The sequence below is a fragment of the Apodemus sylvaticus genome, chromosome 2 (assembly GCF_947179515.1).
Source record: "Apodemus sylvaticus chromosome 2, mApoSyl1.1, whole genome shotgun sequence".
NCBI lineage: Eukaryota > Metazoa > Chordata > Mammalia > Rodentia > Muridae > Apodemus > Apodemus sylvaticus.
Window position 1 is genome coordinate 96,497,852 of NC_067473.1, and position 138,609 is coordinate 96,636,460.

The following is a 138,609-nucleotide window of genomic DNA, read 5'->3' on the forward strand; positions in this document are numbered from 1 at the left end:
GTATTATGCCTTCTTTGAAGGTCTGATAGAACTCTGCACTAAACCCATCTGGTCCTTGTTTTTTGTTTTTTTTTTTTTTGTTTTTTTTTTTTGTTTTTTTGTTTTTTTGTTTTTTTTGTTTGTTTTGTTTGGGGTTTTTTTTTGTTTGTTTGTTTTTTGTTTTGGTTGGGAGAGTATTAATGACTGTTTATATTTCTTTAGGGCTATGGGACTGTTTCAATCATTTAACTGAACCTAATTCACATTTGGTACCTGGTATCTGTCTAGAAAATTTAACATTTCATGAAGATTTCCAGTTGTGTTGAGCATAGACTTTTCTAGTAGGATCTTATTATTTTTTGGATTTTGTCGGTTTCTGTTGTTATGTCTCCTTTTCATTTCTGATTTTGATAATTTACATACTATCTTTGTGCCCTCTAGTTAGTTTGACTAAGGATTTATCTTTCTTGTTGATTTTATCAAAGAATCAGCTCCTAGTTTTGTTGATTCTTTATATAGTTGTTCTTGTTTCTACTTGGTTGATTTCAGCCCTGAGTTTGATAATTTCCAGCTGTCTACTCCTCTTGAGTGTATTTCCCTCTTTTTGTTCTAGAGTCTTCAGATGTGCTATCAAGCTGCTAGTGTATGCTCTCTTAAGTGTCTTTTTGGAGGCACTCAGATCTATGAGTTTTCCTCTTAGCACTGTTTTCATTGTGTCCCATAAGTTTGGGAATGTTATGGTTTCATTTTCATTAAATTCTAAATAGTCTTTTTTTTTCTTGACCATGTTATCTTTGAGTAGAGTGTTGTACAGATTCCATGTGTATGTGTGCTTTGAATTATTTTTGTTGCTATTGAAGACTAAACTTAATCAGTGATGATCTGAGAAGATGCATGGGATTATTTCAATCTTCTTATATTTGTAGGCTTATTTTGTGACTGATTATATGGTTAATTTGGAAAAAGTACCATGAAGTGCTGAGAAGATGGTATATTCTTTTGTTTTAGAACAAAATATTCTATCTGTTGAATCCATTTGGTTCATAACTTCTGTTAGTTTCACTGTGTCTCTGTTTACTTTCCATTTCCATGATCATTGATGAGTGTTGGGTGTTGAAGTCTTCCATTATTATTTTATGAGGTGCAATATGTGCTTTGAGCTTTAATACATTTTATTTTATGAATGTGGGTGCCCTGACCTTTGGAGCATACATGTTCAGAATTGAGAGTTATTCTTGGTAGATCTTTTCCTTTGATGGATATGAAGTGTCCTTCCTTACTTTTTGTGATAACATTAGGTTGAAAATTGATTTTACTCTATATTAGAATAGCTACTCCAGCTTGTTTCTTGGGACCATTTGATTGGAATTTTTTTGCCAGCAGTTTACTCTGAGGTAGTATCTGTCTTTGACATTGTGGTAGGTTTCCCCTATGCAGTAAAATGTTGGGCACTCTTTATGCATCCAGTCTGCTAGTCTGTGTCTTTTTCATTAGGGAATTGAATCCATTGATATTGAGCTATTAAGGAAACGTGATTCTTGCTTTCTGTTATTTTTTATATTAGGGGTGGAAATATGCTTATGTGGCTATCTTCTTTTTGGTTTCTTAAAAGATTATTTTCTTGCATTTTCTAGAGTATAGTTTCTCTCCTTTTGTTGGAGTTTTCCATTTATTATCTTTTGAAGGACTTGATTTTTTGGAAAGATATTGTGCAAATTTGTTTTTGTCATGCAGTACCTTGGTTTCTCCATCTGTGGTAACTGAGAATTTTGCTGGGTATAGACCTAGGCTGGCATTTGTGTACTCATAGCGTCTTTATGGCATATGACCAGGATCTTCTGGCTTTTATATTCACTGTCAAAACATCTTGTATAATTCAAATAGGTCAGGCTTTATATGTTACTTGCTCTTTTTCCCTTCCTACTTTTAATATTCTTTCTTTGATTTGTGAATTTGCTGTTTTGATTATCATGTGACAGGAAGAATTTCTTTGCTTGTTCAACCTATTTGGAGTTCTCTAGGCTTCTTGTATATTCATGGACATCTCTTTTTATAGAAGTTTTTCTTCTATAAATTTGTTGAACATATTTATTGGCCTTACAACTTGTGAATCTTCACTCTCTTTTATACCTATTATCCATAGGTTTGGTCTTATCATTGTGTCCTGGATTTTCTGGATGTTTTGTGTTAGGATATTTTTGCATTTTGCATTTTCTTTGACTGTTGTGTTAATGTATCCTATGATATCTTCTGTACCTGAGATTCTCTCTTCTATACCTTGTATTCTCTTGCTGATGCTTGATATCTATGACTCCTGATCTCATTCCTAAGTTTTCTAACTCCAGGTTTGTCTCACTTTGTGATTTCTTGATTGTTTCTACTTCCAATTTTAGATCCTGGATGGATTTGTTCAATTCCTTTACCTGTTTTGTTATATTTTCCTGTATTTCTTTAGGGAACTGTTGTGTTTAGTCTTTAATGGCTTCTACCTGTTTATCTGTGTTCTCCTGTATTTCTTAAAGGGAGTTATTTGTTTTTCTGAAAGTCCTCTATCTGCATCATGAGATGTGATTTTAAATCCAAATATTGCTTTTCCTATGTGTTGGGGGAATTTGGACTTGCTGTGGTGGGAGAACTGGGTTCTGATGATGACATGTAGCCTTGGTTTCTATTGTTATGGTTCTGGCCCTTGCTTTTCACCATCTGGTTATCTCTGGGGTTACTTGGTCTTGCTGACTCTGGCTGGTGCTAATTTTTCCTGTGGGCCTATTAGACTGTGTCAGCACTCCAGGTTCACGAGGTTTCTCTTAGCAGGACCTGTGTACAGAAGATTGTGGAATATCCCTAGTTCCCAGGTGCAGATGGGAACTTGAAGGGTCTTCTCCCAGCTGCTCCATTATTCCTGTTCCCTGTGTGCTCCTTGCTGGTCCTGCCTTGGACAGTCACTGAAGAGAGAATGGTGATCTTACCTTGTCTGTCAGTCTGGGTTTCAGGTAGAAATTAGATAGTAATAATGCTGTACACACTGGTTCAAATGAAGTCACCCATAAGAAACTAATTCTCCTCCTTTTGCTTAAGATTACCACACTTTTGTCACAAATAATTGTATTACATTGTTTATGTTCTTCCTTGTCACTCAGACTCAACTCATCTCAAGTATTTGAACAACTCAAGTACAGAATATCTCTTCCTTTTTTTATTTTTATACCAGGACATTGTAATCAATGCAATCTGCAATGATGAAATTTGAATTTTCTCTTATAAAATAAGAAACCTTGGGAATAACCTTTATCACATACATTTTCCTGGCTTCTAGGTATAGTACTTTGAATGATATTGCACCACAAACTTATGTTTGATTGATTGAACCTTTTTCATGAAACTGTTTGGAAATGATTATGATGTATAGCTTTTTGGCAGAGATACATCATGCAATGAGATTTGAAATTCTACAAAAAAAAAAATAGCATGTTGTGATCTCCTGTGCTCTTTCTTCCTCCTGCTTATGGATTAAGAAATGAGGTCTCAGATATTCCTGTTGTCTTATTTTTCAGATGTTGAACTAACTTGACAAATGAAATCATGAGTCTAATTAAAAAGTTTGTTTTATAACTTTTCCTGCTCATCACAGCATTAGAAAAAAATAAATTAGATCTTATCTTTGTTAGCTCTGAATTGTTAACTTGGAGTTTGTAAGGTTGAAAATTAGAAATATCTGATGAGAGCAGGATTACAAAGAGGCCTTAAAGAGGGGAGAAGACATTAGAATTTATGTGATGTGAAGATAGACAAGATACTAGGGACCAATGACTTTCAATAGGGAAAAGGTAGGAATAGGGAAAAGAAGAGCTGTTGAAGACTAATCCAAGGTAAATCTGTATGACAAAACAATTCTGGAAACACATTATTTTCTTACTCTATTTTATTTCTTTTAAAGGAGGAAGTGTTTGTTTTGGTTCAGGATTTGAAGCGACACAATCCATCATATCTGAGCAAGTATGACAACAAGAGTGTAATGGAAAACAGAGATTGGTACTTCATTCAAGATTTCCCTTTCTTTGGATTGATTCAGACCTTTATAACAGCAAGTAGAATGATGGCATACTCATTCTTCATGGGTCTCTAGAAATGCAAACAAAGTTTGCCAAGAAGTGTGTCTTTGTGATCCCAAATAGAGTTAAATTATCAGGATTAATCACCATACAGGATACTTACATAAAGGCAGAATTTATGAAGCATACTTCTTGGTATAAAATGTTTGCCAACAAACCACAGGTTACTAAGCAGGGAACTTAACATGATGCGTAAATATTTCTTGTAAAGAAGGACCTGAAGCTACAAATCAATACAGACTATAGTCAGTTTTCTTGTGTGGAAAGCAGAACTAGCTCATAAATCATTACCTCTAAAGAAAACACACATTTTGGTTGCATAATATGGATAAAAGATTGTGCAATGCAACTGAGAATCTTCTTGCCAGCTACTTCTTTCAGTTCTGGATAATGCTCATAGAATTCTGGTGGAGAAAATGAATTATCATGTTTTTCTTAATCATGGACTGGACTTTATGATGAACCTACAATGATGGCCATTTGCTTTAGCATGTTGCTTGCTGGTACAATATACCCTATAATAGGGCTTACTTTGAGCCTTTTGGTTACATCTGAGACCCACTCTCTGGGATAGAACTAGTTACTGTTATTACAAAGATAGTCAAGAGAAAATGCCTTAGGAAGTCATATGTCCTATGATGTAACACATAATTGATGTTTTCCTTAATAATCACACTGTCAAACTGGCTTCTACATAGCTATGATTATGTCAAATTGGCTTCAACATATCTATAGATTAGTGATGAGAAACCACAGACAAGGGGTGCTGGGCCAGAATGGGTTTTAACTCAGCTTAATCTTCATCATTGCTGGTTGCTGATATGACAGTTGTTTACCATTCTCCTGGGGAAGATACAGTACCATTGTTATTGCATCTGATGAGGTCCAAAATGCATAACTCTTGAGGTGTGCTTAATGCTGTCACGCTCAAGGCTCACAGCTGTAACCAATAATCTGGAGTTCTTTTGCATCTGTTTCACAAAGATGAGTAACATATTTAGCAGCTGGGCCACTCTAAGCAAGGACGTTTTTGTTGGGGTATAAATCACTGTGGGAGGATGATATGTACCTTGTAAGCAGTAATAAACTCCTAAGTCCTCAGGCTCTATTCTGCTGATCTTGAGTGTGAAATCTGTACCTGAACCACTGCCACTGAACCTGTCTGGGACCCCAGAAATTCGGTTCGAAACCTTGTAGATTAGAAGCTGTGGAGCCTGGCCTGGTTTCTCCAGGTACCAAGACAAATAGGTATCTCCATTACTATATACAAGGCTATGACTAGACGTGCAAGAGATAGAGGCTTGTTCACCAAAGCTGACAGGCAGGGAGAGTGGAGTTTGGGTCATCACAGCAGCACTTCTGGAAGCTGAAATAATGAAAGAAAAGTATAGTGTTATGAACAAATTTGTTAACATGCTGTTATTTCTTTCTCTTTTATTGATATTTAGTTCAACAGATATTTATCTTCCCAATATTTTATACATCATAATTTTATCTTAAGCAAAATAAGTGAATTGTAAGTCCTCGTGGCTTTTAAACATAATTTATATCTTCCCAATCTATCAGTTTCACAATTTGTTTTTATAACACATATTCTTTCACATCTGGAACCTCCTTCTCATAGTTCTCAACCACATAGGCCTTATCTTTGAGGATAAGACCTTTTTGTCTTCTCATATATGGGCAGAACACATGTGATTAGCAGTGCCACCCAAAGCTCAAATTCCCTACTCATTCTCCTTTCTTAATTCCTTCTGTCCTTACCAGGAATCCAGAACAACAGAAGCACCAAGAGATGAACTGGCAACTTCATTTTAAGGAGGCAGCCTGAGGAAACTGATCAGTTGCAAGATAACTACTGAGTTTTTATCTGAGGCAAGCAAGGGTGGACCTTCCCTAGGGAGCAATATGCAAAGATCCAAATAAGTGTTGCAGTATAAATAAAGGGAATAGTTACACAGGATTCTCATGACTGCAAAAACCAAATGAAATACCATGCCTATCTGGGGTGATGATAGGAAAAAAACTGTATTGTTTGATGGGAAAAATAAATGCCAAAACTGTCAATCTGACCAACACAAACACTTAGTAATTGTTCTATTACAGAAACATGAACAGCCAAAGGTAGGGTGAGGAAAAATGAAGTCTTTTCTATGTGACCATTTTCTAAGTATTGAATAACTATACTTTGAATCATCTGTCACCAATTTCATGGAAAATATGTGTTGTTTTCAGAATTATGAATATAGATATTAGGGGCTGCTATTGGTTTGTTTATTCTTTATGTGAGCACAAATATAAATATAAACACTATACAGATCTATATATTTTCCCTTTATTTATTTATTTATTTATTTATTTAATTTACATTCCAATGGCAGCCATGCTTCCAGAAGCCTACAAATATTTCCTCTCCCCATTCCCCCTGCTTCTTTGTCTCTGATAAGGAGAAGGACTCCTGGGTTCCAACCTACTCTGGCACATCAGTTACTATAGGACCCAGCATATTCTCTCCCACCGAGACTAGACAAGACAGCCCAGTTACAGGAATAGGATCCACAGACTGGCCACAAAGTCATAGAGAGCTCTTACTTCATTTCTTGAGGGACTTGCATGAAAACCAACCTGTGTATCTCCGTTGTCTCTCTCATCAATTTTTTCTTTCTTTCTTTCTTTCTTTCTTTCTTTCTTTCTTTCTTTCTTTCTTTCTTTCTTTCTTTCTTTCTTTCTTTCTTTCTGACAGTGTCAAAATACCTTTATTAAATACCCTTTATTGCATCAGTGGCCAGTTTCACCATGTGCCCTGGTGTAGACATTTTCTCCTGTCACCTATACTTCCTCCCTAGAGTCACTTCCTAAATTAACTTTGTCTGTGGTCCCATTCTGGGGAATTCTGATTAAGATAGCTTGCTGTAAAAGTGGTCTTGAGTTGTGTCAGTTGGATGATGTCTCTGAGTGTTATTTTCTAGACCAGTGATCCTCAACATTCCTAATGTTGTGACCCTTTAATAAAGTTCCTTATGCTGTGGTGATCCCCCCAAACATATAATGATTTTCATTGCTATTTTATAACTGTAATTTTGCTACTGTTATGATTGATACATAATAATTTTGTACATAGAAGTTTGCTAAAGAGGTCATGGCTGCCAGGTTGAGAAAAATTATTCTAGACTCTTCTTTTCAAGATCCCAATTTCCAATTTGAAGCACAGTTCTATAAAGAGACACTAGAAGATTTCCAAAAGCTTCAAACTGTGTTTCAATTTTGTCACAAGTTCCCTTTATCATTCAACAGACAAAAACCTCAGTTTATACTGAGGGGGATAACTGACTGGATATGTAGAGGCATCATGCATGTTGCTATGGAGTGGAAGCAGGGCAGAATATCCAGAAACCTAGAGGATTCACCAAAGTCATCCTTGATGCTTCCACGCATAGTCAAAATAGTCACAAGGCAAGAATCACCAAGATCTATGCATAAAAAGGCAACAAGTTTCCTATCCTTCAGGGATGAGATTCAACAAAAATGCAGCCTGGTTTAATCCATGTATTGGCAGGTATGAGGAAACCGATAGAGATGTTGGAGATGGAGGTGTAGATTTTGGGCATATTTTGGGGCATCTGTGTCCCACCAATATAGCTCATTACACTTGCAGCATGGTAGTTATCCACCTCTGTGAAGAAGCCAAATTTACTAGAAGTCGGGAGCACACCTGAGTGTTATGAAGTACGGGCTCTATTGGATATGTCTTGTAAGCCCTCTCTGTCACTCTCAGTGTCATTGCTGATGTCATCTGTTGTGATGGACAGATCACGCTATGAGAATCAGTACCATTTAAGCCAATAAAGCCCAGAAAGTGGTCCATATTTAAATAAAAGCATTTCTATGAAGCTGTGCTTGGTCAATGCTTCAAGAACCCTTTCTACAGTTGCCTTATGGAACAGTAATTCTATGGTGCATTCTAGAATTGTCTGTAGGAGTCCTGGCAAGATGAAGAGCTACTCATCTTCAATGGGATGAACTCCGTGCATCCTTTTCATGAGTTTCTCTGTGCATTTCCTTGGCTGTGTGTTACTCATTCTTCTAAAAAATCACTTGGAAGTGAAGTTCCTATATATAAGCCTCGACTTTAGGCTTGTGTCAAGGAATCTCTGTTCATAAAAAATAAAAAATAAAAAATAAAACAACTCTTATTTTCCTTGGTTCTTGATATTGTACTCTTTGTTTCTAATTTTTCAGTGTTAGCATTGAGTTTGATTATTTTGTGCTGTGTACTCTACTTGTTTTTGCTTCATTTTTGTCTAGATATGTCCAGCTGTACTGTTAAGTTGCCAGAATGAAATCTCTCTATGTTCTTTATGAAGGCACTCATGAATATTTCTCTTATCCCTGCTTTAATTGTGTCCAATATGTTTGTGCATGCTGTGCCACCATTTTCATTGAAGTAAAAAAAAATGTCATTCTTTCTTTATTCTACGTTAACCCAGAGATCATTGTGTAGAGTTGTTGAGTTTCCATGAGATTGTAGGCTTTCTATTTCTGTTGTTGAAGTCCAGCTTTATTTCATGGTGATCTGATAAGATAAAAGGGTTTATTTAAGTCTTCTCTCTGTTAAGGACTACTTTCTGACCAAGTGTATGGTCAACTTTGGAGACGTCCCATGTGATGCTGAGAAGATGGTATATTCATTTGGGTTTTGGTAAAGTTTTATGTAGATATATTTTAGGTCCATTTGATTCATAATACTTGCTGTTTTCAAACCTCTCTATTTATTTTCTGTTTGAATGAATTGTCCATTGATGAATGGGATGTTGAAGTCTCTCACCATTACCCAAGACATAATCCACATATTAAATGATGTCCAAAAAGAATGGAGGAGTGGCCCCTGGTTCTGGAAAGACTCAGTGCAAGAATATAGGGGAATTTCAGAACAGGGAAGCAGGAAGGGGTAGATGGAGGAACAGGGGGAGGGAAGAGGGATTATGGGACTTGTGGGGAGTGGGGACCCAGAAAAGGGGAAATCATTTGAAATGTTAATTAAAAATATATCAATAAAAAAAGAAAAAAAAGTCTGAAATTACACATGATTTAAGTTTTAATAATGTTTCTTTTACTAATAAGGGTGCCCTTGCATTTACAGCATAGATGTTTAGAGTTGAGATGTCATCTTGGTTGGTATTTTTTGATGAGTGTGAAAGTGTCCTTCCCCATCTCTCTGATTACTTTTGACTGAGAGTATATTTTATTAAATATTAGAATCGGTATTTCAGCTTGCTTCTAGGTTCCATTTATTTAGAAAATAATTTTCCAGCAAGTTACTCTAGGTAATGCCTATCTTTGTAGCTGAAATATACTTTTTTCTACGCAGCAAAGTTGTGGATCCTCTTTATGGACCCATTCTGTTAGCCTGTGTCTTTTTATTGGTGAATTGAGTCCATTGGTATTTTGAGATATTAATGATCAATCAATGTTAACTCTTCTTACTTTGATGGTGGTAGTTGTTGTATACATGTGTACGTGTTTTTAAGTTTTTGTTTCTATTATTTTGGATTTGCTGGTGTGAAATTACTCATTTCTTCTTTTTTTTTTTTGAATGTGTGTGTGTAGTTAACTCTCTATTAACTTCTCTGTATGGGTATTTTCTTTCTAGAATTGGAGTTTTCCTTCTAGTGTCCTCTGTAGGGCTGGGATAGTCTGAATAGGTGCTTTAAATTTGGTTTTGTCATGGAATATTTAGTTTTTTCCACTATGGTAATTGAATTTTTGCGTATAATAGTCTTGGCTGACACTGATAATTTATTTATTTATTTATTTATTTATTTATTTATTTATTTATTTATTTATTTATTTTGGGTCTGTAAGACCTCTATCCCAACCCTTCTGCATTTTAGAGTCTGTTGCAAAGTCAGGTATAATTCTGACAGGTCTGACTTTTTTTTCCCTTGTAGCTTTTAATATGCATTGCTTGTTCAGAATATTTAGTGTTCTGATTATTATGTTGCAGAAGGAGTTTTCTCGTCCAATCTATTTAATGTTCTGTAAGGTTCTTATATATTTGTAGGCATCACTTTTTTAACAAAAAGTTAAAGAAGTTTTCTTCTATCATTTTGTTGAAGATATTTTTTGATACCTGGAGCTGGAACTCATCAACACCTCTATACCTATTATTTTTTCAGCTCGATCCTTTCATAGTATCCCACATTTCATGAATGTTTTTGTTAGAAACCTTTTAGATTTAACATTTTCTATGATCAATGTATTTCTATTATATTTTCTATGTCTGTGATTCTGTCTTCTTTCTCTTATATTCTGTAAATGATGCTTGAATCTGTAGTTCCTGTTGTCTTTACTAGTTTTTCTGTCTTGATAATTGCCTGAGTTTGTGTTTTCTTTATTGGTTCTCTTTCAATGTTCAGGTTCTGAATAGTTTTATTCCATTCCTTCACACATTTGGTTGTATTTTCCTTTATTTCTTTATGGTTATTCATTTCCTCTTTAAAGTCTTCTACTTCTTTAATTGTATTTCCTGCATTTCTTTAAGGAATTTATTTGTTTTTCTTTAATGGCCTCTATTATCTTCATAAGAGTATATTTAAGGTCATTTTCTGGAGCTTCATAGGTGCTAGGATATTTTGGGCTTGCTGAAGTAGGACATCTCTGTTCCAGTAGTCCCATTTTGCTCTGGCTTCTGTTGATTGTGTTCTTAAACTGGCCTTTAGCCATTTCCTTGTTACTTGTGTTGGCCAGTCTTGTAGTCTGATGGCAGCAGGTCTCTGGGGCTACAGACAGCTGCAGGGGGCCACTGGGACTGCAGGTAGAGCTTGTTAGATCCAGTGGTAGCAGTCCCACAGGGCTACAGGGAGATCTGTGCCTAGAGAATGGAGTTTAGAAGGGACAGGGAAAAACTTACCCTCACTGCTGCTCAGTTTGCCTAGTTGGGCTACAGTCAAGCAGAGATTTGGGGTGAGCATCTCTTCTGGTGATTACTTGTGGTTGCTGATGCCTGGGATTGAAGTTAGAGGTGTAGACCAGGAGAATGAGCTAAGAGGGAACAAGGCACAATTTCTAGTTACTGGGATTGCCATGGAACCCACTGGGGAAGGAATTATGCTGTTGGAATCTAACCTGATTTTCCTGAGTAGCAGCTGTCTTACAGGGATGCAGGGAGAGGTGTGGCACATGGAGTGATGCCAAAGTCCAGCCTAGGCTCAAAGAAGGCATCCTGAGGAAGTGGTATAGGAGAACTGCAGAAGAAATGGCCCAAAGTCAATGGTGGGTTATACGCTGATAGCTTCTAGACAGCTCTGTAGTTTGCTTAAGATAGCTCTTAGCTTTAGACATCTATCTGCTCAAGACAGCTCTCTGCTTAAGATACCTCACACTCCTTCCTTGAGATAGCATTTTGACTTTTTTCTGCATTATCCAACCAAAGTCAGAAAATCTGCTTAAAAGCAAAATCAAAAACAAAAAAAACTTAAAGAACTCTTTTAGCTCTCCAAGCAGCTCTCTCTGTGTAGAGAAAGTCCCAGTCTTTTATTTAAATATCATATCAGCCATTTATACCATGTTCCCATTTGATTAACCCATGAGTAAACAATTTATGCAAAAAGAAATAGTCCACATGGGCTAAATTAATTCCTAATTGAAAAGAAGCTGCCATTTAGTTTGGCTTTTGTTAAATTGTGATGTAGTTGTATGTATATAAACAAGGAACTAAAGTTCTTTCCTTGTGAGAAATGGAAGACAAACTGAGCTTGTTTGAACAGCACTTTTGGAACCTGCATTAAGAGGTGCATGAAATCGCTGACTTTCATTATTTACATTTCAAATGATTACCTCTTTCCTGGTTCCTCCCTCTCCAAAAGTCCAATTAGCCCTCTTTTCTTTCCCTATTCCCCAATCAATCCCTACCAACTTCCCTCTCCTGGTAATCCCCTACACTGCTACATAGTGCCTTTCCAGGACCAGGGTCCTCTCCTTCCTTCTTCTTGGGCATCACTTGATATGTGAATTATGCCTTGGGTATTCTGAGCTTCCAGTCTAATATCCACTTATCAGTGAGTGCAATATCATGTATGTTCTTTTTTGATTGGGTTACATCACTTAGGATAATATCTTCCAGTCCCTCCCTTTGCCTGGCTGTTGCCAGGTAACCCAGCTTATTATAAATGAAGGCTTCATGGCCTTCCTCACTCTCTATCCTTCCACTCCCTCATCTCTTTCTCATCTCTCCCCATCTCTCTTCTTTCTCCCTCTTTCACGTGGTCATGGCCATCCCTCACCTCTCTATCTTCTCTTGTTCTCGTTTTTTCTCTTTCTCCTTTTTCTCCCTCTACTCTTTTAATAATAAAGCATGAAAACCATGAACTGTCTCTGTTTTTAAACTTGACACATAAAAGCAAGCCTCAGTATTTTCAGCTACCAGGGCAAGGATCCAAGTCACCTTGCAGCAGATTAGCCACAACAGACACCTGGGGCTTTATAAAAGGCTCCACCCACCAGGCAATGCCCTCCCCCTCTAGCCAGGCAGTCTTGTCCCCTAGGTTAAGCCAGCACTTCCTGCCCTGTGGGCCTTTGGGCAGTCCTGCCTGTTTCCCTATTCCCTAGGGCTTTGCCTGCCACAGTCCTCTCATATGCTGCAGCATCTTCCTTTTACTTTTACCCACATTTGTTCTTTCAGACAGAAATAATTATGGGACAGAGTTTTGATTAATTTTGTAGTCTAGTCCTTTTCAACCTGCTAAGGTATCCATTTCATGACTGTAATAAGTATTTCCATCCTCTAGGGTTTTTTTATTGCATACTTTCTTTATGTACATTTCAAATTTTATCCCCTTTCCTGCCCTGCTCAGGAGACCCCAATCCCATAACATCTCTCCCTGATTCATATAACTCTTGAATGGAAATCCTGGTTTTCAGTTCTCATTTCCACTAGCCTGTGTATATTTATGTATATGTTTATTGGTATGGACACGTATTAAGTACAGAACTTCTGTTGTAGTGTGATACCTTGAACTTGATTCCACTATCAATTGTTGTTTTGAGTTTTACACACACACACACACACACACACACACACACACACACACATATACATACATACATATATGAGATCCATTTTGAGATAATTTTCTTTTCTTTTAAAAAAAGATTTTATTTAATATTTTCTTTACACTACAGATTTTATCCACTTCCTGGTCCACCCTCGAACTGTTCTATGTTCCACACATGTTTCTTCCTTCCCCATATGTCTCCAAGAGAATGTCACCTCAACCCAGCCCCCCTCACCCTACCTGAACTCCCCACTCTCTGGGGTTTCAAGTCTCTTGAGGGCTAGCTGCATCTGCTCTAACTGAGTCCAGACCCAGCAGTCCTCTGCTGTATATGTAATGGGAGGCTCATATGAGCTAGCATTTGCTGCCTGGTTAGTGTCTCAGTATCTCAGAGATCTCATGGATCCAGTTTAGTTGAGACTGCTGGTCTTCCTATATGGACTAGCTCCTCTGCTTCTTCCAGCTTTTCCCTAATTCATCCACAGGGATCAACAGTTTCTGTACACTGGATGGGTATGAATATCTGCATCTCACTCTTTCACCTGCTTGTTGGGTCTTTCAGAGGGCAGTCATGATCGGCCCCATTTTGTCTTCAGCCTCAGTAATAGTGTCAGGCATTAGGGCCTCCCCATAAGCTAAAACCCACTTTGGGCCTATAACTGTACCTCCTTTTCCTCGGGCTTTTCATCATTTTTGTCCCTGGAGTTCTTTCAGTTAGGAACAATTCTGGGTCAGAGATTTTGGCTGTGGAGTGGCAACAGCATCCCTCATTTGATGCCCTTTCTGTTTACTGGAGGTGGGCTCTACAAGTTCCCTTTATCCACTGTAGGGCATTTCTTCTAAAGTACCTCCCTTTGGGTCCTAAGAGTCTCTCACCTCCTAGGACTCAGGTACATTCTGGAGATTGCTTCTACCTCCTACATCCTGAGGTTGACTGTTTACATTGAGTCCATTTTCATAATGATAGTAAGATCCATTTTTTTTTTGCTCATTGTTTGGATATCCATCCAGTTTTTACAGTATCATTTGTAGAATAGTATACATATTCTCTGTAAAATTTTGACAACTTTTTAAAAGGGCATGTAGCTGTAGCTTCATAAGTTCATGTCTGTGTTTTTAATTAAATTCCCTTAATCTAAATGCATTTTCTGATAATCTTAGCTTGGTCTGTTACTATAGATCTGTATTTCAATACAAAATCAGATGTGGTGGTACTTTAGGCATTGTTCATTTTGCTCAGGACTGTGTTTGGTGTTTGATAACTTTTATACTCCTAAATAACTTATAATACCTTTTTATTTTTATTTTTGTAAAGAATGATATTGGAATTTTGGAAACAGTTAATTTGATCAATAGATTGATCTTGGTAGTCTACTCATTTTCTTTTTTTAAATTATTTATTTATTTTTTTACACTCCAGATTTTATTGCACACCCAAATCCACCCACAAACTGTTCCATATCCCATACATCCTCCTCACACTCATGTCTACACAAGGTTGTCCCTACCCTCCAGAAACCCATCCCATCTGACCTCTATACTCTTTCTGGGCCCTCCAGTCTCTTGACTGGAGGAAAGGAGAACAAAATAATCATAGGATCAAATACAGAGACAATGTGTACATCAGAGAGTAAAAGAAAATTCTTTTTTTAATGATTTATTTATTTTATGTGTGTAAGTACAAAATCACTGTCTTCAGACACACCAGAAGAGTGTATTGGATCCCATTTTAGATGGTTTTGAGCCACTATGTGGTTCTTGGAATTGAACTCAGGATCTTTGGAAGCTCAATTAGTGCTCTCAACTGCTGAGCCATCTCTCCAGCCCCTTTTAAGTTCTAAAATACAAAACTAATTATTTTAAAATTTTCTTACAGAGTTCATGGTGATTTGAGTGAATATACCCTCCATAAATTCAGATATTTGAAGACTTAATGCTGAATTGATTTCACTATTTAGGGAGGCTTAAATGTATGCCCATGCTGGATGACTTATGCCCTTTGGGCTGGGCTTATTTCCAGTTTATGCTCTCATTTTCCTGTTACTGCCACCATGACTTTGCTACATTGTCATGGATTCTAACCATCTATAAACATAAGCACCTATTAATTATTTTTTAACTTGTCTTGGTAACAGTGTTTTATCTTAGTTATAGAAATTTAACATATATAAGTTTTTCACTATTTGGCTATGTATCATTGATAGGTAAATGCTGCCTTAGAGGAAAACAATAGTACATTCTCTCCTACTAGTATACTCCCCTGTGACCACTTATCTCTTCATTTCAGTTAATGCCTGTTGTGCACTCTAATTTCCTGAAATTAACCCCGCACCTTTTACTATCTGTAGGGGCTTCCATTCTGATACATGATTATCAACTACTACATCTCAGGTGTTTTGGGTACAGTTATCTCTGTATTGAAGGAATCTAATAGGAAGCATAAGTATATTTATGCTATTGATATTAAGTATGTTTAAGCAGCAAAGAAATTTCTTGTATATTCTTTTTCAAATCTTAGAGAAAATCTTGGAGCTTGAATAAATCTAATGAACCCTCTCAGGAAACAGAGACACACAAACAAGCAAGCTCAGGGAAGTCTCATAATTTGGCTTCTCGAGGGGTTTTTATTATGACTTATATCACTGTGGGAGGGTGCTCAGAAAACTGTAGACAGTAATACACTGCAGCATCTTCAGACTCCATGCTTTTGATTGTGAGAAAAAAATCCTTCCCAGACCCACTGCCACTGAACTTTTCTGGAACCCCAGGTAGCAAAATGGATGCAAAATGAATCAACATCCTAGGAGCCTTCCCTGGCTTCTGTTGAACCCAAGCAAAATACTTTTTAATATCCTTACTGGCCCTGCAGTTGATGACAATTTGGTCTCCTAGAGATGGAGAGAGAAATGATGGGGACTGGGTCATCTGGATGTCACATGATATTCCTGAGAACATGAAAATATAAGAAATTATTATATTGTGGTTTACAGGAAAAGCATACAAAACCCAGAAACACTGACAATGGCAATTAAAATAAATTCCCAATGCTGTCCTTTCTTACCTGTGATCCAGAGTGCCAGTAGCCCCAAGAGCTGAGCAGGAATTGTCATAGCCATGATTTGTCCTGATTGCAACTGACTTCTACATAGACTACTAGAGGCATATAAGATTTTTTTTCATGGGGCTGGGTTATACACTTAGCAAATGCAAATCTCCAGGGACTGAGCAGGGTTGGGCACATCTGCAGCACTGATAAAACTCACTAATTCAGCAGGGACCTAAAGGTTGCAGATGTCTCCAGAAAAAGGAGGGATGTTCAAATTTTTTATATATAACATGTATTTATCTGGCTACCATAGAGACTACGTCCCTTTTGAGTTATGTAAATAGCATTTTAATTTCATTAATCTGAGTTTTAGCAACAATGTGATTTGTCTTAATCCATCTGTTTGTTCTGTTGAACAGCTTGCATAGTAGCCAACCACAGGCAGATTTGTCTCACTTCTCAATATTGATTCTGCTTAAATAATCTAGTCCTGATGTTTTTAGACACCTTGTGTTATTTTTTATGCTCACTATCCATTCCTAACACAAAAATTGTCTTTTGGGATAAAGTTCTTCAACTGAACAATGTGCATTCACAACTTTAAACACACTGTATTTCCTAAAACTATCTACTCTGCCAGTTCCTAATGTCTTACACTGCTAAGAGAAATCAATTAATAATGTATATCATTAGAATTTATGGTATGGACAAGTTAACAGAGAGGACAGTGAGAAGAAATGGGGTACTTTTCTTCAGGAAATACAACAATCGTGTCCTCACAAAGAAATATAAGAACATATTGTGTCTTGTGATTAAGAAGGATGGACAAAAAAGATCATTGACTGTGTATGGGGTCACCTAAACATTAGTCATGATCAGAGAGTATAAAGAAGAGATATATAAAAGAAGAGAATTATGTTAGTGGAATATTTGATGATATATCTTTGGTTCTATTTATAGCTGAATATCTTTGCAAGTGATGTGAACAAGATAGTAAAAACTGGATATTATTTTATATGAACATATTGGGAAAATTGAGGAATAGAAGTAAGAATGAGTCTCACATTAGAAAAGGGGGATATTTCTCTGAAAAGAGAGTTGAATAAACAATGATGCTCTGGAATAGAATCCAAGATATAATGTTAAACTCATGCACATTTTAATAGAGATATGAATATGTGCTTCATTTTGTAAATAGAGATATAGCTGATAACTTCTCTGGATGTAAAAGAATTCTTCAGACATCAAAAGGACCCATAATTTATAAATGAATCATTATTGAAAGGAATGATTTATTTACTTATCTTTAATTACAGCATTATGAAAATGCAGCATATCTCTAAACTTGCCTTCAAAAATGAGGTTAAATCATATCATTCGTTATAAACCAAACAAACCCACTGCATTTCTGCTTCTATGCTGCTTCTATTCTGCTTCTATTCACTAGGGGACTCTCTAATCCCTGGCGATTGCTGCACTCACAGGCCTTAATAAAGTGGCTCTTTAAAAATAGTAGCCACACAATAAATATATTTATCACTATTAGTGAGTAGTTTGAAAGCTAGATTCATTGAATAACTTGATATGATTTGTCATGTTTTCATCTGAAGTAGTAGGCTGATGTTGTTAGAGACTAAAATCACTAATAATAAAGCAGAGGTTGTTCCTTCAAGTAAAAAGACAAATGTAGTGAAGTAAAGTTATTGCAATGATGCCTAAACCTCCATGCTCCATGCATTATCCATGATGTACTGGAATTAGAAAGTTATGGAAGCTTTGTTTAATAATATAATCCTGTGCTATCTATTTTACAAGGAGAAGAAATAATTTCCTTCTTGATCAATTTTCTAATAATTTGCATTAAAACTGCTGTGGAATAGTTATTTCAACATTTTTGAAATTATTAAATGAATTTCCTTAGTAGATCATTACAAATATTTATTCCAAACTGGGATGAGACAAATAACTCAAGAATAAAAACAACAAACTTACATTTTTAAGATTGTCTTTGCATTTACTTATATGTATGTGTGTATTACATATGTATTAAATTGAGATTAAAAGAAGCTGGTAGGAGACATTGGAACTGATGCTATTATAGGTGGTTCTTACCTACCAAATGTGGATGCTAGGGACCAACTGAGGTCTTCTTCCATTTCCTTCTTCAGAGACCTGAAGTTCTTGTCGTATACATCTTTCACTTGTTTGGTTAGAGTCACACCGACATACTTTATATTGTTTGTGGCTATTGTGAAGGGTTTCATTTCCCTAACTTCTTTCTCAGCCTGCTTATCCTTTGAGTATAGGAAGGCAACTGATTTGCTTGACTTGATTTTATAACCAACCACTTTGCTGAAGCTGTTTATCAGCTGTAGGAGTTCTCTGTTGGAGGTTTTCGGGTCACTTAAGTAAACTATCATGTCATCTGCCTATAGTGATAATTTGAATTCTTCCTTTCTAATTTGTATCCCTTTGACCTCCTTATGTTGTGTAATTGCTCTAGCTAGAATTTCAAGTACTATATTGAAAAGATATGGAGAGAGAGGACTGATTTTTGTGGGGTTGCTTCAAGTTTCTCTCTGTTTAGTCTGTTGTTGCCTACCAGTTTGTTGTATATTGCTTTAACGATGTTTAGGTATGGGCCTTGAATTCCTGTTATTTACAAGACTTTTAGCATGAAAGGATGCTGAATTTTGTCAAATGCTTTTTCTGCATCTAATGACATGATCATATGGCTTTTTTTCTTTGAGTTTTTTTATGTAGTGGATTGCAGTGTTGGATTTCCTTATATTGAACCATCCCTGCATTCCTGGTCTGAAGCCTACTTGATCATGGTGGATGATCATTTTGATGTGTTCTTGGATTCAGTAGGCAAGAATTTTATTAAGTATTTTTGCATCAATATTCATAATGGAAATTGGCCTGAAGTTCTCTTTCTTTGTTCTTTGTTGGATCTTTGTGTGTGTGTGTGTGTGTGTTTTTTTTTTTATCAGCGTAATTGTGGCTTCATAGAACGAGTTGGGTAGAGTTCCTTCTGTTTCTATTATTTTGTGGAATAGTTTGAAGAGTATTGGTGTTAGGTCTTCTAGGAAGTTCTGATAGAATTCTGCACTGAAGCCATCTGTACTGAAGCCATCTGGTCCCATGCTTTTTTTGGTTGGGAGACTTTCTATGACCCTTTTTATTTCTTCAGGTGTTATGGGACTGTTTAGATGATCTATTTGATCCTGATTTTGTTTTGGTGTCGGATATGTGTCTAGGAAACTTTCCATTTCCTCCAGATTCTCCAGTTGTGTTGAGTATAGGCTTTTGTAGTAGGATCTAATGATTTTTTGAATTTCCTCAGTTCCTGCTGTTATATCTCCCTTTTCATTTCTAAGTTTCTTAATGTGTATACTGTCTCTGTGCCCTTTGGTTAGTCTGGCTAAGCAAATGGTTTCAGGAAACAAGCTGGAGTAGCCATTCTAATACCAGATAAAATTGACTTTCAACCCAAAGTCATCAAAAGAGACTCTGAGGGACACTTCTTGCTGGTCAAAGGAAAAATACAACAAGAAGAACTCTCAATCCTGAACATCTATGCTCCAAGTGCAAGGGCACCCTCTTTCGTAAAAGAAACTTTGCTAAAGCTCAAAGGACACATTGCACCTAACACAATAATTGTGGGTGACTTCAACACTGCACTTTCCTCAATGGACCAATCAGGAAAACATAAACTGAACAGGGACACTGTGAAACTAATTGAAGCTTTGGACCAATTAGATTTAACAGATATATATATAGAACATTCTATCCTAAAGCAAAAGAATATACCTTTTTTTCAGCACCTCATGGTACCTTCTCCAAAATTGACCATATAATTGATCACAAGACAGATCTCAACAAATATAAGAAGATCGAACTAATCCCATGCCTCCTATAGGATCACTATCGAGGAAAAGTGGTCTTCAATAGCAACAAAAACAACAGAAAACCCACATATACATGGAAACTGAACAACATTATACTCAATGATACCTTGGTCAAGGAAGAAATAAAGAAATTAAAGACTTTTTAGAACTTAATGAAAATGAAGACACAACATACCCAAATCTATGGGACACAATGAAAGCAGTGCTAAGAGGAAAACTCATAGCCCTGAGTGCCTTCAAAAAGAAAATGGAGAGAGCATACACTAACCGCTTAATGACACACCTGAATGCCCTGGAACAAAAAGAAGCTATTTCACCCAGGAGGAGTAGAAGGCAGGAAATCATCAAACTCAGGGCTGAAATCAATCAAGTAGAAAAGAGAACCATACAAAGGATCAACAAAACCAGGAGCTGGTTCTTTAAGAAAATCTACTAGATATACTATTTATTTTCATTTCAAATGTTGTCCCCTTTCCTGGTTTCCCCCACAAAAATCCCCTAACCCCTCCCCCTCCCCCAGTTTACCAATTCTCTCACTCCTACTTCCATGTCCTGGCATTCCCCTATACTGGGGCATCTAGCCTTCTCAAGACTAAGGGTTGTCTTCCCTTTGATGTCCAAAAAGGCTATCCTCTGCTGCATATGTATCTAGACTCATGGGTCCCTCCATATGCACTCTTTCGTTGGTGGGTAAGCCCCTGGTAGCTGTGGGTGTACTGGATGGTTAATAATGTTCCTGCAATTGTGCTGAAAACTCATTAAGTTCCTTGCATCCTTTTTCTAAAGCCTCCATTGGAGACATTTCTCTCAATTCAATGATTGGGTGAGATTGTCCCCCTCTGTATTTGTCATGCACTGGCAGAGCCTCCCATGTGAACAATAGATCTCTTATTATTTTTGTGAAGAGAGTTTTCATAATTTAATGGCAAGAGCACTAAATCATCTGTGGTATTAAATAAAACAAGTAAATACACCCATTAGACAATAATCTTCCTTGTGGATAAAGAACATGATATCTCTATTAGGTCAGTCCCAAAAATAGAGGTTGTTTTTCAAGAGGGTTTCAAAAGCATAATAAAAATTTTCCTGAACCTACTGAAAATGAGAGATATAAGGTTTTTCATCAATTGCTTTAGGTTCATTTGTTTTATAAATGTATTGTCTGCATGTATATAAATTCACTATGTTGAGATTGGTACCCAAAGAAATCAGAAGAGGGCTTTAGGTTCCATGGAACTGAAGCTGTGAGTGGTTGTAATCCTTTGTGTGGATACTGGCAGTTGAACCCAGGTTTTCTGCAAAAACTACAAATGCTTTCTTTTGATAAGCCTGCTTTCCATCCCCTGGACCAACCAATTTTAACCTACACATTAATTTAGTTACCTCCAATCAGCTTTAGTACTACGACTACAAGAGTCCTCAGTGGCTAATGTCTCTATTGTGAAGGTGCCATTTCCCTAATTTCTTTCTCATCCTGTTTATCCTTTGAGTATAGAAAAGCTACTGATTTGCCCCAGTAATTTTTATATAGAGTCACTTTGCTGAAGTTGTTTACCAGCTGTAGGAGTTCTCTGGTGGGTTTTTTTTTTTTTTTGAGTCAGTAAAATATACTATCATATCATCTACAAATAGTGATAATTTGATTTCTTCTTCTTCAATTTGTATCCCATTGACATACTTTTGTTGTCGAATTGCTCTAGCTAGGATTTCAAGTACTATATTGAATAAATATGGAGAGAGAGGGCAGCCTTGTCTAGTCCCTGGTTTTAGTGGGATTACTTCAAGTTTCTCTCCATTTAGTTTGATGTTGGCTATTGGTTTGCTGTATATTACTTTTACTATGTTTAGTTATGCACCTCCAATTACTGTCCTTTACAAGACTTTTCACAAACCCCTTCAGGTCCTTTCATCATTTCTCTAGAATATCCATTGGAGACCCTGTTATCAGTCCAATTGTTGACTGAGAGTATTCCCCTTTGTATTTGTCAAGCACTGGTAGAGCCTCTCAGAAGACAGCTATATCAGTCACCTGTAAGCAAGCACTCTTGGACATCCACAATAATGTCTGAGTTTGGCGACTGTATATAGGATTGATCCCCAAGTGGAGTAGTCTCTGGATGATCTTTCCTTCAGTCGATGATCCACATTTTGTCTCTGTTTCTCCTCCCATAGGTATTTTGTTTCCCTTTCTAAGAAGGTCCAAATTATCCACACTTTGGTTTTCCTTCTTCTCGTGATTCATAGACACAATCATTTTTTTTAAAGATTTACTGTTCTGTTGAACAGCCTTCTATACACTTTACTGTTATAAGAAGAATAATGGAGACAGCAGGTCTCTGTTGACAAGTCTCTGATGGCATTTTATCTGAAAGTGAACTCACTTTGTAGAGACTTTTCTGAGATTCTCCACCTCCCAGAGTTGCTGATTTTGAATTCCCAGTAGCGAGACAGAGTGTCAAGTATAGATTGCAGTAATAAAATAATTGTGACTATCTTTTGTATATTTAAATATGAATAGTTTTTATTATATTATTAGCAATTTTTGTTACTCTTTTGATCTTGGAGAACATGTAAAAATTGGGTTGATTTCTATACCAATAAATTTTGAAATTATAATATAAACACATAATTTTCCAACTTTCTTTTCATGTTTCCAAATAATTTGAGCTATGTTCCATGTGTGTACAAACTTTACTTTGTAGGAAGAAAGCATTCTGTCTACTAAACCATCAGTACTGCCCTAAAACTCATATTAAAATATATTCATTCTGTCATTTCTAGTCTTTGGTTTTGTTGCAAGTGTGATGTGTTTGTATGTGTTTCAACAGTAAAACACAGCCATTTACATGAGAGAAATGGAAGACAGTTGGAGCTCTTTCACATAACCATGCTGTATCTACAGATGCTTGAAACCATAAACTTCTATCTGTCTTTCATGGAACTCATCATAAATTCATGACTTTTCTATTCTGGTACCACTGTTGTACCTCTTAAAACATCCCATGGAATGTCTCAGCTTTTCCCTCTAGCCTAAGCATGTAGTGGAACTCAGAGTCTGGTGGCTGTTCCTTAAGATTGCAAGCATAGCTGCCTCTCCTCAAGTGTAAAAATGAACCCAATATTCATCCTGCTCTTCTATATCCTGCATAATGTTCCTCCAATGGTGCTGAAAAGCCATTCAGCTCCTTCAATTCTTTCTCTAACTCCTCCATTGGAGACACTGTTCTCAGTTTTATGGTTGGGTAAGATTGTCCCCCTCTGTATTTGTCATGCACTGGCAGGGCCTCCCAGATAAACAATAGAACTTTTATTATTTTTGTGAAGATAGTTTTCATAATTTAATGGCAAGAGCACTAAATCGTCTGTGGTATTAAATATAACAAGCATATACACCCATTAGTCAATAATCCTCCTTGTGGATAAAGGACATGATATCTTTATTGTGGTGTTCACAATGAGATCCTGCCATTGAGAATTGTATTTCATTAGGTACCTGAACAGATTCTGTGATGGTAAAATATGCCAAAGAACATATGATATCTAATGACTAAATAGGCACTTCTTAAAGAGATTCTTCATTTCTGAACAGAGTGGCTATGCCAAGAGGGGACTGATAACAGGATCAGTAACCTGAAATATATATAAAATACCAGGATTAGTTGCGTACAATTACAAGGTCATTATATTTTGATGGAAAGTCGGAAAATCCTAATCTTGGATGGGGTTTGATTGATCTATTTTGCAGAGCCTTGATTAACATAGTCAGGCTTTTCTGGATAACAGATTTGCCCCTTCAGTCATGTTGATAATTCCTCATGTTTTATTTTGAACTCCTTTTAATATTCATCACAAAGTAACACTGAGCAATATATAACAGCGAGGTACTTTCTACTTAATAAGATCATACCCATCAATGAAAAAAGAGAATATAATTCCATCACATTTTGGTGATTTTATGAGAACATTCACTGTCATTATTGGACAAATTATTGCCAAGATACAGGTAGAGTGTAGAGGAAACAGAAATTTTCTTTGGACCACAGAGAAGAACAATAATTTTTTGTAAGTTAACCTGTGCTGCTCTTGATTTGGGGGACCATCTTGAATGTCTCAGTCTGTACTGAGCCACTGAAATCAGCGTAGGCAATACGAAAGCTAAAATGAGACCTGTTCTCCTTCTACTGATTTGCATTTGAACATGACACAATCCAGTGCCATAAAGATGTCAATAGCACGGCCCTACTGTGTGTAGAAGTCAGTGCTAGCCAGAACACAACATAGGAGAGTTTGACCTTGCTCAATCATAGGACTCCTACTGCTCAGATTTTCAGGAAGGAGAGGAATGCTTGGTATTTTTGCATCCTGGTACCACATGTGCTGTTTGTGTATTCAGGGATTTACCATGTGTACTTAATATATATTTCCTATGTCAGGTATGAAATGAGACAACCAGATAATCTACTCTCCATTATCCCTCTCTATGACAATAGAGACAGCCTGCCTCACTTCATGGGCTTAGCCCAGTATTAACAATATTAACAATATACTAAGAAGAGATTCTAAGCTTTTCCTTTCCAAGGCAACCAAGTTTGTAACTTGCAACCTGAGTCAGATTTACTGGGAGTGCATTTGGGTCAGATTTTATTCCTATGATAATCATCATGGAATCTGGGGACTTTCCAATAAACTATCCCTTTCACAGATAGTAAGGAGATAGAAAACTGCATATTTAACCTAGAAGCTGTCTCCAATTGACAACCACTCACAAAGGAAAATTTATTTATTTATTTGTTTTAAACTTACTAGATATCCAAACCACAATTAATGGTACTTTTGAAGATGTTCTGTCTCCTGATGCTTTGTTTGGGCATCTTTATCTTAATGGTCTTTTAATTACATACCGTGGTTTCTGATTATGTACTTTGGTTATATATTTTTGTGGGTATGCGTGAATTTCTTTCTATGTGTATGTGCTTCTTCAGTTTTCCCTTTTTATTTTTTTTCTGTTTTGTTTTTCTTTTCTGCTCTCTCTCAGTATTTTGGTAGTTTCTGGATGGTAGAATGTGAGAAAGAAATTTACAAGGACTAGGTACTTGACTTCATATTATCTTTAGTGAATTTTTCCTTATTCTGCACCCACTAAGAAGCATTAAATGCCTCTCTCTTGACGGATTGAAACCTCTGAAAATGTGAGCCAATGAGTACTGCACAAGAGACATAATTTCATCTAATATAAGCATCAGTAGGAACAATTGGGTCAGTAATGTGTTACACTACAGGCTAACTTGGTGGTTTATGTTATAACTTGTCTCACTGCCATGGTATTCCAACAATGTTGACAATATTAATTAATAGATTCTTCAGACTCTAGACTGTTCATAGTAGGAGAATACTCCAAGCCAGTTCCACTGAACCTCATGTTTTTAGGATGCATCATACATCAAGAGCTTGGTAACTTTCTTTGGTTTCTGCTGATACCAAGCTAATGAGCTATCAGTTTACACTAGTCTGGAAAGTTATGGTGAAATTTTTTTCTCCCAGAAATGCAGACATGGAAGATGAAGTCTGAGTCAGCTGTATATATGTATGTATATATGTATGTATATATATATATGCAGATAACATATATATATGATACCTAGCATTAACATTAAAATACAAAAAAACCCCACATGATTATGCATAGATTAAAAAAATTCTTACTTGAAGAGCTGGGAAGCAGTGGTAAGAGCTATGCAAACACCCCTTGTTGTTCTTCCTTCACTGGGAGCCAGAACAATAGCAGTGCTATGAACCAAGTAGGGACACACTTATCAATGCTGTGTCCTGACTCCAAATGATCACTGTAAGAAATATGAATAAGACCTATGAAGAACACCTTGAGAAAGGTGGGCCTTTCAGAGGGCAGTCAGGATAGGTCCCTTTTTGTGAGCAGTCCTTCACCTCAGTAATAATGCCAGTCCTTTGAGGTTCGAACTAAATGCCACTTTGTGTCTGTCCCTGGGTGGTGGGCTCTTTAAGTTCCCTCTTCCTACTGTTGAGTATTTCATCTAAGGCTCCTCCCATTGGGTCCTGAGATTCTCTCATCTCTGAGGTCTCTGGTACATTCTAAAGGGTTCACCTAACCTCCTACCTCAAGAAGTTGACTATTTCCATTATTTGGCTGGCTCTCAGGGCTTCATTTCTTTGACCTCACTCAATACAAGATCAGGTATCCCTTCGCCCCACTCCAATCACTGTCCACTATTCTTTCCAGGTCATGCTCCATCTTTTGATTGGTTTCTTCTCCCTACCAAGTGGAATTGAGGCATTCTCACTTGGGACCTTCAGCTTGGTGACCTTTTTGAGTTCTATGGACTGTATCTTGTGTATTTTGTACTTATGTTTTAATACACTAATATCCACTTAGTTAATGGAATCATGTCCTCATGGTTACTTCACTCCAGTTACTTCAGTCAGGATACTATTTTTTTTTATTTTCATCCATTTTCCTACAAAACATAGGATGCCCATGTTTGTAATAGCTGAGTAGTATTCCATTTTGTAAATGAACTATATTTTCTATATCCATTCTTCTGTCATGGGACATCTGTGTTGTTTCCAGCTTCTGGCTATCACAAATAAGGCTGCTATGAACAATGTGGAAGATATGGCTTTTTTGCATGGTGGGGCATTTTTTGATATATTCCCAAGAGTGTTATAGCTGTGTTTTCAGGTAGATCTTTTTCCAGTTTTTTGAGGAAGCTCTAGATTGATTTCCATAGTGGTTGTGCCAGTTTGCAATCCCACCAGCAGTAGAGGAGTGTTTCTCTTTCTACCCATGCTACCCAACATGTGTTGTAACCTGAGGTTTTGTTCGTAACCATTCAGATTGGTGTGAGGTGGGATCTCCAGGTGACTTAGATTTGCATTTCTCTGATCACAAAGTATTTTGAACATTTATTTAGCTGCTTCTCATCCATTTGAGACTGCTCTGTTGTAAATTCATGGTTTATTTATATACCCCACTTTTTGATTGGTTGTTTGTCTTTGTTTTGGTTTTGTTGGTTACCTTTGTAAGTTCTTTATATATTTTGGATATCATTCTTCTATCACTTGTGGGGTCAGAGAAGTGTTTTCCCCAATATGTAGGTTGCTGATTAGTCTTATTGACTATGTCCTTTGCCTTAAAGAAGCTTTGAAGTTTCATGAGGTCCCGATTATCAATTGTTGATCTTAGAGCATGAACCATTGGAGTTCTGTTTAGGAAATTTCACCCTGTGTTAATGAGTTCATGGCACATCCTCGCTTTGTCTTCTATTAGATTCTGCATATCTGGTTTTATGCTGAGTTCCTCAGGTCTTAATTATTTCCATGTAGTCACTGCTACCATAGAGAACAACCTACAGGAGACACATAGGGATTCAAAGTACAAAAGTCACATCCACTTCTGAATTTTGCCTCATACCTTGATGGTCTTTATTTGTACTTTAGTTTGTTATTAGTTTTCACATTCTTCTGTCCTCCTGAAATTATAACTGAATCTCTATATTCCTCCTGCTCTTCATATTTCTCTTTGTCCTGCATGCTCTTTTTATCTCCCCTCTGTATTTCTACCATATCTGCTCCCTCTCTTCTTTACTCTCTTCATCCACTTTATTTCTGATTCCAGATTTCAGGTAGTAGTCTATTTGATTTAGTTTTTCCCTCATCCTTAATTGTACTTTTCATTACCACCACTCATGGCTTGTGGTCTATGTCTATAACTGAAGTTCTCTGGCCATTTTTGTTTTATTTAAAGAACTGAAGAAGCACATACATAGGAGCAAGCAGTTTTATTCAGAGGCAAAATGAAATTTCATAATAGACACGCTGCAAGGGAGTGTATATCCAGAATGACATTTCTGGAAATTTTGTAGTTACTTCCTAAGGTTCCCGTCGATATCTGAGAAGATGGAGATTTGATTTTAAGGGGTGAACTGTGCCTGATTTTGGTTGATAGGCTGCTGCATCTGACTGTAACTAAACATGTCACAGATGTGGGCATGATCGGATGTGGAATGATAAATATGAGATTTTTTCCTAAACTTTCATTTTAAGACCAGACTTTGCATAATATATCCAAACCAGTCAAATTGGTTTGAGAAATTGACATTATTTTATTATATTATTCAGGATCTGTTTGTTAGCAAGAAAGTCAGTAAATGTCATCATGGTTTCATAGTTGGTGCCAGAGACTTCCATATTTAAGAGTAACAAGCATATGCTAGATACTGGTGTAGTTCCATCTTGCTAAATGTTTTAGTGTGCACCATTATGTTCTTGTTGATAATATAATATAATATAATATAATTAATATAATATAATATAATATAATATAATATAATATAATATAATATAATATAATAAATATAATATAATTAATATAATTAATATATGTAATGCAATGTAATACACAGTCAGCTTAGGACACTGGGTTCCAAGAAACTAATCTATCTATTGCTGAACTTCCCTGTTTCACTGACTTTGTCATTACCTATAGTATTTTACCTTATATTTCTGACTTGCCTTATTATTAAACAAAGAAATGAAACAACATTTAACTGAAGAAAACCTCCTCTCTCTTTACTCTTAGCTATGAGAGTTGACACTAAGATAGATAGAAATGAGAAAGGTGTGTCACAAAATGACTATTTACCTAAGATGTCTTCATTAATACCTTCTGCCAGAGTGAGAGAGAATACTCTGTCTTCTGTCAAAACACATACATATATAAGAAGGTAGAATGATTTCAGAGAACAAAGGATATCAGCTATTTTCTGTGATGTAAAATACACTCTTAATCCTTGGATAAGCTCCATTTTGCTGTTCTAGCTAAGTAATATATTAATAATGTGCTAAATACACATTAATATCTTGACGTCCTATGCTAGTGACAGTTTCTTCTATAGATGCAGACAGGGAGGCTGATAACTGTGTTATCTGGATTTTATACAAGAAACTTAAATTGGAAAATGGCAAATACACTATTACAAAATTATTCCTGTTTTTATTAAATGAAAGTTAAATTTAATGCAAATGTAATTTAAGTTTAAATTTAATGTAGATTTAAATATCATAAATAATTTCTATTTATCTATTTAGAATGATAAATTTTCCTTATGAATTTTATTATTCACAGTAAGGTACACACATCTTATAGATAGATATAAAACAATTCTGATGCTTTATTTATTTCTTTATTAGTAGAGTGTTCCAATTAAATATTATGAGAATAGAAAGACAATATACATGGCTGTCAGTATTTTTTTTAGTTTTGGAGAAAAAATCATTTCAATCACGTATTTATAGGGCAATTTAGTGGAAAGGAAGGTCTGATAATAAAAATCAGAAGACAGATTAGAACAGATACTACTATAGGATAGCAATGGCAGTGTATTATGAGTAAATGACTATCTTGAAGAAAAAAAAAACCTACCAAGTAGATCCTAAAAATCCATGAAAGAAGCATAAACTAGATGTGAAGGATCATGGGGATCACCAGTAAAATAGATGAAGAGAAGTGCCTGCCACACTTGCCTTCAACAAACAGAACAAAAACTGAGAATAAATAAACACAGGCAAAGTAGATTATCTGAGAACAACACTGGAGGAATATCATCGAGACAATTATCCAAAGATGCCTATGAGATTGTAAAGTACAATACCCTGCTTGCACTTCTGTAATCAAACCTCTGGCCATACTTCATCGCTAGAAGGAAGTAACTGGGTCCTAAGGAGTTAGAGGGTTTTTGTTCCAGTCTGTATCACTGTGTAGGTGAGCCACTTGTCCACTGCTGACAGTAATAAGTGGCAGCATCTTCAGTCTCCATGGTGCTGATTGTGAGAGAATAAGAAGTCCCAGACCCACTGCCACTGAAGCGAGTTGGGACTCCAGAAGCTAGCTTGGATGTATCATAAATCCAGGGTTTGGGGGAAGTGCCTGACTTCTGCTGGTACCAGTACATGTAACTTACACTTGAGCTGGCACTGCAGGTGATGGTGACCTTCTCCCCTGGAAAGGCAGCCATAATTGCTGGAGACTGGGTGAGCACAATTTCTCCACTGGACACTGTGACTACAAAAATCAACACACAGAGAGGGGGCATTAATAGAAATAGAGATACAAAATTAGTTTTTTTCCACCCAATTTTCAGAAGAAAAAAAGAAAAAAAGTATATTTTAGACTCAAATTTCCCAGGGAGGAGAATTTTGATTAAATTCTGAGCTCAAACTCCCTGCCCTCTATTACCTGTGACACTGATTAGCAGGAAGCTGAAAATCTGTATCCCAAAATCCATTGTGTATTTGAATTTTGGTCTTGGACTAATTACTACTATTCTCATAAGTACATGGCTTTAAAAGCATCTGTGAGATATTTGTGGTTTCTGAAGTTGAAATATGCAAATAGTAAGATATGGTCTAGGTAGTTCTTGGCTTATAAACATGTGGTCTGTTAACTAAGCCAAACTAGGCTAATTCAGTACAATATCTACTTACTTGTAGTCACTACACAGATAAAGAATAAAATTACTATTTTTGGGCTTGCTGAAGTAGGACATCTCTGTTCCAGTAGTCACATATTGCTCTGGCTTCTTTTGATTGTGTTCTTAAACTGGCCTTTAGCCATCTCCTTGTTACTTGTGTTGACCAGTCTTGTAGTCTGATGGCAGCAGGTCTCTGGGGCTACAGACAGCTGCAGGGGGCCACTGGGACTGTAGGTAGAGCTTGTTAGAAACAGTGGCAGCAGTCCCACAGGGCTACAGGGAGATCTGTGCCTAGAGAATGGAGTTTAGAAGGGACAGGGAAAAACTTACCATCACTGCTGCTCAGTTTGCCTAGTGGGGCTACAGTCAAGCAGAGATTTGTGGTGAGCATCTCTTCTCATGATTACTTGTGGTTGCTGATGCCTGGGATTGAAGTTAGAGGTATAGACCAGGAGAATGAGCTAAGAGGGACAAGGCAAAATTTCTAGTTATGGGATTGCCATGGAACCCACTGGGGAAGGAATTATGCTGTTGGAATCTAACCTGATTTTCCTGAGTAGCAGCTGTCTTACAGGGATTCAGGGAGAGGTGTGGCACATAGAGTTATGCCAAAGTCCAGCCTAGGCTCAAAGAAGGCGTCCTGAGGAAGGGGTGTAAGAGAACTGCAGAAGAAATGGCCCAAAGTCAATGGTGGGTTATATGCTGATAGCTTCTTGACAGCTCTGTCCTTTGCTTAAGATAGCTCATAGCTTTAGACATCTATCTGCTCAAGTCAGCTCTCTGCTTAAGATAGCTCCCACTTCTTCCTTGAGATAGCATTTTGACTTCTTTCTGCATTATCCAAACAAAGTCAGGAAATCTGCTTAAAAACAAAAACAAAAAACTCAGAGCTCTTTTAGCTCTCCAAGCAGTTCTCTCTGTGTAGACAAAGCCCTAGTCTTTTATTTAAATAACATATCAGCCATTTATACCATGTTCCCATTTGATTAACCCATGAATCAGCAATTTATGCAAAAAGAAATAGTCCACATGGGCTAAATTAATTACTAATTGAAAAGAAGCCGACATTTAGATTGCCTTTTGTTAAATGGTGATGTAGTTGTATGTACATAAACACTGAACTAAAGTTCTTTCCTTGTGAGAAATGAAAGACAAACTGAGCTTTTATGAACAGCACTTTTGGAACCTGCATTAAGAGGTGCATGAAATCACTGGCTTTCATTATTTACATTTCAAATGATCACCCCTTTCCTGGTTCCTCAGTCTCCAAAAGTCCAATTAGCCCTCTTTTCTTTCCCTGCTCCCCAATCAATCCCTACCCACTTCCCTGTCCTGATAATCCCATACACTGCTGCATAGTGCCTTTCCAGGACCAGGGGCCTCTCTTTACTTCTTGGGCATCATTTGATATGTGAATTGTGTCTTGGGTTTTCTGAGCTTCCAGGCTAATATCCACTTATCAGTGAGTGCAATATCATGTGTGTTCTTTTGCGATTGGGTTACCTCACTTAGGATAATATCTTCGAGTCCCACCCTTTGCCTGGATGTTGCCAGGTAACCCAGCTTATTATAAATGGAGGGTTCCTGGCCCTCCTCACTCTCTATCCTTCCACTCCCTCATCTCTTTCTCATCTCTCCCCGTCTCTCTTCTTTCTCCCTCTTTCACGTGGTCATGTCCATCCCTCATCTCTCTATCTTCTCTTTGTCTCTTTCTCCTTTTCTCCCTCTACTCTTTTAACAATAAAGCATGAAATCCATGAACTGTCTCTGTTTTTAAACCTGTCACATAAAAACATGGAGCAAGCCTCAGCATTTTCAGCTGCTAGGGCAAGGATCCAAGTCACCTTGCAGCCAAGCAGCTTAGCCACAACAGGTACCTGGGGCTTTATAAAAGGCTCCACCCACCAGGCAGTCTCCTCCCTCTCTAGCCAGGCAGTCTTGTCCTCTAGGTTATGCCAGCACTTCCTGCCCTGTGGGCCTTTGGGCAGTCCTGCCTGTTTCCCTATTCCCTAGGGCTTTGCCTGCCACAGTCCTTTCATATGCTGCAGCACCTTCCTTTTCCTTTTTACCCACATATGTTCTTTCAGACAGAAATAATTATGGGACAGAGTTTTGATTAATTTTGTATTCTAGTCCTTTTCAAACTGCTAAGATATCCAATTCATTATTGTAATAAGTATTTCCATCCTCTAGGGATTTTTATTGGATATTTTCTTTATTTTCCTTTCAAATTTTATCCCCTTTCCTGCCCTGCTCAGGAAATCCCAATCCCATAACATCTCTCCCTGATTCATATACCTCTTGAATGGAAATCCTGATTTTCAGTTGTCATTTCCACTAGCCTGTGTATATTTATGTCTATGTTTATTGGTATGAATAGATATTGAGTACAGAACTTCTGTTGTAGTGTGATATCTTGAACTATTTCCACTATCAATTATTGTTTTGAGTTTTACACACACAGACACACACAGACACACATACACACATACATACACACACACACATACACACACACATATACATACATATATGAGATCCATTTTGAGTTAATTTTCTTTTCTTTTAAAAAAAGATTTTATTTAATATTTTCTTTACACTACAGATTTTATCCCCTTCTTGGTCCACCCTCTAACTGTTCTATGTTCCACACATGCTTCTTCCTCCCCCATGTGTCTCCAAGAGGATGTCACCTCCACCAAGCCCCCCTCACCCTACCTGACCTCCCCACTCTCTGCGGTTTCAAGTCTCCTGAGGGCTAGCTCCATCTGCTCTGAGTCCAGACCCAGCAGTCCTCTGCTGTATATGTAATGGGAGGCTCATATTAGCTGGTATTTGCTGCCTGTTTAGTGTCTCCGTATCTCAGAGATCTCATGGATCCAGTTTAGTTGAGACTGCTGGTCTTTCTATACGGACGACCTCCTCTGATTCTTCCAGCTTTTCCCTAATTCAACCACAGGGATCAACAGCTTCTGTACACTAGATGGGTATCAATATCTGCATCTCACTCTTTCACCTGCTTGTTGGGTCTTTCAGTGGGCAGTCATGATAGGCCCCATTTTGTCTTCAGCCTCAGTAATAGTGTCAGGCATTAGGGCCTCCCCATAACCTAAAACCTACTTGGGCCTATCACTGTACCTCCTTTTCCTCAGGCTCTTCATCATTTTTGTCCTTGGAGTTCTTTCAGTTAGGAACAATTCTAGGTCAGATATTTTGGCTGTGGAGTGGCAACAGTATCCCTCATTTGATGCCCTTTCTGTTTACTGGAGGTGGGCTCTACAAGTTCCCTTTATCCACTGCAGGGCATTTCATCTAAGGTACCTCCCTTAGGGTCCTTAGAGTCTCTTACCTCCTAGGACTCAGGTACATTCTGGAGATTGCTTCTACCTCCCACATCCTGAGGTTGCCTGTTTACATTGAGTTACTTTTCATAATGATAGTAAGATCCAATTTTTTGCTCATTACGTGGATATCCATCCAGTTTTTACAGTATCATTTGTAGAATAGTCTACATATTCTCTGTAATATTTTGACAACTTTTTAAAAGGGCATATAGCTGTAGCTTCATGAGTTCACGTCTGCGTTCTTAATTAAATTCCCTTAATCTAAATGCATTTTCTGATAATCTTAGCCTGGTTTGTTACTATAGATCGGTATTTCAATACAAAATCAGATGTGGTGGTACTTTAGGCATTGTTCATTTTGCTCAGGACTGTGTTTAGTGTTTGATATCTTTTATACTCCTAAATAACTTATAATGCCTTTTTATTTTTATTTTTGTAAAGAATGATATTGGAATTTTAGAAACAGTTACTTTTGATCAATAGATTGATCTTGGTAGTCTACTCATTTTATTTTTTAAAATTATTTATTTATTTAATTTTTATACTCCAGATTTTATTGCACACCGAAATCCACCCACAAACTGTTCCATATCCCATACATTCTCCTCACACTCATGTCTACACAAGGTTGTCCCTACCCTCCTGAAACCCATCCCATCTGACCTCTATATTCTTCCTGTGCCCTCCAGTCTCTTGACTGGAGGAAAGGAGAACAAAGACTTAGTCTTGAATTGATTGCACTGTTTAGGGAGGCTTAAATGTATGCCCGTGCTGGATGACTTATGCCCTTGGGGCTGGGCTTATTTCCAGTTTGTGCTCTCATTTTCCTGTTACTGACACCATGACTTTGCTACATTGTCATGGATTCTAACCATCTATAAACATAAGCACCAATTAATTCTTTTTTTAAGTTGTCTTGGTAGCAGTGTTTTTTCTTAGTTATAGAAATTTCACATATATAAGTCTTTCACTATTTGGCTATATATCTTTGATAGGTAAATGCTGACTTAGAGGAAAACAATAGAACATTCTCTGCTACTAGTATACTCCTCTGTGACCACTTATCTCTTCATTTCAGTTAATGCCTGTAGTGCACTCTAATTTCCTAAAATTAAACCCCCAGCTTTTACTATCTGTAGGGACTTCCATTCTGATACATGATTATCAACTACTACATATCAGGTGTTTCAGGTACAGTTACCTCTGAATTGAAGGAATCTAATATGAAGCATAATTATATTTATGCTATTGATATTGAGTATGTTTAAGCAGCAAAGAAATTTCTTGTATATCCTTTTTCAAATCTTAGAGAAAATCTTGGAGCTTGAATACATCTAATGAACCCTCTCAGGAAACAGAGACTACAAACAAGCAAGCTCAGGGAAGTCTCATAATTTGGCTTCTCTAGGGGTTTTTATTATGACATATCACTGTGGGAGGGTGCTCAGAATACTGTAGACAGTAATACATTGCAGCATCTTCAGACTCCATGTTTCTGATTGTGAGAGAAAAATCCTTACCAGACCCACTGCCACTGAAATTTTCTGGAACCCCAGGTAGCAAAATGGATGCAAAATGAATCAACATTCTAGGAGCCTTCCCTGGCTTCTGTTGAACCCAAGCAAAATACTTTTTAATATCCTTACTGGCCCTGCAGTTGATGATAATTTGGTCTCCTAGAGATGCAGAGAGAAATGATGGGGACTGGGTCATCTGGATGTCACATGATATACCTGAGAACATGAAAATATAAGAAATTATTATATTGTGGTTTACAGGAAAAGCATACAAAACCCAACAACAATGACAATGGCAATTGAAATAAATTCCCAATGCCATCCTTTCTTAAGTGTGATCCAGTGTGCCAATAGCCCTAAGAGCTGAGCAGAAATTGTCATAGCCATGATTTGCCCTGATTGCAACTGACATCTACATAGGCTACTAGAGGCATATAGGATTTTTTCATGGGGCTGGTTTATACTCTTAGCAAATGCAAATCTCCAGGGACTTAGCAAGGTTGGGCACATCTGCAGGACTGATAAAACTCACTAAGGGTTGCAGATGTATCCAGATAAAGGAGTGATGTTCAATTTTTTTATATATAACATGTATTTATCTGTCTACCATAGAGACTACTTCCTTTTGAGTTATGTAAATAGCATTTTACTTTCATTAATTTGAGTTTTAGCAACAATGTGATTTGTCTTAATCCATCTGTGTTTGTTCTGTTGAACAGCTTGCATAGTAGTCAACCACAGGCAGATTTGACTCACTCCTCAATATAGATTCTGCTTAAGTCATCTAGTACTGATGTTTTTAGACACCTCGTGTTATTTCTTATGCTCACTATCCATTCCTAACACACAAAAATTTTCTTTTGGGATAAAGTTCTTCAACTGAACAATGTGCATTCACAACTTTAAACACACTGTATTTCCTAAAACTATCTACTCTGCCATTTTCCAATGTCTTACACTGCTAAGAGAAATCAATTATTAATGTATATCATTAGAATTTATGGTTTGGACAAGTTAACAGAGAGGACAGTGACAAGAAATGGTGTGCTTTTCTTCAGGAAATACAACAATCATGTCCTTACAAAGAAATATAAGAACATATTGGGTCTTGTGATTAAGAAGGATGGACAGAAAAGATTATTGACTGTGTACGGGGTCACCTAAACATTAGTCATGATCAGGGAGTATAAAGAAGACACCTATAAAAGAAGAGAAATATGTTGGTGGAATATTTGATTATATATCCTTGGTTCTTTTTATACCTGAATATCTTTGAAAGTGATATGGACAAGATAGTAAAAACTGGATATTATTTTACATGAACATATTGGGAAAATTGAGGAATAGAAGTAAGAATGAGTCTCACATTAGAAAAGGGGGATATTTCTATGAAAAGAGAGTTGAATAAACAATGATGATCTGGGATAGAATCCAAGATATAATGTTAAACTCATGCACATTTTAATAGAGATTTGAATATGTGTTTCATTGTGTGAATAGAGATATAGCTGATAACTTCTCTGGGTATAAAAGAATTTTTCAGACATCAACAGGACCCATAATTTATAAATGAATCATTATTGAAAGGAATGATTTATTTATCTTTAATTTTCGCATTATAAAAATTCAGCATATCTCTAAACTTGCCTTCAATTATGAGGTTAAATCATATCATTCATTATAAACCAAACAAACCCACTGCATTTCTGCTTCTATGCTGCTTCTATTCTGCTTCTATTCATTAGGGCACTCTCTAATCCCCGGTGATTGCTACCTTCACAGGCCTTAATAAAGTGGCTCTTTAAAAATAGTAGCCACACAATAAATATATTTTTCACTATTAGTGAGTAGTTTAAAAGCTAGATTCATTGAGTAACTTGATATGATTTGTCATGTTTTCATCTGAAGTAGTAGGCTGACATTGTTAGAGACTAAAATCACTAATAATAAAGTAGAAGTTGTTCCTTCAAGTAAAAAGACAAATGTAATGAATTAAAGTTATTTCAATGATGCCTAAACCTCCATGCTCCATGCATTATCCATGATGTACTGGAATTAGGAAGTTATGGAAGCTTTGTTTAGTAATATATTCCTGTGCTATCTATTTTACAAGGAGAAGAAATATTTTCCATCTTGATCAATTTTCTAATAATTTGTATTAGAACTGCTGTGGAATAGTTATTTCAACATTTTTGAAATTATTAAATGCATTTCCTTGGTAGATCATTACAAATATTTATTCCAAACTGGGATGAGACAAATAACTCAAGAATAAAAACAACAAACTTACATTTTTAAGGCTGTCTTTGCATTTATTTATATGTATGTGTGTATTACATATGTATTAAATTGAGATTAAAAGAAGCAGGTGGGAGACATTGGAACTGATTATAGGTGGTTCTTAGCTACCAAATGTGGATGCTAGGGACCAAACACAGGACATCTGAATGGATATCTATTCTCTTAACCATTGAATATTCTATCTATTCAGTCCCAGTAAATCCATCTAGATGAGGATATGTGTTTGTTCTGGTTACTTACAAAGCAGTTGAATTGCTACATTCCTAAAATTTGCAGTAATGCCTCCCATTATTCCTACCAAGGTTTACATTTGTACAATTGTTAGTCCACCACAGAGCCAAGTAAACATTGGCTTAGACTAGCATCTAGTACTGAAACAGAAGTGATAAAAGGCTCAGACAACCCAAACTACAGAACAAACCAGACCCAAGCAAATTTACATATTTGTGTTGGCCCAATCTTTTCTCTTTTCAGGCATTTTCAGGTTTTGTAACATGCTTCAACACTATTTAAAGATGGCTTTGGATTTCTTACTCTGCCATGTGCATTAGATAAATGCTGCCTTGATATGAGGTAAGGTCTCTCTGACTAGGAATTGGAAGATGAATTTCAATACAAGACAACCAAAGCCAGGAGAGATATTACAAACCAGATTTTAATAGCAAGTTGTAGTACATGTCTTTTAACAAGAATACATGTAATCCAAGTGGGATTACATTTTCAGATGACAGTTTTTCAGTGCCCAGTATAAACAACCAAGTAACTGGAAAATAGATTATAATCTTATAAATTTTCACATCTGCAACATTGTAATTGTGCTATGTAATGTATATGAATATATAATATTATATATGTATATATGTAATACATTCTCTCTCTCTCTCTCTCTCTCTCTCTCTCTCTCTCTCTCTCTCTCTCTCTCTGTGTGTGTGTGTGTGTGTGTGTTATCCCTGAATAAAAAGATTTCCTCTGCACTTGGATAATAGGATCAAATTCTTTGGTATATTTAAAGATATCCTCTGTGAGAGGAAGCATCTAGAAGTCCTTTTTCTTATTTTGCATTCTTATGCAAGGTTTAGAGGAGCAAATATCACAGAGCCAAGATGAAGAAGTTCAGCTGCTCATTATCTTCTACCATACACATGGAAAACTGTCTGCCCTCTAGGGACCCAGCAATAGTTGCTATGTGTGGAATCCCTAGGGGACACTATTTAACGCAGATACAGTTAGAAGTGAAAGTATAGTGATTATTTAGAAGATTCATTCTGTTCTGTTCCCACTCATTTTGATTAAACAGTGACACTGTTAGATATTGTAAAATGCATATTTTCTAGAAAACATGGCACCACAATTCTTAATGGGCCATGAACTAAAACAGAAAGGCTGGTAAGATAACTGAATACAAGCCCAACTTAACTACTAAGAATTGAGTGGGTTAATGAAAGCCTAGATTATCTTAGTGGAAATATCTTTGAGTCACCAGAACAAAATAATAAGATACATGTTTCAGGCAGTCTGAGTAATAGAAGGCACTAACAGAAATTTACTGACTTTCTCCTTTGCTTGAATAAATTAATCAGAAAACAAGGTGTGATTTTTACTTTCAGTTTCATTTGAACACACATGCAGCCACTATCTGAGATCTTTGAGTTGCATAATATGGGCATGGAATAAGTCTAATATAATATAAAGCTCAGAAAGATTTTTCTAGAAAATGCTGTTGTCCCAGCCAGAAGTTTTACCTGTCTTACAAGTTACACTGAAGCCAGAAGCTACAGGCCTCTGGGAAAATTCCTAGGGGTTTTCTGGAGGGGAAACTGAAAAGAGAGTTATCATTTGAAATGTAAGTGAATTAAAGATTAATAAAAACCAAAGCAAGCAAGCAATCAAACAAACATAAAAGAACCAGATGTGTGATTAAGTAAAGGCAGTTTATTTAACTCTGTGTCTGCTAGGAAAAGTTACTGACAGGAAAAAAATTGGGGAGCATATTTTAAAAGGAATCTTTATTTCTAAGAGAAAATGAAAAGGGGACAAAACCTATCAGAATATATGCTCCCTAGATATCTATGATGCTCTGTCTTAATTTCTAAGAAAATCTGCTACTCTTCTTATTGTTCTCCGTTGTTTATACATTTTCTCCAAATACATGATCACATGATGTCTATCTCAAAAGCTCACCTAAGTTTAAGTGTGAATTCAAACATAAAATGAATAAGAAATTTACAACAGAGATGATTATATAGTTTCTTATTAAGAGCAGTTATCTATCTAGACATTGATTTTCTGTAACTCACACCATAAGTTCACTGAAAGGTTATGACTTTAATTCTCAAGTCTAAGTTAACAATAAAGTTTTAGCTAGATAAACTCAGTCAATATTTTATCTTTTGTCCTTGAACCTGCAATAAATCATCTGTTCCCTTTCATGACCTTAGTTTAATTGTTTTACAGCCCCCAAAAATATTTTTCTTCATTCTGACTCTGTTTTCTATCTTTTTTATTCTATATATTTTTTATTTACATTTCAAATGATTTCCCCTTTTCTAGCCCCCCACTCCCCGAAATGTCAGACCTTGAAGGGGTTTATTTTGGTTTCCTAAAGATAGTGAATTTTCCGCACTGCTAGATTCCATCATCTGTATAATATTGAATGTGCCAAGGACACTCTGCAATAAATTATAAGGCAGAAGGTGTTATTTAGAGTCAGAATGTGAATCAGGAGCCTATGAACTTGAATCTAATGTTTCTAAATTTAAATAATTATGGTTTGTGTATGATGACATTGACTAAATAAATGTGTGTTGCTTGCTCCCCTTCCTGGACAAATGGAAAAAATTAACAAAATGGTTATATAAATTTCTAAGCTACAAACTAGAAGAAATGCTGTGCTAGGTAGACAGTGAGTGCTACAAGAAAAAAAAAATAATTGCAAAAATATTCAAGCAGGAATTTCCTTACTGATACTGAATTATGGAAGAACTGTACATATGCAATCACAAATATAAATTCTATCTCTTGCTCTCAGGAAGAATAAAATCACTGGGTAAAAATTGTTTAAACACATCTGCAAATGTGTGTTAATTCCTGCAAACACATTCTGTCCATAAACAGATATCCTCCATATATAATGAGGTTACAACATCCTTATTTACTATAGATTAGAAATATGCGAACCAGGAAAACTTTTGAAAATTAATTTCTAATTTTCACTGTCACCACAACAAATATTACAAACATAATTATGGTGTAAGCATAGTATTGATTAACTGTAAAGTTTATGTATTTGTCTAAACTTAGTAATTAATAGTTATATGTAGCTTATGTGATTTGATTATGGCATAAAATACAGGCTTTGGAATCACATTGGATTTAATACTGGAAATGATAAGGAGAGATCAAAACTTGTGTATGGAATTGTTTGAGGAAACAGTGTGATGTAAACTGAATAAATAAAGAAATTAATAAAAAGTAAAGAGTGTGTAGAGAGTCCAGTAACTAGAGGACGGTAGGGAATATCTTACATGGTTATTTTTAATTAAGAATAGCGCCTTATGAGGTCCCAATTGTCAATTCTTGCTCTTAGAGCATACGCTATTGGTGTTCTGTTCAGAAACTTTCTCCCTGTACCGATGTCCTCAAGGGTCTTCCCCAGTTTCTTTTCTATTAGCTTCAGAGTGTCTGGCTTTATGTGGAGGTCCTTGATCCATTTGGATTGAGCTTAGTACAAGGAGACCAAGGATGGATCAATTCGCATTCTTCTGCATGCTGCCCTCCAGTTGAACCAGCACCATTTGTTGAAAAGGCTATCTTTTTTCCATTGGATGTTTTTCAGCCTCTTTGTCGAGGATCAAGTGGCCATAGGTGTGTGGGTTCATTTCTGGATCTTCAATCCTGTTCCATTGATCCTCCTGCCTGTCACTGTACCAATACCATGCAGTTTTTAACACTATTGCTCTGTAGTATTGCTTGAGGCCAGGGATACTGATTCCCCAGATTTTCTTTTGCTGCTGAGAATAGTTTTAGCTATCCTGGGTTTTTTGTTGTTCCAGATGAATTTGATAATTGCTCTTTCTAACTCTGTGAAGAATTGAGTTGGGATTTTGATGGGTATTGCATTGAATCTGTATATTGCTTTTGGCAAAATGGCCATTTTAACTATATTGATTCTGTCGATCCATGAGCATGGGAGGTTTTCCCATTTTTTGAGGTCTTCTTCCATTTACTTCTTAGGTTACAGAAGTTTCTGTAAGGCAAAGGGACACCATCAAGAGGACAGATCGGCAACCAACAAATTGGGAAAAGATCTTCACCAATCCTACATCAGATAGAGGGCTAATATCCAATATATATAAAGAACTCAAGAATTTAGACACCAGAAACCGAACAACACTATTAAAAAATGGGGTACAGAGTTAAACAAAGAATTCTCACCTGAAGAACTTCGGACGGCGGAGAAGCATCTTAAAAAATGCTCAACTTCATTAGTCATTAGGGAAATGCAAATCAAAACAACCCTAAGATTTCATTTACACCAGTCAGAATGGCTAAGATTAAAAATTCAGGAGACAGCAGGTGTTGGAGAGGGTGTGGAGAAAGAGGAACACTCCTCCACTGCTGGTGGGGTTGCAAATTGGTACAACCACTCTGGAAATCAGTCTGACGGTTCCTCCGCAAACTGGGCACCTCACTTCCAGAAGATCCTGCTATACCACTCCTGGGAATATACCCAGAGGATTCCCCACCATGTAATAAGGATACATGCTCTACTCTGTTCATAGCAGCCCTATTTATAATTGCCAGATGCTGGAAAGAACCCAGGTATCCCTCAACAGAAGAGTGGATGCAAAAAATGTGGGTATATATACACAATGGAGTACTATTCAGCCATTAGAAACAATGAATCATGAATTCTTAGGCAAATGGATGGAGCTAGAGAACATCATACTAAGTGAGGTAACCCAGACTCAAAAGGTGAATCATGGTATGCCCTCACTAATAAGTGGTTATTAACCTAGAAAACTGAAATACCCAAAACATAATCCACACATCAAATGAGATACAAGAAGAAAGGAGGAGTGGTCCCTGGTTCTGGAAAGACTCAGTGAAACAGTATTCGGTAAAACCAGAACGGGGAAGTGGGAAGGGGTGGGAGGGAGGACAGGGGAAGGGAAGGGGGCTTACGGGACTTTCGGAGAGTTGGGGGGGGGGGCTAGAATAGGGGAAATCACTTGAAATGTAAATAAATTATATCGAATAAAAAATTAAAAACAAAACAAAACAAAACAAAAAAAAAAAAAAGAAAGAAAGAATAGAGCCATCTCAGAGGCTTCAGACAATTATAACTTTGCTAGCAAAAGACAAACACACACACACAAAAAAAAAAACACAAAACGAAAAAGCCAGGCATTTGGTCCAAAGCTTCAATTAGTTTCAAAGTGTCCCTGTTTGGTTTCTGTTTTCCTCATTGGTCCATTGAGGAGAGTGGAGTGTTGAAGTCAACCACAATTATTGTCTTAGGTACAATGTGTGGTTTGAGCTTTAGTATAGTTTCTTTTACAAATGAGGGTGCTCTTGCATTTGGAGAATAGATGTTCAGAATTGTGAGTTCTTTTGGGGAGGTTTTTTCTTTGATCAGTAATAAGTGTCCTTCCCTGTCTCTTTTGATGACTTTAGATTGAAAGCAAACTTTATCTGATATTAGAAAGGCTACTGCAGCTCGCTTCCTGAGACCATTTACTTGTAAAATTGTTTCCAGCCTTTTACTCTGAGGTAATCTTCGTCTTTGATACTGAGGTGTGTTTTCTGTATGCAGCAAAATGTAGGGTCCTGTTTACACATCCAGTCTGTAGTCTATGTCTTTTTATTTGGGAATTTTGTCCATTGATGTTAAGAGATATTAGAGAATAGTGATTTATTTCTTCCTGTTATTTCTGGTGTTATTTTTATGCTAGAGTGGTTATCTTCTTTTCGGTTTGATGAAAGAAGGTTACCCCTGTGGAAATCAGTCTGGCAGTTCCTCAGAAAACTGGGCATGACACTTCCAGAGGACCCTGATATACCACTCCTGGGCATATACCCAGAGGATTCTCCAGCATGCAATAAGGGCTCATGTTCCATGTTCATAGCAGCCTTATTTAAAATAGCCAGAAGTAGGAAAGTACCCAGATGTCCCTCAATGGAGGAATGGATACAGAAAATATGGTATATTTGCACAGTGGATTACTATTCAGCAATTAAAACAATGATTCATAAATTCTTAGGCAAATGGTTGGAACTGGAAAATATCATCCTAAATGAGGCAACCCAACCACAAAAGAACACAGATGGAATGCAGTCATTGATAAGTGGATATTAGCCCAGAAACTCTGAATACCCAAGACACAGTTAACATATAAAATGATTCCCAAGAAGAAGGAGAGGGCCTTGGAACTAGAAAGGCCTGATGTAGCAATGTAGGGGAAGTACCAGTACAGAGAAGTGGAAGGGGGTTGATTGGGGAATGGGAAGAGGGAAGAGGGATTATGGGACTTATGGGGAGGGCACAAACCAAGAAAGGGGAAATCATTTGGAATATAGAAAAAACAACCCTGGGCAGTGGTGACACATGACTGTAATCCCAGCATTTGAGAGGCAGAAGCAGGTGGATATCTGAGTTTGAGGCCAGCCTGGTCTACATAGTATGTTCCAGGAGATTCAGGGCTGTACAGAGAAACCCTGTCTCAAAAAGCCAAAATAAAATAAAAGAAAAGAAAAAAAAGAAAAGAAAAGAAAAGAGAATAGAATAGATTAGAATAGAATAGAATAGAATAGAATAGAATAGCATTAAATAAAATAAAATAATATAAAATAAACTTGCCTAGCCATGATAGATTTAGTGGAGCAAAGGAAGTTGTAAATAGAGGAATCAGATTATTTAATTAGACATAAAATTAGAAATGACACTTCCTTCCCTTCCTTAGAGACTATGCTGCACATAACTTTGTTTCACAATTCAACTTCATTCTAAGATGTGTTGCAACTACTGAAAATATAAATCATTCATAATCTCATAATATAAAATTGGGACAAATAAAAGGAGTTTGTAGACTTTGTTACAATTTCAGGGATTGTAGAATGGAAGCAAGGAAATACATATTGGAACCTAGAATATATTGAAATAATGTACTTCTCATAGACTCTAGATTCTTGTCTTTGAATCTGACATGTAAGCAATTTTCTCTGGAAAGGAATGAAGACCCTTAGACACAAGGAACTTTTCAAGGTACTTAGATGTGGTTCTGCAGCTGTGTTTGCCTCTGAGGAGTCCCTCCTGGTTTGTATGTGTCCAAAGTATGAAAACCTCTTTGACTATTTCCTGAAGGTCTAGATGTGTTCTGAGATCAGCCCCACTTAGGACTCAGTATGTATATGAGAGTTCTTGCATGATTCCTGGGGCTTCTCTGGCTTCTAGGTATGAAGTGTTGACTCTCTCTTTTTTTTTTTTTCTTAAATCACAGTAGTCAAACTATCTGATTGCTATTTGAGAAAAACCCTGTCCTGATATCATGAATTATGTGGATATTTGTTTCTAATATCCCAGTCTTGGAACCATAATCTGATATCCAGATAACCCAGTTCCAATCCCTTCTGTTTTCACCTCAAGGAGGAAAAGTCACCATTACTTGCTCAGTAACTGAAAACATTAACAATTACATACATTGGAACTAGCAGAAACAAGGGGCAGCTGCAAAGCTCCTGAAGTATAATGTCCCCAGTTTTCAGCCAGGAGTTTTATCTAAGTTCAATGGCAATTGGTCAGGGACTTTTTTATTACCTCACTATGAGGAGCCTGGATTCTGAGGATGTTGAAATTTATTACTGTCAATAAGGTTCTCTCCCTCCCACAGTAACACAGAAATTACAAAAAAATTTCATAGAAACTGAGATCTGAGATTGTGCTGCCTCAGCTGGGCTTCCAGTCACCTCCTAAGCTGACAGCATTTCTAAGACACAGTCAGAGTTTGAAACTCACTGGAGAGGTTTGGTGAAGTGCCTGTGGATGCTCTTTTGAACCTCAATATCCACCTTCTCAGCAAAATTGTGCAACGATGACAACAGAGGCCATTGTATTTTAAGTATCTGAGGATAGGCAGCATTTGTGATGCTAAAGGGGAATGTTTTTTACATAAGAAATTATATTAAGAATAAAAGCTGGCAAAGGTACTCTTCTTTTTTTTTAACTTTTTTATTCGATATATTTTTTATTTACATTTCCAATGGTTTCCCCTTTTCTAGCCCCCCACTCCCTGAAAGTCCCATAAGCCCCCTTCTATCCCCCTGTCCTCCCACCCACCCATTCCCACTTCCCTGTTCTGGTTTTGCCCTATACTGTTTCACTGAGTCTTTCCAGAACAAGGGGCCACTCCTCCGTTCTTCTTGTATCTCATTTGATGTATGGATTATGTTTTGGGTATCCCAGTTTTCTAGGTTAATGTCCACTTATTAGTGAGTGCATACCATGATTCATCTTTTGAGTCTGGGTTACCTCACTTAGTATGATGTTATCCAGCTCCAACCATTTGCCTAAGAATTTCATGAATTCATTGTTTCTAATGGCTGAATAGTACTCCATTGTGTATATATATCACAATTTTTGCATCCACTCTTCTGTTGAGGGATACCTGGGTTCATTCCAGCTTCTGGCAATTATAAATAGGGTTGCTATGAACATAGTGGAACATGTATCCTTATTACATGCTGGGGAAAATTTTGGGTATATGCCCAGGAGTGGTATAGCAGGATTTTCTGGAAGTGAGGTGCCCAGTTTTCTGAGGAACCGCCTGTCTGATTTCCAGAGTGGTTGTACCAATTTGCAACCCCACCAGCAGTGGAGAAGTGTTCCTCCTTCTCCACATCCTCGCCAACACATGCTGTCTCCTGATTTTTTAATCTTAGCCATTCTGACTGGTGTAAGGTGAAATCTCAGGGTTGTTTTGATTTGCATTTCCCTAATGACTAATGAAGTTGAGCATTTTTTAAGATGTTTCTCAGCCATCCGAAGTTCTTCAGGTGAGAATTCTTTGTTTAACTCTGTACCCCATTTTTAATAGGGTTGTTTGGTTTTCTGGAGTCTAACTTCTTCAGTTCTTTATATATATTGGATATTAGCCCTCTATCTGATGTAGGATTGGTGAAGATCTTTTCCCAATTTGTTGGTTGCCGATTTGTCCTTTTGATGGTGTTCTTTGCCTTACAGAAACTTTGTAATTTTATGAGGTCCCATTTGTCAATTCTTGATCTTAGAGCATACGCTATTGGTGTTCTGTTCAGAAACTTTCTTCGTGTACCGATATCTTCTATGAGGACTTATTCTAGAAAAACTGGAATCTCTGATGCTACTCTAGAATACTGGACTTCTCCCTTAAAGGTCTAGGCTTCCTGAGTCATACTGAGAGAAGTCTAGACAGGGACTCCCTCACAACAAAGGAAGCATAGAAACAACTGTAGAGAATATTACCTGCTGGCTTGATCAAAGATCTCTGTTCAACTACCTTTCTTATATAGTGCAGGGCTACTTGTCCCAGGATGACACTGTTCACTATAAGCAGGGTACACACACACATCAGCAGCATTCCAAAATCTATTCACACGAATATCTACAGACCAACATTATTTAGGCCATTCCAGAACTGAGGTTCCTGAATATGCATAAGTCAAGATATATCTGCATGCAAATGGTTTCACATAAAAACACTCATAATTTTTAAATAATAAATATTAAACAAAGAGATTTTGAATAAGAAACATCAATAAAAGACCATCCAAAAACAACAAACATTCATGAATAAGCCAAGTTGAAAGGCATCACAGAGTAGCAGTGCTGATGACTTGAATCTGTGCAGATCACCAATATCACAATCTGCCCTAATATTCAAGCTACTCAGTCTGTGGTGCTTTGCAGTCCTTTATGGAAATTTTCCCTGGGAAAATGCACACACATGACTCTCAGTAGCAAATAGCATACTGATACAACCAAGAAAGACTTTCATCCAAATTTATGTAAGTAGATCACGTGGTCTATTAACTTGCTGTACTGTGGTCTATTCAAGGGATCTGGATCACTAATATTTCCCACTCCTGCTTGGATAATGAGTTCCAGAAGCTGGTTTACTATAGTATCCATCCCAGTGAACCTTCATCACATATATATTTCAGTAATAATTTAGAGTTGGGGCAGAATTATTCATAGATATTGGGGTTAGGATTTAGAGAGAGACTGGATCCTCAGTGAAATTTGATGACCTGTGTTTTTTTTTTATCTCTCTCTCTCTTTCTGTCTTTCTCTGTGTCTCTGTCTCTGTCTGTCTTTCTATGTCTGTCTGACTATCTAACTGCCTGTCTGTGTTTTCTGTGTTTAGACAGATGAATGAATATTGGTTTGTGATGGCACAAGTATTAGTTTGGAAGACAACCATGATTGTCAGACCTTTTTTTCACCTTGAAGTATGATCTCTTGCTACTTAAATAAAATATGCCTGAGTAGTTTGCTGGAAAGTTTCTTGGAATTTTTTAGTCTTTTCCTCTCATTTCATCCTAAGAGAGAGAGAGAGAGAGAGAGAGAGAGAGAGAGAGAGAGAGAGAGAGAGAGAGAGAGAGAGAGAGAGAGAGAGAGAAAGGAACTACATATGTATTCTATTGTTTCTAACTTTACATCAGTTTTATTGCTCTGAATTTATATTTTCACACTTATCATGTAACCATTTTACCTACTGAGCCATCATTCCAGTCTCATGCTCCTCTCTACTAAGGAGTATTAACAGTAACTTTTATGAAGGAACCATGTAGGTAATCAAAGCTGCTATGATTCTTGTTGTCAACAGTCATACCATGTTGACAAAGTTCTGCAACCAAGTCCTATAGATAAACACAGTGTCTGTAGCACATTTGCACATAAAGGAGGCCAAATCATGAGAACAGAAGCAAATCCAAAATAACGTGTAAAATTTCATACATGAAGATAACTTTCACACATATTTCATGGTTTATATTGTTTTGGTTTCCATTTCAGCACTCAATCATGTACTGGGTTGGCATCTTCTTCTGGACCAGAGCAGAAGCTGAACACACTGATAATTTTCAGAATACAACAGCACTTAAATAGAATAGCATTTAAGTAAAAATGGAATTTTTTGACTATGGTTCATGTGCCCATGGTAGAGTGAAAAACCCTGGACATGGGCCACAACAAAATCAAAACAACACAGTTGTTAGTAGATTCTTGCTAATTTTCACAAGAACTCTAGAATTTTTAACTCAGATCTCATCAAATGTTTAACATAGGAACCTGGCCACGTGAAGCCCTAAAATTCAGCTTTACTATTTTATCTTAATTTTCTATCTCGTCCAAATCAGAGGCCTCCATATGCACACGACATTTCCAGAGAAACATTATTTTAATATTGATTGAATTACCTGTATAAATTTCTTAAAGTGGTAGGTGTTGGAATCCATTCAAAAGGATGATGCATGGTCAACTGTGCTTTGAAGAAGTGTGAGAGATGCTCCAGCAAGAAAATACAGAGACCTTTTTACAACAGTGGTATTTTGTTCTCTGGACTGTTTTGGAAAAGGGCCGTTGTGTTAATATTTCCTTTGTGCTTACTTGTGTTTGTTTACTTGTTTGCTGAACAAGGTTTTTTGTACTAAAACAATCTTCCTTGGATCAATAATTTTGTTTGTTGTTGTTATAGTTTATATTCCTGTATAAATGTATAGTGAAACTGAAATAAGGTTGTATATATTGCACTGTAGAGTATTCCATTCTTTAAGTTTCTCAATTACAGATCTTTCAGACACAGATCTGAATAGGTTGGTAAAATTTTCTAGTAGATATTCTGATAATAGTTTTAATTACACACCCTTGTTGGTATTTTTTTTTCATTTCATTAGAATCAGAAGACATACTTGGATGATTTAATTTTTCTGTATTGTTTTTTATGTTTTGGGAGGTGGGATTGAATTCTTAGTAAAAGAAGTCACAACTTCTCAAGCACCTGTGACTACAAGCATACTCTGTTATACTTGGTGAATTTGTATATTTATAAATGTAATATAAACTGTTTGTGAAATAATAAGTGTTTAATATATCTTTAATTGAATATTGTTTTTCATATATTTTGAATTTCACTTTTCTTTGATGAATGTTCAGAATATTTTGAGTGAGTTTGATCCATTATACTGCTTTAGTCCTCTATTTCCTTATAACCTTTTCATTTTAATTTTTAAGATTTAGTTTTAGTGTTTTTAAAATTATCTGATTCTCTGTGTCTCTGTGTGCTGTGCACATGAGTGAAGGTACATGAGGAGGCCAGGGGCTGGAGTAACAAACACTTGTCAGCCACTACATATGGGCGCTATGATGGAACTCAGTTCCTCCACAGAGCTGTTCATGAGTTTAACCTCTGATATAACTTTCTAGGCCCATGATTATAATTTTAATTTTAAAATTATGTGTATTGCAAGTGTCTTTCTGTGTTTGTTCATATTAGTGGAGTACCAAAAGAGAACAGAAAAAGTAATAAATTCTCTGGAGCTCAAAGTATAAAGCCAGTTGTAAGCAAACTGACAGGTGCTAGAAACAAAACTCTAGTCCTCTGCAAGAGCAGCCATTGTTCTTAAGAGCTGAGATATCTGACTTATTCATTTTAGACATCTAATACATCTATAATATCTGTTGTATACATTATTGAAAGTAGGTACTGAATATCAAACCACTCTTATGGAACTAATTTTTTAAATGGTTTTATTTCAGGTTTTATTTCACAATACATCACAGCTTTATGTTAATGTTTTAATTTAATTTATATTAATTTAATTTTAATTTATAACTGCTATTTATAACATCATTTGATTCCTGCACTGAAAAAGATGGCTTAGTACATGAAGGTAATTGCCAACAAGCTTGATGAATTGAATTCCATCCTTATGCCCTATACAATGAAGGAAAAGATTGATATCCACTAATTGTTTTGATCTCTGACCACAGTATTTGCCACATCAGTGTATAAATAAATGTAATAAATATTCTAAATCTAAATAATTGATTAATTGTCTCTTTAAACATGCATAAAGGAACACAATAGCACTCTTTCTACTTAAAAGCTTTTGAGTTATATCCCTTAGAGCTGAGATTAACATCCACTCAGATTTTTGTGTGAAATGTCCTTTTCCATCTTTATATTTTAATTTATTCTTCTTCATTTGCAAAGTAAATCTGTAATAGCTGGCAAATATGATTATTTGAAATATATTATGCCACCAAATCTGTACTTAAATAAAATGTCTCATCAATTTCTACTATTTTGTCATTGATAACACAGTATGAAATACTTCTGCCTGTTCACTGTTTGTTGTTAGCATAGTATCTCCATTCTTTCTGTGTTACATCAAGTTTGCTTCTCAGTTCTTCCATTTATTCTGTGCTAAAAATCTTTCAGATTTGATTCACTTACTTTTATGTTCTTTTCCTCTCTTAATAGTTTCCTTATATATCCAAAGTATTATTTAAACTATAATGATTCAATTTTATTTAATACCAACTTAGATTCAGTAGTACAAAACACATTGCTCCAGCACAGGGGCATCTCTCCCTATTTAGAAATTCTCTATAGCAAATTCCATTTTTCCTTCCATCAATGCAGTTTCACCATCTTTTCTCCTTTTATGTCACAAAGAAAGAAAAATCCAGACTCATAAAGCTTTTATTGACTTTCATATTAACACCAGTATTTACCTTTACAGTGTTATTAATGTGTTATGTATTACTTTTAGGTATCTTAGCATTAAATTTGTTACTATTAGATTTTAGGCACAAGTGTTCCTTTTATCCCTTTGTAGGAAGAATTACACACAAAGGAATTATCATCAAATAAACAACGTTCTTTCTGGTGGATGATACTATTCTTTCTTTTATTAATGGATAAGTCTATTTATATATTCTTGTATTTATTTGATAATTGATTTTGATAATTGTTTTTTATTTATCAAAATACTAGTGAACTGTCAAAACACTACAATTATTCCTGATAAGAGATATTTAATTTGATAATTTATATCTAGTATAATATGTTAACATAGTATTTCATATATTACATACATAAGTTTTCCAATTGCTCCATAATTTCGTACTTCCTAATTTTCTATTCAAATAAATTGATAAGTAATCTGCATATTGACATTTATTTTTGTCAGCAGCTGAAAGGAATATATAAGCTTAGTAAAATATAGAAGAAGAGCTTATACAGAAGAGCTTCAAAAGAGTGGATGATTTGATAAAGAAAAGCCTTCTGTTCTGAACAGTAGTTTGAGTTGAGAAAGTTGAAGGAAGCCAATAACATCAAACATCCATGTCACAGTTTTAGACAGACATAACTTGTTTTCATGTGTTGCAATATGTAAATATTTGATTAGCACATAAACCACCAGGTTTTCTTGAGAAACATTTTCATAAATACTTGGTTTAGCTTATATCCATCTTTCCTGTTCAAAACCAATATTTCTTTGCCATATTCACAACTGTATCGATCCACACTCTGTACCCCTCCTTTTACTTGCTGTTACATATATTACATTACTTTCCCACACCCTTAGCAGAAAAGGATCTTAACTTTTACAGCATGTTTTTTACACCAGAGAATACTGGGTTGTCTACTGAGAGCTGTGCTTTCTCCATGAGCAATGCATGGCACTGGGCGATTTTTTGATAGTAGTATGAACCTGTATCTATGATATGAAAATCATTGCATCATAAAGTTAAAATAAATACAAGTGAAAATTCCTTACATCTATTTTATTAAATATAATATAATATAATATAATATAATATAATATAATATAATATAATATTGAACTATATTTCTTGTTTTGAAGCAACATTCAATGCTGACTTCTACAATCATATTGAAAATCTACAATTTAGGTAAAAATACAATAGATAATAAATGTGAAATCTATGCATTTTCCTAACCAGTCATTGAAAACTGTATTCTCTCAGCAACTGGATCAGATTTGCTGTCGTTTTTTGTTTGTTTGTTTTGATTTACAGTTTTAATTAACAGAAGAGCTTCAAAAGAGTGGATTATTTGATAAAGGAAAGCCTTCTGGTTTATACAGTTGTTTGAGTTGAGAAAGTTGAAGGAAGCCAATAACATCAAGCATCCATGAACACTGTGTATGGATATGTTTATCTACAATCAGAGCTAGGGAGGGAGATTCAATGCTTCAGAAAGGAAAGCAAGATATACATGACTTTAGATAACAACAGCAAAAGTAAAGGTCTGATACTGAATAGAAACTTTACTTAAAGACAACTGCTTAGGCATCATAGATTCTGCCCTTCTTTACAAACCATGTTGCTTATGACTGCTTTGCACTTGGACTTCACACTAAAAATATGAAGGAATGTACCAAAGCAGAATTCTCTGTGATCTGAGTAATACTGAAGAGTACCAAAAGGGAGGAGTTTGAAAACTTCCTTGCAGCTTCTAAGATGAGGGCAATGAAACACATTCTATGCTCACAGATAACAGAAAGGCACTGTTCATGAACCATAACCCAGAAGGAAAAATGTTATCTGTGCTGCTGTGGTAGGAATAAGCATTCTGTGGGATTTTACAGAAATGAGATATTTCTGCACAAGTGCTCATCATTAGTTCCTCTGGATGATTTTCATGTACCCAAAACACAACTCAGTGCCTTAAGCATATTTTAAAGAGGTGCTCACAATTTCCACAGCTTTCTATCCAGATTACATATGACACAATATGGACATGAAGATTTCTGCTATATTCCTGGTGATTCTCTGATTCACAAGTAAGAAGGATAAGATTTGCAAAATTTTCAAGAAACTGTGATTATTTTTGTCTGTTTGGGCGGGTTTTTTCTTTTAATTTTCCAAATTCAGGTGCCAGATGTGACATTCAGGTTATCCAGTCTCCATCCTCCCTGTCTGTATCTCTGGGAGACAGAGTCACCATCACTTGTAAAGCAAGTGATGATATTAAAAATTATATGGTTTGGTACCAACAGAAACCAGGGGACGTTCCAAAGCTCCTAATACATTTGCATCCACTTTGCATTCAGGGGTTTCCTACAGGTTCAGTGGCAGTGAATCAGGGACAGATTTTTTTCCTTTACCATCAGCAGCCTGGAGCCTGAAGATATTGCAACTTACTACTGTCATCAAGACTATATATATCGTACCTCAGTGATACAAGCAATGAAAAAAAAAACACTCATAGAAGGAGAAGTGAGAATGAAAACTGTCCAGACACTTGCTTTTACTTTTACCTGATGACAGCATTTCTTAAATGTAACTGGGATTTGAGGGTCATGTAAAGGCTTTTGTGAATGGCACAAGAAGGTTGATATGCACCCAGCTCTCCACCATACCATAACAATTTTAGAAGTATGTGATCCCTCTCATGATTTATTAATAACAGAATATTGTAATCCTGACACAACTAGGTATCAATCGGGATGCCTGAAGGAAAACAGAAGCTACACTAAGGATTTAAAGTGATTAGTTAAATACATGATAATATACTATCAGTAAGATTTTTTAAGTGCCTCGGGTGGTCTTGCAGTTTGAAGTAGAAATTAAGGGGTATTCTTTCTCAATTCGGAGATCTTTACCCAGTAGGTTTAGGTTGTTTATTCATACTGTTTTCAGAGAGATTTAGAAGTCGAAACTACTATTCAGTGTTAACAACAGAAAACATAGTATGGTTGGTATTACTGAATTTTCTGGGCTGGAGAGATGGCTCAGTGGTTAAGAGCACTGACTGCTCTTCCAAAGGTCCTGAGTTCAAATCCCAGCAACCACATGGTGGCTTACAACCATCCATAATGGGAAAAAATACTGAATTTTCAATTAACTAGAGACAGGGATAGATTCATACAATGTGAATGTCTTCTTGGAAGTATTATCAGTAAGAAGAGAATCATAGTAAAAAAAAATAACCTAGCAATAATGGACTCTTAATTAATTTACACATTAACCAGTAAAAGGAAAGTTGCATGAAATACATTTGCAATGTGAATTAACAGACTAAATAAAATTAACAAATACAGAACTAACACTAATCTTCATTAAGAGATTAAAGCCTTATTGCTCAAATAGATAAAAAGTCCCCTCATTTGCTTATGATGCAAATGATTAGAAATGTGAAATAGTAGTCTATAGTTAATGAGCACTAGTGATTGTCTATATTTTAACAAGAGATCTATGTTAAATTGAAATGTTCTGTTTCATAGGCTGTATACTTTAGTCTGAGTGATTTTTATATTCATCATTTAGTAATTTCTTCCATTGTTGAGCTATGACATTCCTGTCAATGCAGTTGTCATATGAAAAACTCAAAATGTTTCTTTTCTTTTTTTCTTTCCTTTCTTTTTTCTTTCTTTTCTTTTCTTTAACTCTTTCTTACTCTCTCTTTTTTTAATTTTATTAGATATATTCTTTATTTACATTTCAAATGTTGTCTTCTTTCCTGGTTTCCCCCCTCCAAAAATCTCATAAGACTTCTTCATTCCCCCTGTTCCCCAATAACTTTCCTGCTTCCCTGTTATGGTATTCCACTACACAGCAGCATCTAGCCTTTCTACAACCAAGGGCCTATCCTCCCTTTGCTGTCTAAAATGACCAACGTCTTCTGCCTATGGGTGTGGAGCCATGGACAACTCCATGTTTACTCTTTGGTTGATGGTTTTGTCCCTGGGAGCTCTGGGAGTACTGGGTGACTCATATTGTTGTTCCTCCTATGGCGTTGCATACCCCTTCAGCTCTTTGTGTCCTTTCTCTAGCTCCTCCATTGGTGACTCTGTGCTCAGTCCAATGGCTGCTGAGAGTATCTCCCTCTGTATTTCTTATACACTAGCAGAGCCTCCCAGGTGGCACAGGGCAAAATTACCTGAACAGAACACCAATAGCTTATACTCTAAGATCAAGAATTGACAAATGGAACCTCATAAAATTACAGAGTTTCTTTAAAACAAAGGACACTGTCAATAGGACAATATGATAACCAACAAATTGTGAAAAGATCTTGACAAACTCTCCATCTGACAGAGAGCTAATATCCAATAATTGCAAAGAACTCAAGACGTTAGTCTCCAGAGAATCAAATAATCATATTAAAAATGGGGGTACAGAGCTGAACAAATAATTTTCAATTGAGATCTTACCAATGACTGAGAAACACCTAAAGAAATGTTCAACATCCTTAGCATCAGGGAAATGCAAATCAAAACAACCCTGAAAATTCACCTCACACCTGCCAGAATGGGTAAGATCAAAATCTCAGAAGACAGTAAGTGCTGACAAAAATGTAGAGAAAGAGAAACAGTCCTCCATTGATTATGAGATTGTAAGCTTGTACAACCACTCTAGAAATAAGTTTGGTGATTCCTCAGAAAACTGGGCATAATACTACTGGAGGACCCTTTTATACCACTCCTGGACATAAACCCAGAGGATTCTCCAATATGTAATAAAGGCACATGCTCCACTATGTTCATAGTAGCCTTATTTATAATAACCAAAAGCTGAAAAGAACACAGATGTTTCTCAATGGAAGAATGGATACGTACAAAGTGGTATATTTACATAATGGAATACTATGCAGCTATTAAAAATGAATTCATGAAATTCTTAGACAAATGAATGGAATTGGAAAATATCATCTTGAGTGAGATAAACCAATTACAAAAGAACATATATGGCATGCACTCACTGATAAGTGGATATTAGCTCAGAAGCTTAGAATACCCAAGATACATTTCACATATCAAGTGATGCCCACGAAGGAGGAAGAACATCGTATGAATACTCTGGTCCTTCATAGAAGGGGGAACAAAATACCCACAGAAGGAGATAAAGAGATAAAGTGTGGAGCAGAATCTGAGGGAAAGATCATCCAGAGACTACGCCATCTAGGGATCCATCAAAGACACAGTTTCAAAATCTTTTTAAATTTTTATTTGATAGTTTCTTTATTTACATTTCAAATGTTATTCCCTTTACAAGGTTCCCCTCCCAAAATGCCCTATCCCATCCTCCATCCTCCTGATCACCAATCCACCCATTCCTGCTTCCTTGTGCTGGCATTCCTCTATACTGGGGTATTTAGCCTTATCAAGACCAAGGGCCTCTCCTCCCTTTCATGGCCAGCAAAGCAATCTTCTGTTATATCTGCAGTTGGAACCTAGGGTCCCTCCATGTGTACTCTTTGGCTGGTGGTTTAGTTCCTGGGGGTTCTAGAGGTGGAGGTACTGCTTGGTTCATATTGTTGGTCCTCCTATGGGGCTGCAAGCTACTTCCTCTCCTTTAGTCCTTTCTCTAGCTCTTCCTTTGGGAACCCTGTGCTCAGTCCAATGGTTGGCTGAGACCATATGAATTGTATTTGTCAGGTACTGGCAGAGCCTCTCAGGACATAGCTATATCAGGCTCCTGTCAGCAAGTGCTGGTTGGCATCCACAATAGTGTCTGGGTTTGGTGATTGTATATGGAATAAATCCCCTGGTGGGGCAGTATGTGGATGGACTACACAGGCTCAAAAAATCAATGGGAAAATTACCCTTTAAATCCTCTCTGAAGCCTCAACACCTTCACCCTGACTAATTTTTGCTGATTCTACTATTTAAAAATGTGAGCTATTTTTACATCTCCTTCATTTAAAGTATAAATTTGGTAATTGATTAAAAGTGTCCCTGAAAAAACTAATGCAAATTTGATTTAGAGAACAATTTTTTTTTAAAGTTTCTATGATTTAATATCTTGGTTCAATTCTCCAGTACCTCTTACAAGAGGTACAAGATGTTCCTTTGTAAGAAAACACATTAATACCCTTAAAATATCATGAAGCTCATGATGGTTGTCTAATACATATTGATGATTGTTATTCTCAGATCTTCTCACTGTCTGCTATTGTATAAGCCAAGACCACAGTGTGCTGCATATATATATATATATATATATATATATATATATATATATATATATATATATATCTTGAGTAAACATCCTGTGCAGATGTCAGTGACAATAAAGACATAGTATGGCCATCTGTGTTTCCCCTCAATTACTGAGTCTTTTGATACCCTCGATGCCCTAGATGAGAAGGGATAACTCTAGGAATTTATCTAGTCATAGTGGTCTCTCTAGTCTTTTGGTAAAATCTTGTGAGACTGTTATTTATTGTGTGTGCATTTGTGCTTATTTTTCCAATATAAGAAGCTAGAAAATGCAGCCACTTTTTTTAAGATTCCCAGTAAGGGATTGAGGAGAGAGAGAGAGCCTCCTTGCCTGGAGAGGAGTAGCTGCCATGCCTGAGATGTGCACAACAGAGATACACCAGGGCTGAGAAACACATAAGAGAGAGAGAGCGAGCAAGCATGGCCATCATGTAAGAGTCTTGGGGATCATGGTCCAGGAGGTCTGCAGGTCTGGGTCAAGGCCAGTCAAGATGGAATATATGTTTTAGTAAGTGATGAGTTGAAATTATCAGAAAGTAAATCAGCCATATGAAGGTAATGCAGTGGCCTTTCCATTGAGATGTTTAAAGCATGTTGAAATAAAGAGTCTGTGTGGGGTGGGGGTGCAAGAGCAAGGGCATGCACATGCACATGCAAGACTGTGTTTTTCATTTGGGAAGCCAGAATACTGAGGCAAGTAGGTAGGATTATTTCAGCTACAGATTAATTAGAGTAAAATGAGGATATTACTCTTTTCTCTTAGTAGATGAACATGCTATAGTGATCTATGTTGTAACTAGGCATCAAGCATTTTATTTAGAATTCATGTGAAGCACAGGACAGATACTCTGCAATAGAATATATGCCCCTGTATAAAATTTACTCAAAAAACAATTTCAGTTCTATTTGTCATACACAAGGATATGTGTTGGTTGTCAAGGGGTCTAATGTATGTGATTTTATGTTTTGATTGATAAGCTTTGTTCAATGAAAAGGTCATTTATTTCAATGATGTTTCTGTAATTTTATAGAAAACTATGTACTTACATGAGAATATTTACATGATTAATGGAGACAGTTTAATAAATAAATATGCCATTTTCCTGACAGATCATTTGCAATGATGAGGGTAGACAAGGGCTATTGGATCAGAATGGGTTTTCACTCTCCTTTTTCCTCATTGCTGATTGCTGAGAGGATAGCTGTTTACTATTATCCTGAGTAAGATGCAATATCATTGTTATTCTAGCTAATGAGGCAAAAAATGCATGAAGCTTATATTGTAGGCAAGACACACATGCTTCAGTGCCCTCAGCTGCAAAAAGCAAAAACAAAAACAAAAACAAAACAATATGGAGATCCTCAGCACCTCTTTCATGTAAATGAAACTGGAATGTAAATAAAGTGGCAGCTGGAACACTCCAAACTAGGACATTTTGTGAGGGTCTAAATCATTGTGAGAGGAACTTGTAAAATTTGGAAACAATAAGAAACTTCCAAATCATTAGGTTCCCTGCTACATATTTTGAATGTTGAATCCTTTACCCACTGCCACTGAACCTGTCTGGGACCCCAGTAATTTAGTGGGAAATCTCATAGATGAGGAGCTGTGGAGAATGGCCTGGCTTCTGCAGGTATGATTTCAAATAAGTGTATCCATCACTATGTGCAAGGCTCTGACTACAAATTCAAGAGATAGAAAGTGGATCTCCAAGTTTGACTGCCAGGGAGTGTGGAGTTTTGGTCATCCCAACATCAGACCTTGAAACTGAGGCACAGAAATAAAAGTACAAGTTATAGACAAACTTTATGGATGGTCATTGCAACTTTTTTTATTTTCTTTTTTAAAAATGTATATTAGTGGAGATGGACAATTTTATATTAACAAAACAAGGAAACAATAAGGCCTACAGGACCTTAACTTAAATCATCCCAGTCCATCTGAGTCGTAATTTCATTGCAGTACAGGTTTTCTCCTTTCTGAAACCTCTGTCACAGAAGTAAACCTCAGAGTCCCTACCCTGGAGGATAAGACCCATCTACTCATACATGGACAGAACAGGTATGATCAGCAATAGAATCCAGTGCTTATCTTCTGTGCCTATCATCCTCTCTCACTTCATGTTGTTCTCACCAGGAATCCTAAACAACAGCAGTACCACCAGCTGAGCAGGCAACTTCATTTTGATGAGGCAGCCCGAGGAATCTGAGGGATCACTGCAAGGTGACAACTGACCTTTTATCTTGGACTAGCAAGGATTACACTTCCCTAGGGAGCAATATGAAAAGCTCATGGCTAGTGCTACAACAGAGATACAGACAAGAATTATGCAGGATTTTCCTGTTGCCAAAATCACATAATATATATTCTATGCCTGGAGTAACGATCTAAAATAAAACATGATGCTCGATTGGAAAATAATATGATAAACCTGCCCTTTTTTAAATATACCAAGGACTTAATAAGTGCAGTACTTAAGAAAAACTTGAAAGACTGATAATGAAGGTATACTTACTAAGTCACCTTCAACAATGTGAATTCATCTCTTTTTGCTCCTTTTCATCAATTTTACAAAATAGAAAGCTTACATTTTAAGAATGCTAAATAAGGAACATATGGGCTTCCTTTCCTGTGATTCATCGAATTTGACTCCATGGTAGTTCAAAAGGACAATAAAAATACTAGGAAAGTATATCACAAGTGTTTATCATAAAAATGTAAAACTGATGGATAACAAATATAATTGTCATAGGAAATAAGGTTTGAGGAGATTTTAAAGTGAAAAATAGATCTCTGGTACTTGTGACATAAGAAATTTATAGGCGTATTTCATCTCACTTGGTCCACATGCATAAAACATATATAATTTTTCATGTAGCAATTAAACTTCATGGAAATAACATTTTGCATTCATTTGTTTATTCTGAATTTGTATTATCTGTGTATAGACATGTTCGTTCCTTGGTACACACTTGGAGGACAGAAGACAAATATTAGGAGTGATTCCTCTCCTACAATGTTGGTTGAGAGAAAAGATAAATTGTTTTATTATTGGGAGACCCTTTTATCTGCTGAGAAATCTCATTAGTTCTCCTGGTGTGATGAGCTTAGTACTATATACTGACAGTAAAAGAAATCTCTCAGGGGAGATTTAGATTCAATTAGAAAATCTTAGTACTTATAGAGCTTAGTACTATATAATGACAGTAAAAGAAATCTCTCAGGGGAGATTTAGATTCAATTAGAAAATATTTAATTCACTTTTTCACCAATAGAAGATTAATAACTATATGCTAAGACAGGAGAAAGGGGAAGGTGTTACACCTCTAAGAATTTGGAGTATTGTTTTGATTAATGATGAATGTGAGAACATCCATCTCAATGTGGACAGCACCACCCCTTGGAAGGGGTCTTGGGTGGTATAAGAAAGCAGGTTAAGTTAGCCATGGGGAATAAGGTAGTAAGCCACAATCCTCCACTTCCTCTGCTGCAATTCCTGTCTCCAAATGCCTGCCCTGCTTGAATCCTACCTGAATTCCATTCATGATGGTCTATGATGGAGAACTGTAAGCTGACCTAAAACATTTCCTCCCCAGTTACTTCCACTCAGGGTGTTTATCACAATAGAAATCAGGTTAAAACAGCCCTGTAGAGTTATCACATGTGTCCTATGTCAAATTAGTAAGAAATTCTTTGTAAGGTTAAGTATTTCTTCTATCCACAGGAAAGAAATAAGAGGAAGAGTTTCATATTTTTTTTTCTTATTGAGAATTAGGGAACTCTCCCCACTTAGAGTTTTTCTCTACTAGGAAAACACAGTTTTGCTAGATTCTTGTTAGCTTTGTTTGAGAATCTGTACCCCTGGTATACATTAGTGTGTTCTGTAGTAACAACAAAGGAATCCAAGTTCACAGAGGAGTCCATCTAGGTGAACAAAAGTTAGACCCACTCTTTTAATTCCTCAGAGTTATTTGAGCATAGGATACCCTTTTCCCTAGGCATTCATTTAAAAAACATTAGTAGTAATTACACGGAGCTACTCCAAATAGTCAATCTGCATCTGTAGCCTCACTTAATGGAGACAAATTTTAAATGGCTAATACTCAAAAATAATTCATTTTAAATCAAATAGTACTTGACAATTGTTACATGGGTTAGGAGAGAGTTACTGGATGTAACTCATGATAACAGATTAAACAGGATAGTATGTAACTCCAATGACTATTTAATAATCTTATCCTAAAGGACAAATTTATTTAAACAAAGAGGTGCAATCTAAGTACCTTTTCTGAATGGTTTTCCTGAGGACAAGTTGAAGAGTTTTGGATTAGTTACATTGCAGAGTTAATCTTAAACCAGCCTAATATAGACTTGAATGTGAGGTCATTATTCTTCATTCTATGATTATCTGTATGGAAAAAGCAGTAAGCTTAGCATGAAGAAATCCAAAATGTAAACCTTGAGGAGAAAAGAAGTAATAGATAGTAGAATGGAACTGAATCCTGTATTCAAGGAGAGGAATGCATCGAAGAAAAGCCAGAATAAAAATGGAATCAAGGAAGTGGTGACCTCAAAGCAAGGCCCCACACAGCTCGGCTTAAAGAAAAACTTATGTCCAGGCATAGGTGTACACATCTTTAATACTAGTATTCAAAAGAGAAGCAGATATCTGTGTTCAAAGACAGCTAGATGTACAAAACAGGACAACCAACCATAGATAGTAGAGTTAACCATTAAAAACAAATGTAACTGAAGGTAAAAATGAAAAACAAGACTATATTCCAACCCCATCAAGCAGAAGAATGTGAACCCTTCAACCATGTGACTCATGTGTTATATTCAAGGATAAAATAAAGCAATTGTGGAATCTCCTTCCATGACTTAGGAAATCTGATGAAAGCAGAGTGTGTCTGTAGTGTGGCTCAGAGAGGCCAGTCTTTGAATCTCTGAATATAAAGGCTGTATTGCCTTGGAGAGTCCAAGAATTTGGAAGTGACTGAGCTGTGGGATAGATGCCAAGAAAATCTGCTAATAGTGATTGGAACCAGCCCAAGAGAAAGAAGTGTGTTGCAGTCAACAAAGCTGAAAGAATTTGGAGATATGAAGATGATTCAAATCTGAAGAGAAAATCAGACATCAATATGGAGAGTTGGGATCTTCTTCGATTTCCTTCTTCAGAGATCTGAAGTTCTTGTCATATAGGTCTTTCACTTGTTTGGTTAGAGTCACCCCAAGATACTTTATGCTGTTTGTAGCTATTGTGAAGGGAGTCATTTCCCTAATTTCTTTCTCAGTCTGCTTATCCTTTGAGTATATAAAGGGTACTGATTTGCTTGTGTTGATTTTGTAGTCAACCACTTTGCTGAAGTTGTTTATCAGCTGTAGGAGTTCTCTAGAACTTCAGATCTCTGAAGAGGAAATAGAAGAAGATCTCAGAAAATGGCAAAATCTTCCATGCTCGTGGATTGGCAGGACTAATATAGTTAAAATGGCCATCTTGCCAAAGGCAATCTACAGATTCAATGCTATCCCCATAAAAATACCAACCCAGGGGCAGGAGAGATGGCTCAGCTGGTAAGAACACTGGCTGCTCTTCCAAAGGTCCTGAGTTCAAATCCCAGCAACCACATGGTGGCTCACAACCATCCGTAATGAAATCAGATGCCCTCTTCTGGTGTGTCTGAAGACAGCTATAGTGTACTTACATATAACAATAAATAAATAAATCTTTAAAAAAATACCAACCCAGTTCTTCATAGAACTAGAAAGAGCAATTCTCAAATTCATCTGGAATAACAAAAAACTCAGGATAGCTAAAACTATTATCAACAGTAAAAGAACTTCAGGGGGGATTCAGTATCCCAGACGTTAACTTCACTACAGAGCAATCATGACAAAAACTGCATGGTATTGATACAATGTCAGGCCAGCAGATCAATGTAATAGGGTTGAAGACCCAGAAATGAACCAACACACATATGGAAACTTGATCTTCTACAAAGGAGCTGAAAGCATCCAGTGGAAAAAAGATAGTCTTTTCAACAAATGGTGCTGGATCAATTGGAGGTCAGCATGCAGAAGAATGCGAATCGATCCATTCTTATCTCCTTGTACTAAGCTCAACTCCAAATGGATCAAGGACCACCACATAAAACCTGACACACTGAACTAATAGAAAAGAAACTGGGGAAAACCCTTGAGGACATGGGCACAGGGGAAATGTTCTTGAATAGAACACCAATAGCTTATGCTCTAAGATCAAGAATTGACAAATGGGACCTCATAAAGCTACAAAGTTTCTGTAAGGCAAAGGACACTGTCAAAAGGACAAAACATCAACCAACAGATTGGGAAAGGATCTTCACCATCCCTAAATCTGACAAAGGACTAATATCTAATATATACAAAGAACTCATGAAGGTAGAACCCAGAGAACCAAACAACCCCCTTAAAAAGTGGGGTACGGAGCTAAACAAGAAATTTTCACATGAAGAACTTCGGAGAGCTGAGAAACAGCTTAAGAAATGTTCAACATCGTTAATCATTAGGGAAATGCAAATCAAAACAACCCTGAGATTTCACCTCACACCAGTCAGAATGGCTAAGGTCAAAAACTCAGGAGACAGCAGGTGTTGGCGAGGATGTGGAGAAAGAGGAACACTCCTCCACTGCTTGTGGGATTGCAAGATGTTGCAACCACTTTGGAAATCAGTCTGGTGGTTCCTCAGAAAACTTGGCATGACACTTCCTGAGGATCCTGATATACCACTCCTGGGCATATACTCAGAGGATTCTTCAGCATTCAATAAGGACATATGCTCCACTATGTTCATAGCAGCCCTATTTGTAGTAGCCAGAAGCTGGAAAGAACCCAGGTGTTCTTCAATGGAGGAATGGATACAAAAAATGTGGCATATTTACACAATGGAGTACTATTTAGCCATTAGAAACAATGAACTCATGAAATTCTTAGACAAATGGATGGAGCTGGAAAACATCATACTAGGTGAGGTAACCCAGTCTCAAAAGATCAATCATGTTATGCACTGACTGATAAGTGGATATTAGCCTAGAAACTTTGAATACCCAAGACATAATCAGCATATTAAATGATGTCCAAAAAGAATGGAGGAGTAGTCCCTGGTTCTGGAAAGACTCAGTGCAACAGTATAGGGGAATTCCAGAACAGGGAAGTGGGAAGGGGTAGATGGAGGAACAGGGGGAGGGAAGAGGGCTTATGGGACTTGCAGGGAGTGGGGACCCAGAAAAGGGAAATCATTTGAAATGTAAATAAAAACTATATCAATAAAGAAAAAAGTATGGAAGGTTGCAAGATTGCCTGGACAGGTTTCAGTCTTGCTTTGCTTCAGTATTCCTTCAGTATTCTCCCCTTTGGAACTAGAATGTATATCCTGTGCCACTTTATGTTGCCAGTATGTGATCTACTTTTAGAATTTAATTTGACAGGAGAATACAGTAAGAAAGGTGCATAAATCTTAGAATACACTTTCATTCATTCATTCATTCATTCATTTTACATCTTGATTGCTGCTCCCTCTCTCCTGGTCCCCAGCATACAGAATACCTCCCTCCATTCCAAAGATCTTTTCTAAAACAAGAGTGTGGGGGTCCACTGACTATCCCTGCAGCCTAGGATACAGTCTCTGGAGGGTCAGGTGCATCTTCTCCCACAGAGAAGAGTCAAGGCAGCCCAGTTGGGGAACATATTCCAGAGACAGGCAACAGCTTTAGGATCAGATTTTGCTCCAGTTCTTGGGAGACCCACATTAAGACCAAGCTGCAAATATGCTTCATGTGTGCCAGCGTCCTCTGTGCAGTTAGTTTATGGTCTGGTTTATGGTTCAGTCACTCAGAGCTTCCAAAGTACCAGCCTAATCGAATTGGCTACTCTTCCTGTGGTGTTCATATCACTTGAAGGCCTTCTCCAATTCTTTCATAAATGTTCCCAGCTCCCTACAATAAGTAATTGTGTGTCTCTGCATCTGTTTCAGTCACCAGCTGGTGGAGACTCTCAGAGAACAGTTATGCTTGTCTCCCCTATACAAACATAACAGGGTAACAATAATACTGTCAGGGATTGGTGCTAGTCCATGGAATAGGTCTCAAGTTGGTCATGTTATTGGTTAATCATTCCCCTGGACATTGTTTAATCTTTGTCCCTCAATGTTTTTAGATGGCATAGTGTGGGTGGAAAATTTTGTGGGTGGGTTTTTCTTCATATTCCTCCACTGGGGGTTCCTCCTGTCTATGGGAAACTTTTTCAGTTCTTTTTTCTCTCTCTACAAAATGGACCATATAATTGGCCACAAGACAGACCTCAACAAATATAAGAAGATCAAAATAATCCCAACCTCCTATCAGATCACTATGGAGTTAGAGTGGTCTTCAATATCAACAAAAACAATAGAAAGACCACATACACATGGAGGCTGAACAATGCTCTACTCAATAATACCTTGACCAAAGAAGAAAGAAAGAAAGAAATCAAACACATTTTAGACTTTAATGAAAATTAAGGCATAGCATACCCAAATCTATGGGACACAAGGAAAGCAGTTCTAAGAGGAAAACTCATAGCACTGAGTGCCTCCAAAAAGAAACTGGAGAGAGCATATACTAGCAGCTTAACAGCACACCTGAAAGCCCTGGAACAAGAAGAAGCTAATTCACCCAGGAGGAATAGAAGACAGGAAATCATCAAACTCAAGGCTGAAATCAATAAAGTAGAAACTAAGAGAAGCATACAAAGAATCAACAAAACCAGTAGCTAGTTCTTTGAGAAAATCAGCAAGATAGATAAACCCTTAGCTAGACTAACCAAAGGACACAGAGACAGTATACAAATTAACAAAATTAGAAATGAAAAGAGAAATATAACAACAGAAATGGCAAAAAAAATCGGATTCTACTACAAAAGTCTATGTGCAACACAACTGGAAAATCTGGAGAAAATGGACAATTTCCTAGACAGATACCAAATATCAAAATTAAATTAGGATCTGTTGTTCATCTAAACAGTCCCATAACTCCTAAAGAAATAGAAGGTGTCATAGAACATCTCCCAACCAAAAACAACACAGGACCAGATGGTTTTAGTGCAAAATTCTATCAGATCTTCAAAGAAAACAAAACACCAATACTCTTCAAATTATTCCACAAAATAGAAACAGAAGGAACACTACCCAACTTTTTCTAGGAAGCCACTATTACGCTGATAACAAAATCAGACAAAGATCCAACAAAGAAAGAAAACTACAGTCCAATTTCCCTTAAGAATATCAATGCAAAAATACTCAATAAAATTCTTGCCAATGGAATCCAAGAACACATCAAAACAATCATTCAACATGATCAAGTAGGCTTTATCCCAGGGATGCAGGGATGATTCAATATATGGAAATCCATAAATGCAATCCACAACATAAACAAACTCAGAAAAAAGGAAATCTACCAGTTTTTCAAAAAAGAGCAAATGTAAATACTCCTCAAACTATTGCACACAATAGAAACAGAAGGAACAGGGCCAAATTCATACTTTGAGGCCATAGTCAGGCTGATACCTAATACATAAAGACTCAACAAAGAATGAGGATTTGAGATCAATATCTCCTTTTGAGCATGGACACAAAAATGCTCAATGAAATTCTTGCAAGCTAAATTCAAGAACCCATTAAAAACATCATTCACTATTGAAGACCACTCTTAATCCATAGTGATCTGATAGGAGGCATGGGGTTATTTCGATCTTCTTATATTTGTTGAGGTCTGTCTTGTGACCAATTAGATGGTTGATTTTTGGAGAAGGTACCAAGAGGTGATGAGAAAAAGGTATATTCTTTTGCTTTAGGGTGAAATGTTCTATTAATATCAGTCAAATCCAATTGGTCCAAAGCTTCAATTAATTTTACTGTGTCCCTGTTTAAGTTTCTGTTTTCCTGATAGGTCCATTGAGGAGAGTGGAGTGTGCAGTCACCCACAATTATTGTGTTAGGGGCAATGTGTGCTTTGAGCTTTAGTAAAGTTTCTTTCATGAATGAGGGTGCCCTTACAGAGCATAAGGAGGTCAAAGGATACAAATTGGAAAGGAATGTGTCAAATTATCACTATTTGTAGATGATATAGTATACATAAATGACCCAAAAAACACTGCCAGAGAACTCCTATAGCAGAGAAACAACTTCAGCAATGTTGCTTGTTATAAAATCAACTCAAGCAAATCAGTAACCTTCCTATACTCAAAGGATAAACAAGCTGAGAAAGAATTATGGAAATGACACCATTCACAATAGCCACAAACAATACAAAGTATATTAGGGTGATTCTAACCAAATGAGTGAAAGATCTGTATGACAAGAACTTCAAGTATCTGAAGAAGGAAATAGAAGAAGACCTCAGAAAATGGAAAAATCTTCCATGCTCTTTGATTGACAGGATTAATGTAGTAAAACTGGCCATCTTGCCAAAAGCAATATACAAATTCAATGCAATCCCCATCAAATCCCAACTCAGTTCTTCATACAGTTAGAAGGAGCAATTCTCAAATTAATGTGGAATAAAAAAAAAAAAAACATGATAGCTAAAACTATTCTCAACAGTAAAAGAACTTCCTGGGGGAATTCAAGGATCTAAAGCAGTACTATAGAGCAATATTGTTAAAAACTGCATGGTATTAGTAGAGTGACTGGTAGGTAGATCAATGGAATACAACTGAAGACTCAGAAATGAATCCATAAACCTATGGTCACTTGAACTTTGATGAAGGGTCAGAAACCAATCAGTGGACAAAAGATATTCTTTTTAACAAATGGTGCTGGCTCAACTGGAGGTCAGCATGCAGAAGAATATGAATTGATCCATTCTTATCTCCTTGTACTAATCTCAAGTCCAAATGTATCAAGGACTTCCGCATAAAACCAGACACATTGAAACTAATAGAAAAGAAACTGGGGAAGACCCTTGAGGACATAGGCACAGGAAAAAAGTTCCTGAACAGAATACCAATAGCTTATTCTCTAAGACCAAGAACTGACAAATGGGACCTCATAAAATTACAAAGTTTCTGTAAGGCAAAGTTTCTTTATAAGACACTGTCAATCTGACAAAAGGCAACCAACAAATTGCGAAAAGATCTTCACCAACCCTATACCCGACGGAGGGGTTATATTCAATATATACAAAAAACTCCAGAGAGCCAAATAACTCTATTAAAAATGGGGTACAGAGCTAAACAATGAATTCTCACTTGAGGAATATTGAATGGCTGAGAAGCACCTAAAAAAATGTTCAACATCCTTAGTTATCAGGGAAATGCAAATCAAAACAACCCTGAGATTTCACCTCACACTAGTCAGAATGGCTAAGAATAAAAACTCAGGAGACAGCAGGTGTTGGCAATGATGTGGAGAAATAGGAACACTTCTCCACTGCTGGTGGGGTTGCAAGTTGGTACAACACTCTAGAAATCAGTCTGGTGGTTCCTCAGAAAACTGGGCTTGGTACTTCCAGAGGACCCTGCTATACTACTGCTGGGAATATACCGAGAGGATTCCCTGGTATGCAATAAGGTAACATGTTCTACTATATTCATAGCAGCCTTATTTATATTAGCCAGAAGCTGGAAAGAACCCAGAAGTCCCTCAATGAAGGAATGGATACAGAAAATGTGGTATATTTACACAATGGAAGACTACTCAGCAATTAAAAACAACAAATACATGAAATTCTTAGGCAAATGTTTGGATCTGGAAAATATGTGAGGTAACCCAATCACAAAAAACACACATGGAATGCAGTCACTGATAAGTATATATTAGCCCAGAAGCTATGAATACCCAAGACACAATTCACATGTCAAATTATTCTCAAGAAGCAAGAAAGAAAGGACCCTTTTTCCTGGAAAAGCATGATGCAGCATTGTAGGGGATTACCAAGACAGAGAAATTGGAGGGGAATTCTTAGAGAACAGGTTAAGGGAAGAGGGCTTATGGGACTTATGGGGAGTTGGGAACCGGAGGAGTGGAAACCATTTGGAATGTAAACAAAGATTATAGAAAATAAAAATGAAACAAACAAGCTAAATGAATAACACATAAACAAACAAACAAACAAACAAATAAATAAATAAATAAATAAATAAACATTTTTAAAAAGTAAGACGTAGCATTCTGCACTAAACCAAACTGGCCTTGCACTTTTCTTGATTGGTTAATTTCTTAAATATTATAAGATTGTTGACATAGGTTATTTGGTCTTGATTTAGAAGTGGATGAGATGACCATATTGTGCTATGACTTTTTCCACTCTAACTCCATGTATCCAGCTGGCCTACCAGGCAAATTTCCACAGGAATGTCTTTTATCCTATAGTAACATAATTTTTAGAGGTAACAGAATCACATAAAATAGTTATCTATATGAAGTATTAAAAGTGGGAATAGTAAAAAAAAATCTGTAAACAACATTATTACTCCATTGAAGACAATTTGGGTGATTCTGCCACATGTCATTCAACCTAGTAGCCACATTTTATTTCTAGTAGGAAGTAGCTGGGAGAAAAACCATTTTGTCCCAGTCTGTAGCACTGTGTGGTAGGCTACTACTTCCCTGCTGACAATAGTAAATGGTAGCATCTTCATGCTGCATGCAGCTGATTGTCAGAGAGTAAGAGGTCCCAGACCCACTGCCACTGAAGCTGTCTAGAACTTCAGAAGCCAGGATGGATATACCATATATCAAGAGTTTAGAGTAGGAACTTGGATTCTGCTGGTACCAGTGCAAGAAATTGGAATTTACACTTATGCTGGCACTGTAGCTGATGGCTACCTTGTTCTCCCAAGATGAATTTATGGATACTGAAGACTGGATGAGCAGAATTTCTCCTTTTGACACTATGATCAGGAAAATGTAATGATGAGAAAAGCAGGTTAGTACAAATAGAGACACAAAAGTAATTTCATATTTAGAGTATTTAAAACAAACCCAACATTCAGAAGAAACAAAAGTAAAACAGAAAATGTTCTTCTTATACTCAATCTATACCCAGGGAAAATAATCTTGGATTCTGAGCTCATAGACCTCCCTCTTTTTACCTGTGACTCGGTTTAGCAGTAAGCTGAAAATCTGCACCCAAAAATCCATTGTCTTTTCTAATCTTGGCCTCAGGCTCATTACTGTTCTTCTCATAATTACATCTTTGTAATGCAAAGCTTTACAAAGTAAAGCTCAAAGCTTGAGCTACTTGTGACTCCTCAAGATGAAGTATGCAAATAGCAAAATATAGGGTAGGCCATACTTGGTTTACAATCCTATGCAGTCCTTTAACTGAGGATAACCTAATTAAACATGATAGTGTTTACTTATTTGTATATATTACTTGATACGAAGGGAGCTCACTGTATCTTTTTCTTTGCTTGATGGCACATTGTATTGCTTATTTATATTTGAGAATTCTTGTTTAATTCAATTCTCTCTGTAAAGGAAGATCTACTGAGCATTAGGTGTGGAAATAGATGTACTAGTTTTGCAGTAATTATCATTTATCCAGGATTATCCAATGCTGCATTTGAGTGAACCCTGGGCTGGAGGTTCATGAAGACATACTCATCTGAAAAAACACAATGCTCAGTATGCACTATGCTGTTATATTTTGGGTTGTACCTTATTACTATTGGAAGGTATTTGAAGAAATTTTTCTTTCTTTTTCTGCTTTTAATTAGGTATACTTTTATTTACATTTCAAATATTGTCCTCTTTCCTGGCTCCCCCACCCCCCAAAATCCCATAAGCCATCTCCAATTAAATTTAATTTAATTATTAAAGAGTGACAACTCCTGAATCTGAAAAAAATATACTTTTACAGCAAATTTTAACTATTTTCCTATAAATTTTGAAGTTAAAAAGAGTCCATGAGGGAATTTGGGATCTCGGTAGAAATTCTTCAAGAACATCACCTCCATTCCCCCCTTCATTAAGGACTTCTTCCATAGTGTATCAAGAGTTAGCAATAATGGAGAGAATCCATGAAAAAATGTACACATTGAGGGACACTAACAAAAAATATTTACTTCAAATGAATTGTTAAGTATGCTTTTCTGACCACTCAATTCTAAGTAAATGTCTCCGTTTCCTTCATGATAATCCAGGATCTCACATTACACTGTGTTTAATAGAGAATTCCAAGTCTTATAGCACCCCCTTTTTTATTAGATATACTCTTTATTTACACTTTCCTAGTTTCCCCCACGAAAATTCCCTAACCCATACCCCCTCCCCCATTTCACCAATTCTACCAATCCTACTTCCCTGTCTTGGCATTCCCCTATCCTGGGGCATCTAGCCTTCTCAGGACCAAGGGGTATCCTCCCTTTGATGTCCAAAAAGGCTATCCTCTGCTTCATATGTATCTAGAGTCATGGGTCACTCCATATGTACTCTTTGGTTGGTGGTTAAACCCCTGGTAGCTCTGGGGGTACTGGGTGGTTCATAATGTTCCTCCAATGGTGCTGAATAACTCATTCAACTCCTTGCATCCTTTCTCTAACTACTCCATTGGAGACACTGTTCTCAGTTCAATGGTTGGGTGAGATTGTCCTCCTCTGTATTTGTCATGCACTGGCAGAGCTTCCCAAGTGAACAATAGATCTTTTATTATTTTTGTGAATATAGTTTTCATAATTTAGTGGCAGGAGCACTAAATCATCAGTGGTATTAAGTAAAACAAGCAAATGCACCCATTAGTCAATAATCTTCCTTGTGGATAAAGGACATGATATCTCTATTGTGTTGTTCACAAGGAGATCCTGCCATTGAGAATTGTATTTCATTAGGTGCCTGAACAGATTCTGTAATGGTAAAATATGCCAAAGAACAAATCATATCTATTGACTAAATAGGCACTTCTTAAAGAGATTTTCATTTCTGAAGAAAATGGCTATGCCAATAGGGGACTGATAACAAGATCAATAACCTGAGATATGTATAAAATACAGTTTCTGCAGTATGTATGCAGTATCAGTATGCAGATATGTATAAAATACAGTTTTCTGCAGTTTCCTGCAGAAAAAACACAAACATGCCTCTCTCTACACTCAGAGAATTCCCTGGTATATAGAGATGTGATTTTTCCCCTCTTTTGTTTATAAAAATATTGTTTTAAAGTTCTATGGGCCTGTTTCATGATATCTTGTCTTTGAGAATTATGAGGAATCTCAGTAATATGACCAACATCAAATTGTTAAAACATCTCAAGTAACTGGCTATAATAATCAGTTATAATATTTGTCTTAATCTGATTTGGAACATCCAATATAGAAAAATAACATATGTGATGACTAATTTTATTTGTTGTTGTTGTTGTTGTTGTTTCTTCTGTTAAAACATTTATAACTAGAAAGCTTGAGAAGCTGTTAATAATCATATGCATATTTTTAATGAATTCTTTTGATTTGTATTTGTATAGATAATTGTAAAAGTTAAGAATTGGTAGCATTAAAGGAGAAACAATTTTAAGCAATTGTAAGGCATGAGCCATATATATATTATTAATATAAAAATTAAAAGTTTGATTTTTAACATTTTAAAAGGAGGAGCTACAGCACCCAATTCAATTATCTGTGCTGAAACAAGGGGACACTCAAAAGAATAAACATGTGATTTAATTATATGAGCTTTACTCCCACAGTAGATGCATTTTTATAGGATGCATGTATAAATCTATAAAAATATAAAAACATGTATGGAGGCAAATTTTTTAATAATTTATTTTTTGAATAACAATTATTAATTTTGTCAAAATAGGCTTGCCATGTCATACATTAACTATCACTAATAATTAATTTGATTGCTGTTTAAAATAAGGAACAAACATTTCATCATGCTCTTAAAACATTCTTTTTTTAAAAATATTTCTATGATTTTATTTTGTAACACTTTATTATTACAACAAATCTTCATTGGAGGATGTCAAAACCTTATTTGGAGAGATTTTACATTAATGTTCTCTTTGTCAAGGAATGGAAGTAAACATATATCATAAACTGTTAACAAATACTTACGGTAGCTTTCTCCAAGTTATGTCTCTCAATATTTATTTTGTATTTACCTTGAGAACATCAGAGGCTTAACTCCTCTTATCGTAAACTTAAAGCAGTGTCTTAGCCAAATAATTTATCTTAACATTTTTTTTAAATTATTTACTTAAAAAATTTAAAAGCCCATTGTTAAGAGCAAGCCATTTCTTGAGGAAGAACTTTCTAATGAAATTATTTTTTTATTGTTTTTTTTTAAGTTAGCTTATGTTTAACCTTTCACAGATGTAAGTTTGAACATTATTTTGAACCACATCTATATGAATCTGTTAAAAATGTTCTTTTGGCCAGAACTCTCTAGGTGAGGCCTGCAAGATAAGGCTAGACCTACACCCATCAGTCTTGCAAGGAGTAGCCCATTGTATGAAGGTCAAATAACAAAAGGAACCTGTAATATCACAGCATAACTACAATTTTTTGAAAGCAAAACCCAGTTTTAAACAATCTTTTCTCCTTAAAATTAATGGCAAACACATTACTTTCATATTGCAAAGTTTGTCTATCAGCTTGTGTGTTTGAGTGTATGACAGTATAACTTATTGAAGAGACATTATTTTAAATCTTATTTTTTCTAGGATAAGAATCACATAAAACATTATGTCAATTTAGAAATATCTTAGAGGCCTGTTTTTCTTGGCTTCTGTCATGCCACGTGTTGCTTAAAATAGTTTTAACCCTAAATTATCAGTTTTATACTTACCTTTTGTTACCATCATTATATTTTTTAAATCATGTCCAATAACTTATGAGCCAATACTCTATAGTCAAGGCATGTAAAACATTTATACCTTTAAGACCAATTAGAAATAAAGATGAAGCAATTACACAAATCTCATTAATTTAAACCAAACTTATTTTTTTCCAGCTGTAATTTCAGGGGAATAAAGCACTTTGAACCCAGTCATCACCATGGTAGAAATATTTTCTAGGAGAGTTAACCATTGAGGTTGAGGCTGCTGGCTTCTTAAGAAGTAGCTTTTTCTCCAGCTGTGTTTAACTCGTAGTTAAGAATGTGAGGCACATTTAATCATCTTCCTCTGTGTAAATTGCAGACTGGCAGGACTACCAGTAGATAACGCATTTTTTTTACCCTTTTTTTTTCTTTTCAACATATAACATAAACACAACAATCATTCAGCCAATCAAAACAATAGACAAACAAATTGACACACATATGGGCAGGTTTTGGTGCACCAAAGACAGACAACAGACAGAGATGGAACTTGATGTCCCAAAGAGATCCAAATATCTTAACCAGAACTAAGGATATCTCTAGTAGGATTCAGAGAGGAAATAGGATGTCTCCTTTTTTTTTTTTTCAGGAGAGTTTTGAATTAGTTTTTAACCATTTTTTTGATACCACGTCCTGCACATGGAAAAACCGCTTATCTGAAACCTGCTTTTTCTCTTGTTTAGGAGTTAACTCCTTATCTTCTTTTTCTTCTGGGAATTCTGCCAGAGAAGGGAGGGGAGACACAGTGGCAATCACTGATAGTTACTCCGTAGTGCCCTGCTTTTTTAACCCCTATTGGGTTCATAAAAAGAGAAAGGTTTAAAGAATGTGATATATGGTGGGGTAGGGAAGGGGGTGCCTAGGCGAACACAGACACGGTATAGAATAAAGTTATTCAGGATGGAGGATGAGAGTTAATGGGGTAGTGGAGTCAGAGAAAGGCAGAGAGAGTGTGTAGATAAGTACAGACTGGCCATGACCATGTGGAGAGAGGTGGGAGGGGAGGAGACCCCAGGAATTTCTTTACAGTCCAGGACTTACATTCTGCCCTGTGAGTAGTTTTTACTTTCGATTTCTCTGGCCATTTTAGCTGCCTCTGACTTTCAAAGAATAAATTCTCCCCCAGAGAACTCAGCTTGGGTAAACTGCATAAATTCCTCAGGTGTGAGCCAGCCCTCGGTGGAAGATTCTAAGTGCCAAAGTGAAGGGAGCAGTCTGCCCATAGGCTGTGACTGCGGACTTTAATTTTTCTAAAATTTTAAAGTCAAGGGGCTTGTTTTGGCTCTGGCTTTTTCTAGCTATTTGTCTTTGAAATAAATCTTGAAGTTAGAGTGACCATTTGTCCCTCTGAGTCTCGTAGCTCCTTTAAGAGGGCTACTTGCTCCTTGTGGCTACCATTTGGTGGAGAGAAGAAATTTTTTCAGAGGCTCTCCTGCTGGCAGCTTCTCTTCCAAGTTGTCTTCCTCCCTGGGAGATAGTGTCAGCACCTGGACTATGACTAGATTTCAGAGTTTGTAGAGAAGGATAGACTTTGTTTTTTTTTGAGAAATTAGGGAAAAGAGCAGACATAGACAGAAACCGTTTTAAATGTCCCTCCTACATATTTATCAGAGGCGCGAGGGATAAGAGAGCACAGAGAAAGTGTTCGGACGAGAGCTTTTTCAGAGAAGTAGATCCTGGAAGCAGGAAGAATTCTGAATACTGTCATTAATCAGAGACCAGTAGTTAAAGGCAGTAACCGGAACTTTTTTTTTTTTTTCTTTTTCTTGACTAAAAGTTGCATAGTAATCTCTTACAGTAGCCCATGTTTTCTTACCTATGGTTCCTTTCTCTGGGAACCAGGGACAATTTGTCTGACATAATACTTAAGACCCTAAGCATTCTCAAAGAAGTACCTAAGATCTCCTTTTCTTAACCCAGCCCCGTGTCTTGCGAGATTCCTGAATCCCTGAAATGAGCAGGGATTGTTAAGTAAAAGCTTGCCCCATGGGGTCTCACCTTCTGAGACAAAGTTGTCCTGGAGATTTTCCCCGGGCCAAGCGCGCCGGTGGGTCAACCTTGCTTCGACCAAATCCAGTTCTCTCAGGGAGCTGCTCCTCTCCGGGAGCCGAACGCGGAGGGCCCTCCTACTTGATCCACGACCTCCTTTCTCTAGATCACTCCACAGGTATCACACTGTTGGGCGCCAAAGTGTCCCCACCCGCAGGACAGTCAACAGGGTTCCTTTAAGCCACCTAGAGGAAAGGAGATGGGGCAACAAGACACAAGAGAGAGAGGCCGGACAGCCTGTCTAGTTCTGATCAAGCTGTCAAACTTTAATTTTCAGACAAGTCAATATAAAGGGAAGCATACAAGGTTTGGGAGGGGTAAAGGGGGGAACAATCTCAGGGGGTTGGCATCATTTCTAAGAAACAGTTTCTCATAATTTCTGGTAAAGTTAGTTATTGCTGTTGGAATGTTGGCATGATAAAAGGGGGGTCATGAGGCGGTGAAGTGGAAAGAGGTTGCTACAGTAACCTATCTACAGATGAACTTCAAAAGGAGGGGGTTTTGAGATTTACATAGGAATAGTTCCTGGCATGGAGATCTAAGTGAGAATGACTCCTGGTATCGAGGTCTCTTGGCATTGAGAGCCAGGTGGGGATGGCTCCTGGTATGGAGAGTTCTTGGCATTGAGTTCTGAGGATGGCTCCCGGCACATGAACAGATATGGAATGATAAATATGAGATTTTTTCCCTAAACTTTCATTTGAAGCCCAGAGTTTGCATAATATATCCAAACCAGTCAAATTGGTTTGAGAAATTCCCATTATTTTATTATATTATTCAGGATATGTTTGTTAACAAGATAGTTAGTAAATGTCATCATGGTTTCATAATTGGTGCCAGAGATTTCCATATTTAAGAGTAACAAGAAGGCACAGCTCTCTCCTGTGACACAGAGCTTAGGCTTCAGTCCTGAGGCCTCTCTGCTTCCGGATCCAGATCAGCCTGGGCTGCAACACCACATCACCAGGTCCTGCAAGAGGCAAGAGGAGTTTCTGTGCAGCCATCAGGGAGAAGTCAGTGTGCTCTGTTGAATCCAGTGGGCCCCAGCTGGAGCCTTCAGGTGCCTGCTTTGGGATCTGAACAGCCTGGGCTACAGCACTCAATCTCCAGGAAGTGTGGGAGACCTGGTGTGCACCCAGAGGCAGTCTTGGAGCTCACAGCACAGCTCGCTCCTGTGGCAAGGAGCCTAGGCTTCAGTCCTGAGGCCTCTGGCAGTAGCCCTCAGATATCTCCGCTTCAAGATCCAGATCAGCCTGGGTGGCAACACCACATCTCCAGGTCTTGCAAGAGGCAAGAGGGGCTTCCGGGTGGCCAGCGGGGGAAAAGTCAGTGTGCTCCAGTGAATCCAGCGGGCCCCAGCAGGATCCAGCAAGTGGCTGCTTCGGGCTCTGAACAGCCTAGGCAACAGCACCCTTTTTCCAGGCAGTACAGGAGGGAAGCTGTGCACCAGAGGCCACCTGGGAATGGGCAGCTTGCACCGGTGAGTCCAGCACTGACAAGACCAACTAACACCAGTGAGAACTAAATGGCAAAAGGCAAACACAGAACGTCACTAACAGAAATCAAGGCAATATGGCAACATCTGAACCCAATTCTCCTTTACCAGCATGTCCTGGATACCCCATCACACCAGTAAAACAAGATTTGGATTTGAAATCACTGGTCATGATGCTGGTACAGGAACACATGAAGGACATACTTAAAGAAATTCAGGAGAAAATGGATCAAGTGTTAGAAGCCCTTGCAAGTGAAACACAAAAATCATTGAAAGAAATCCAGGAGAATACAAAAGCCAATAATGAGGAAATGCAAAAAACACTTAAAGAAATACAGGAGAACTTTGGTCAACAGGCTGAGTTCATGAAAGAGGAAACACAAAAATCTCTTAAAGAATTACAGGAAAGCACAAACAAGCAAGGGAAGGAGCTAAGCAAAACCATCCAGGATCTAAAATCAGAAGTAGAAACAACTAAGAAAACTCAAAGGGAGACAACTTTGGAGATAGAAAGCCTTGGGAAGAAATCAGGGGACAGAGATGCAAATATCAACAACAGAATACAAGAGATAGAAGAAAGAATCTCAGATGCTGAAGATTCCATAGAAACCATGGACTCAACAGTTAAAGAAAATGCAAAATGCAAAAAGCATGTAACCCAAAATATCCAGGAAATCCAGGACACAATGAGAAGACCAAACCTAAGGATTATAGGCATAGATGAGAGTGAAGATTTACAACTTAAAGGGCCAGCAAATATCTTCAATAAAATTGTGGAAGAAAACTTCCCTAACCTAAAGAGAGAGATGCCCATGAATATACAAGAAGCCTACAGAACTCCAAACAGACTGGACCAGAACAGAAATACTTCCTGTCACATAATAATCAAAACACCAAATGTACTAAACAAAGAAAGATTATTAAATGCAGTAAGAGAAAAAGGCCAAGTAACATATAAAGGAAGACCTATCAGAATCACAGCAGACTTTTCACCTGAAGGATATGAAGGCTAGAAGATCCTGGGCTGATCTCATGCAGACTCTAAGAGAACACAAATGCCAACCAAAACTACTATATCCAGCAAAACTCTCAATCACCGTGGATGGAGAAACTAAGATATTCCACGACAAAACCAAGTTTACCCAATATGTATCCACAAACCCAGCCCTACAAAGGAAAATAGGAGGAAAAACACCAATACAAGGAGGGAAACTTCACCCTGGAAAAAGCAAGATAGTAACCTTTTATCAAACCCAAAAGAAGTTAACCAATCAAATTTAAAAAATAACGTCAAAAATGACAGGAAGTAACAATCACTATTCCTTAATATCTCTTAACATCAATGGACTCAATGCCCCAATAAAAAGACATAGACTAACTGACTGGATACGTAAATAGGACCCTACATTTTGCTGCTTACAGCAAACACACCTAAGGGTCAAAAACAAACGCTACCTTAGAGTAAAAGGCTGGAAGACAATTTTACAAGCAAATGGTCTCAGGAAACAAGCTGGAGTAGCCATTTTAATACCAGATAAAATTGACTTTCAACCCAAAGTCATCAAAAGAGACTCTGAGGGACACTTCTTGCTGGTCAAAGGAAAAATACAAGAAGAACTCTCAATCCTGAACATATATGCTCCAAATGCAAGGGCACCCTCTTTCATAAAATAAACTTTATTAAAGCTCAAAGCACACATTGCACCTAACACAATAATTGTGGGTGACTTCAACACTGCACTTTCCTCAATGGAACGATCAGGAAAACAGAAACTAAACAGGCACACATTGACGTTTTGGACCAATTAGATTTAACATATATATTGTTATCTTGCTTTTTCCAGGGTGAAGTTTCCCTCCTTGTATTGGTGTTTTTCCTCCTATATTCCTTTGTAGGGCTGGGTTTGTGGATACATATTGGATAAACTTGGTTTTGTCATGGAATATCTTAGTTTCTCCATCTACGGTGATTGAGAGTTTTGCTGGATATAGTAGTTTTGGTTGGCATTTGTGTTCTCTTAGAGACTGCATGAGATCAGCCTATCCTGCATGAGATCATTCTATCCTAAAGCAAAAGAATATACCTTTTAACCTTTTTCTCAGCACCTCATGGTACCTTCTCTAAAATCGACCATATAATTGGTCACAAGATAGACCTCAACAAATATAAGAAGATGGAACTAATCCCAAGCCTCCTATCAGATCACTATGGAGTAAAAGTGGTCTTCAGTAGCAACAAAAACAAGAGAAAACCCACATACACGTGGAAACTGAACAATATTCTACTCAATGATACCTTGGTCAAGGAAGAAATAAAGAGAGAAATTAAAGACTTTTTAGAACACAATGATAATGAAGACACAACATACCCAAATCTATGGGACACAATGAAAGCAGTGCTAAGAGGAAAACTCATAGCCCTGAGTGCCTCCAAAAAGAAAATGGAGAGAGCATACATTACCAGCTAAATGACACACCTGAAAGCCCTGGAACAAAAAGAATCTATTTCACCCAGGAGGAGTAGAAGGCAGGAAATCATCAAACTCAGGGCCGAAATCAATCAAGTAGAAACAAAGAGAACCACACAAAGAATCAACAAAACCAGGAGCTGGTTCTTTGAGAAAATCAACAAGATAGATAAACCCTTAGCCAGACTGACCAAAGGGCACAGAGAAAGTATCCAAATTAACAAAGTTAGAAATGAAAAGGGAGATATAACAATGGAAACTGAGGAAATCCAAAAAAATCATCAGATCCTACTACAAGAGCCTGTACTCAACACAACTGGAGAATCTGTAGGAAATTGACAATTTCCTTGACAGATACCAAATACCAAAATTAAATCAGGACCAACTAGACCATCTAAGCAGTCCCATAATGCCTAAAGAAATAGAAGGAGTCATAGAAAGTCTTCCAACCAAAAAAGCCCAGGACCAGATGTTTTCAGTGCAGAATTCTATCAGACCTTCAAAGAAGAGTTAACACCAATACTCTTCAAATTATTCCACAAAATAGAAACAGAAGGAACACTACCCAATTCCTTCTACGAAGCCACAATTAAGTTGATACCAAAACCACACAAAGATCCAACAAAGAAAGAGAACTTCAGACCAATTTCCCTTATGAACATCGATGCAAAAATACTCAATAAAATTCTTGCCAACTGAATCCAAGAACACATCAAAACGATCATCCACCATGATCAAGTAGGCTTTATCCCGGCAATGCAGGGTTGGTTCAATATACGGAAATCCATCAATGTAATCCACTACATAAACAAACTCAAAGAAAAAAAAAACACATTGTCATTTCATTGGGTGCTGAAAAAGCATTTGACAAAATTCAGCATCCTTTCATGCTTAAAGTCTTTGAAAGAACAGGAATTCAAGCCCATACCTAAACATAGTAAAGGCAATGTACAGCAAACCGGTAGCCAGCATCAAACTAAATGGAGAGAAACTTGGAGCAATCCCACTAAAATCAGAAACTAGACAGGGCTGCCCCCTTTCTCCTTACCTTTTCAATATTGTACTTGAGGTACTAGCTCGGGCAATTCGACAACATAAGGAGGTCAAAGGGATACAAGTTGGAAAGAAGAAGTCAAACTATCATTATTTGCAGATGACATGACAGTCTACCAAAGAGACCCAAAAAACTCCACTAGAGAACTCCTACAGCTGATAAACAACTTCAGTAAAGTGGCAGGTTATAAAATCAACTCAAGCAAATCAGTGGCCTTCCTATACTCAAAGGATAGGCAGGCTGAGAAAGAAATTAGGGAAATGACCCCCTTCACCCACAGACAGTATAAAGTATCTTGGGGTGACACTTACCAAACATGTGAAAGATCTGTATGACAAGAACTTCAAGACTCTGAAGAAGGAAATGGAAGAAGACCTCAAAAAAAAAAAAAAAAAAAATGGGAAAACTGCCCATGCTCATGGATCAGTGGAATCAATATAGTTAAAATGGCCATTTTGCCAAAAGCAATCTACAGATTCAATGCAATACCCAGCAAAATTCCAACTCAATTCTTCACAGAGTTAGAAAGAGCAATTATCAAATTCATCTGGAATAACAAAAAACCCAGGATAGCTAAAACTATTCTCAGCAACAAAAGAATGTCTGGGGGAATCAGTATCCCTGACCTCAAGCAATACTACAGAGCAATAGTGTTAAAAACTGCATGGTATTGGTATAGTGACAGGCAGGAGGATCAATGGAACAGGATTGAAGATCCAGAAATGAACCCACAAACCTATGGCCACTTGATCCTCGACAAAGAGGCTGAAAACATCCAATGGAAAAAAGATAGCCTTTTCAACAAATGGTGCTGGTTCAACTGGAGGTCAGCATGCAGAAGAATGCGAATTGATCCATCCTTGTCTCCTTGTACTAAGCTCAAATCCAAATGGATGAAGGACCTCCACATAAAGCCAGACACTCTGAAGCTAATAGAAAAGAAACTGGGGAAGACCCTTAAGGACATCGGTACAGGGAGAAAGTTTCTGAACAGAACACCAATAGCATATGCTCTAAGATCAAGAATTGACAAATGGGACCTCATAAAATTACAAAGTTTCTGTAAGGCAAAGCACACCATCAAGAGGACAAATTGGCAACCAGCAAATTGCGAAAAGACCTTCACCAATCCTACATCAGATAGAGGGCTAATATCCAATATATATATAAAGAACTCAAGAAGTTAGACTCCAGAAAACCAAGCAACCCTATTAAAAATGGGGTACAGAGTTAAACAAAGAATTCTCACCTGAAGAACTTCAGATGGCAGAGAAGCATCTTTAAAAATGCTCTACTTCATTAGTCATTAGGGAAATGCAAATCAAAACAACCCTGAGATTTCACCTTACACCAGTCAGAATGGCTAAGATTAAAAATTCAGGAGACAGCAGGTGTTGGAGCAGGTGTGCGGAAAGAGGAACACTCCTCCACTGCTGGTGGGGTTGCAAATTGGGACAACCACTCTGGAAAGCAGTCTGGCGGTTCCTCCAAAAACTGGGAACCTCACTTCCACAAGATCCTGCTATACCACTGAAGAAAAAACACCTACGGAGTAAATCCTAAAGATCCGTGAAAGAAGCATAAACTAGATGCGAAGGATCATGGGGACCACCAGTAAAATTGCTGAAGAGAAGTGTCTGCCACACTTGCCTTCAACAAACAGAATAAAAACTGAGAATAAATAAACACAGGCAAAGTAGATTATCTGAGAACAACACTGGAGGAATATCATTGAGACAATTATCCAAAGATGTATATGACATTGTAAAGTAGAATACCCTGCTTGCACTTTTGTAATCAAACCTCTGGCCACACTTCATCGCTAGAAGGAAGTAACTGGGCCCTAAGGAGTTAGAGGGTTTTTGTGCCCGTCTGTATCACTGTGTGGGTGGAGAACTACTCCACTGCTGACAGTAATAAGTGGCAGCATCTTCAGTCTCCATGGTGTTGATTGTGAGAGAATAAGAGGTCCCAGACCCACTGCCACTGAAGCGAGTTGGGACTCCAGAAGCTAGCTTGGATGTATCATAAATCCAGCGTTTGGGGGAGGCGCCTGACTTCTGCTGGTACCAGTGCATGTAACTTACCCTTGAGCTGGCACTGCAGGTGATGGTGACCTTCTCCCCTGGAGAGGCAGCCATAATTGCTGGAGACTGGGTGAGCACAATTTCTCCACTGGACACTGTGACTACAAAAATCAACACAGAGAGAGAGGGCATTAGTAGAAATATAGATACAAAAATAGTTTTTTACCACCCAATTTTCAGAAGAAAAAAAGAAAAAAGTATATTTTAGACTCAAATTTCCCAGGGAAAAGAATTTTGTTTGAATTCTGAGCTCAAACTCCCTGCCCTCTGTTACCTGTGACACTGATTAGCAGGAAGCTGAAAATCTGTATCCCAAAATCCATTGTGTATTTGAATTTTGGTCTTGGACTAATTATTACTATTCTCATAAGTGCATGACTTTAAAAGCATCTGTAAGATATTTGTAGTTTCTGAAGTTGAAATATGCAAATATGCAAATAGTAAGATATGGTCTAGGCAGTTCTTGGCTTATAAACATGTGGTCTGTTAACTAAGCCAAACTATGCTCATTCAATACAATATATACGTACTTGTCACTACACTGATAAAGAAGGAAGTTCCTATTTCCTATTTCCTTATTTTTATAAGGAAAAGACTTGCCCTGTCATATTACCCATATATTTCTCAATAGACAAGATTTATTTGTACCACAGTACAAGGGATGTTTAATTTAGTATTTTTAGGTATATTTCTCCCATAATAACATAGTATCAAGAATGACTGTTTATGATCACAGAAAGCATTATCTGCTTTTTCCGTTCTTGAATACTGCTCATTAGACACCTCATCTACTCATTCCAATCTATTCAGATAATCATTCCTAAAAAGCTAATGCAAAAATACCATTCAAATGTGATCTGGATCCCAGGAGTGCTCAGAGACATTTCTACATTGTCAAACACCAATGCCATCCCTAGAAGGACAACAAAAATAACTTTCCCAATGAAATCAACAGAAACAATGGTTCTGCTGGATTTAAGAGAATATGGGCTAGAGATTCATGAATAAGCCATCATCTTTTAATTGCTTATGTTCACTATGCAATCCTAACACAAAGAATTGTCTTTTGGGATAGAGTTTTTCAAATGAACAGCATGAATTCACAACCATGCACACACTGTCGTCCCTAAAACTATCTACTCAGCTTTCAAACACTTCTAAGAGATATAGATTATCAATGAATGTCATTGGAATTTATTTCTTGGACAGGTTAACAGAGAAGAAAGTGACAAGAAATGAGGTATTTTCCTTCAGGAAACACATTAACCATGGTATCTAAGCATTTCCTTATATAGAAATAAAAGAACATATTGGGTTTTGTGATTAAGAACGATGGACAGAAAAGATTATTGAGTAGGTAGAGGATCACCTAAACATTAGTCATGATCAGGGAGTATAAGGAGAACTATAAAAGAAGAGAAATATGTTGGTGGACTATTTGATGACACATCTATGATTCTACTTATAGTTCAATATATTTACAAGTGAAATGTATGAGATAGTGATAACTGAATATTAGTTTTCATGAAAATATTGAGAAAATTGAGGAATAAAATAAGAGTGAGTCTCACTATTAGAAAGGGGAGTGTTTTTATGAAAGAAGTGTTAAATAAACAATGTGCTTTGGGAATGAAATTGAAGATATAACATTAAACTCATGTCCCTTTTAGTAGAGATATGAATATGTGTTTCTCTGTGTAAATAGAGATATAAGCTGATAACTACTCTGGGTGTAAAAGAATTCTTCAGACATCAACACAACCCATAATTTATAAATGATACACTATTGAAATGAATAATTGGTTTACTCATCTTTAGTTTTGACATTAAGAAAATACAGCATACCCCTAAACTTGTCTTCAAAAATGAGCTTAAATTTTATCACTAATTACAAACTAAACAAACCCAATGCATTTCTGCTTCTATTCACTAGGTGAGGACTCTCTGATTCTTGGTAATTGCTGCATTCACATGCATTAGTAAAGTGTCTCTTTATAAATAGTAACCCCACAATAAATATATTTTTAACTATTAGTGAATAGTTTAAGAACTAGATTCATGGAATAACTTGATACACTTTGCCATGTTTCCATCTGATGTAGTAAGCTGACATCGCTAGAGACTATAATCAATAATAATAAAACAGAGGTTGTTCCTGCATGCAAAAAGACAAATGTAGTGCAATAGACGTTTTGTAATGATGCCTAAGCCTTCATGATCCATGTATTATCTATGATATAATGAAGCTAAGAAATTATAGAAACTTTGTTTAATAATATACTCCCATGTACTCTCCTAGTATACAAGGAGAAGAAAGAATTTCCATCCTTATCAATTTTCTAATAATTTGGATTACAATTGCTCTAGAATTGTTATTCCAACTCTGTTAGAAATTACTGAATAAATTTCCTTGGTCGATCATTACAAATATTTCTTCAAAACTGGGATGAGACAAATTACTCAAGAACAAAAATAGAATGTTTACACTTTTATGATTGACTTTGTACTTAATTATGTGTATGTGTGTATCACATATATATCAGACTGGGATTGAAAGAAACAGGTGTGAGGTATTGGAACTGATTATAATCTAGGTTGTTTTTAGCCAACAAATGTGGATGCTGAATACCAAACGCAGGTCTTCTGAATGGATATCTACTCTCTTAACCATTGAATATGCTATCTATTCAGTTCCAGTAAATACATCTTGATGAGTAAATGTGTTTATTATGGTAACTTTCATGGCAGTTGAACTGCTACTTTCCTAAAATTTGCAACAATGCCTCCCATTCCTCCTACCAAGGTTCAATTTAATGTAATTGTCAGTCCACCAGAGTCATGCAAACATTGGCTTAATTGACATCTAGTACTGAAACAGGAGAAATGGCTCAGACAACCCAAGCCACAGAACAATCCAGAATCATGGAAAGTTATATAATTGTGTGGCCTAATCTTTTTCTATTTTCAGGGATTTTAAGGTTTTATAAAATGCTATCATACCATGTGAACGATTGCTTTGGTTTTATGTACTCTGCCATGTACATTAGATAAATGGTGCCTTACTATGAGGTAAGGTCTCTCTGACTAGGAATTGGAAAGTGAATTTCAATATAAGACAATGGAAGCCAGGAGAGAGATATTACAAACCAAAATTTAATAGCAAATTGTAGTACATATCTTTTACTAAGTATACCAGGAATCCAAATGGGATTAAATTTTCAGATGACAGTTGTTCAGTGCCCAGTATGGACATCCCAGTAACTGGAAACTAGACTATAGTCTTATAAATTTTCACACCTGCAAAATAATAATTGCACTATTATCTATATAATATTATCTATGTGTATGTGTTATACATGTGTGTGCAAACATACACACATATAAATGTATATGTGTTTGTGTGTGTTTATGTGTTATCCCAGAATAAAAGAGTCTGTCAGCACTTTGATAGTAGGATCAAATCCTTTCGTATATTTAAAGATATTCTCTTTGAGAGGGAGCATCAAGAAGTTCTTTTACCTATTTTTCATTCTTACGCAAGGTGAAGAGGAAGAAAGAGCATAGAGCTGAGATGAAGGCGTTCAGCTGCTCAGAAACTTCTAGACTACACCAGGAAATTGGTCTGCCCTCTAGGGAGCCAGCAATACTTGCTATCATTACTGTGAAATCCCTAGGGGCACTATGCAAAGCAGATTCAGTTAGAGGTGAAATTATGGTGATTATTCAGAAGACACATTCTGTACCCATTCTTTTTTATTTTTAGCAGTTACACTGTTAGATGTGGGGAAATGCATATTTTCTCCAAAATATGGCAACACAGATTGTAAAGTTCGATGAACTAAAGCAGAAAGACTGGTAAGATGACTGAACACTAGACCACCATTAACCCACTACTAAAAATTAAGTGGGTTAATGAAAGCTTAGATTATCTTAGTGGAAATATCTTCGAGTCACGAGAACAAAATAATAAGAAACAGTTTTCAGAAGGTCTGACTAATAGAATTGACCAACAGAAATCCACTGACTTTATTCTTCTCTTGAATAAATTAATAAGAAAACAAGGTGTGTTATTATTTGCACAGTCTCTTTTGAACACGCGTGCAGCCACTATCTGAATTCTTTGAGTTACATAATATGAGCATGGGATAAGTCCTAAGTAATGTAAAGCTCAGAAAGTTGTCTGTAGAAAATGTTGTTGCCCCAGCCAGAAATTTTACCTGTCTTACAATTTACACTGAAGCCAGAAGCTGCAGGTCTCTGGGCAAATTAATACCTGCTGCTTAACTGAGGATTGATGGGGGGTTAATGGAGGGGAAACTAGAAATGGGGCTATCATTTGAAATGTAAGTGGTTAAAATGATTAATAAGAAAGCTAAAACAAGCAGACAATCAAACAAACAAAAAACAGATGTGTGATTAATTAAAGACAGTTCTTTTAACTAAGTGCCTTCTAGGGAATGTTACTGTCAGGAAAAAAAGAGGGGAGATATATTTGAAAAGGAATCTTTATTTCTAAGAAAAAATAAAAGGGGGGAAACTCATATGCTCCCTTGATAGCTAAGTTGCTCTCTCTTAGTTTCTTAATTACTCTGCAACTCTTCACATTGTTCTCATTTCTTTATACATTTTCTCGAAATACATGATTGTATGGTATCTCTCTCAAAATTTCACCCCAAGTTTAAAGATAAATTCAGATCATACAATGATTAAGAAATTTACACCAGAGATGTTTACATAAGTTCTTATTAAGAGTAGTTATCTAACTAAACATTGATTTTTCTGTCACTAGCACTACAGGTTCATGGAAAGTTAACAACTATAATTCTCAAGTCTAACAATGGAGTTTTGTATAGATAAACTCAGTCAATATTTTATCTTTTGTCCTTGAACCTGCAATAAATCTCCTGTCCTTTTTATGACCTTTGTTTAATTGTTTTACAGCCCCAAGGAATATTTTCCTTAATTGTGAATCTTTTTGTTTTCTATCTTAGTGCAAATCACCCATGGCACATGAAAACTAGCAGTTCAAATTGTAGTAGTCATATTAGAGTAGGCCTTAATTGCAGTCCTATTATAAAGTGTTCAATAATTTCTAGTGTAATTTTAGCAATTCTTATAGAACCATCAGTAGGAATTAAAAAAATCATCTATTTGTCTGTATAGCAGGATAGCATCAGTATAAGAAATTACATTTGTGAAAGAAGAAATCTGCCCAATAAGGTAGACTTGTGCCAAAGGACTATTATTTAATGTAATAATAATAAGAAAGGCCTATTAATAGCAGCAATTAAATCCTGAAAGTGTCATTTTCTTGGGCCTTGCCTGTTTGTGCTCATTTATTGCAGTATACGGTTTATGGTGAAACCATCTCAGGCCACCTACTTGCCTTTAACCTCTCCTAGATGGCTCCTGGTACAGAACACAGTGTGGTTTTATATTAGGAACTATGTAAAATGACAAAGGTATAAGTTGGAAAATTCACAACGTGCATAATAAAACGAAGGAATGCTATTTCTAAGGTGTGATGATGATTTTAACATTGATAAGTGTCTTAGTCAGGGTTTCTATTCCTGCCCAAACATCATGACCAAGAAGCAAGTTGGCAAGGAAAGATTTTATTCAGCTTACACATCCACTTTCCTGTTGATCACCAAAGGAAGTCAGGACTGGGACTCAAGCAGGTCAGGAAGCAGGAGCTGATTCAGAGGCCATGCAGGGATGAATGTTTCTTACTGGCTTGCTCAGACTGCTCTCTTATAGAATCCAAGACTGCCAGACCATGGATGGCACCACCCATAATGGGCTCTCCCTCCTGGATCACTAATTGGGAAAATTACTTATAGCTGGATTTCATGGTGGCAGTTCCTCACCTGAAGTTCCTTTCTCTGTGATAACTTCATCCTGTGTCAAGTTGACACACAAAACCATCCAGTACAATAAGAAAAATATTCTACTTCTTATTTTTCATTTTGTCTTTACTTTTTCATATTTTTTTGCAGTCCAGACTTTATTCCCCTCCTGGTCCACATTCTGACTGTTTGACAATCCATACTTCTTCCCCCAGTCTCCTATGAAATGTCCCTGCCACTCTAACCTTCCACCCCCACTCTACTAGACCTTGTTATTCCCTTGGGTCTCAAGTCTCTTGAGGGTTCATTGCATATTCTCTCACTGAGTCCAGATTCAGGAATCTTCTGCTTTATGTGTGTTGCACGCCTCATATAAGCAGTTGAAAGCTGCCTTGTTTGTGGCTTAGTGTCTGAGAGTTCTAAGGGGTGCAGGATAGTTGAGAATACTCTTCTTCCTATAGAGTCACCCTCCCACTCAGTTTCTTCAAGCTTTTCTCTAAGTTAACTACAAGGGTCACCAGCTGGATAGAAGTGGTCTCAAACAGCTCCCTCTCCCCACATGTAGGGAATTCCACATAAGGTACATCACTTTGAGTCCTGAGAGTCTCTCACTTCCCAAATATCTGGTACACACTATATCTTCCCCCCACACAATATACTTCATTTTAAAATATTGATTTTGCTCTTATGATAGGAATACGACCAGAACATGATCATGAGAGGACAGCATTCTGCTACCAAGCTCATACCATCTTACATGTTTGTGAATTACTGTGTAGTATATGCAGAATTTCATAGCTTTAAATGGAAACATACTTTAACTGGATCTTAATAATGTGGAAAAATAACCCTAATTTTAGTCTCTATTTATTTATTTGCTTACTTACTTATTTACTTATTTGCTAAGAAGTCAGAGGAAATCTGTGTTCTAAAGTACTTAGGATTTAAGACTAAAATACATGGTGTGAAGCTACTAGAAAATTCTTAATCTAAACTTGTCTATAAAGATAATAGTTATATAGCAAATCAACTACAACTATGTATTTAAATGTGTAATTCAAGCATTTATGTTGAGGCTCAATCAATGACCTTCATAGAATAAAAACTTGATTTCAGTAAACTTGGCCTTCAAGTTAAAGAATAGTAAATGATAAATATATATTAAAATAATTTCAAGGTCTTGAAGGACATAATTTTAGTGATGTATGTATATCCTACATGGGATTTCTAAAGAGGTGAAGTTCATTAGTTTGAAATGTATGTGAGACTCTCAACACTGCTTCCATTTGAAGCATGAGGACAGCACAAAGGCCTAGTCTCACATTCCTGTAAATCAAGTTTTAGTACAGGATCCTCAATCAAATTTCTGATCACAGAGCCAACTGTTATTCTACTGTGTCCTCTCAGAGTGGGAGGCTGAGAGTGGACTGCTTCACCGTGCTCTATGAACCATTGCAATACTGCAGTATCATTACTCTAGACTCTAGAGTAATGATACTGGGTTCCCTATGACACTCCCTCTTCTGGCACAGCACCTGAATGAGAACTGGTGACATCAGGTCCTGTGGATGAAGCATTGTTAAATTCAATGGAAAGTCATACCTGAATGTATCAACATTTTTTTTGAAAAAGCCATTTTTGCTTTCAATTATGCTATACAATGTTACATATGATGTATATTTCCAAATATGCATACTTTTAATACAGTGATCAAACTACAATATTGATCTTCACTGTCTTTTTAGGTACATAGCCGATCTAATATTGTTAAATAAAATAATGAATGACTATACACCATGCATTTTAGAGCTGGGGGATTACTCAGTAATCCAAAGAGTAAAGAGATGCATTTAACTTCAATCCACAGTCTCAAAAAAAGTATTTAGTATTCAAAACTGAAACAAGAATTGTAACAAGGAAACCATCAATAATAGTGCCAGCTGGTTAGAGAAATGCAGGCCTACAGGTCTGGTCAAATAAATGACTTGTTATAGGATGAAATAGTTCCTGCCTTATTGTTTTGCCATTTTCACTCTACTTATTGAACAGAGTGTTCACTATTGGAGAACACATTTCCAAACTGGGCTCCTTTATTCAAGCCACAATCTACTTTCTAAAGGAAGATCCTAGATGAAAAGTTATGACAGTACTCAGAATTCAACTTTCCTATCTGGGTATCAAGTACATTCTTATCAATATTATTTGGGGGTGGTGGTTTGCAGACAAGTGTCAGCTGGCAGTTGTATCCTAAATGTGATGATGAAACACTGTAGAAGAATTCTAGGGCACTAAGGCAGGAATGGGTTGGTGTAGGAGCACCCTCATAGAAGCAGTAGGGAAGGTGTTGTGAGTTACTTGCTCCCCTTTCAGGACAAATGGAAAAATTAACAAAATGGTTATATAAATCTCTAAGCTACAAACCAGAAGAAATGCTGTGCTTGGTAGACTACAAGAAAGTGGATACCACAAGAAAAAAGGTAATTACAAAAATGTTCACTCAGGAATTTCCTTACTGAGTGACACTGTATAATGGAAGAACTATACATATTCAACCACTTACATAAATTCTACCTCTTGCTCTCAGGAAAAATTAAATTATTGACAAAAATTGTTTAAACATATTTGCAAAAGTGTGATAATTCCTGTGAACACATTCTGTGCATAAACAGATATACCCCATATAATATAAATATGATTGAAGAATAATACTTATTAGCTGTAAAGTTTATATATTTGGCTAAACTCAGTCAATAATAGTTTTATGTTGCTTGTGCAATTTGATGATGGCTTTGGAATCACATTGGATTTAATAGTGTAAATGATAAGGAGAGATCTAAACTTCTGTAGGGAAGTGTTTGAATTAAGAGTGTGATCTAGATGTAAAGTGGATAAATAAAAAAAATTAATGAAAACTAAAATAGTGTTTAGAGAATCCTGTAACTAGATGAATGTAAGGGACATCTTATATGGGTATTTTTAATTATGAATAGAGCTAGCAATGTAGCTTGAAGGCTGCAGCTCATCATATCCTTATCTAGGCATGATAGAATTAGTAGAGCAAAGGAATGGTAAATAGAGGAAGCAGATTATTTAATCACTCATAAAGTTTAGGTATGGAACATCTTTCCTTCCTTAGAATCCATGCTGCACATGACTTGTTTCACACTTCAATTTTACTCTAAGGATGTGGAGTAATTAAAACAAAGATGAATCATTCATAATCTCAATAATATAAACTGGGAGAAAGAAAGAATGTTTAAAATTTGTTACAGTTTTGGGGATTGTGGAATGGAAGCAAGGAAATATATATTGAACCTAGAAATGATAGAACTTATATACTGCTCAAAGACTCTAGATTCTTGTCTTGGAATCCCACATGAAAGTACAGGACACCGTCAAAAGGATAAAACGGTATCCAACAAATTGGGAAAAGATCTTCACCAACCCTATATCCCATAGAAGGCTAATATCCAATATATACAAAGAACTCAAGAAGTTAGACCCCAGGGAACCCAATAACCCTATTAAAAAATGGGGTACAGACCTAAACAAAGAATTTTCACCTGAAGAAATTCGGATGGCCAAGAATTACCTTAAGAAATGCTCAACATCATTAGCCATTAGGGAAATGCAAATCAAAACAACCCTGAGATTTCATCTCTCACACATCTTCTATGGAATGATAATGTTCCTTTCCAAAGCCATGGATACTAGGCAAATTTTGCATTTTCCTAAATAGGGGAAACCTCTTTCCAAGTTCCCCAGGATGTCCTAAGGGGCTCAAAGCAATGTATGATATTATTGCTCTTAGGTGCTCTCCAAATGTTGATGGTCAGATTACATTGCTGAAGACACAAGGCATACCAACCACCTTTGAGACCTCAGAATGTCAATAATACTTAAAATAGACACTTAACATTATGTCTTGCTAAAAATAAGGGCATGTGTGTACTATCTCTAGGTTCTGTGGAGAATATCGCATGGATCATATCACAGTGTAATTATATTTGGTAGGTTTTGAATGATTTTCAAAGATTTTTCTCTAATGCCTGGAGACTTGTTTAGGAAACACGTGTGAGCAACGTGGTTCTCTGTGAGTAAAGTATAAAAATGAATCCATCCTGATATTGCCCAACAGGTGGAAGAAACTGTAAGAGAAATCATTTTGTATTGGATGTTCTGGTCTCTGATTCTCTGTATTTCTTATTTAGAATTATTTAATTATGGAGTTATGTTAAGATAATGATTGTCACATTACTCCATCATTATATAAGACTTTTGAGAGCATCTATGGATATTTCAGTTATTGTTCGAGATAATGGAAGTCTCAGCATCTTCCCTTTTAACCTCCACTATGCATTCTTTATTCTTGGTCATGAAGGAATATCTGCCATATTCTCCCTCCACATTTTTGACAGTTTTGAGAGCCTCTTTGATTGTGAGAACAACTCAAAATGGGGTTTCTCATCTATGAGACTTGTGACTTATTAAATATTTTATGGTTCCTAGTTAAACCATTTTCACTCCAAGTGACAATCCTTTTAGTCTTTGCTTTGGGTTGTTTCTCCTCCATCAATTAGCATTGTTACTTTCCTTTCAAATAACAGTCTTGGAGGCTAGAATTCTAGGTGAAGTGTCATCAGGACTTATATATATTCTTCAGGTTTACAGGGAGAGAATCGAAATTTATTTTCTTTTTTTGGAATTTTTATTAGATATTTTCTTCATTTACATTTCAAATGTTATCCTCTTTCCTACTTTGCCCCTGGAAACACCCTATTCCATCCCCACTTCCCCTGCTCACCAACCCACACACTCCCGCTTTCTTGTTCTGGCCAAGAAGGTGGGCCATCAAGCCTTCTCAGGACCAAGAAAGTCTCCTCCCTTTCATGCCCCAAAAATGTCTTCCTCAGCTACATTGTAGGTGGAGCCATGGGTCCCTCCATGTGTAATCTTTGGTTGGTAGCTTAGTCCAAGGGAGCTCTGGGTGTACAGATGTTCATATTTTTGTTCCTCCTATAGGGCTGCAAACCCCTTCAACTCCTTGAATCCTTTCTCTAGCTCTTCCATTTGGCACTCTGCACTCAGATTAATGGTAGGCAGAGAGTATTTGTCAGGCACTGGCAGAGGCTATCAGAAGACAGCTATATCAGGCTTCTCTCAGCAAGCTCTTGTTGACATCCACACTAGTGTCTTGGTTTGGTAACTTTTTATGGGATCGGTCCCCAGGTGGGACAGTCTCTGTATGGTCTTTACTTCAGCCTCTGCTCCACACTTTGACTCTGTATCTCCTTCTGTGGATATCTTGTTCCCCCTTTTAAGAAGCACGAGAATATTGGTACTTTGGTCTTCCTTCTTGAGAATCATTTGGTGTGTGAATTGTATCTTGGGTATTCTGAGATTCTGAGTTAATATCCACTTAGGAAGATACTTTCTATTTCCATCCATTTGCCTAAGAATTTCATGAAGTCATTGTATTTAATAGCTGAGTATTATTCCATTGTGCAAATGTTCCACATTTTCTGAATCCATTCATCTGTTGAGGGACATCTGGGTTCTTTGCAGCTTCTGGTTAATATATGCATATATAATATAATATAATATAATATAATATAATATAATATAATATAATATAATATAATATAATATAATATAATATAATGTAATAATATAATATTATATTATATAATGTACCTCTATATATTCCATAATATTATATATAAAATGTTATATTATTAATAAATAAGTATGCTATAAACATAATGGACGTTTCCTTATTACATGTTGGTGCATTTTCTTAGTATGTGCCCAGTATTGCTTTCAGCCTTGAGTTCATCAATGGGAAAAAATTCTTAACCTGATGTGTACTGACAAACATGTTATTTTTCACAGGCAGCACTATTTAGACATTAACAATTCACTTACCATGCTGGTATCACTGCATGTACCAATTTTGGATTATTCCTTGCTTTCAACAGAATCCAGGTTATTCTTTCTTCCTCTTTTCTCTTTCTCCTCCTCCTTCTTCACTTCTTCTTCTGATGCTTCTGCATCTCCTTCCTTTGCCTCTTTCTCCTCTTTTTCTCTTCCTCTTCTTGTTTTTTCTCTTTATCTCCTCTCTTATGTTCTTGTTGTCTTCTTCTACTTTGCTTTCTACTCTTCCACACATCACACTGTCTTCTCCTTTTCCTCCTCTTCATCCTCCTTCAGTCTATGATATGTATAAACATTGTATGCATGTTTCACAATGTTTACATAAACAAATTTCAAGAAACATATTACATCTTCACAAAGATATTAAGAGTTCAAACTAAGATCATTTGGTTTGAATGCTCTAAGCAATTTATATATTGAGACACTTCTACAGCCCCAAGAATATTTGTTTCATTTTCTTCCTTCAATAGAGGTATTGTATATTTTTACCTATATATTAACAATTGAAAATGACAGAAAATGAAAATTCTCATATAATTATAGAAGCACAAACTGGTGACTTATCAGCCTGATGTAGTCCCTTACAACTAAACAAAAGTTATCAATGCAGTACTGAAGATTCACAGAAGAATCATTCACTGAGATGAAACCTCTGCAGCCAAGAAGCAAGGGCTTGTTGATGTGGCTACCTGATATACATATCTTTCATTTCTCCACAAGTCATGATTAAGAGAAAACTCACTTGAATACTTCATAATATGATTGGGTATACAGTAGTAATTCTCAATAAAATAATTTTATATTTGGGGTCACTGGAGTAAGAGAAATTATAATAAAGCATCTCAATATTAGGAAGGTTGAGAAGCTCTATTATAGAGGAAAGATGAAAGAAAACACAGGGAGCTGACCTTAGTTCTCATTTTTGCTGGAAATAATTGATCCTAGGATACCGGAATTACTCATAGGTTCACATTACATTAATGCATGTTCTTTACTTGAGAGAAAAAGCATATTTTTATTATTATATTCTATGTATTTGTGTGTTTTGCTTGCATGTATGTCTATATACCACATTTATATAGTACTTAAGGAGGCCAGAAGATGGTGGTAGATACATTGGAGCCTATTGATTAGTTAAGTATAACTCCTGTATGTTTTTCCAGGAAGGATCTATAAGAGACATACACTTAAGAAATATTACAGGGATATAGAAATAGGACAGACAGTATTGATACTTGCCGTTAAGCTTGAAGAACTAGTTTCAGTCCTTGTGACTTCCAGTGATAACAAATGAACTGGCTACCTTACACTGTCCTCAGACTACACACACACACACACACACACACACACACGCACGCACGCACGCACACGCACACGCACACACCCACACACGCACACACGCACATGCACACCCACACAAACACAAACACAAACTTATCATAAAATGTTGTTAAAAGATTGTTTTCTTGTGGGTGTCTATTTTTTCTATGTGTTTTCTTCCACACATCACACTGTCTTCTCCTTTTCCTCCTCTTCATCCTCCTTCAGGATGATGAAGTCTGTCCCTGGTGTATAAGAAGGCAAGAAAATGGTGTTGGATCCCGCTGAACTTGTGTTATAAAGGGCTCTCACAACCATGTTGGTGCTGATAATCCAACATGGGACCCAGACAAGAGCAACAAATCCTGTTAATTGCTGTACCATATCTCCACTCCCTATAATAAAATGTTTTTAAATAATTTTGTATATTGACATGAGAATATTTAGTATAATAAGCAAAGCAGTGCAATAAGTTCATCAAAGGTATTTCAAATCTATTTCTGTTTCTGATAAGCATGTTATTATGATTGTTTCAAGTGGAACAATTCCTTATAGAAGTATGGAAATGAAAATATTTGATATCTACATTCTCATATTTCTATGGCTTGTTTAAACACCTATGATCTGAACCGGAAAAAAATGGAGAAAATAAATTAATTCATGTGTTTATAGATTGCAATGATAAAACTGTTTTAAATATCTTTTATAAAAAAATATATCATTTCCAATAGTAAAATATGCAATATTCTGTTCTGGTTTGGGACACCTGGACACACTCAGCTGAGTTAATCTGATCAACTCATCCCAGGCTTAGTTTATTTCCATGCACCCATGGAACTTACACATAACTTCTTATTTGTCTGGCCACATGTAGTGGAGGAATCAGTCAATGTCAGGTCAAGGCAGAGAGATATGAAGTTTCCCTCTCAGATTTTGCTCTTCCTGCCATTTGCAATTCCAGGTAAGGAAGGATGGCATTGGTATTCATTTGCTCCTTTCTAATTATTGCTAATTTTAACTTCTGGGAAAGAATTCTATTATGATTATGTATATGCTGTATGTTTACCATTACAGGCATGATATGTGATATCTAGATGACCTCCATCCTCCTTATCTGTATCTCTAGGAGCCACGATTATTTACAAGGCAAGTGAGGGCATTAGTAATTTGTTTGTCTGGTATCAGCACAAACCAGGAAGTGCTCCTAGACTATTAACATATGATGCCACCATGTTGGAATCTGGGGTTCCTTCAATATTCAGTGGCAGTGGATCTGGTAGAGATTATACTCTCACTCTTACCAGTCTACAGACTGAAGATATTGCTTCTTAACAGCTGAGACATCTCTCTTCTTCATTGTAGATGTCTAATATATCTATAATGTCTACTCTATACATTATTGAAACCATATACTCTTATGGAACATTCTCTTTTTCCTTAAAAATATTTCAGGTTTTATTTCACAATACATCAGAGCTTTATCTGAATGCTTAATTTGTAACTTATATTTTATTTTAAACATCATTTGAAAATCTTTCATTCCTTGACTGAAAAGATGGCTCAATACATAAAGGTAATTGCTAACAAGCTGGATGAAATGAATTCCATCCCCAAGACATATATGATGAATGATAAGATTGATACTCACTAATTGTTTTTACCACTGACCACAGTAAGCTCCACTTCAGTGTATAAGTAAATGTAATAAGTATTCTGTCTAAATAAATTGAATAATTGACCCTTTACACATGCATGTATGAATACAATGACACTCTAATTTGAAAGCTTTTGAGTTATATTCTTTATCGCTAAGAATAACATATACTCAGATTTTTATGTGGACTTCTGAAATGTGATTTACTAGCTTCGGATTTAAATAAACACTTCTTCACTTGCAAAGGAAATCTGTCATACATAGCAAATATGATTATTCAAAATATATTACACCACCAAATTGCTATTTGAATGAAATGTCTCATCAATTTCTATTTTTTTCATTGATAATAGGATGCGAGCTACTTCTTCCTGTCCACTGTTTGTTGTTAGCATAGAATCTCCATTCTTTTTGTGTTACATCAATCTTGCTTCTCAGTTCTTCAATTTATTCTGTACTAAAAATCTTTCAAATTTAATTCACTTACTTTTATGTTTTTCCCCTCTTATTAGTTTCCTTGGATATCAAAAGTATTATTTAATCTATAACGATTCAATTTTATTTAGATTCAATAGTACAAAACACTTTGCTCCAGCACAGCTGCGTATCTCACTAACCAATTCCATGTGTTCCTTCCATTAATGTAGGTGCACATTTAACCACCCTACTTTCTCTTTATAGGTCACAGAAGAAAAGAGAAAAAAATGAGAGTCAGAAAGCTTTTGTTGACTTTCATATTAACACAAGTATTTACTTTTACAGTGTTATTTTTGTTATGTATTATTATTGTGTACCTTAGTTAGCATTAAACTTGTTACTATAATATTTCAGGCACAAGTGTTCCTTTTAGCCCTGAAAAGTAAGAATTAAACACAAGCGAATTATCATTCAAACAAGCAACATTCTATATTGTGTGATACTATTCTAATTTTTATTTTCTTAATGGATCAGTCTATTTATCTATTCTGGTTTTTTTTTTGTTAAATGCTTTTAATAACTATTTTATGTAGCAATATGCTATTAATAGAGTATCAAAATATGGCAATAATGTCTGCTAAGATACATTTTACTTTGATAATTTATATCTAGTATACTAGAATGTTAAACTAGCATTTCCTATATCTCATACATAATTTCTCCAATTGCTCCATAATTTTGTAGTTTCTAATTTTCTCTTCAAATAAACAAATATATTGATAAATAATCTGTACATTAACACTTATTTTTGTCAACTGCTGAAAAAATCTCCAGGAAAATATATAAGCTCTCAGAAGTAGGAAGACATAGCTTGTTTCAATGTGTTTATATTTTAAAATTTGATTAGCACATAAACCAACGGGCTTTTTGAAAAGTTTCCATAAATATTTGGTTTAGTTTATATTCATCTTATCTGTTCAAAGCCAATATTTCTGTGCCATGTTCACAACAGTATCTATCCACACTCAGCAGTCCTCCTTTTACTTGCTGTCCCATATATCCCATTACTCCCCCATACTATTAGCAGGAAAGACTCTTAACTTTTACAGCATATGACTTGCACCAGGGAATAATAGGTTGTCTGCTAAATGTGTTTTCTTCTTGAGTAACACACGGCAGTGGAAGATTTACTGATAGTAGGAAGAACCTGCATCTATGGAAGTAAAATCACCGTATTATAAATTTAAAATGTATACATAAATGAAAACTGCAGATATGGCTTTTATTAAATACACTATAAGACTGTCCTATAGTTTTTCAAACAGCATTCAATGCTAAATTTCACAATCATATTTTTTTTCATTTTAATATTTTTATTTTCTAAATTCTTCGTTTTCATTCCAAATGATTTCCCCTTTCACAGATACTCCCTCCCCATATGTCCCATAAACCTTCTCTCCATCCATTCTCCAAATCACCTCCCTCCATTTTCTCTGTCCTTATATTCCCCTCCAAAGGTGGATCAGGACCCTCTCCATACTTCTTCATGGGAGTCATTTGTTATGCGATTTGTGTCTTGGGTATTCAGGGCTTCTGGGCTAATTAATATCCACTTATCAGAGATTGCATTCCATGTGTATTCTTTTGTGATTGGGTTACCTCACTTCGGATGATATTTTCCAGATCAAGCCACTTGCCTAAAATGTTGTGAGTTCATTTTTTCTAATTGCTGAGTAGTATTCCATTGTGTAAATATACCACATTTTCTGTATCCATTCCTCCTTTGAGGGACATCTGGGTTCCTTCCAGCTTCTGACTATTATAAATAAGGCTGCTATGAACATAATGGAGCATGTGTCTTTATTGCATACCGGGGAATCCTTTGGGTATATGCACAGGAGAGGTATAGCAGGGTCTTCCAGAAGTGTCATGTCCAGTTTTCTGAGGAAATGCCAGACTGATTTCCAAAGTGTTTGTACCATCTTACAGCCCCACCAGCAGTGGAGGAGTGTTTCTCTTTCTCCACAACCTCGCCAACACCTGTTGTCTCCTGAGTTTTTGACCTTAGCCATTCTGACTGGTGTAAGGTGAAATCTCAGGGTTGTTTTGATTTGCATTTCCCTAATGACTAATGGCGTTGAGCACTTCTTAAGGTGCCTCTTGGCCGTCCGAATTTCTTCAGGTAAAAATTCTTTGTTTAGATCTGTACCCCATTTTTAATAGGGATATTTGGTTCCCTGGAGTCTAACTTCTTGAGTTCTTTGTATATATTAGATATTAGCCCTCTATCAGATATAGGGTTGGTGAATTCATTTCCCAGTTTGATGGTTTCTGTTTTGTCCTTTTAACATTGTCCTTTGCCTTACAGAAACTTTGTAATTTTATGAGGTCGCAATTGTCAATTCTTGATCTTAGAGCATAAGCTATTTGTCTTCTGTTCAGGAACTTTTCCCCTGTGCCCTTGTCCTCAAGGGTTTTCCCCAGTTTCTTTTCTATTAGGTTAAGTGTGTCTGGTTTTACGTGGAGGTCCTTGATCCACTTGGAGTGGAGTTTAGTACATGGAGATAAGATTGGATCAATTTGCATTCTTTTGCATGCTGACCTCCAATTGAACAAGCACCATATGTTGAAAAGGCTATCTTTTTCCCACTGGATGTTTTCAGCTCCTTTTTCGAAGATCAAGTGACGATACGTGTGTGAATTCATTTCTGGGTCTTCAATTCTATTCTATTGGTCCACTTGTCTGTCATTATGCCAATACCATGCAGTTTTTAACACTATTGCTCTGTAATATTGCTTGAAGTTAGGGATATTGATTCTCCAACAATTTCTTTTGTTGTTGAGAATAGTTTTAGCTATCCTGGGTTTTTTGTTATTCCAGATGTATTGGAGAATTGCATTTTCTAGCTCTGTGAAGAACTGAGTTGGGATTTTGATGGGAGTTGTGTTGCATCTGTAGATTCCTTTTGGCAAGATGGCGATTTTAACTATATTAATACTGCCAATCCATGAGCATGGCAGATTTTCCTATTTTCTGAGGCCTTCTTCAATTTCTTCTTCAGAGACCTGAAGTTCTTGTCATATAGATCTTTCCCTTGTTTGGTTAGAGTCACACCAAGATACTTTATATTGTTTGTGGCTATTGTGAAGGGTTTCATTTCCCTAACTTCTTCCTCAGCCTTCTTATCCTCTGAGTATAGGAAGGCAACTGATTTGCTTGAGTTGATTTTGTAACCATCCACTTTGCTGAAGTTGTTTATCAGCTGTAGGAGTTCTCTGGTGGAGGTTTCCAGGTCACTTAAGTAGACTATCATTTCATCTGCAAATAGTGAAAATTTGACTTATTCCTTTCCAATTTGTAGCCCCTTGACCTCCTTTTGTTGTCTAATTGCTCTAACAAGAAATTCAAGTACTATATTAAAAGATATGGAGAGAGAGGACAGCCTTGTGTAGTCCCTGATTTTAGTGGGATTGCTTCAAATTTCTCTCCGTTTAGTTTGATGTTGACTACTGGTTTGCTGTTTATTGCTTTAACGATGTTTAGGTATGGGCCTTGAATTCCTATTCTTTCCAAGACTTTTAGCATGAAAGGATGCTGAATTTTGTCAAATGCTTTTTCTGCATCTAATGAGATGATCATATAATTTTTTTCTTTGAGTTTGTTTATGTAGTAGATTGCATTTATGGATTTCCTTATATTGAACCAACACTGCATCCCTGGGATGAAGCCTACTTGATCATGGTGGATGATCATTTTGATGTGTTCTTGGATTCGGTTGGCAAGAATTTTATTAAGTATAAATATTTATAAGGGAAATTGGCCTGAAGTTCTCTTTCTTTTTATGGATCTTTGTGTGGATTTGGTATCAGCGTAATTGTGGCTTCATAGAACGAGTTGGGTAGAGTTCCTTCTGTTTCTATTTTGTTGAATAGTGTGAAGAGTTTAGGTGTTAGGCTTTCTATGAATGTCTGATAGAATTCTACACTGAAGCCATCTGGTCCCGTGCGTTGTTTTTTTTTTTTTTTTTTTTTTTTTTTTTTTTTTTTTTTTTTTTTTTGGTTGGGAGACTTTCTATGACCCTTTTTATTTCTTTAGGTGTTTGGGACTGTTTAAATGATCTAATTGATCCTGATTTAGTTTTGGTGTCAGATATCTGTCTAGGAAACTGTCCATTTCCTCCAGATTCTCCAATTATGTTGAGTATAGGCTTTTGTAGTAGGATCTAATGATTTTTTTGAATTTCCTCAGTTTTTTTGTGTTATATCTCAATTTTCATTTCTAAGTTTATCTGTATACTGTCTCTGTGCTCTTTGGTTAGTCTGGCTAAGGGTTTATCTATCTTGTTGATTTTCTCAAAGAACCAGCTCCTTGTTTTGTTGATTCTTTGTATGGTTCTCTTTGTTTCTACTTCATTGATTTCTGCCCTGAGTTTGATGACGTCCTGCCCTCTACTCCTCCTGGGTGAAGTAGCTTCTTTTTGTTCCAGGGCTTTCAGGTATGTTGCTAAGTTGTTAGTGTATGCTCTCTCCATTTTATTTTTGGAGGCACTCAGGGCTATGAGTTTTCCTCTTAGCACTGCTTTCATTGTGTCCCATAGATGTGGGTATGTTGTGTCTTCATTATCATTAAGTTCTAAAAAGTCTTTACTTTCTTTATTTCTTCCTTGACCAAGTTATCATTAAGTAGAATATTGTTCAGGTTCCACGTGTATGGGTGTTTTCTGGGTTTTGTTTGTTTGTTTGGTTTTTTTTTTTTTTTTTTTTTTTTTTTTTTTTTTTTTTTTTGGCTATTGAAGATCACTTTTACTCCATAGCGATCTGATAGGAGGCATGGGATTGATTCGATCTTCTATTTGTTGAGGTCTGTCTTGTGACCAATTTTTTTTAATGATTTTGGAGAAGCTACCTTGAGGTGCTGAGAAAAAGGTATATTCTTTTGCTTTAGAATAAAATGTTCTACCAATAGTGTATAATCTAAGAGCAAGAATTGACAAATGGGACCTCATAAAATTGCAGAGTTTCTGTAAGGCAAAGCACACCATCAAGAGGACAAATTGGCAACCAACAAATTGCGAAAAGATCTTCACCAATCCTACATCAGATAGAGGGCTAATATCCAATATATATAAAGAACTCAAAAAGTTAGACTCCAGAAAACCAAATAACCCTATTAAAAAACGGGGGTACAGAGTTAAACAAAGAATTCTCACCTGAAGAACTTCGGATGGCGGAGAAGCATCTTAAAAAATGCTCAACTTCATTAGTCATTAGGGAAATGCAAATCAAAACAACCCTGAGATTTCACCTTACACCAGTCAGAATGGCTAAGAGTAAAAATTCAGGAGACACCAGGTGTTGGAGAGGGTGTGCAGAAAGAGGAACACTCCTCCACTGCTGGTGGGGTTGCAAATTGGTACAATCACTCTGGAAATCAGTCTGGCAGTTCCTCCAAAAACTGGGCACTTCACTTCCAGAAGATCCTGCTATACCACTCCTGGGCATATACCCAGAGGATTCCCCACCATGTAATAAGGATACATGCTCTACTATGTTCATAGCAGCCCTATTTATAATTGCCAGATGCTGGAAAGAACCCAAGTATCCCTCAACAGAAGAGTGGATGGAAAAAAATGTAGTATACCTACACAATGGAGTACTATTCAGCCATTAGAAACAATGAATTCATGAAATTCTTAGGCAAATTGATGGAGCTAGATAGCATCATACTAAGTGAGGTAACCCAGACTCAAAAGGTGAATCATGGTATGCACTCACTAATAAGTGGATATTAACCTAGAAACCTGGAATACCCAAGACATAATCTACACATCAAATGAGGTACAAGAAGAAAGGAAGAGTGGCCCCTTTTTCTGGAAAGAATCAGTGAAGAAGTATTCATCAAAACCAGAACGGGGAAGTGGGAAGGGGTGGATGGGTGGGAGGACAGGGGCAGAGAAGGGGGCTTACGGGACTTTCGGGGAGTGGGGGTGCTAGGAAAGTGGAAATCATTTGAAATGTAAATAAAAAATATATCGAATAAAAAAAAACTAAAAAAAAAAAAAGAATAAAACGTTCTAAACATATCTGTTAAATCGAATCGGTCCAAAACTTCAATTAGTTTCACTGTGTCCCTGTTCAGTTTCTGTTATCCTGATAGGTCCATTTAGGAAAATACAGTGCTGATGTCACACACAATTATTTTGTTAGGTGCAATATGTGCTTTGAGATTTAGTGAAGTTTCTTTTATGATTGAGGGAGCCCTTGCATTTGGAGCATAGATGTTCAGGATTGAGAGTTCTTCTTGTTGTATTTTTCCTTTGTCCAGCAAGAAGTATCCCTCAGAGTCTCTTTTGATGACTTTGGGTTGAACATCAATTTTATCTGATATTCGAATGGCTACTGCAGCTTGTTTCCTGAGACTATTTGCTTGTAAAATTGTCTTCCAGCCTTGTACTCTAAGGTAGTGTTTGTCTTTGACCCTGAGGTGTGTTTCCTGTATGTAGCAAAATGTAGAGTCCTGTTTACATATCCAGTCGGTTAGTCTATGTCTTTTTATTGGGTCATTGAGCCATTGATGTTAAGAGATATTAGGGAATAGTGATTATTGCTTCCTGTCATTTTTGATGTTATTTTTTAAATTTGATTGGTTACCTTCCTTTGATAGAAAGAAGGTTACTATCTTGCTTTTTCCAGGGTGAAGTTTCCCTCTTTGTATTGGTGTTTTCTTCCTTTTATCCTTGTAGGGCTGGGTTTGTGGATAGATATTGGGTAAGCTTGGTTTTGTCATGGAATATCTTAGTTTCTCTGTCTATGGTGATTGAGAGTTTTGCTGGGTATAGTAGAATGTGGCCGGCATTTGTGTTCTCTTAGAGTCTGCATGAGATCTGCCCAGGATCTTCTAGCTTTCATGGTCTCTTGTGAGAAGTCTAGTGTGATTCTGATAGGTCTTCTTTTATATGTTCCTTGGCCTTTTTCTCTTACTGCCTTTAATATTCTTTCTTTGTTTAGTGCATTTGTGGTTTTGATTATTATATGACAGGAGGTATTTCTATTCTGGTCCAGTCTGTTTGGAGTTCTGTAGGCTTCTTGTATATTCATGGGCATCTCTCTCTCTTGAGGTTAGGGAAGTTTTCTTCCATAATTTTATTGAAGATATTTGCTGGCCCTTTAAGTTGTAAATCTTCACTCTCATCTATGCCTATAATCCTTTGATTTGGTCTTCTCATTGTGTCCTGGATTTCCTGGGTATTTTGGGTTACAAGCTTTTTGCATTTTGCATTTTTAAACTGTTCAATCCATGGTTTCTATGGTATCTTCAGCATCTGAGATTATTTCTTCTTTCTCTTGTATTCTGTTGTTGATATTTGCATCTATGGCCCCTGATTTCTTCCCAACGCTTTCTATCTCCAAAGTTGTCTCCCTTTCAGTTTCTTAGATGTTTCTACTTCTGATTTTAGATCCTGGATGGTTTTGCTTAGCTCCTTCACTTGATTGTTTGTGTTTTCCTGTAATTCTTTAAGAGATTTTTGTGTTTCCTCTTTCATGACCTCAGCCTGGTGACCAACGTTCTCCTGTATTTCTTTAAGTGATTTTTGTGTTTCTGCCTTATTGGGTTTGTATTCTCCTGAATTTCTTTCAATGATGTTTGTGTTTCCCTTGTAAGGGCTTCTAACTTTTGATCCATTTTCTCCTGAATTTCTTTAAGTATGTCCTTCATCTGTTCCTGTACCAGCATCATGACCAGTGATTTTAAATCCAAATCTTGTTTTTTTCTGGTGTGATGGGGTACCCAGGGCATGTTGTTAAAGGAAAATTCAGATGCTTCCATATTGTCTTGATTTCTGTTAGTGATGTTCCTGCGTTTGCCATTTGCCATCTACTTCTCACTGGTGTTAGTTGGTCTTGTTGTCAATGCTGGACTCACCAGTGTAAGCCGCCTCTTCCCAGCTGCTCTCTGGTGCACAGCTGCCCTCCTGCACTGCCTGGAGACAGGGTTCTTTGGCCCAGACTGTTCAGATCACAAAGCAGAGACCTGAAGGCTCCCGCCTGGGGTCTGATAGACTCAGCAGAGCATACTGACTCCTCATAGCCGGGTGCTCCTCTGGACTCTTGCATGGCCTGGAGATGTGGTGTTGTAGCCCAGGCTTCTCTGGATCCTGAATCGGAGATCTGAAGGCTCCTGCCAGAGGCCTTAGGACTGGAACCTAAGCTCTGTGGGGCTGGACACACTGGAGCACGCTGTGTCCTCCCAGCCTGCCTCTGGGTGCACAACAGGCCTCTTGTACTTCCTGGAGACTGAGTGCTGTGGCCCAGGCTGTTCAGATCCCAAAGACACCTGAAGGCTCCTGCCCGGGGCCTGCTGGACTCCCACAATCATATTTTGAAATCTATATTTTAGTTAAAAATACAATAGGTAATAAATGCAAAATCTATATATTCTCTCAGGAACTGGATCAGATTTGTTTTGTTTTGTTGTTTTTGATGTGCAGTTTTAATGAAGAGAAGATCTTCAAAAGAGTGAATGATTTGATAAAGGAAAGTATTCTGGTTTAAACAGTAGTTTGACTTGGGAGTGTTGAAGGAAACCAATAACATCAAGCATCGAACAACACTGTGTATGGGTATATTTAACTAAAATCAGAACTATGGAGAGAGATTCCATGTTTCAGAAGGGAACACAAAGCTAGACCTGACTTTAGATAACAATAGTAGAAGTAAGATTCTAATACTGAAAAGAAAAATCACTTAAAGACAGCAGCGTAGACATCATAATTTCTGGCCTTCTTTACAAACCATGTTTCTTATGACTGCTTTGCACTTGAACTTGACATTAAAAATGTGAAACTGAAGGTCGCGGTGGCGGCAGCAGTGGCTGGTCCAGCTGAAGGGCCATCAGCAGTGGAACCAAAGGGACAGGGTCCAGGCAAGCCATGTGCCCATGACCACTGGCCATCACTCACTAGCCAGGCTGCAAGCTGCAGCGGATTTATGGTGCCTTTCACTGCACAGAAGCCACTTCAGAACTCTGCCTCCTGCCAGCCAGTTGCAAGAGACTCTCCTCAATCTTGGTTCTCGGCCTCCAGAGAGATCAGACAGACTGAGGTACGCAAATATAACCCAAGGCCAACATCTCAGAGGGTCTAAGCCAAACGGGCATTGGCCTGCACCCAGGCCCTGGGCTCTTCAGGGGGCCATCTGGGTGCCAACCCAACCTGGAGGTTTTTTGCCTGGGGCCTGCATGCGTGCCACCATTTTGCCTACAGGACGCTAGAGAGTTCTAGCAGGCAAAGTCGGCTAACAGGCACAGACCTAGTCTAACATAGCGGGGGTCTAGGCACTAACAGGCCTTGGATTGACCCCAAAAACTGGGCTTCTCAGTGGGCCATCTGTGTGTCAACCCAGCCAGGAGGTTGTTAGCCAAGCAGACTCTCCTGGCACTTTCAGGGAGTGCATGCACGCCAGCCATCCTGGCCACCTGACAGACCCAGTTAGCAGTCATTAGTTCTCTAGGGGAACTTTGCTGGGACCTTGGCTTCCCAGGCTTTTGCCTAGACTTAGGGCCTGAGCAGCTAGGCTAGCCATGTGTGCACCAACACAATTGGAAGATCAGCTGCCCAGCAGAGTGATCAGCACTCAGAAAAGGTCCCCGCAGCATACAACCTTCAGCACTCCCTGAAGGAGCAAACGGGCACCATCTGGTTCACAGACACAATCTGGGGCAAAGCACACTAGGGCTGCAAGGGCACCCAAGAGGAGGACAGCACATCAGCAATCTGCTACAGGGGAAATCCAGCCATCCAGTGTTGCAGAAATAGCCCCAGAGCCCCTCAGGAGGCTCAAACACCAGCCAGAGACAAGACCAGCTAACTCCAGAGAACAAGATGGCAAAGGGCAAATGCAGGAATGCTACTAACAGAAATCCAGGCAATATGGCAGAATCTGAACCAAACTCTCCAACATCAGCAAGTCCTGGTTATGCCAACACACCAGAGAAACAAGATTTGGATTTAAAAATCACTGGTCATGATGCTGCTAGAAGAACACAAAAAGGACATAAATTGATCTCTTAAAGAAATACAGGGGAACATGAATAAGCTAGAATCCCATATAATGGAAACACGGAAATCACTTAAAGAAATGCAGGAGAATAAGGCTCAAGATATAGAAGCCAATAAAGAAGAAACACACACACACACACACACACACACACACACACACACAAACTGAAAGAAATGCAGGAGAACTTGAGTCAACAGGCAGAAGTCATGAAAGAGGAAACACAAAAATCTCTTAAAGAATTACAGGTAAACACAAACAAACAAATGATGGAACTGAGCAAAACCATCCTGGATCTAAAAACAGAAGAGGAAACAACTAAGAAATCACAAAGGGAGACAAATTTGGACACAGAAAACTTTGAGAAGAAATCAGGGGGAGCACACAGCTGGCTCCTACAGCACGGAGCTTAGGTTCCAGTACTGAGGCCTCTGGCAGGAGCCTTCAGACCTCCGCTTCGGGATTGAGAACAGCCTGGGCTGCAAAGCCACATCTCCAGGTCCTGCAAGAGGCAAGAGGGGCATCCGGGAGGCGGGCTGGGAGGAGTCAGTGTGTTCTGATGAGTCCAGCAGGCCCCTGCGGGAGCCTCCAGGTGTCTGCTTCAGGATCTGAACAGCCTGGGCCACAGCACCCTGTCTTCAGGCAGTGCAGGAGGTCAGCTGTGCACCAGAGGCCACCTAGGATGAGGCAGCTTGCACTGGTGAGTCCAGCATTGACAGGACCAACTAACACCAGTGAGAACTAGATGGCAAAAGGCAAACACAGGAACGTCACTAACAGAAATCAAGGCAATATAGCAGCATCTGAACCCACTTCCCCTTTAACAGCAGGCCCTGGATACCCCATCACACCAGTAAAACAAGATTGGCATTTAAAATCACTGGTCATGATGCTGGTACAGGAACACATGAAGGACATATTTAAAGAAATTCAGGAGAAAGTGGATCAAAAGTTAGAAGCCCTTACAAGGGAAACACAAACATCATTGAAAGAAATTCAGGAGAATACAAAAGCCAATAAGGAGGAAACGCAAAAATCACTTAAAGAAATATAGGAGAACTTTGGTCAACAGGCTGACGTCATGAAAGAGGAAACACAAAAATCTCTTAAAGAATTACAGGAAAAAACAAACAATCAAGTGAAGAAGCTAAGCAAAACCATCCAGGATCTAAAATCAGAAGTAGAAACAACTAAGAAAACTCAAAGGGAGACAACTTTGGAGATCGAAAACGTTGGGAAGAAATCAGGGGCCATAGATGCAAATATCAACAACAGAATACAAGAGATAGAAGAAAGAATCTCAGATGCTGAAGATACCATAGAAACCATAGACACAACAGTTAAAGAAAATGCAAAATGCAAAAGGCTTATAACCCAAAATATCCAGGAAATCCAGGACACAGTGAGAAGACCAAACCTAAGGATTATAGGCAGAGATGAGAGTGAAGATTTACAACTTAAACGGCCAGCATATATCTTCAATAAAATTATGGAAGAAAACTTCCCTAACCTAAAGAGAGAGATGCCCATGAATATACAAGAAGCCTACAGAACTCCAAACAGTCTTTTCCAGAACAGAAATACCTCCTGTCACATGATAAACAAAACTGTAAATGCACTAAAAAAAGAAAGAATATTAAAGGCAGTAAAAGAAAAAGGCGAAGGAACTATCAGAATCACAGCAGACTTTTCACCTGAGACTATGAAAGCTAGAAGATTCTGGGCATATCTCATGCAGACTCTAAGAGAACACAAATGTCAGCCAAAACCACTATACCCAACAAAACTCTCAATCACCATAGATGGAGAAACTAAGACATTCCATTACAAAACCAAGTTTACCCAATTATCTATCCACAAACACAGCCCTACAAAGGATAATAGGAGGAAAACACCAATACAAGGAGGGAAACTTCACCCTGGAAAAAGCAAGATAGTAACCATCTCTAATCAAACCCAAAAGAAGTTAACCAATCAAATTTAAAAAATAACATCAAAAATGACAGTAAGTAACAATCAGTATTCCTTAATATCTCTTAACATCAATGGACTCAATGCCCCAATAAAAAGACATAGACTAACCGACTGGATGTGTAAACAGGACTCTACATTTTGATGCATACAGGAAACACACCTCAGGGTCAAAGACAAACACTACCTTAGAGTAAAAGGTTGGAAGACAATTTTACAAGCAAATGGTCTCAGGAAACAAGCTGGAGTAGCCATTCTAATATCAGATAAAATTGACTTTCAACCCAATGTCATCAAAGAAGACTCTGAGGGACACTTCTTGCTGGTCAAAGGAAAAATACAACAAGAAGAACTCTCAATCCTGAACATCTATGCTCCAAATGCAAGGGCACCCTCATTATTAAAGGAAACTTCATTAAAGTTCCAAGCACACATTGTACCTAACACAATAATTTTGGGTGACTTCAACACTGCACTTTCCTCAATGGATCGATCAGGAAAACAGAAACTGAACAGGGACACAATGAAACTAATTGAAGCTTTGGACCAATTAGATTTAATAGATATATATAGAACATTCTATCCTAAAACAAAAGAATATACCTTTTTCTCAGCACCTCTTGGTACCTTCTCCAACATCGACCATATAATTGGTCACAAGACAGACCTCAACAAATATAGGAAGATCAAACTAATCCCATGCCTCCTATCAGATCACTATGGAGTAAAAGTGGTCTTCAATAGCAACAAAAACAACAGAAAACCCACATACACATGGAAACTGAACAATATTCTACTCAATGATACCTTGGTCAAGGAAGAAATAAAGAAAGAAAGACTTTTTAGAACTTAATGAAAATGAAGACACAACATACCCAAATTTATGGGACACAATGAAAGCAGTGCTAAGTGGAAATCTCATAGCCCTGAGTGCCTCCAAGAAGAAAATGGAGAGAGCATACACTAACAGCTTAATGACACACCTGAAAGCCCTGGAACAAAAAGAAGGTATTTCACCCAGGAGGAGTAGAAGGCAGGAAATCATCAAACTCAGGGCCGAAATCAATCAAGTAGAAACAAAGAGAACCATACAAAGAATCAACAAAACCAGGAGCTGGTTCTTTGAGAAAATCAACAAGATAGATAAACCCTTAGCCAGACTAGCCAAAGGGCACAGAGACGGTATCCAGATTAACAAACTTAGAAATGAAAAGGGAGATATAACAACAGAAACTGAGGAAATTCAAAAAATCATTAGATCCTACTATAAAAGCCTATACTCAACACAACTTGAGAATCTGGAGGAAATGGACAGTTTCCTTGACAGATATCTGACACCAAAACTAAATCAGGATCAAATAGATCAAGTAAACAGTCCCATAACACCTGAAGAAATAAAAAGGGTCATAGAAAGTCTCCCAACCAAAAAAAAAAAAACAAAAAAACAAAATGCACGGGACCAGATGATTTTAGTGCAGAATTCTATCAGACTTTCATAGAAGACCTAACACCAATACTCTTCAAACTATTCCACATTATAGAAACAGAAGGAACTCTACCCAACTCGTTCTATGAAGCCTCAATTACGGTGATACCAAAACCACACAAAGATCCACCAAAGAAAGAGAACTTCCGGGCAATTTCTCTTATGAATATTGATGCAAATATACTTAATAAAATTCTTGTCAACTGAATCCAAGAACACATCAAAATGATCATCCACCATGATCAAGTAGGCTTCATCCCAGGGATGCAGGAATGGTTCAATATAAGGAAATCCATCAATGCTATCCACTACATAAACAAACTCAAAGAATAAAACCATATAATCATCTCAGTAGATGCAGAAAAAGAATTTGACAAAATTCATCATCCTTTCATCCTAAAAGTCTTGGAAAGAACAGGAATTAAAGGCACATACCTAAACATCCTTAAAGCAATATACAGCAAACTGGTAGCCAACATCAAACTAAACGGAGAGAAACTTAAAGCAATCCCACTAAAATCAGGGTCTAGACAAGGCTGTCCTCTCTATCCATATCTTTTCAATATATACTTGAAGTTCTAGCTAGAGCAATTAGACAACATAAGGAGGTCAAGGGGATACAAATTGGAAAGGAAGAAGTCAAATTATCACTATTTGCAGATGAAATGACAGTCTACTTAAGTGACTCAAAAACCTCCACCAGAGAACTCCTACAGATGATAAACAACAGCAAAGTGGCTGGTTATAAAATCACCTCAAGCAAATCAGTTGCCTTCCTATACTCAAAGGATAAGCAGGCTGAGGAAGAAGTTAGGGAAATGACACCCTTCACAATAGTGACAAACAATATAAAGTATCTTGTTGTGACTCTAACCAAACAAATGAACGATCTTTCTGACAAGAATATCAGATCTCTGAAGAAGGAAATCGAGGAAGACCTTATAAAATGGAAAAATCTGCCACGCTCATGGATCAGCAGGATTAATATAGTTAAAATGGCCATCTTGCCAAAAGCAATCTACAGATTCAATGCAATCCCCATCAAAATCCCAACTCAGTTCTTCACAGAGTTAGAAAAAGCAATTCTCAAATTCATCTGTAATAACCACAAACCCAGGATAGCTAAAACTATTCTCAACAACAAAAGAAATTCTGGGGGAATCAGTATCCTTGACTTCAAGCAATACTACAGAGTGATAGTGTTAAAAACTGCATGGTATTGGCATAGTGACAGACAAGTGGACCAATGTAGAATTGAAGAAATGAACTCACACACCTATGGTCACTTGATCTTCGACAAAGGAGCCAAAGACATCCAGTGGAAAAAAGATAGCTTTTTCAACAAATGGTCTTGGCTGAATTGGAGGTCAGCATGCAGAAGAATGTGAATTGATCCATTCTTATCTCTATGTACTAAACTTCACTCCAAGTGATCAAGGACCTCCATGTAAAACCAGACACAGTGAAACTAATAGAAAAAAACTGGCGAAGACCCTAGAGGACATGGGCACGGAGGAAAAGTTGCTGAACAGATCACCAATAGCTTATGCTCTAAGATCAAGAATTGACAAATGGGACCTCATAAAATTACAAAGTTTCTTTAAGGCAAAAACACTGTTAAATGGACAAAACAAAGTAACTTCTAATAAAAGATTAAATGTGGATGAATCAACCTTTCTGTAGAGTGATAGCATTTTGTAAAATATGAATTCTCTCTCATCATGGAGAATATTGTATATGTAAATATGCAACTGTCCGGGCATTTGGTTTCTTTAGTGCTTTTCTACTTTGGTTAATGAAGTTTCTTTTGGTATTGCTCAGAAGTCAAAGGGGAAATATATGACTCATCTGAATGATAACACAACCAGATACTGAATGCCTAGATTGATATGATACATCTAACTTTTATCTGTATCTCAAGTCTCAGAAAATATCATAGAATAGATGCATATCAAATGCAAAACCTAGATAATAGGAGAAGGGCTATGAAATGCTGTTTTCTGGATATTATGTGGCTATTGCCATCATGAGTTAATGAAGCAGTGATTATCTAAAAAAATCTAAGAAGTCAAAATCATGATGGCAAGTTCATCTCCATGCCTCAACCTATACTGAGCATTTAGTACTTTAGTGGTTTCTGGAGAGGCAGAGATAGTAATATTAGAGAATATAGCAACCTATAGGATTACCATTCTTCAAACGATGGCCCCATATTTATGTACATGTGGACAACACTAACTAAAGCAAGTAGGTTATAAAGAGAGAGATGTGAGCAAATTTGGGAATATGGTTGTGTTTCAGGGATATAAAAAGCATGAGAGGGAAAATGAGGGTATATATGATAATACTTTGTTGTGTAGTGGTATGAAGCTCAAAAATAAAGAAAAATTTAAAAATAAGCTCATTCTAATTTGCAGATTGACTGTAAATTATCAGTCTCCTCCACTAAGTCTCTCCATTGCTGTTACTACAGTAAAAATCAACATATCAACTTTTAATATTTAATAAATCCTTTTAACCCACAATATATTTCTGTTTTTTGTCTCTTTCGTAGTTTGAGCTCTGTGAAGGATTCACTTATTTTACCAAATGAGAATTTGTCTAAAACACAGCTAATGATCAAAGAGAGTCATTATTTGCCATTTTTATATTTCCAGTGGATGTTCTCAGGTATAATGGTGAGACTGCTACCCCAATTCATTCTTATGTTCTCAGATTTGAACATCATTAACATCACCTGCTCACTTATGGAGCATAAGAAACCCTACAGCTGGATAACCATCATAAAGCTAGTTTGTACCTTCCTTACATTATCTGTAGCAGAAGCCTCTCTGTCCTTTTCTTTCTCATATACAATTTCATTATACTTTTCACTCTTCTTATTCTATCTTTTTCCTCTTTGATTTTATACTTCCCATTTTCCAATTTTTAAAGTAGTATTCATAGTTATTAGAGTGTATCACATGTGTTTATAAGTTTGGGTTTGTGGTTATAAATGTCCATATGTCCCATTTATGCCCCTGTGAAGTTTCTAATCACGTCTCTGAAAATGGCAACTTTTCCATGTCAGCAAAATGGTGAAAAGAGGCAGTCCTAAAGATAGAGGATGTTTAGAAAAGGCAGAAAAACATAGCTTATAACACTCCTAGAAAAGCAACTTAGTATATTCTGTAGTATAACCAATCATACTTGCTTCCTTTTCTCAAGGACTTGACAGCTATAAAAGGGTGAGACACAGATCAATGAAGTAAGCATGTAAGAAAGATTCATGCACATTTGTTAAGGTAGCATATAGAGTCAGGTTAAAATGTCATGAGACAATTTATAAAATTAACGCAGAATAAATGCTCCAAAACTGAGTTATGTTTGTATTTTTGAGAGTAGAAGGCACGATCTCACATGTAACTCTGGATCTCAGTTTCTAGGCTCTTGACACTGACCCTCATCTTGGTTCCAGTAAGTACAAAAGCAACCACTTTGCTACTTAACAACTCCCCAAATTTCAATAGCACAAACATTAATTGTATAGATTTACATGAAATGATAGAATAGAATTTCTGAAAAATATACTTCCTGATGAGGTAATGGTAATGGGAATTTTATGTTGATTACTGGCAATCTTGGCTTATCATTAGATCACATCATAAACACAACACATAAGATTGTAATTAATATGTAGCAATATTTTAATAATCAAACACAGAGTAAAGCTTCATTTCTTGATATATGTAACAGGGTCCCAGACTCAGTAGGCCTCCAGATATTAGCACAACTGAGGCTGTAAACATTCAGCCATAAATGGGAAGTCTAAATCAAATCTCTCTTCTTAGAGCTCAATGATCTACCCAGTAAAGAGGAGACACAAAATGCAAGAGGCAGAAAAGATAGAAAGCACCAGGAAAACAAGGTCCTCTTAATCAACATGAACAAAGCTCATATGAGCTCACAAAGAATGAAGGAACATGCACAGGGCCTTCACAAATCCTACCACATCCTCTGTATATATTATGGTTTTCACTTTCATGTATTTATGGGATTGCTATAGTATGCAAACAAATGTGTCTGATTGTGGTTCTCTTGGATTGTCCTGTACAATTTCAATGTGTGCAGTGATGATGGTGCATAGCAATATTATACACTGAAAATCAGCTTCCCCAGCCAAGAAAAGAGGGGTTTCTGAACTGTCTAATTCATGCATCCTTCCTACATTTCTGATTTCCATATATTGAACCCTGAGGAATATGATACAGAAGAGAGGAACACTAAGGCAAGATAGAGTGCAAAGTACCTTAGTATCCCTTCTATTTGGAGACAATTGATACAGGGTGAGATCTGGAAAGACTTGGGGTTTCATATTATATTAATTCATGTTCTAGAAATGGAGGAGAAATGTTTTCTTATTTTGTTTTATTCCACAGCTGTTTTACTTGTATATATGACTATGTATTATATTCATAGCCCAAGGAAACCACAAGGAGGTGTTTGATATCAAATATTCTGGAACTAGGCTTACAGAGGGCTGTGAGTTGCCATGTAAGTTTTGGTAGCTGAATTCAGGACCGCTGGTAAAACAGCCAGTGCTTTTAATAGCTAACCATCTCTGCAGCCCTGGAGGAAGATACTTTGTTAACATCAGCAGTATTGTATCACTACTTGCCCCATTTACTGAGGAACTCTGGAAAATATTAGGGAATGGCAGAAAAGAGGTTTTGATAAGAAATATAAATTCCAAATGAGAAATACATCACAGCCTATTGAGAATCTAAAGATTTTGCCATGGCTGATCAACAAATGACATACATTTAGAAAAGAAATCACTATAGGAATGTTCAAATGTCTCAACTGGTTAAGTGCAAAGTTGGTCAAAGATAGTCTCCAACAGAGTGGGAAACTAGATTCAATCCCTGCAACTAACTTATTGGTATAATGAGTGAACTTACATCCTCCTGACAGAAGTACTTGCTATAAGTAAAGAAACATTTGAGAGTAAGAGTTCAAGTCACAAACAGTGGTTCTCTACATGATTCTAATCTAATGGAGAAAAGGAAATAACACCAGTACCTATATCTATGGCAATGCTGAAAATGTATCAATGCATCTTTTGTAATAAGGTTTTCCATTGGTCTACAACTATGACTCAGAACTTTTTTAGTCTGGTTGCACCCTATCCAGGAATTAATTAGTATCAGGTGCCAGTGCAGACATAGAAGCTCCTTCTCAGCTTCTGGTGTTTTGGCTGTTTTGGCACCCACGTATGTAAGGATGAATAGTAAGATATGTAAGGAAGAACACATTTTTTGTTTGCCATTATTTTCTTTAACCATTTATAATGAAGTTTACTTGAAATATCAGAGAAGTCATTTCTATCTTGATTAGCCATGTGTATTGTTTGTATGTTTTCATTCACAGGCGATATGTGGCATCCAGTTGACCCAATACCCATCCTACTCATTTGTATATCTATGAGTCAGAGTCACTATTGCTTTCATGGCAAGTGAGGCAAATGCTTTATAATTAGCCAGATACTATAACATTAGCTGGATAACCAGTGAATGCTTCTGAACTCTTATTATACCATACATCCAAAGTGAAATATGAGGTTCCTTCAAGGTTCAGAATTGGTGGATCATTATGTAACTTCATATGTTTTTCCATTTTCCATCTGGTATATTAGAAATAAAAATCAACAGTAATAAAATGGGGGTGGTGTTCTCTCAAATAAAAGACAAGTTATATATAAAAGGGGTTGAGATTATACCTAAGGCTCCATGTTCTGTGAATTTTCATGATGTTCTGGGATTATGGAATAATGGAAGCCATTTTTCAAGAATATGAGATTGTGATATACAGGCTACAGAGATATGGAATAATTGTCATGTTCTCTACTTTTCTAATAATGAAGGTAAAACTGCCTTGGAAAAATTGTGAGGGGTGAATTCCTGGTAGATGAATATAAACATATCTTCTAAATTATAGTGAAACCAATACTCATAAAATAGCAAGAGAAAACTTATTTTCAACTTAATTTGTATTTACTTATGTATATGTCCATATGACATATACATACATATGAATATTAATGTATGCTAGTACCCAGAGAGTCTTGAAAGAGTGTAGTATCTCCTAAACCTGCTGTTATTGAAATATATTGTGAATCACCAAATGTGAATGATGAGGGCCGAATTAATTGTTCGTAGTAAACAGCTAGCTCTCTTTATTGTCTAATCATAAATCAGTTCTATTTCAATATATCTATCTGCGTGAGCATTAGGTTTTAACTTGCTATTTGCATAGCACTTGATGCAATATAGACCTAAAATTTGAGAAATGCCTCAAATTATTCCTATAAGTCTTCTGTTCTTTATAGTTGTAACTACACAACAGAAGTCATGCAAATTTTGGCTTAGAATACTATCTAGTACTCAAACAATAAACGTGCTAACAGGCTCAAATAATTTGAGATACAAACCAGATTCATGGAAAGTTACATAATTGTGTTGCCTAAATCCTATTTATTTTCAGATATTCTTCTACTTTTGGAGCATGTTACCACACTGTTTGCAAGATTCATTTGTTTTGTGGTCTGTCATGCATACACACATATATATGGATTTGCAATGATGTAAGGCGCCTATAGGTAGGATATGAGATACTAATCTCACAACAGCACAAATGAAGTTAAGAGAGATTTACTAATATGTCTTGGTACATGTTCTCCATAAGAACACTTTTTGCATAAATATGACTTATCTTTTCTATTCAACATTTTGTTTTATAACAATTATAGGCAGCCAAGATAACAGACAACTATATTAAGGCATCACTCATTCTCATATCTGTAATATCAGAAAGGTACTATTTAACATATAGTGTTAAGTGTTTGTGTGTGTGTGTGTGTGTGTGTGTATTATGTATAGTTGTACATGAGTCCATGATTTATGTGTGTGTTTGTTTATGCTTGTCAGTGTGTGTTTATGAATTATATATTTAAAGGAAAGAAATTTTAAGGCAAGAATTGGTTTGTCATTGAATAAATAATTTCTCAGCATATTGACAGAATGATGGAATTTTCTGATATCCTTGTATTTTCTATGAGAGGGAGCCTCCAGAGGTTCTTTACCACTTTTTCAGTCTCATGTGAATTGAACAGGATCAAAGAACATAGAGCTGAAATGAAAATCTGTTGTTTGGAGAGGTCTATTCTATTCAAGGCAATCTGTAGGCCCTCTGGGGAGGCAACAGTATCAACTGTAAGAAGTATGGAATCCCTAGGGCCCACTAACTAAATATTCAGACATATTCAGTTAGAACTGAAAGTATATGGTATTAAGAAGACACCTTCGATTTTTATTCTTCTTCACTATAAGATCTGCTGAATTGCACTCTTTTTACTACACATGTCGAACGAGTTCTTATTAGGAAATGAATGGATCTTACTGGCCATATGACTAAATGACTGTTCACCCTGGATACTCTGAGTTAGTTTTAATAATGATTTCCATGATCACTTTAGTGAACAGATCTTAGAGACACAAGTCCACACTAATGAGAAACATGTATAAGAAAATGTGAAGAATAAAAATCGTGAATAGAAATCCTGAGATGTTATCATTGAATAAATGTAGAAGAAAAGGAATAATTCTGTATGCCAAAGTCTTACTTGAACACAAATGTAGCTAAAATTGGAGGAGTTCTTATATAATACAAATTTTTTATTCAATGTATTTTTTATTTACATTTCAAATGATTTCCCCTTTTCTGGGTCCCCACTCCCCACAAGTCCCATAAGCCCTCTTCCCTCCCACTGTTCCTCCATCTACTCCTTCCCACTTCCCGGTTCTGGTATTTCCCCTATCCTGTTGCACTGAGTCTTTCCAGAACCAGGGGCCACTCCTCCGTAAATTTTGGACATCATTTCATATGTGGATTATGTCTTGGGTATTCCATGTTTCTAGGCTAATATCCACTTATCAGGGAGTGCATACCATGATTGATCTTTTGAGACTGGGTTACCTCACTTAGTATGATGTTCTCCAGCTCCATCCATTTATCTAAGAATTTCATGAATTCATTGTTTCTAATGGCTGAATAGTACTCCATTGTGCAAATATACCAAATTATTTGTATCCATTCCTCCATTGAGGGACACCTGGGTTCTTTCCAGCTTCTGGCTACTACAAATAGGGCTGCTATGAACATAGTGGAGCATGTGTCCTTATTGCATGACGGGTAATCCTCTGGGTATATGCTCAGGAGTGGTATAGCAGGGCCCTCCGAAAGTGTCATGCCCAGTTTTCTGAGGAACCACCAGACTGATTTCCAAAGTGGTTGCACCATCTTACAATCCCACCAGCAGTGGAGACGTTCTCCACATCCTCGCCATCACCTGCTGTCTACTGAGTTTTTGACCTTAGCCATTCTGGTGTGAGGTGAAATCTCAGGGTTGTTTTGATTTGCATTTCCCTAATGATTAATGATGTTGAACACTTCTTCAGGTGTTTCTCAGACCTCTGAAGTTCTTCATGTGAAAATTCTTTGTTTAGCTCCATACCACACTTTTTAATGGGGCTATTTGGTTCTCTGTGTTCTACCTTCTTGAGTTCTTTATATATATTAGATATTAGCCCTCTGTCAGATTTAGGGTTGGTGAAGATCCTTTCCCAATGTGTTGGTTGCCGTTTTGTTCTTTTGAAGGTGTCCTTTGCCTTACAGAAACTTTGTAGTTTTATGAGGTCCCATTTGTCAATTCTTGATCTTAGAGCATAAGCTATTGGTGTTCTATTCAGGAACTTTTCCCCTGTGCCCATGTCCTCAAGGGTCTTCCCCAGTTTCTTTTCTATTAGTTTCAGTGTGTCATCCTCATTTGATGTGTGGATTATGTTTTGGGTATTCCAGTTTTCTAGGTTAATATCCACTTATTAGTAAGTGCATACCATCATTAATCTTTTGAGACTGTGTTACCTCACTGGGTTACTCAGTGATGTTCTCCAGCTCCATCCATTTGCCTAAGAATTTCATGAATTCATTGTTTCTAATGGCTGAATAGTACTCCATTGTGTATATATACCACATTTTTGCATTATTTAGAATTGTTTCATTAAGGGGTAAGTTAAGATAATGACTGTCCCTTTACGTCATCATTATTTGAGAGCATCTATGGATATTTCAGGCAATAATTGGGATAATGGAAGTCTCAGTATCTTCCCTTTTAGCCTCTACTATGCACCTATTATTCTTGGTCATGAAGGGATATCTGCCAAATGCTAGCAGCACATTTTTGACAGTTGTGAAAGCCTCTTTGATTGTGAGAACAACTCAAAATGAGGTTTGTCATCTCTGAGAATTGAGATGTTTTAAAGAGTTTATGGTTCCTAGGTAAAGCATTATCACCCCAAGTGACATAATTCTTTTAGTCTTTGCTTTGGGTTGTTTATCCTCCATCAATTAGCATGATTTCTTTCCTTTCAAATAACTGTTTTGGATGCTAGGATTCTCAGTGAAGTGTCACAAGGGCTCATGCATAGTCTTCATGTTGACAGGAAGAGAATCCAGATTTATTGTTCTTTCCTTTTTTTTAAAAAGAATTTTTTATATCACTTCTCAGCCTTTTGGCTAAGATCAAGTGTAGAATTTTTATTAGATATTTTCTTTGTTTACATTTCAAATGTTATCCTCATTCCTAGTTTGTCCCTGAAAACACCCTATCCTATCACCACTCCCACTGCTCACCAACCTACACACTCCTGCTTTCCTGTTCTTGGCATTCCCCTATAGTGGGGTATCAAGCCTTCCTATGACCAAGAACCTCTCTTCCCTTTCATGTCCAATAAGACCATCCTCTTCTACATTGCAGTTGGGTCCACGGGTCTCTCCATGTGTAATCTTTGTTTGGTGGTTTAGTTCATGGGAGATCTGGGTATACTGGATGGTTCATATTGTTGTTCATCCTATGTCTACAAACACTTTCAGCTCCTTGGGTCCTTCCTCTAGTTTCTCTACTGGGCACCCTCAGCTGAGTTCAGTGGTTGGCTGAGAGCATCCCCCTCTGTATTTGTCAGGCACTGCCATATCCTCTCAGAAGACATCTAAATCAGGATCCTGTCAGCAAGTATTTGTTTTCATCCACAATAGTGTCTGGGTTTGGTGACTTTTATGGGATGGGTCCCCAGGTGGGACAGTCTCTGGATGGTCTTTACTTCTGCCTCTGCTCCACACTTTGTCTACATATCGTCTTCTGTGGGTATTTTCTTCCGCCTTCTAAGAAGGACCAGAGTATCCATACTTTGCTATTTCTTCTTGAGCTTCAATTGGTGTCTGAATTATATCTTGGTTATTCTGAGTTTCTTGGTGGACATTCAATTATCTTTGAGTTCATACAACGTGTAGGTTTTTTTGTGATTTGGTAACCTTACTTAGGATGATATTTCCTATTTACATCAATCTGCCTAAGAATTTTAATAAAGTGATTGTTTTTCATAGCTGAGTATTATTCCAGTGTGCAAATCTACCACATTTTCTGTATCCATTCCTCTGTTGAGGGACATCTGGGTTCTTTGCAGCATATTTATATATTAATGAGAAATAATATCTCATTAATAAATAAATATATATGCTAAGATTATAAGAGACATGTCCTTATTACATGGTGAAGCTTCTTCTGAGTTTGTACTCAGCATTGTTTTGTACCTCTAACACATCAATGGGAAAAAATCTTACCCTGATGTGTACAGACCAACAAGTTTTTTGTTCAGAGGCAGCACTATTTTGGCACTGCCACTAGTAACTGTGTCCCTGGAAGACTCATGGGCTTCAGTGTTTCATTCAAGTGATGCTTATTAATAATTGTTCCCTTCAAAATATCTACTTAACACAACTATATAAGACTTTTGGCTTACCAGTGATACATTAGGTTAGGTAGATTTCAGGGCATGCTTGGACATATATTGGTTACTTATACTGAAGTGGAACAACTCACCCTGAAGCTAGAAGGTATATTCTGAAGGTTGCCAAGGTATAGGAAGTCTTTCAAAAAGGGTTTTTCCTACTTTCTTTGAAACTTGATGTTAACATAATTATGTACCATGTTTTATTTTCTTTTTTCCTTTAGTTTATCTTCTATTCTTCCCTTCTCTTACTCCAGAGCTTATTATCGACCCTCGCTCATCTTGTGTTGAGTGAGTAATGTACATTGTTCTGGTCTTGATGCTGAATTCACCTACCATGTTAGTATCACTGCATGTACCAATATTGGATTATTCTTTGCTATCAGCAGATTATTTTACTTCATCTTTTCTCCTTCTCCTCTTCCTTCTTCTTCTCTTCTCCTTCTGCTGCTGCTTCTGTTTCTTCTGCTTCTCCTTCTTCTATTCTTTCTCCTCTTTTTCTCTTTATCTTCCTCTTCTTCCTTTTCCTCTTCTTCTTTATCTTCTTTTTGTCTACTTCTATTTTCATTTCTCCTCTACCACAACTCACATTTTCTTTTCCCTTTCCTCCTCTTCATGCTCCTTCAGTTTATGATATGTATAAATATTGGGTGCATGTTTCACAATGCTTACAATAAACAAATTCCAAGAAACTTATTATGTCTTCTCATGGATATTAGGAGCTCAAACTAAGATAATTTGGTTTGAATGTACTAAGAAATTTATATATTAAGACACTTCTACAGCCCCAAGAACATTCTTTTAGTTTTCTTATGTCAATAGAGATCCAGAATATTTTCACCTACACATATATTAGCAATTGAAATTGACAGCAAATGAAAATTGCCATATAAATACAGAAGCAGTAACTGATGACTGATCAGCATGATGTATTTCCTTACAACTAAACAAAAATTCTTAATGCAATACTGATGATTCACAGGTAAATCATTCACTGAGAGGAATCCTCTTCAGCCAAAAAGAGAGGGCTTGGTGATGTGTCTACCAGATATACATGTCATATCTTTCTGTTTTCCACAAAGTCATGATAAATGAAAAACTCACTTGAAACATTCAGAATAGGATTGAGTATACAGTAATGATTCTCAATAAAAATAATTTATGTTTGGGTATCACCACAATTAGAGAAAGTCTATTTAAGAATTTCAATATTAAGAAGGTTGAGAACCTCTAGTATAGAGGTAACATGAGGGTAAATAAAGGGAGCTGATCTTAGTCCTCTTTCTTGCTGGAAACAATTGATCCTAGGAGTCCAGAAATTATTCAGAGGTTTACACTACATTAATACACATTTTATACTTGAGAAAAGATGCATATTTTTATAAGTATATTCAGTGTTTGTGTCTTTTCCTTGCATATATGTCCATATAACACATTTATGTAGTACTTATTATGGCCAGGAGAGGGTTGTAGATACAATGCAACCTAATGATTAGTTTAGTAAGATACCTGTTGATTTTTCCAGGAGCGATCTAAAAGTGACATACACTTACTTTGAGTATAGGAAGGCTACTAATTTCCTTAAGTTAATTTTATAACCAGCCACTTTGCTGAAGTTGTTTTCCAGCTATAGGAGTTCTCTGGTGTTTTATGGGTCACTTAAGCATACTATCATATCATCTGCAAATAGTGATAGTTTGACTTCTTCCTTTCCAATTTGTATCCCTTTGACCTCCTTGTGTTGTCTAATTACTCTGGCTCGAAATTCAAGTACGGTATTGAATAAATATCAAATGATGCCCAAGAAGAAGGAAGGAGTAACCCCTGGTCGTGGAAAGGCTCAGTACAGCAGTGTAGGGGAATACCAGGACAAGGAAGTGAAAAGGGGTGGATTGGGGAACAGGGGGAGGGAAGAGGGCTTATGGGACTTTGGGGGTTTGGGTATCCAGGAAAGGGAAAATCATAGAAATGAAAATAAAGAATATACAAATAAAAAAAGAAATATTACAGGCATATAGAAACAGGACAGTTAGTATTGATACTTGACACTAAGCTTGAAGACCTAGTTTCACTCCATGTGACTTCCATGTTATAATGATTAAACTGGCTCCCTTACACTGTTGTCTTACTACAGACACACACACACACATACACACAATACACACTTATCATAAAATGTTGTTAAAAGATTTTTGTGTGTGTGTATTCATATTTTGTCTATGTGTATTTGTGTGCACAATCCAAATCTGTCCTTGGTGTATATGAAGGCAAGAAAATGGTGCTGGATCCTGCTGAACTGGTCGTACAAAGGGCTTTGGAAACCAGGTTGGTGCTGGTAATACAACTTGGGACCCAAGCAAGAGCAACAAATGGTATTGATTGCTGGGCTGTATCTCCACTCCCTGTAATAAAATATTTTAAAAATAAATTTGTATATTGACACCAAAATATTTACTATAATAAGCAAAACAGTGCAAAAGTGTCATCAAAAATATTTCAAATCTATTTCTGTTTCTGATAAGCATGTCACAATGATTGCTTCAATTGGAACAATCACTTATTGAAGTATGGAAATGAATAAAATATTTGAGAGTTACATCATAATATTTTTTATGGCTCGTTTAAACACCTGTGCTCTGACCCTGATCCTGATACAATGGAGAAAATAAATTAATTTGTGTGGTTTTAGATTGTAATGATAAAAATGTTTTAAAATATATTTTGTAAGAATATATACCATTGCCAGTAGTAAAATATGCAATATTCTGTTCTGGTTTGGGACACCTGGACACATCCAGCTGAGTTACTAAGATAAACCCATCCCAGGCTTAGTTTATTTGCATGCAGCCACGGAACTTACTCAGAACTTCTTATTTGTCTGGCCACATGCAGTGGAGGAGTCAGTCAATGTCAGGTCAAGGCAGAGACATGAATATTCCCTCTCAGCTTTTGCTCTTCCTGCTGATTGCGATTCCAGGTAAGGAAGCATGACATTGGAGTTCATTTGCTCCTTTCTAATCATTGCTAATTGTAACATTGGGGAAGCAACTCTATCATGATTAACTATATATATGCTGTATGTTTTCTATTACAGGCATGATATGTGACATTCAGATGACACAATCTTCATCCTCCTTATCTATATTTCTAGGAGAAAGAGCCATTATTTCTTGCAAGGCAAGTGAGGGCATTAGTAATTTTTTAGCCTGGTATCAGCAGATACCAGGAAGTGCTCTTAGACTATTAATATATGATGCTACCAAGTTGGTATCTGGGGCTCCTTCAAGATTCACTGGCAGTGGATCTGGGAGAGATTTCACTCTCACCATTGCCAGTCTGCAGACTGAAGATATTGCTGCTTATTACTCTCAACAGTATTGGAGTGCTCCTTCCACAGTGATACAAGACATGACATAAACTACCAAAGCACAGCTGTCCCTTTCATAGCTTTCATCTGCTAATTCATTTTTTTCATCAGGCTCTAAAAATAACTTTGCAGTTAGGTTACAGCTACCCCTATAGGCTCTTTTGTTTCTTAGTTTCTTTATTCTTACTTAGTCTCCACAACAATGCTTTTCAAGAAGTGTTCTGGATTTTTTTCAGAACAGTATGTTTAATGTCATATAGCAAAAGAGAAAACTCCACAGACTTTCTTAGGATCTGTTTTGATATGAAGAATTGGAGTTAGAATATCTATCTATGAGTGATTTGTCAGGTGCCACTTTTGAAGCTGAAATATCCCCAGTCTCAACTGTTGAGCTATTAATTCTCAGCTTTGACAATAGTTGAGGGTCTTGAACACTTCTATATAGTTACTAGGCTGAAGAAGTTGCAGGCAGATTCTTGTGAGTGCATTGATTACACCATTTAAGCTTCTTTTGTCTACTTTCATCATACTGTATTCCCTGAATAGCCACCATTTGCCTTTCCTCACATTATGAGCTGGGATAACTTAAGATATGAGCTAAATTAATACATTATTTTCCACCTTGTCTGTATGATGTATTTGTCACAGGCATGCAGTAATCATGAATGCAAGGTGCTTAGTATTTAAACAAATTTGATTATAGAAATGGAGGGAAATTTTGGTGCTTTTATGAGTGCATCTGCCCTATTCAGAGGCTACTATAGCTTCTCACCCAGAGCCTATCCAAATAGACAATATAGAATGCAGTCAAGAAGATAGGACAATTCCAGATGAGGATACTCTGATAAGTAACTGGTAGAAAAGATTTTAAATGACAAGATTTTAAAATCATGGTTGGAAAGAGACTGAAGGGTCTGTTATATATCAAAAGGGGATGGAATATTTATCTGGGTATAAAATGTAGTATTAGCCCATTTAACCAAGTTCAGAATTGATGGGAAGAATAAAGAAAAAATATATTAATGCACAAGTTCTATTAGCATGTCTTTTTTTTGTTTGCTTGCTTTTTGTGGTGATGTAGGAAAATGTCATTGCTGGAAATATAGTAAATCTTGAAGGGTATGTCAACCAGGTCCTCAAAATGTCCTCATATGATTCCAAGTAACAGAGTAAGTCTGTTATTTAATTTATGGGAGTATAAATACTTTAAAATGATAATGATTCACGTGATTCAAAAATACATTGAAAGAAAGCCCTGATATTCTAAAGAAGCTCAGACCTTCATTTTTATAACCTTCTATGCTTTTTCCATAAGTGATTATGTGTTTGATAGAAGCTTTCTACTATGATTGAATTAGGAGTTTGGTAAATCCTTGAAGAGAGAATCATACTAAATTATGGATAGGACATTGATATCCCTTTAAGAATTTATTACTCTGATTTCTATGATCCCAGTTACAAGAAGCACAGAATCAACTCTTTCTCAACATAACTTTTGTACCTATATCTGTGTATAAATTTCTCTTTCTGTTTGTAGAGGAATGGCTAGATCTCTGTACATTAGTAAGAGAGATATTTAGTTAGCTCACAAAGTTAGAAACTGTGTATATAAAATTTTGTTGTCTTAAATTTCAGCCTCTTTTTTTCAAACATTAATTTTTTCTTCAGTATTGTAGATGATACCCTGTTTGGCTCTTAGCAACAGAGATCACATCTCATCCACAGAGAAAAATAGTGACAGCCTAAAGATATTCTTTTGGGCCTAATTATGTAACATGAATGAAAAAATTTTACCTGTGCATGATCCATGTACATCTTCTTAGAGAATATTAAAGTAAGGATCCACACATTTTGGAATTTGTTTCAAATGATGAGGATGTATGCACTTAAACATTGAAATCCAGCTCTTTCTATGAGAGAAATGGAAGTGGACTATCCACTTCAGGAAGTACTTGTAACCCCAGACACCTTTGAATACCTTTGTTCCTGGGTATTCATCTTTAATTCGTGACACATCCATTCTGAGACAACCTTTGGGACCTGATTAGAATCCCATGTACGAGCCTGTCTTTCTTTACAAGAAAAACCTACAGCAGAGCTCAGAGACTGGTGACTTCATTAGGATAAACATAGAAAATCACCATCTTATCAAAAGCCATCCATAGTTTCAATGCAATCCCCAGCAAACTTCCAACACAATTCTACAAAGGCATGGAAAGAGGAATTCTGAGCTGTATTTGGAAAAACAAAACACCCAGGATAGCCAAAACAATACTCAACAATAAAATAAATTCTAGGGAATTACCATCTCTGACCTCAAGCTGTTCTATGAAGCAACAGTGATTTTTAAAATGGCATGGTATTGTTACAGAGACAGACAGGTCGATTAATGCAATAGAATTAAAGACCCAGAAGTAAACCCACACACCATGACCTTTGACAAAGAAGAATAAAACATATACTGGAAAATACCATCTTCAATTAATGGTGTTGGTCTAACTGGTGGGCTGTATGTAGTAGAATGAAAAGAGATCCATTTTAATCACCTTGTACAAAGTTGAAGTCCAAGCAGATAAAGATCCTCAACACAAAACTAGATAAACAGTCTACTAGCAGAGAATTGGAAAAGAGGCTCAAACTCATTGGCACAAGGGAATTTTTTTCTAAACAGAATGCCAATGTTTTAGTCTCTAAGATCAACAATTGATAAATGAGATCTCAAAGCCGGGAAGTGGTGGTGCATGCCTTTAATCCCACCACTTGTGAGGCAGAGGGAGGTGGATTTCTGAGTTCGAGGCCAGTCTTGTTTACAGACTGAGTTCCAGGACAGCCAGGGCTATACAGAGAAACGCTGTCTCGAAAAACGAGAGAGAGAGAGAGAGAGAGAGAGAGAGAGAGAGAGAGAGAGAGAGAGAGAGAGAGAGAGAGAGAGAGAGAGAGAGAGGGAGAGAGGGAGAGAGGGAGAGATAGAGAGGGAGAGAGAGAGAGGGAGAGAGGGAGAAAGAGGGAGAGAGAGATGGAGGGAGTTAGAGGGAGAGAGAGATCTCATGAAACTGAAAAGCTTCTATAAAGCTAAGGATATATTCAATAGGAAAAATCATCAACCCTGCAGATTGGAAAGTGTGAATGGGGCTTTAGAGAGTATCAAAGACCAAGGAGGTGAGATACTCTCAGGACTCACTTGTGGTAACTTTAGCCAAAATGCTCAACGCTGGGAAAAGGGAACTCAAAGAGTCCATCAGCAGTAGACAGACACAGCCTTAAGGGGAGGAACAGAGTTAATTACTCACAGTCAAAATTTCTGACCCTGATATATTCCTGTACAAAAGAACTACAGAGACAAAAATGGAGAAGAGTCTGAAGGAAAGGAGGTCCTGAAACTGGTCCAACTTGGGATACATTTCATCCAGGGCACCAAGGCCTGACACTATTAAGCTATGATATGCCTACGGACAAGAGTCCTCAGAGAGCCTCTACCAGCAACTGTCTGAGACAGAAGGAGATACTTACACGCCAACAATTGGACCAAAGTTGGTTATCCCTGTGTTTTAATTAGAAGGACTAAAGAAGCTGAAAGGGAGAGCAACCCCATAGGAAGACTGGCAGTCTCAACTAACCCAGACCCCAGGAAGTTCTGAGAGACTGACCCACCAACCAGGAGTATACAGACATGAGCCTGAAGCCCCTGGCACATATGTAGCAGAAGGCTGCTTGGTCTTGCCTCAGTGGGAGAAGATTCATTTAATCCTTGAAAGCCTTGAGTCCCCAGGGAAGGGGGAGGACTGGTATGAAAGACAGTAACCTTTTGAAGGCAAGGGGAAGAAAGAATGTGATGATGAAATGTTGGAGGGGAAAGCGATGAGAGAAACAACTGGAATGCAAATAAATAAGTTAATTTAAATTAAAATAAATAAATGTGTACATTAAATACAAATAAATAAAATAAAATAAAGAATAGTATGAACCAAACTTTTTTAAAGATAGTTTTATTTATTTAATTCTGTGTATATGTGCATGCTACTTTTTATGTTCTTTTGCTCAGATCACTCAAGTTACTCAGAATTAATTGGGTACCCTAACCCTAACCCTAACCCTAACCCTAACCCTCCTAATCCATTTAGAGATTGTTTTGTCTGAGGCAATGTCCCAATTCCTAGGTGTAGCATCAATATCCTTTGATGTAGCTAAGCTGGATTCCAGGAATCTTGTGAAATTTCATTTTCATCTGCTCCTGTATGCATTAAGACTTCTATGTCAATTTCATCTAACTGTAATTTTAACTTTTGTCTCTTATTATTTATAATAGATAGGCAAAATATCTTTTTTCTGTATCTTTAGAATCTATTTTTCTATCTATAGAAGCCACTCTATGTCGGTTAAATGATTCAAGTTTTGAGCAGCTATTTTTCCTACCAGGGTTCAATTTTTCTAATTGCTTTCCATAACAGTTTTTCCTTGGTAGAGAGTAAACAAATTGCTTATGTTGGTTTTTTTTTGTCAAGCTTTGAGCAAGGCTCCTTCACCAGTTTTCCAACATTAAACAATGTTCTCAAATATCTTTGGATGACCTACATTCATAGGTCCTGTGTCTGTTCTTTTCAAATCATCTGTATATCCCAGGAAACATTCTCCCTAAATTATTATTAGAGAAAAATGTACTGTTAAGAACTGTTTGTCTTTGGTCCTTTATGGACAGACCTGATCTTTCATATCCATAGCAATAGGCATTTTCAGTTTTGTATCTATTGTAATTGTCTACCCATAATGAATTATGAGCATTATATTAAATATCCATAGTAATTTTAATCCATTTATAAATAGGTACAAATCTTGCCATTAAAAGTATAATATCCACTTTTCATTCAGCATTGGAATTTCCAAAAGCTAAATAAGATATTTAAATATTTTAAAAATCCATGCTAAATTACAAACAATAGAAATTTAAACAATCCTATGAATCTTAGTTTTCAGGTGAGTCCAAGCTACAGCTAACAGCACCATTTAATATTTTAATAAAATATTAAAAAAGTCTCTTGGTGTTAGATCTGATATTGTTCTATTTAGAGCTGTAGTTAATATTTGTAAAAAAAAAAAAGTCACTGAAAAATTCATTTGAAGTGCAGGATATCTTTGCTAATGAGTTGGACCTTCTATGTGGTTCATCCTTCTCCCAAGCACTTCAAGTTATTGTGCACTAATGTGCCAAGATGTCATCATCATATATGATTTATATTCTTAGTAAATAATATTGACCTTCAACTAGTAATTGATCCTTGACCATATCAATGACTCTAGTTCTATTTTGTTGCTCCATAACTGTAAAGTTTCCATTATTTTAGCATTGTAGTTGACAGTCAGGTTATATAATATGGCTGCTATAAACTCTCTCCACTCTTTCAGAGTTAAATGATTTTGGGTGGCCCAGTTCTTAAGTATATGTTTTACATATGGTAAATGCATGACATAGATTGTTATTGCTTAAAAAAATCTCTTTAAGTCTAGTGCTTCTATGGGCCTCCATTCAAATTCTTCATAAGCTTGCAGATTCTTTTCATCTAGGGCTAACTACATATGATATCTGAGAAAAATAATTTTAGTTTTTTAATGGATTTTAACTGCCATTTTGCAGTCTTGTCACAAGGTGGTGCTGCAAACTATAACAAATACACCAGAAAATTAAGATTCAAAGGATTGTTTAGATTTCTATTGTTTGTAATTTAGCATGGATTATTTCAGCCCAATTCTTATCAAGTCTGCTTCATTTTGGTCTCACTCGACAATGATATATAAAATTGCAATCATTATGAAAATATTATTTATATGCTGATAATCAAAACAAAATTCTTTGGAATTAATATGCCCTCTGCCTTTGAGTTTTTCATTTTTAACACACATAGTATTTTCTTTTAAATCTCTCTCTTTTCTTTGTACACAGATTTAATTTTAGAATTTTCAAACTATTTCTTTCTATGATTTTTTTACCCAGTTTTATTTCTTTTCTTTAGCTCTTAAGCAGAATGTCAAGCATACCTACCAGATATTTAGCTTTTCAGTCTGGGTTTGGATTTAGTATGCTTTGAATCCACATGCACCATTTTTAGCTGTTCTGATTAACACACGGTGGTGACTGCTGAAACTGTCTCCTTAGCTTGATCCAGTAGGTCATCCCCTTGTTCTATCTCAGACATTTCTCTGACAGGAAAGAGATAATTGAAATACACCAGGGAAAACATAGCTTCTCTGCACTGGAACCTTTTCTTCCCTCTGTGCCATCAGCTCATGTACTCTATCTTTGTACCAACTCTGGTTACTATGATGTCAAGATTGATTGAGAAATATGTCTCTTGTAGATGTGTTTTCTCATATTCAGATTCAGGGAAAACTTTCTTATTTATCTCTTAATAGAATGCAGGTTTGGATACGGTATCATCGGTTTGCTATATTCTTCACTCAAAGCAAACATTAAGTCACTGTATCCTAGTTTGTTGTACTTGCTGAGAAATGTACAATCAAGTGATTGGAGTACTCCTGTGGCAGCCTATAAGATATATTAGCAACAATTTGATTACAAGAAGACTCAGAGTGCACTTGGTCCAGATAAAAGTTTCTCTACCACTGACTTTTGATATCTGGATATATGATTCATTTCGTATTTCAGAAACATTCATTTTATATCTCTGACATAATGTTGAATGACTTTGAGTGTCTTAACGTCTTCTAGAACGTTTCTGACTGGAACATACTTATCTAACTTTCATCTAACCAAAATTTTAAAAAGAAATGTTATGCCATATCCATGAATATTATTTTACATTTGATCTTATGTGGTATTAAAATCATAGATTTAGATAATTAATTCCTCCCTGTTGTAGATATTATCTGCCTTCACAATAGTGGCATTGCATTGCACTGAGAAGATAGCACATCATTCCTGGTCTAGTATTCTCACTCTTCCCCTGGTTTTAACTGGGGAGAAATGAAATAAGTAAAAACCAACAATATGAGGAGGGGAAGGGAGTGGGGATATGGTTTGTGGGAGTAGGACCTGGACGGGTTACAGTGATCTGGATATATGTTCAGGAAAGACTCAGTGAATCAGTATAGAGCAAAATCAGAACAGGGAAGTGGGAAGTGTTGGGTGGGAAAACAGGGGGAGAGAAGGGGACTGATGGGACATCCGGGGAGTGGGGGTCCAGAAAAGGGGAAATCATTTGAAATGTAAATAAATATATCAATAAATTAAAAAAAAATAAAGTGAATGAAGGAGCATCTCTCTCTCTCTCTGTGTCTGTCTCTCTGTCTCTCTCTGTGTTTGTGTGTGTGTGTGTGTGTGTGTCTGTGTGTCTGTGTGTGTGTGGTGTAGAGAGAGAGTGACAGAGACAGAAAATAGGGGTTATGGAGGGAATGCGATTCATTTCATAAGCTGTGTAAACCTAGAAAATCCTGATTGATAGACATGGCTTGATTTTCATTGAGAACTTGACATCTTCCAGAAGAAATATTATTGACAAGCTAGATTATAGATGCACAGCAAAGTCTCCAAGATTCTTAATCATTAATGCTACTCTTTAAGAATATTTTCCTTAGTGCCCTTTGTATATACATCTCATATGTGATGCTTGGGCTTATATTCCATATACTGAAACTCAAATTTTCTTTAAATGCATATGCTTTCCTGAATAAATATTGCCTCTAAAGTCACCATAGATATGTTAGGGGAACAAAAACAACTTCAAGTGCTCAAGTATATGCTCCTGAGATCCACATATTCAACCACCATTGGAAAGGCCATAAAAATTGTTGTTTGGGTCTCTCTTTAATTTACAGAATTACAAGATATACACACTATCTTATATTGATATTTGAGAGATACTATTCAGGAAAGCATGGGATGTGAGCAGAAAGTTCCTTACATTTGCCACTTCCAAGACAAACATTCAAAGATATGATCATCAAATCTTTGAAACAATCATTCTATAAATATCATATATGTAATTGAATATATGTCCTTGGAGAGATCCATATATGAAAATCAGAGATCAAAGATCAGCTGTAGCCTTGCTTTGACATTCCTCAGTTCTTGTACTAAGGTTGAGGAAGCATTATAGAATGATTGGTCAGAACATACTTGTATAAAAAGTCGAAAGTAGTATAATATTTGTTCATAACAGAAATAAAAGGACATGATATTTTTCTAAACTTTTAGATGTGCATACTGTCCATGTGTCTATTCCATCTTCTATGTTCTCCACCCATCCTTTTCTTCCCTTCAATCTAGAATTTTATTTCTTATTAAAATGTGACTAAACCACTAACCAAAGAGAATACAGGAGTTACCCATGTCTCCATCTGGATATGTAGCTGAGGATTGCCTTATATGGCATCACTGGGAAGGAAGCCTCTTTGTCCAGTGGAGGCTTGATAACCCAGTATAGGGGAAGGCTAAGCTGGTGGGCAGGTAGAGGAGTAGCCTCATAGAGGTAGGGGAAAGGAGAATGGGATAGGATGCTTGTGGAGGGGAAACTGGGAAGGGGATAACATTTGATAATATTTGAAATGTAAATAAATAAAATACCCAATAAAATGTGATATTATAATTTAGTAGCATCTTTACTGCAACTCTAAAACTCTCACGGATGCTGACAGGTGCCATATAGGGTTATTGAACGTGGGATTGTTCTCACAATTGTGAATACAGGCAGGTTCATGTCAGTGACACTTAAGATGGGAACTCTCACCTGGGAAAAGAAATAACACAAAAGGGTGCTGTTGTTAATAAATTGACTCCCCGACACATCCTAATCCCCACTCTTGGCTTTGTCCCTAATTTAGACATCTTGATTGTAGGATCCTGCAGACATCTCCCCAAATCTTTAAAATGTATAATATATAAACTGTACAAAGTGAATTCTCATGTGGGTTCTGATTTCCTTTACAGACCCTGACATTCTTTCTCTTCTTGGGACCAGGGACTAAATATTTCAGGGAATATCATCTACTGTTTTTCCTTATGTCTATCTATATCACTATAGACACTCATAATAAATAGCTTGGTTAATAGTAGTCCATTTTTGTGTCCTCTTAAACCATAACATGATATCTAAACACTACCAGTTTGATACTCTAGAAACTTCCACTTCCAATTCATATTATATATAAATTATATATATATATATATGTATATATAAAATACATATACATATATACACTGTATGAATATATATATATACACATATATACACTGTGTATGTCATTATATAGTCTAATTTACACAAGTGAAAGTGGACAAACTCTGATATTTCAAAGCTACTTTAATTCCATTTTTTCTTTACTTCCTGCTTACAGTCAAAAATGTGATCTCCAAGCTGTTGCCCTAGCCATCATGTCTTTGATTCAAGATCATGGACTCTAACCCTCTAAAAAATAATCCAAATAAACAATTTTTTCTATAAGACTCCTGTGGCCATGATGTCTATCACATTGTGTTAGAAGACAAAATAACTTAATTCCTCACCAGAACCATATGGTGAAATGCTATTTCTAAAGACACTACATACATATGCTGAAAGATGCTGAGAAATCAGGTTATTTTTGAACAGGAAAAATGGAGACATTGATAGTTAGGTTTCAGAGTACTTGAAAGGTATTATTTGAGCTAATGAGGATGAAAAGCAATCAATAATCTTACCTGGTTGTGAAACATGAGAACAGCATTAGTAATTTTTATATCTCAAGTGACCAAGAGTCAGAGTGTTACTTAGCAATGTTTTAAAATTGAGTTTAAGGCCCAATTCACAGTAAAAACACATTCTTGGTGCTGAAATCTGGCCAGAGAATTAAGAAGCTCACAGGCCTATGATACAAAATACTATTTTGCTAAATGGAATCACTGTCAAAGTATCACATATATTAGGTTCTTTCTACACATAGATCAGCACATCACTCAGAACTCACTAGAGAAGTCCCTTGTTCATTTGATGATGGCTAACACGAGATTCACAAAAGGTAAAAGTGCAGAGAATAAATGTCAGTGCACTGTTCAGCCACAAATGGGGCATCTATATCATATCTCATTTCAAAGGCTCATGGACCATTACAGAAGAGGGGGCAGAATGATTGCAAGAGTCACAGGTTGTTTATTGTTCATTTCTAATTCCTCTTTTTAGAAGTATTTATTTGTATACCCAATTATGGATTAGGTTGTTAGATTTCTTGGTTACTAATTTGGTTATATTTCTACTTTTGTATATATTTTAGAAAGTAATTCCTTGCTGAATGTATATATATATATATATATATATATATATATATATATATATATATATATATATATATATATATACATTCTGATGACTCACCTACTAATTATTTTGAATCTTTAAACATCTTAATCTTACAAAGTCTCAGAGAACCTCCTATTACTCCTTAATATGGGATCACTTATGGTGTTCCAACCTGGCTTAGTATCCTGTCCTCAATATGTCAACTTGAAAGTAAAAATCAAAACATAGAAATTTTATTCAATGTGGTAACATTGGAAACTGAGACAAACCCATCAAGAGAATTATCATAGATTTATACAATCTTGAAATGAGGCTAAAGAATAAATACATAACCAAATATGTACCTTGAAGCAGTACTATTCAAGTTATTGTCTTGTCTACCATGAACCATAACTGACTGAACCTTTCTCATCCAATATGACACTGTATAAAATCTTCTCCATGCAGAGAACTTGCAGGCTCTCCTCCAAACATGAACTCTTGTGGAAAGTTTCATTTACTAGGGTATCACTGTTATAATAGCTGAAAATTAGAGAAAACTAGCTGTCATTTAATAATAGCTTTACTTTGCCATATCAACTGCATCATGTTGCCCTCAATACAAGGAATTTGTGAGCCAATTTGTAATCTCAAGCAAGTAGAATTTTGTCTAAGACTCTATCACTGTGGAGGATACTCTAGATGTGCTGACAGTAATCAACACCAGTATCCTCAGCCTCTACTTTCCTGATTTTCAGTGTGAAATCTGTCCCTGATCCACTGCCATTGAACCTGTCTGGAACTCCAGAGGCATGTAGGACACTTGATAGATCAGGGGCTTGGAGAGACAGGCCTGACCTCTTCTGGTACCAATACAAATAAGTCTTGCCATCACTCTTTAGAATTCTCTTACTACACCAGCAGGAAATTAAAGCTGACTCTCCAAGAGTTACAGATATGGATAGTGCACATCACAATATTCCCACAGGCTCCTGAAATAAGAGAAATGAAAGGCAGTTTTACACATTGTCAAAATAAGCATTCCCATCAGCAGAGCCCCAAAATCCCCATCCTTCCACATTCTCCTTCTTTATCACTGATTCTTTCCTTACCAGGGATCCAGAACACAAATAACCTCAGGAACTGGGTAGGGAAGCTCATCTTGAGAAATTGCTATAATGAGTCTAGTGTAGTAAGGCAGAAACAGGGTAACTTTTGTCTTGGAGTTGCAAGGAGAGGTCCACCATAGGGAGCAATATGAAAATCCTCTGGTTGGTACAGTTGTGTGCAAAGTACCAGAGAAGGAAACAGCCCACTCTTAAAAGTGAGTATAACACATGCAAGTACTTATTTCAATTTTCTTGCATCTGCTGAGGATTGTTTTGTGACCAACAATGTGGTCAATTTTTTGAAGTACTGAGAAAAAGTTAATTTCTTTTGAGTTTGGGTAAAATGATTTATATGAATCTGCTAGGTCTATATGATTCAAAATTTCTGTTAGTTTTGGTGAAATAGATTTTCAAGGGCAAGACAGGAGGTGAGGGGTCTGTAATCCAAATGTAAAGTGAAATATATATATAAATCGGGGAAAATGGAGTGATTAGGTATAAAGAGTTCCCTGTATTTTTCAAGAAACA

General features: G+C 36.7%; 1 pseudogene and 2 gene segments (V, D, J or C); 1 reads left to right on the plus strand and 2 right to left on the minus strand.

Moving 5' to 3' along the window:
• Positions 1-15,778: 15,778 nt before the first annotated feature.
• Positions 15,779-16,283, minus strand: LOC127678737 (immunoglobulin kappa variable 1-9-like). The segment is given in 2 exon segments: positions 15,779-16,089; positions 16,206-16,283. Coding segments are annotated over 2 exon segments (366 nt in total).
• A 13,603-nt stretch (positions 16,284-29,886) lies between these two features.
• Positions 29,887-84,138, minus strand: LOC127677978 (Ig kappa chain V-VI region NQ2-48.2.2-like). The segment is given in 3 exon segments: positions 29,887-30,115; positions 83,793-83,874; positions 84,048-84,138. Coding segments are annotated over 3 exon segments (360 nt in total).
• Positions 84,139-122,052: 37,914 nt separating this feature from the next.
• On the plus strand, positions 122,053-122,122 carry LOC127679627 (uncharacterized; annotated as a pseudogene).
• The last annotated feature ends 16,487 nt before the right edge of the window (positions 122,123-138,609 follow it).